Below are 129,483 nucleotides of genomic sequence, written 5' to 3'. Positions count from 1 at the left end.
TCTGTCTCCTTCACATTCTGAGCATGCGCCACACACCCACTGAGATCACATTTTATTTACACGGCTGTGACTAGAGACTTTCAGATTATTATGTCCCTCCCGGCATTTGACGGTGGTAAACTCAGAGTTAGCAATGGTATTGACCCTCAGGAGTAGGTGATTAGGCTTTTTCGTTGGAGATGATAAACTGCCGGTAGTGTGTGGCTGGATGAGTGGGTCGTTTTCAGACTGGAAGGAGGGAGCGTTTGGAGTACCCCAGAGATCAGTCCCTGACCACAGTTGTTCACAGTTTATTGTCCTGGAGGAGGCAACGAGATGTGAGATGTCCCAGTCTGCTGGTGAGGCAGAAAGAGTGGAGTTGGTGGAGGGGAGGCTATTCACATGCAATTTCGTAGCTTTGCAATCAGTACATAGTGGACTGTGGGGCTGCAGTGGCGGGTCCCAATCTGCTAATTACATTTGCTGACGGCACTACATTGATCGACCGAATCCCAAATAATGACGAGGCAGCCTACAGAGAAGAAGTCATCACCCGGACACAGGGGTGTCAAGAAAACAACCTCTGCCTCGTTGTGACAAAAACAAAGGAGCTGGTTGTGGATTACAGGAGGAATGCAGACAGGGAGCACATTCAACATTTCCAAGTCTGTTATTGACACAAAATGCACATTTTAATAGTGATCATGACACAATGTATTTTATATATTGTTGATGACAGAAAACATATTTATAGATTGTTACTGACAGAGCCTCGTATAACTTGTGTTCCGTGTGTTATCTGAATGTACTTGCCTGTGATGCTGCTACAAGTCAGTGTCTCTCTGTACCTGTACCTTCCCGTACTTGTGCACTTTACAATAAATTCAACAGGACCTGAGAAATCTCAGTGAGATTTGATTAGTGATGATCATCTTGGCAGCTCGGTAGGTCGAATGTATGAGACAGTACACTGTTGAATGCAAAACCCTGAACAGTGTTGATGATCACAGGGATCTTAGACTCCAAGTTCATCGCTCCCTGAAAGAGACTGCACAGATTGATCGGGTGATTAAGAAGGCAAATGTCATGGTTGTCTTTATTAGTTGAAGCATTGAGTTCAAAAGTCGGGAAGTTGTGTTGCGGCTGTTACGAGCCTGCGGTCGTACAGTGACTGTTTCTTTAAGAGCGCCGGCGTGAGGAGGCGGGACTATGACGTCAGTCACAGGCTGACAGCGCTGACTGTGGACTGAACCATGAGAGAGAGAGAGAGAGAGAGAGAGAGAGAGAGAGAGAGAGAGAGAGAGAGAGAGAGAGAGAGAGAGAGAGAGAGAGAGAGAGAGAGAGAGGGAGAGAGAGAGAGGGATAGAGAGAGAGAGAGAGAGAGAGAGAGAGAGAGAGCGAGAGAGAGAGAGAGAGAGAGAGAGAGAGAGAGGGAGAGAGAGAGAGGGATAGAGAGAGAGAGAGAGAGAGAGAGCGAGAGAGCGAGAGAGAGAGAGAGAGAGAGAGAGAGAGAGAGAGAGAGAGAGAGAGAGAGAGAGAGAACGAGAACGGTGATCGCTTCAGTTAGTCGCAGCTGAGGGTTGAAAGTCTCCTATGCCCACAAGAGTGGGTTGATCATCGCTACACGGAACCACAACGAACGTGTGTGGCTGTCACTTCCTATAATCCATAGGAGTGGATTGTGGAATATATTCTGTTAACCCTTGCCTGGGTATGTTGTTTGGTAACCCCTGGAAGACGGTATTCCTGTGACAGGTCACTTTCGCTGATAACTCGTATGTGGACGGATTCAACGGATAAGAACATCGACGGCGGTAATTTTAGTAACGGCCGTTTCTCTACGTTTCACCCAGGATTACAAATATCTTTCTCCCATAACTTATTCCGTGTATTACTGAACTTTCATACTTTACCATCTCAAGACTCTGAGCTTTGTTCCCTCAGGCTCGATAGTCTGGGAGTTATACTTGCACATATATACACATTACACTGTTAACTTTCCTTTATTTCGTTAAGTTACTATATTATCAGTCGATACTACTAAAGATAATGGTTTTAACATCAAAACCAGACTCCAGTGTGAACTCTATTGCTACTGGTTTGTTTCTAAAACGCTACAGTTTGTAACACAATTTTATAAAACTAGTTAGCCCACATCTGGAGTGTTTCATACAGTTCTGGTCGCCCCCATTCTCGGAAGGATGTTGGGGCTTTGGACAGGGCGGGGAAGAGGTTTACCAGGACACTGCCTGGATTAGAGGACATGAGCTATAACGAGAGGCTGGACAAACTTATGTTGTTTTCTCCAGAGCGGCGCAGGCTGGGGTGAGACTGGATGGACGTTTATAAGATTACGAGAGGAATAGACAGAGTGGACAGACGATATATTTTTCCTGGGGGTTGAAATGTCTAATACATTTAAGGTGAGAGGAGATGTGAGCGGCGTTTGCGTCTTTCCACAGAGTAGTGGGTAAACGGACATCTGTCTGGGGGTGAGAGACCAAAGCGGCCACGTGATCCCGTTTCCTGTTCACGTTTCTCTGCAGATCTGCAGCATCTGCGGGTCACTGCTCTACCTATACGTGTAGCTTCATCTTTCCCCGTTCAGACAAGGCGGTGAGATCCGGATCTGTCACGTCCTCTCGTTGTGGTGGACAATATGGTTTTTTTTCGGCAATATTTTCACCATGTTTCATTCCACTGTTTTTACCTGCTGAAGTGCTGCCGATGTTTCTGGGTGTCTGACCCACTTATGTGAGAATTTAGCTTTTTATAATTATCTGAGCTTCTCATAAATGTGTGCAGTTCAGTTAAGCTTCACTCCACTACTTCCAAAGCAACAACCCAGTCAGTCAAACAGTCGGCACAGTTAAAATAGTTTATTACATCTTTTTTTTCATTTTGTACTATTTATATAATTTAACAATGTGATATTTATATTCTTATATTAAATCACAATTGTTAAAAACTATGGTTAAAAATTAGGTTCTACTTCTGAACGTATTTCATGACATATGCCGGTGCTATTAAACCTGATTCTGATATTAATATGGGAGACCCACCACCAGTCACCTGATCTCACTTACAGCAGATCGTAATGAGAGATTAAAGCCTTTTCTATTTACTTGCGTTCCTCAGAAAGAGAACTGTTCAGTTTCCTTCTGTGGTTCCAGAGCAGAAGCTCAGTCTGTCTAATATTTGCACACAATTAAAATGGGGAATTTGTTTATTATCATCATGTACTGAACGACAGTTCAAATCTTCCCTGACGTACCATCCACACAGATCGATACATTACAACGGTACATCGAGCTGATATACGATAAAACAATAACTGTAACAAAGCATTATTGCTGCAGAGAAAGTGCAGTGCAGATAGACATATGGTGCAGGGTCACGTCGAGTTACATTGTGAGGTCGAGTCCATTTTATCATTCATTTGGCTTATAACTGCAGACAGGAAGCCATCCTTCAGCTTGGTGTTACACAATTTAAGGCTTTTGTATCTCTTCCCCGATGGGGGAGCGGGTTTGCAGCGAGAATGTCCAGGTTATGAGGTTCTTTGAGTGCATGGCCTGCTTTTCCAAGGGAGGGGAAGTGTAGGGAGAGTCCAGACGAAGGCGTGAAGTATCGACATGGAGCTCAGAGACCTCGGCCTTCACCCTGCCTTGTGTAGCTGGATCCTGGACTTCCTGTCAGATCGCCGGCAGGTGGTAAGAGTGGGCTCCATCTCCTCTGTCTCTCTGACCCTCAGCACACATAACCCACAGGGTTGTCTCTTTGGCCCTCTCCTTTACTCTCTGTGCACCCATGACTTGTGTTGCCACCCACAGCTCCAACCTGCTAATGAAATTGGCTGACAGCACTACATTGATTGGCCTAACCTCAAATAATACCTTTCAATCGATCAAATGCCTCCCGACAAGGTTCAGTCCAAACATACTTTTCACGCTTCTTCAGGAGATTAGTCAGAGGAAGAGCGATAGCAGCAAAGTTCTTACAGAACTTACGATAATATCCATCCATTCCCAGAAACCTTCTAAGAGCCTTCTCAGCAGTCAGAATAGGAACTTGAGAAATTGTCTGGACTTTTGCCCGAACAGGAGCCAACTTGCTTTGACCAACAACATAGCCAAGACAGGTCACAGTGGCATGGCCAAATTCACTCTTAGCTAACTGTAAGGTTGTCCTGGGAAAGCCTGTCAAACGGCTTTTCGACTGCAGTGATATGCTTTTCCCAAGTGCCACTCCCTGTGGCTAAGTCATCAATATAGGCATCTGTATGTTCTAACCCTCGAATTAGAGAATCAATCATTCTCTGGAATGATCCTGGACCATTTTTCCTTCCAAAAGAGAAAACATTGTATTCACAGAACCCAGAAGGTGTCACAAATGCAGAAATTTCTCTACCTCTGTCCGTCAATGAAACACACCAATACTCTTTCAACAGAACAATCTTTGTAAGAAATTTAGCTTTTCCAACCTTAATGATGCAATCATCCTCCCTAGGGATAGGAGAGGAATCTGTTTGTTACTGAATTTACCTTCCCATAATCAGTGCAATATCTAACACCACCATCAGGATAAGGCACAATAACGCAGGGTGAGCTCCAATCTGATGCTGAAGGACTCATAATACCATTTTCAGCATATATTCAATTCCTTGCTCAGCCAATTTAACATTTTTCAACGTTCATACAATATGGGTGTTGTTTAATCGGTTTGGCTTGACCAATATCTACATCATGTACTGCGACCGTGGTTTGCTTGGGAACATCGGGAAATAAATCTTTAAACATCAGGCTTACTTCCTTCAGCTGTTGTTGTTGCCTTGGCTGCAGATGAGCCGACTTGTTAACAATGTTTTCTGGAACAACTGAGTTCATTAGCCTATCTGGGACCATGTTTGGCTTGTGAAAAGTCTCAGACAAGTCAATTGTTTCATTCTCAGGGTTGCCAGATTCATATGATTTGACAACAACACTCACAGATGGAGCCTGCTTGTCAAAATAAGCCTTTATCATATTTATGTGCACCACCTGTGTTAGTTTACGTTGGTCAGGTGTTTTAATAGCATTATTCAGATCATTAATTTGAGAGACTATTTCATGCGGTCTATTGAACTTAGCCTGAAGTGGATTCATCAATATTGGAGATAAAGCAAGCACTTTATCCCCAACCTGGTATTTTCTTTCCAAAGCCAACTTATCAAACCAACACTTCATTTTGTTTTGAGAAATCTTTAAGTTTTGTCTCACTGGACTACAGACTTGTAGTTTATTCTTGAACTTCTACACAATGTCTAACAAGTTAAGATGTACATCCCCATCAATCCACTGTTCCTTTAACAAGGACAAAGGACCCCTCACTATAAATTTTAAAAAGGGTTCACCGAATGCAGGTATAGGGCAGAGTGAGGCCACTAGCGTGACCTGATTCGGTTTACCCACAACTTGACAAGTGTGACAGATTCTGCAAAAGGTCACAACATCTTTCCTCAAATTAGGCCAGTAGAATTATTTCATAACTGTTTACAGTTTTATTCACTCCAAAATGTCGACCTGATGGCATACTGCAGGCCAAAGTTAAAATTTCAGCCATATAACTTTAGGAACTACAACTTGGTGAACAATTGCCCATTCCTCACTCGCTGGTATAGCAGGTGGCCTCCACTTCCTCATTGACACTCCATCCTTGAGATAATACCCTGCTGGCACTTTCTTAATCTCATCATCTGAGAAAGTTGTTTCTTTTAAAGCTTCAATCTCAGGGTCTCGGTTCTGTTCTGCTATAAACTCCTTCCTACACAGGGATACATCTTTCTCATCAGACTTACGACCTGAATCCTGTTGAAACAATGAAGGCAGAAATTCCCTGACATCATAACCTGAATCCCGATTTTGGCTATCATGGGTATCAGAATCATGCTGCACAGAACCGTCTGCATCGGCAGACTTCTTAGCCATACTTCGAGTTCCTGCGCAGGAAGGATAAATGTTTAAATCCATCTGTGGGTCGTCAGCGGTTGTCTTAGTTGTCAATAGCACTGCAGGAACAATTTTAGGTCATTCCCTAACAGCAAACCAACATCTTCCAATGGTAAAATGGAGCATAATCCGATTTTAACAGGTCCCAAAACCAACCCTGACAGTAAAGTTACCTTGTACAACGGCACAGAAACCATGCCACCCCCAGTGCCTTCAATAAGATTTACCTCACCAGTGTTAAGTCTCATCACCAAACTTTAGAACGCTGGCTAATATAAGTGACTGAGAATCGCCAGTAACTTGAAGAATTTTCACTGGTTCTTGGGTTCACCCTTCCTTTACTAATACAAACCCATTTGACATAAAATGATCAAAAGCCTTCTTAATTCGGTCAGAACTCTCAGTCCATAACTGAGCCTCAACAGAATGTTCAGAACCCTGTGGGTTGATAGGTGCTTCAACAGACTGATCACAGGTATTCGGGACTGACACCTTTTCCTTTTTCTTCTTCAGGACAGAACAATTAGCCATCATATGACCAGCTTTCTTACAATAGTAACAAGCAAGACCAGAATATTTCTCTTTCAACTGCTTCCCTTCATCCTTACACTTGTCACTAGTTCCAGCTATAATTTCGCGTTTACCCTGGTGACCCCTGCTACTCTTTTGGAAGCTCTTATTCTGGGTAAACTTAACCTTATGAGTTAAAGCAAACTCATCTGCTAATCTAGCAGACTCCTGCAAAGTGGCAGCATCCTTTTCATCTAAATATGTTTTTATGTCATCAGGGACACACTTTTTGAATTCTTCAATTAAAACTAACTCTTTCAAGCTATTAAAATCATCATATATTTATCATCATCATATATATCATCATATATGTGCACCAGCGATCAAAACACACAGACTTCTCATAAGCAAATTACATATGTCCGGTTCACAGATTTCCACAAATTTCTAAACTTTTGCCTGTATGATTCTGGGACCAACTCGTAAGCTTTGAGCACAGCCTGTTTCACTATGTCACAATCAGCTGCTTCATCAACTGTCAAAGCAGAATAGGCTTGCTGAGCCTCCCCCTTTGTAAGAGAACCAACCCTCTTTTGGCCACTTTAAATTCTAAGCAACCTTCTCAAAATGCTGTAAGTATTTATCAACCTCTTTCTGATCAAATGGAGGTACCAATTTAATTTCCTGACTGGCCTCAAACTCATCACCAGAGTCTAACGCTAGACCCCTTTGCTGCAACCACTGTATCTTTTCCAGCTCGAATAGCCTCTGTCTTTCTGCTTCCTCTCTGTTTTTCTGCCTCCTCTCTGATTTTCTGCCTCTCTTGCCTCAAATTGCCTCTGCCTTTCCGCAGCCTCCATCTTTAATTTTTCTAACTTGTCCTGGAGCTCAAGCTCACTAGGTTTACTTCCAGGAAACACGTCCAACTCCTCCACTTTAAACACACCCTCAGATACATAATGTTCAGCTATTACCCTCTGCATCTGTTCCCTCCTCATTGTCAATTTCAACATAGCAAGTTTTAACCTTCTAGCAAGACTCAACAACTCAATCCATCTGGCATCCTCTAATGCCTCAGAGGTTCCTGCTTCCAAACAATAATCAGCATCCGCTGCTGATTTTCTACACACAAATATATCAAAAGGGACTTCCCCAATGAAATCGATAATTAATGACTACGCCCCCATAGCTGTTCATATCCCAGATGCAGGCCCCAATTTTGTTATGAATCGTAAAGCTTTAGAAACGAATCAGCACCAATAGACTACACCTGGAACAACACACACAAAATACTGGTGGAACACAGCAGGCCAGGCAGCATCTATAAGGAGAAGCATAGTCGACGTTTCAGGCCGAGACCCTTCATCAGGACTGCCTGAGACTGCCTGACAAAGGGTCTCGGCCTGAAACGTTGACAGTGCTTCTCCTTATAGATGCTCCCTGGCCTGCTGTGCTCCACCAGCATTTTGTGTGTGTTTGACTTCCAAGCATCTGCAGATTTCCTCGTGGAGACTACACCAGGAGTCTGTTTTTGATCTTAAAACTATCTTTATTAGAATCGACTTATAATATAGTAACTTAAGCAAGATAAACAAAAGTTAACAGTGTTATGTGTATATATGTGTGTAAATATAAATCCAAAACTATTGAGCTTGGGGAGAACAAGGCTTGGAGTCTTGAGATGGTAAAGTATGAAAGTTCAGTTCAACCACAGAATAGGTGATGAGAGAGATATATGTAATCCAGGGTAAATGTCGAGAGAAGGCAATTATGTCGAATTCCACAGGTTCCATGGTGGTAAAACAAGAGAACAGTCACTGTAGATATTATCTGTCATCCTTCCAAATCCACATACTAATTATCACCCAAAGTGACTTGTCACAAGGCGTATCGTCTTCAAGTGAATTACCACACCACACCCAGGCAAGGGTTAACACATCGGTGGTCTTCACATGATACCCCAAATCAGATCCACTCCTATGGATCAAACAAGGTGACAACCACACATTCGGTGTACGATGAATCGATAATTAACCCATACTTGCGGGCATAGGAAAATTCCAAACAGTGACCCTTGGCACCTATTTCCCTTGTATCGATCTTTCCATTTTTCCTCCTTCATCTCCGTCTGACTCTGAGTGTCTGTGTCCTCAGTTAAAACTGAACAAGCTGTGAGTGATGTAAACAAGCTGCAAGTCAGACTGATTCACCTTCTTAATCTCTCTCTCTTAAAATGACAGTCCACAGCAAACAAAACCTAGGGATTCATAACAACTGACTGGTGTGCCTGTAGTTGGAATGACTGAGTGAATCCTATCCCACATTCTCAGCAGGTAAATGGCTCCTCTCCAGTGTGAACTCGCTGATGTCTCTGTAGTGTGGAAGAGTGAGTGAATCTCTTCCCACATTCTGAGCAGGTGAATGGCCTCTCTCAAGTGTGAGCTCGCTGATGTTCCAGCAATCTGGATGAGTTATTGAATCTCTTCCCACAGACTAAGCAGATGAACGGCTTCTCCCCAGTGTGAACTCGCTGATGTTCCAGTAATCTGGATGACTCAGTGAATCTCTTCCCACAGACTAAGCAGATGAACGGCTTCTCCCCAGTGTGAACTGACTGGTGTCTCTGCAGGGAGCGTGAGTGACTGAACCTCTTCCCACATTCTGAGCAGGGGAATGGCTTCTCTCCAGTGTGAACTCGCTGATGATTCTGCAGGTCGGATGAGCGAGTGAATCTCTTCCCACATTCTGAGCAGGGGAACGGCATCTCCCCAGTGTGAACTCGCTGGTGTTCCAGAAGGTGGGATGACAGAGTGAACCGTTTCCCACATTCTGTGCAATTGAACGGCTTTTCACCGGTGTGAACACTCTCATGTCTCAGTAGGTAGGATGACTGAGTGAATCCCTTCCCACATTCTGAGCAGGTGAACGGCTTCTCCCCAGTGTGAGCTCGCTGGTGTCTTTGTAGGGCGGATGACTGAGTGAATCTCTTCCCACATTCTGAGCAGATGAATGGCCTCTCTCCAGTGTGAACTCGCTGATGACTCCGTAGGTTGGATGACTGAGTGAATCCCTTCCCACATTCTGAGCAGGTGAACGGCTTCACCCCAGTGTGAATTCGCTGATGACTCTGTAGGTGGGATGACACAGTGAATCTCTTCCCACAGACTGAGCAGGTGAATGGCTTCTCCCCAGTGTGAACACGCTGGTGACTCCGTAGGTGGGATGACTGGGTGAATCCCTTCCCACAGACTGAGCAGTTGAATGGCTTCTCCCCCGTGTGAACTCGCTGATGTCTCTGTAGGCGGGATATCAGAGTGAATCCTTTTCCACAGTCTGAGCAGGTGAATGGCCTCTCCCCAGTGTGAACTGGCAGATGACTCTGTAGTTGGGATGACTGAGTGAATCTCTTCCCGCATTCTGAACAGGTGAACGGTTTCTGCCCAGTGTGAACTCGCTGATGTCTCAGTAGGCTGGATAACTCACTGAATCCTTTCCCACATTCTGAGCAGGTGAACGGCTTCTCCCCAGTGTGAACTCGCTGATGTCTCAGTAGGCTGGATAACTCACTGAATCCTTTCCCACATTCTGAGCAGGTGAATGGCTTCTCCCCAGTGTGAACTCGCTGATGTCTCAGTTGGCTGGATAAAGCACTGAATCCTTTCCCACATTCTGAGCAGGTGAATGGCTTCTCCCCAGTGTGAACTCGCTGATGACTCTGTAGGCTGGATGACCGAGTGAATCCCTTCGCACAGACTGAGCAGGTGAATGGCTTCTCCCCAGAGTGAACTCGCTGATGTACCAGTAGGTTGGATAACTCACTGAATCCTTTCCCACATTCTGAGCAGGTGAATGGCTTCTCCACAGTGTGAACTCGCTGATGACTCTGTAGGTTGGATGACTGAGTGAATCCCTTCGCACAGACTGAGCAGGTGAATGGCTTCTCCCCAGAGTGAACTCGCTGATGTACCAGTAGGTTGGATAACTCACTGAATCCTTTCCCACATTCTGAGCAGGTGAATGGCTTCTCCCCAGTGTGAACTCGCTGATGTACCAGTAGGTTGGATGACCGAGTGAATCTCTTCCCACAGACTGAGCAGGTGAAGCGCCTCTCTCCAGTGTGAACTCGCTGGGGACTCCGTAGGTTGGATGACTGAGTGAATCTCTTCTCACATTCTGAACAGGTGAACGGCCTCTCCCCAGTGTGAACTCGCTGGGGACTCCGTAGGTTGGATGACTGAGTGAATCCCTTCCCACAGACTGAACAGGTGAATGGCTTCTCCCTAGTGTGAACTCGCTGGTGAGCCATAAGGTCAAATGACTGAGTGAATCCTTTCCCAGAAATTCAGCAGATCACCAGCCTCTACCAGGTGTGGTGTGAACTGACTGGTGTGTCCACAGGTCCAACTGAATCCTTTCTCACACACAGAACAGATGAATGGCCTTGCCCAGTGTGAACTTGCTGATGTACCTTCAATTGTGATAACTGAGTGAATCTATTCCCACTGTCTGAGCAGGTGAACAGCCTTTCTCCTGTGTAAGATGACTGGCTTGCTATTTGGTCAAATGATCAATTGAATCCCTCTCCACAGTCTGAGCAGGAAGGATAGTCGATTGAATCCCTCGCTCCACTTCTTAAATATCCAGACAGAGACAGCAAAACTGGCGTTTTCTGTTTGAGATCCCCGGCGACAAATTCCTTCTCGTTTTTAACCTGTGAAAACATTTACAAAATCCATCAATGGGTTTAGGACAACATTTCAGATGAGATTACTTGAGTTGCCATGGTTTGACTTGGTATCACACGGTTACAGTGAGGTTCAACCCAAGTTGGACAGAGAAATCATCTTCTGACTGGGCAGAGTGCTGGTATCTGGAATGACCATCAATTCCCTGAAGCTCTTCCTGTCTCTATAAGAATGGGGCATTTCTGCCGTCTCCAATCTGTGAACTGGCTCAGTTTGACTCTCTCCATTGGTATTATTCCCTGTTCCTGCTGAGCTACATGGGTGCCTGGCCCCACAGTAACTGAAACAGTCTCACGCAAATTGTCTTTGTGGATGTGCATCTGGGAATTCTTTTATGTATTATTAACTTAAAGTGCTACAGCTTTAACACCATATAAAAAAATTCCTGCTGAGATGACTGGTTGGTCCGCACAGCTGGTAAAAGGGGTTAGAGTGAATTTTTGTAATATTTCAAGTTCTTGTAGAAAAGTACAACACAGAAACAGGTCCTTTGGGCCATCTAGTCTTGTGCTGAACTATTTAAATTACCCCTCCCACACTCCTACAATCCAGGTACCTACACGAACTTCCTAAATGTTGAAATCGAGCTCGCGTGCACCACTTGTGCTGGCTGCTCATTCCAAACCTAGATGACCATCTGTGTGCAGAAGCTTCCCCTCATGTTCCCCTTAACATTTCACCTTTCACCCTTAACCCCTGGCCACTGGTTGAAGTCCTACCCAATCTCAGTGGAGAAAGCCAGCTTGCATTTACACTATCTATGCCCCTCTACCACAATCAAATCTCACCTCAATCTTCTACATTCCAAAGAATAAAGTCCTGACCTGTTCAATCTTTCCTTATAACCCAAGTCCTCCAAACTTGACAACAGCCTTGTGAATTTTATCTGAAATCTTTGAATCTCTTTTAAATCTTTCCTGTCAGTAGGTGACCAAAACATCACACAATACTCCAAATTAGGCCTCTTTTACAAGTCAACATAATATCCATCTATTGTCAGGATTTGGTTCACGAAAGCCAATGGGCTAAAATCTTTCTTTCCGTCACTATCTAACTGTGATACCACTTTCAGTGAATTAAGGACTTGTATTCCCAGGTCCCTTTCTTCTACAACACTCCTCCGTGCCCGACCAGTCACTGTGAAAGACCTCCCTTGGTAGGTCAAACCAAAGTGCAACAGCTCACACTGGTCTGAATTAAATTCCATTTTCCATTTCTCAAACCATTTTCCCAGGGGGTCCAGATTGCACTGCAAGCCATGATAGTCTTCCTCGCTGTCCACTACACCACCAGTCTTGGTGGTCATAAATCTGCTAATCCAGTTAACCACACTATCATCCAGATTACTGATATAGATGACAAACCACAACAGATCTAGCACTGATCCCTGTGGCAACCACTAGTCACAGGCCTCCAGTCAGAGAGGCAACCATCTGCTACCACACTCTGGCTTCTGCCAAAGACAGTGTCTCATCCAATTTACTATCTCATCTAGAATGCTGAGTGACTGAACCTTCTTGACCAACCTCCCATATGAGACTTTGTCAAGTGCCTTGCTAACATCCATGTAGACAACATCCACTGCCTTGTCTTCATCCACTATCCTGATAACTTCCTCGAGAGACTCTATAAGATTGGTTAGACATGACCTATCCTGCGCAAAGCCATGTTGCCTATTCTTAATCATTCCACATCTATCCAAATACTTATATTTCCGGTTCCTGGTCATACGTTCCAGTAACTTTCCCAATATTCACTACTAGTCACCACTCCGTGGGTTTGGAGATTTCCCTTGAATTTCATAGAATGATAGAAATCTATAGCACATTACAGACCCTTTGGCCCACAGTGCTGTGCCGACTATGTAACTTACTCTAGAAGCTGCCTGGAGTTTCCCTAGCGCATAGTCCTCTATGTTTCTGAGCTCCATGTAACTATCTAAGAGAGTGTGAAAAGTCCCTGTTGTATCCGCCTCGACAACCGCTGCTGGCAGTGCATTCGACACATCCAACACTCACTGTGTAAAAAACCTACCCCTGACATCCCCTCCGCATATATTTCCAAGCACCTTAAAACTATGCCCCCTCCTGTTAGCCATGTTAACGCTGGGAAAAAATCCTCTGGCTCTCCACACACTCAATGCCCCTCATCATCTTATACACCTAAAAAAGGCTCCAAACATAAACAAAGAAATTTTACATTGCTTTGAGGATTTGTTAGAAGTAAACAAAATTATGAGGGTATAGATAGGGTAAATGCAAGCAGCTTTTTCCACTGAGGTTGGGTGGGACGACAACCAGAGGTCATGGGTAAGTGGGGAAGGTGAAAATTTAACGGGAACATTTGGAAAAGTTCTTTGCTGAAATGGTCGTGAGAGTGCAGAATGAGATGTCAGCACTAGTGGTGAATATGAGCTCGATTTCACCATTAAGAGAAGTTTGACAGGTACCTGGATGGTAGGGGTACGGAGGGTGATGATCCCGGTGCAGGTAGTTGCATTAGAGAGATTAAATGTTTTTGGCATTGACTAGATGGGCCAAATAGCTTGTTTCTGTACTGAACTTCTCCATGTTTCTGTGACAGAGAAGCTGGCCAAACTTGTTTGGAAGGGAAAAGGTAGGAGTGACAATGGAGCAGCAATGGCTGGAGTTTCTGGGAGCAATTCGAGAGCTGAGTAATCGATACATCCCAAAGACGTGGAAGCATTGGAATGACAGCAGGGCACAACCGTGGATTAAATGAGAAACCAAAACCAACATAAAAGCAGAGGAGAGGGCAAACAAAAGAGCAAAAGACCATTAGGAAGCTTTTAGAATCCAAAAGAAGACAACTAAAGGAAAGTCAGATGAGTTCAGGAGTGGAATTATTAAATGGTTGTCATTAATGAGTTTTGGTTGCACCCAACAGTCCACGGCATTTAGAGGAACGAGATATCCAGGGCCTCAATATCTCTTGAAAACCAAGATTCCCTGCACTAGTTACCATTCAACTTTTATTTTGTCAGATACATACAAACTCTACACCCTTAAAATTTCACTTCTGAAGAACTCCCACTTACCAAGTTCTCCTTTGCTAAAAAACATCCTGTCCCAATCCACACTTGTCAAATCCTTGTAAATATCATAAAAATTGGCCTTTCTCCAATTTAGAATCTCAAGAGAGGTCCAGGCCTCTGCTTTTCTGTATTTACTTGGAATCTCATGATCAGTAGATACAAAGTGTTCCCATACACTAATTTCTGTCACTCGCCCTAGATCACTTCCCAATAGCTTATTGCACACTTCTACATCAGGAATTTTACATACTGATTAAGGTAGATTTGATAAGCTCTACCCCATCTAGTCTTTTTACAGCCTAGGATTCCAGTCAATAAATGGAAAGTTAAAATCACTCACTTTATCAACCTTTGTTTCTTGGCATAGTCCGCAATCTCTCTACAGATTTGTTCCTTGAAATCCCTCAGACTGTTGGGCGCAAGCAAGTCCAAGTAATGGCTACAATATCATAATTTCATGTCCTGAGGTCTGAATGACATCTGTTTGGTGTCAAAAATGAACCTTGCCCTCAATGTCACTGAAACAAAGGAGCTGGCTGCAGACTACAGGAGAAATGGAGACAGGCTGACCCAGGATCTGCGGTTGAGAGGGTGAACAGCTTTAAGTTCCCTGGCACACACAACACCGAGGATCTCACCTGGTCTGTACATACTGGCTGTGTGGTGAAAAAGGCACAACAGCACCACTTTCACCGCAGGCGGTTCAGGAAGTGTGGGACGGGGCCCCAAATACTAACAACTTTCCACAGGGGCACAATTGAGAGCATCCTGACTGGCTGCATCACTGCCTGGTATGGGTGCTGTACTTCACTCAGTTGCAGGACCCTGCAGAGAGTGGTGCGGACAGCCCAGCGCATATGTAGATGTGAACTTCTCACTATTCAGCACATTGACAAAAACAGGTGTGTAAAAAGGACCACTGTGTAAAAAGGATCATTGGGGACCAGAGCCACCCCAACCACAAACTGTTCCAGCTGCTACCATCTGGGAAACGGTAGCACAGCCTGAAAGCCCGGATCAACAGGCCCAGGGACAGCTTCTTCCACCAGGCCCTCTGATTGATTAATTCATGCTGATACAATTGTACTTTTATTTATCCTGACTGTCCTGTTGTACATACTATTTATTATAAACTATTAAAAAATTTAACATTGCACATTTAGACAGAGACATAACATAAAGATTTCTACAACTCATGTATGAAGAATGTAAGTAATAAAGTCAATTCGATTCAATTCACCCTCTCCACTCTCTGTTCTGTCATTCTGGCTCCGATCCTCCCTGCAACTTTAGTTTAACCACCCACCCCACAGGGGAGCACCAGCAAGCCTTGCCACTAGGATACTCATCCCTTTCTAGTTCTGTTCCACTAACTAACAAATCCCCTATCACCCCTTTGACTTTCCTCTGCCAGGTAATTCCCCCCAACAGTTTCTAAAGTGTCCACCTGTTGTTGTGTGGGATAGCAACAAGAGTACTCGGCGATGGCTATTTAACATTCTCCTTCCTGACTCTCACCCAGTTTCCTGTGTCCTGCACCCTGGGTACAACTCACCTCTCTGCTCGTCATACCTATCACACCCTCTGACGCTTGGATGATGCGGAATTCATCCATTTCCAGCTCCAACTCCTTAAAGTGCAGCTGGATATACGTGAGGACGTCAGGGACACTGGAGGTCTCCCCGCCTTCCCACCAATATCCCCTCTAATTTGTAATGACCAGTGTGTGCAAAAACCTTGTACTGTACAATTTTTACCCAGTGACAACAACATGTGCAAACTGAATTTTATATAGAGAGGTTTTCATTTCAACAGCGAGCAAATCACTGTCAGTAAGAACTTTAATCTCCTCTGGTTGAGTCTTGATCGAGTTCATCTGCACTCTCACACAACCTATGTAACAGGTTAATGAAGGATTTACTCGCCACAGCTTTTGCAAACCACCTATTTGTGATTTTCTTGCTAAATGATGCTTTCAATTTCAGATTTCCAAATATCACTCCACTTCTTCCCACTTGAAAATTCTACAGCAACAATACAGACGGTATTGTACATAAGTATTTCCCCTCAAGTCTCACCCAGGTGACTGACAGTGGAGAACTCAGTGATGGTAATGCCAAGGAATACTGCCTTTAAGGACAGTAGTCCATCTCCCTGGAGTCTGGCACATTTCTGATGTGAAAGCTACTTGTTGCCCGGGGCAAAGGTGTTTGATATCATTACGTAGCCAGACAGAATTGGTGGAAGCGTGTTCTCACTGGTAGAAAAATGCAGACCGAGAGGAGGTAGAACAAGCAACAGACACAAAATGCTGGAGGAACTCAGCAGGCCAGGCAGCATCTATGGAAAAGAGTACTAATGCTGAATTCCTCCAGCAATTTGTGTGTGTAGCTTGGATTTCCAGCACCTGCAGATTTCCTCTTTGTGATTGGAGGTAGATCAAAGATGATTTTCTCAACTGGTGATGTAAAAGATTTTAGAGCCATAGAATAGAACACTACAGCACAGTACAGGCCCTTCAGCCCTCCATGTTGTGCCAACCCATATAAACCTTAAAAAAAAGAACTAAACCCACACTACCCCGTAACCCTCCATTTTTCTTTCATCCATGTGCCTGTCCAAGAGGCTGTTAAATACCCCTAATGTTTTAGCCTCCACCATCACCCCTGGCAAGTCATTCCAGTCACTCACAACCCTCTGTGTAAAAAAAAAACTTACCCCTGATGTCTCCCCTGAACTTCCCTCCCTTAATTTTATACATATGCCCTCTGGTGTTTGCTGTTGGTGCCCTGGGAAACGGGTACTGACTATCCACCCTGTCTATGCCTCTCGTAATCTTTTAGCCCTCAATCAAGTTCTAGACCTTTCATATTATTTCACATTTCATAAAGATTGAAACAGAATAGGCTGAAACACACTGTTCAAAAGTGCTGGCGTTCAATCCACTTGGTGCATTGACTCATTACATTTTTTGGGTGTTTGTTTGTCAGAAACACATCCAACAGATTTCCCATCAGAAGTGCAGAAAAATTCTGGACCTGATTTCAAATGAACCACTGAGCACTCTGAAAAAAAGGTGCGGCAGAGGCCGATTTCTCCCTTGTGCTTTTATTTTCAGTGTGAACTATGTAACATTGATGGTGATTAATGATCATTACTTTCAGGCGACAGCCCTCCAAACATGTGACGAACCACAGTAAAACTTAGTGAACCTGCCATGGTTGGGTCTTGGGTGTCGGACCAGCAGATTTTCTGTATTATTAGATGTTCTCATATTAATATATCATACCTCACTTCCAAATCACTGTTTTTAGACATCACATTACAGAATGATGTGTTCCACATAACCTCCAAGTTTAAAAGAAGCTCAGAAAATAAGGTCAAAGTAAGTTTCAAAGGCATCTGGGAAACAGAAACGTGCGAGTTTAAAGGGAGCAGAGATACCTGACTGACCTGCTTGAGGTGTTGAGCTACCTAAAATGCATTCTTGAACATATAGTGTAGATTTAAAGCATTAATTGGATTTAAATTATTTCATTAAATTAACATTATCTTGGATCTCTTAATCCTAATTCACAAGTTTAACGTAGGATTAACCCTTCTGCATTTGGATAACTACAATCTTTGTTCTTTTCTTTTGAAAAATGCAGTCACATGATAACACTATTCAAACTTCAGACCAAAAGTCTTTTTTTTCCCCACTTCTATTTTTTCCCAGGAAAAAAATACTATAAACTTTTTGCTATTTAAAATTGGTAACATTTGTCAATTCATGCTGTTGTTTAAAATTAAATTGCTTAACTCCCTGAAGCAAACTTGTAAGTTCACGAGCTAATAAAGAATTGAACAAAGAGGATTGTATATTTTACACACAAAGCAGCATAATGTCAATGCTCCTACATCATAAATTGGGAGACGAATGTACACATCCCAACCTTATTAGGTATTTGTACTCAATTTTTCCCACAGATGGTGAACTGCTAATCTTGGCTGGTTCATCAGGCATAGCATGGAGTAGATTTGAAGGGAGGTGGGGTGGTTTGTGTATTTGCGGCAGTGCTGGGAGGAAAAATCAGCATGAATGATGAATGTCTTTAATGTCCCTTCCTATAAAATACTCTACAAATGTTTCACACTTATTTGACCTTGAGCTTTTTTTTTCAAACATTAATACACTTTAGTCAGGATTACTTAGAATTTCAACATCTCTTTTCCAGCGAAAATAATAAGTGGGAAGGGGTATAATTTAAAGATCCTATATATTCAATTTAATCTACCCCATTCTAATGAGATGTTTATTCAGTTATTCATGCTATTGACAAGGCTCCGAATAAACCAAATGAGGACCAATAGGTGTGGTCCATTCTTACAACCAGTTCAATGGCATAATTTTAAACTCACTTCTCCACGTCTTCACATTTAGGAGCAGAATCACAAGAAGAGGTGGCAAATGACCAGGGAAAGCTTCACACAGAATCACAGAACAATTTTATAAAATTATTGTTGGCATGAAAGGAGATCATCAACCAGAACTATCCTCTCAATTCCAATCCTTTTCTCTTGCTCTGCATCACTCAAAAATTCCCTCTCATTTCCTTTCCAATTCTATTTGAAAGTACCATCTTAGTCTTTGACAGTACTGTCCTGTGGATATCCAATAACTGTGCTCTGGAAGTCCAATCCACAGTAGAATATTTGCTAATCTACAATGCTAGCAATGCACCTCACCATACTTTATGTCCAGTAATTTAACCAAGATTCCGATTTTCTAATCACAGAAAAGACTAAGTATTGATTTAAAACAAAGGCTAAGGTTTAAACTTTCATCTTATGCTGGATCATCTAATGTTATACTGCTTTTCCATATATATAATATAGATAGATGGATAGATAGATAGCTAGATAGATAGATAAATAAATAAATAAATAAATAAATAAGGAATGACAGATAAGGTTGTGGCCTAAGGTAGAAGGAGTCAATTTTAGAAAATCTAGCACATCTATTTTTCAGCATAGTCCACTCCTACATTTACACACTTAGTCCAGCAGTCGTGTAACATACGAATCTTGGACCTCCAGAGAGTGTCCACAGATGGGTGATGTAAAAGATTTTGTTCCCTTTCTCCGAGTTCCTAATCCTTGCATTTAGATAGCTGGAGCTCAGCTCTGTCTGAGAGATCCATCGGTTCCCATTCCCTCATCAGCCGGAAGCTCCCCGGGGCCCGTGTACGGGTCGTGGGGCTGAGAGAGAGGGAAGAGGGCAGGACTGTCCCGGGGTTGCTGGTCACGGTCTCCGAAATTCAGAGGAATTATCCCGAAGTCGGTGTTTAAGATAAAAACACGGAGAATCGCTCTTACCTGCAACCGACATTTTCAAGGCCTCATGTGCTGCGCGCATGCGTGATACTCGGGGACGCCGTCAGCCTGACGCCTGCGCAGTTCATCAGCGCTTCAGTGCCTGATAAGAATTATTCTGGCAGGGCCTTTTGGGTAATACCGGTGCCATTAAACAGTTCTTGAAGCACCGATTCAATGTCCATATCTCATTTTTTTTTCGGGTATATAGAAAAAATCTGAAGCTTTTTTAACGCAGGAAGCGGCTCACATAAACAATGTATTCAATATCCACGTGTATCTAATGCCAATGTAAAATGTGGATATAAAACACAAGAGATTCTGCAGTGGCTGGACATACAGAGACGCGCACACACACAAAATGCTGGAGGAGCTCTGCAGTTCAGGTAGTAACTAAGCAGTGGAGTCCACAGTCTAGGCATGCTGAAGAGGCTCGGTCTAAAAGTTGTTTATTTATTCCTCTCCACAATTGCTGCCTAATCTTTTGATTTCCACCAGTATTTTGCAGAAACTAACAATCTTTTTTCCAAATTTTTCTGATTTTCCTTTTGTAGCCATATCCTGTTGGTCTGTTTCTTCCCTCTCCTCTTCCTCGTAAACTCCAGACCCATTCTCTCTCTGGAGCCGCAAAGCCTGACTCAGGCTGGCAACTCTTTGGTTTCCGACTCTGCTCCATCGAAGATTCACTCGCCAGTCTGCTGTCAGACTTTAGAGGTGCATTGTGTTACGAGACCGCAGGTTCGTTTACTGTGAGTGTCGCTTTAAGTGCCTGAGTGAGGCGGGTCTGTGACGTCACACAGGCGCTGCAGCAGAGACAGAGAGACAGAGGGGGGAGGAGAGGGAGAGGAAGAGAGGAAGAGTGAGAGAGACTTCAGCTTGTCACTGCTATGCCCAAAAGATTGGGTTGATCATCGGCATGCAGTGCACAACGGATGTGTGACTGTCACTTCGTATCATCCAGATGTGTGGATTTCCCTTACCTGGAATCGGGGTGTTCTGTGGTAACCACTTGAAGACGATATTCCTGTCACTGTCACCTGGTGATATTTCTAAGTGGATTTCGGAACTAATCGCCGGATACGATCTTCTGCGACTGTTATTTCGTTTATCCAGCGTGGAATGTGTGTGGAATTCTTCGTAATTGCCTTCTCTCTACATCTTCGTGTGGATTTACAAATCTCTCCTCTCACTCACTTATTCCGTGGATTACTGAACTTTTCCACTTTACCATCTTAAGACTTTAAGCATTGTTTCCCAATAGTTTGGAATACGTACAACACCGTTAATTGCTGTTTATTTCGTTCAATCTTTTAGATTTGGAGTAGATACTAATGAAGAGAGTAGTTTTAACATCGAAACCAGACTCCGTTAGTGATCTATTGCTGCTGGTACGTAAAAATTGCAACAACCCAGCTGTGAGTCAAAGTCCTTTAAAATAGGTGAAAATGACACAAAACATTGAAAAGAGCGGAGAAGAAGGAGTTTAACCAACTTCGTCCGGAGCCCTGAACAACGTCACAACCACAGTGAGCTCATCGTCTTGTTCAACCCGGAGAAAATCATGCAGGGAATTCATGCAGGTGTATAAGATGATGAGAGGCATTGGTCGTGTGGATAGCCAGGGGCTTTTTTTCCCAGGGCAGAAACGGCTAACACGAGGGGGAATAGGTTTAAGCTGCTTGGAAGTAGGTACAGAGGAGATGTCAGAGCTAAGGTTTTAAAGCAAAGAGTGGTGTTTGTGTGGAATGCATTGCCAGCGATGGTGGCAGAAGCGAATACAATAGAGTATTTTAAGAGTCCTATGATAGGTACACGGAGCTTAGGAAAATAGGTGGCTATGCGGTAGGGTAATTTTAAAGCAGTTTCTAGTGTAAGTTACATGGTCGGCGCAACATTGTGGGCCAAAGCGTCTGTAATGTGTTGTAGATTTCTATGATTCTCTGAAATTCAAGAGAAATCTCCTATTCCACGGAGCGGTGACTAGTTGTAACCTGTCATCACAGGGAGAGTGAGAGGGGGAACGGCAGGGGTAGATTTTAATATACTGATATGGAACAGAAACATGGGCAGGGACCAGATGGACAGAGTGGCCACTCTAGTGTACATTGTGAGTGTGTTAGAGACGATAAGAACCTGAGACACGGGATTTGATACAAACTGATTTATCTTTCACAGCTCCACAATATTAAACATCAGTCTAGTTTAAGTCTAACATCAGCAGAACAGACTCCTCCAATGCTCAGTGACCAGGGTTCAGTCCTGGGTGCGATGAGCAGCCGCAAGAACTGCAGAATCTGACAGTAACAGTCCCTCATGAACCTGCAGCTGCCTTCATCACCGTGATGGTTAAACATTTAACACGGAGCTGATTTGAACTTCCTCCCTGATGTGAAGTTGCTGGTGTTGCCGCAGCTGGGATGATTGAGTGAAACTCTTTGCTCACTCCGGACAGAAATGTGGCCTCTATTTATTGTGAACTCACCGGTGCATCACAAGGTGGGTTCACTGAATGAGTCTCTTCACACACACGGAGCAGGTGAACGGCCGCTTCCCAGTGCGAAGCTGTTGGTGAATCTGCGATGGCCGACTGAATCCCTTCCAAAATGAGACCCAGGGAATGATATCTCACTGCTCTGAACGTCATGGCGATGTATCCAATCAGATCACGGACATGGGCACGTGTTCGGGCTCTCCTTGCAGCGAGTGGGGCGCTGTCTTCTCCAGCATCTCCGTCTCCACATTCAAGGATCGGCTGCTTTCAAGCGCTGGTGAACTGACAGATACAGCGGCACTAACGAGCTGTTGTGTTTGTGAGTCCCAGCATGAAAGTCGTTCAGAGAGAAAAATCAAACTCCCACCCCAACCCCAGCTTAAAAAAAGAACGGCATCCCGATCATCAATCTACAAACCCCACCCCTCTGGACAAAAGGGAACAATAACATCGAGCCCCCCCCCCACCCCAAAGGTAACAACCCTACCCCGCACAACAGCGGAGGAGCCGGTGTCACCAGGGTAGCTGAAATCTGGAACTCACTGCCCGAGGTGGTGGTGGAGGCAGGTCCCTTCACAACATTTACGAAGAGGATGAGCATTGAAACTGCCGAGATACAGTCGGCTGTGAACCAAGTGCTGATGAATGGGACCCGTGTGGACAGTGAGTGGCTGGTCAGAACAGGTATTGCCGGCCAGAGGCCTGTTCCCGTGCTGTGTGATCCACCAATCCGGACATGCTAAATTAACGATGGTGGCACCGCGAGGCATTGATTTCAAAACTCCACACCCCTCTCCAAACTGAAATAAACCAGACTGCACCCCTTTCTCACCTCTGGGAATATCTGTTTCTGTCAAAGTAGCATAGAGATTGGTCACTTCTGCTAAACAACTGGCAACTGATGAAGTTCCTGTGTCTTCTTGCATTAATGTTGCTTCCTTACAGCAAAACTAACCCTCTCACTGTGTCAGAATCAGTGATTAAATCAGACCCCAAACACTGTGCTTTCATCCCTGCACTTTATAACTGGAACCATCTCACTGAGGTCTGATGGAGACATAGGATCACATCTCCTCTGCTTCTGACGTTTCAAATACCCTCAGAATGGTTTTCTGATTCAGTCTGAAGGTTATGGTACATTCAGCTCGTCATCAGACCTGAAAAATCATGTCTTCCCGCAGCTGGTTCCACCTGTTGGTGTGTCCTTTTTGGTCCACCTCCAGGGAAGCTGCATCTCCACACAGACACCTCACTTGAGAATACACACAGTGTATTCTGTTGACTAATACACTGTGTGTGGACCCCGCTGGCAATTCTGGTGTTGTGACCCGAATCGAGACAAACACCACGCTGCCCACTCCACCAACAACACGGCACAGCCGGACACATAACAGGGGACTTTACATCCCACAACACTGGATTCAGTGATGAAACCCGTCATTAATGTTGTTGTCCCACTGAAAAGTCCATTAAGGTGCTTTTAAATGCCAGCGCTCGCCCACAGGTGACGTCAGACACAGTTCCCACGCGCCTGACGTCACACATGGGCTCCCCACACCGGGATCTGCCCTCACGTGCGCGGTGTCTTACGTCACCCACGCGCTGCTGTGCTCGAGCTTTATCGGTTTAACGGCTGGGCTAATAATCACGTGACCAGCCCCTCCCCCACCGCTGCCAACAGAGTGTTCAGGAGCTGCGCTATTCCTATTGGTGCGAAGCGATGTCAATCACTGGTTACAACCAGTGGCGGAGGCGGACAGGCCGAGTGGGCGTTACCCCGCTGAGTTCGTCTCCCGCTCGAGCGCCGAGCGCCTCCTCAGAGCGGAGAAAACCTCAAAGTAAATGTCCGCTTTCTGATTTATTTCCATTTCCCTCCGAGGGAAGTTGGGGCGTTTGTGAAGCGTCTCCCGCGGCCGGAGTCTGATGTATCGCTGAGCGGTAGGAGGAGACCGCTCGGCCCGTCGGTTTGATGCCGGTTTCCCGGGGAGGGAGGGATTGTATTGAAAGGATGAAGATGGTGAGAGAGGGGGCGGACAGGATGTTTGTCCCGGTGGGGACAGGAGGGGCTCAGCTGTGGAAATGTCTGAGCCCACGGTGGTGTCGAGCAGAGGGATTCACCACATGGGGGGCAAACACCGGCAGACTGTTGCCCTGCAAGCGGGGCCGGTGGTCCGGGCAAAGTGACAATTATTTGTGCTTTGTTGAGATTGTACCTGGAATATGGTGTAAAATCCCGCTCCCCAAACTAACACGGGTTATACAGACCAAAGAACAAACTGCCGGAGGAACTCAGTGGGTCGGGCAGCATCTGTGGAGGGAAATGGACCGTCAACATTTCGGGCCGAGACTCTCCCTCTGGACTGAGAGTGGACGGGAAATAGTCAGAGAAAAGAGGTGAGGGGTGGGGATGGGGCAAGAGCTGGGGAGTGAGAGGTGGATTCAGGTGAGGGGGAGGTGGGAAGGTGGAAATAGTGACAGGGGTGGGAGGTGAGTGGTTGGGGCAACACGGGGCTGCAGAAGATGGAAATTAATTCCATCGAGGATGAACAAAGAGGTTAGAGAGTATTTGTTAGAGAGAGTGCAATGAAGATACAATGAAGACTGATCCCTGGGGTGGTGGGGTCATCATATGAAGAAAGATCAAATGTGATAACCCTTTCATTTAGAAAAACGAGGACTGAAAGGTGAACATTGAAATGCACAACATCATTACCGGTTGAACCAGGGATCTCAGTCTCTGAAACAGGGGTGGACTGCCCGGGTCTGAGATGAGGGGAAATGTCTCCATTCCGAGGGTGGTGAATGTTTATAAATCCCCACCACAGAGGGCGGTGAAGACTCAGTGATTGTCCGCACGTAAAACAGATGTGTGGAGACCGAAGGGATGGAGGAAATGAGGATCGGGCAGAAACACGTGGCTGAGATGGGTGAGCAGCCGCCAACTTGCTGATGGTTAGAGGGGCTGAATTGCCTCCTGCTGTTTCTCACTTGATGTTTCAGTGTTCCTGTCCAGCAAGGCTCTGGAGGAATGTGAATAGAAATTAGTGTTTAGAAACACAAAACTGATTTAAATGAAACGTGAACATTTCCTTTTTGCGTCTGAGTTATGTTTTGGACCTGGATGGGAATTGAGCCGGTGACTCTGTGACCTGGACGTGGAGGGAAAAGGATCGGGGAAGATATGGTGTGGAAAAATAATCATGTATCTGGGGTAAATATGGAATAATGTGGGGAATGCGGTGGATGGGTCGGGCAGCATGTGAGGGGCGAGGAGCAGAGTCACCAGTTCAGGAGGGAGACCCTCCACCCGTCACCTGATCCCGGTTCCTGTTCACGTTTTTCTGCAGATCGGCAGCATCTGCGGGTCACTGCTCTACGTGTACGTGGAGCTTCATCTTCCCCGTTCAGACAAGGCAGTGAGATCCGGATCTGTCACGTCCTCTCGTTGTGGTGGACAATATGGTTTTTCTCTGCAATACTTTCTGCATGTTTCATTCCACTGTTTTGAGGTGCTGAAGTGCTGCCAATGTTTCTGGGTGTCTGACCCGTTTATGTGAGAATTTAGCCTTTTGCATTTCTCTGAGTTTCTCAAAAATGTGTAAAGTTTAGTTCAGCTTCACTTCAGAATTTCTAAAGCAACACCCAGTCAGTCAAATTGCTCCACACAATTAAAATAGCTTATTACATTTTTTTTCTATTTTTGTACTATATATATAAGTATATTCTTATTTTAAATTACAATTGTTAAAATCTATTGTTATGAATTAGGTTCTACTGCTGCCGCAGGGACAACGAATTTCATGTCATATGCCGGTGCTATTAAATCTGATTCTGATATTGATATGGGAGACCCATCACCGGTCACCAGTTCCCAGTTACCGCGGATCGTAATGTGAGATTGAATCCTTTTCCATATATTTGCTTTCCTCAGAAATGACAACAGTTCAGTTTCCTACTTTGGTTCCAGATCAGAAGCTCAGTCTGTCTAATATTTCCACACAAATGGGGAATTTGTTTATCATCATCATGTACTGATCTACAGTGAAAATCTTACCTGATGTACCATCCACACAGATCGATACATTACGACGGTACATTGAGCTGATATACAACAAAATAATCACTGTAACAAAGCATTGTGGCTGCAGGGAAAGTGCAGTGCAGATAGACAAATGGTGCAGGGTCACGTCGAGTTACATTGTGAGGTCGAGACCATTTTATCATTCATTTGGCTTTTAACTGCAGACAGGAAGCCGTCCTTGAGCCGGGTGGTTCGCGCTTTAAGGCTTTTGTATCTCTTCCCCGATGGGGGAGCGGGTTTGCAGCGAGAATGACCAGGTTATGAGGGTCTTTGAGTACATGGCCTGCTTTTCCGAGGGAGGGCAAGTGTAGGAAGAGTCCATGGAGGGGAGGCTTGTTTCTCTGATGTTCTCTGCCCTCCAAAGTTCTCTGCAGTTCCTTGCAGTCATGGGCAGAGCAGTAGCCAGACAAAGGCGTGAAGTATCGACAAGAAGCTCAGAGACCTCGGCCTTCACACTGCCTTGTGTAGCTGGATCCTGGACTTCCTGTCAGATCGCCGGCAGGTGGTAAGAGTGGGCTCCATCTCCTCTGTCTCTCTGACCCTCAGCACACATACCCCACAGGGTTGTCTCTTTGGCCCTCTCCTTTACTCTCTGTGCACCCATGACTTGTGTTGCCACCCACAGCTCCAATCTGCTAATTAAATTTGCTGTCAGCACTACATTGATTGGCCTAATCTCAAATACTGATAACAATCGATCAAATGCATCTCTGTCCAAACAAACATTTCACCCTTCTTCAGGAGATTGGTCAGAGGAAGAGCAAAGCAGCAAAGTTCTTCCAGAAACTTCTCAGCGTCAGAATAGGAACTGAAGAAATTGCCTGGACTTTTGCCCGAACAGGAGCCAACTTGCTTTGACCTACAACATAGCCAAGACAGGTCACAGTGGCATGGCGGTCACTCTTAGCCAAGTTAACTGTAAGGCTGGACTGGGAAAGCCTGTCAAATAGCTTTTCTACTGCAGAGATATGCTCTTCCCAAGTGGCACTCCTGTGACTAAGTCATCAATATAGGCATCTGTATGTTCTAATCCTCGAATTACAGAATCAAACATTCTCTGGAATGTTCCTGGATTATTTTTCCTTCCAAAAGGTAAAACATTGTATTCACACAAACCAGATGGTGTCACAAATGCAGAAATTTCTCTACCTCTGTCCATCAATGGAACACATCAATATCCTTTCAAAAGATCAATCTTTGTAAGAAATTTAGCTTTTCCAACATTATCGATGCAATCATCCACCCTAAGGATAGGATAGGCATCTGTTTTTGTTACTGCATTTACCTTCCTATAATCAGTGCAAAATCTAACACTACCATCAGGTTTGGGCACAATAACACAGGGTGAGCAATCTGCTGCTAAAGGACTAATAATACCATTTTCCAGTATATATTCAATTCCATGCTCAGGCAATTTACACTTTTCTGCATTCATGCAATATGGGTGTTGTTTAATTGGTTTGGCTTGACCATTATCTACATCATGTGCTGCAACCGTGGTTTGCTTGGGAACAACGGGGAATACATCTTTAAACTCCAGAATTAATTCCTTCAGCTGTTGTTGTTGCTTTGGCTGCAGATGAGCCAACTTGTTATCAATGTTTTCCAGAACAACCGAGTTCATTAGCCTAACTGGGACCACGTTTGGCTTGTGAAAATTCTCAGACGAGTCAATTGTTTCATTCGCAGGTTTGCCAGATTCATATGTTTTGACAACAACACTCACAGATGGTGCCTGCTTGTCAAAATAAGGCTTTATCATATTTATGTGTACCACCTGTGTTAGTTTACATTGGTCGGGTGTTTTAATAACACAATTCAGATCATTAATTTGAGAGACTATTTTATACGGTCCATTGAGATTCGCCTGAGGTGGATTTGTCAACATTCTTCAACATAAGGTAAGCACCTTATCCCCACCTGGTATTTTCTTTCGCAAGCCCTCCTATCAAACCAACACTTCATTTTGTTTTGAGAAATCTAAGTTTTGTCTCGCTAGACCTCAGGTGTGGAGTAGTTTATCTTTGATCTTCAAAACATAGTCTAACAAGTTAACATGTACATCCCCATTAATCCACTGTTCCTTTAACAAGGTCAAAGTTCCCCTCACTCTACAACCAAATACAAGCTCAAATGGAGTAAATCCTAGTGTTTCCTGTACTGACTCTCTTACTGCGAACAAAAGCAAATGTATTCCTTCATTCCAGTCTTTTCCATTTTCAACACAATATGTCTCAATCATGGCTTTGAGGGCAGAAAGAAATCTTTCTAAAGCCCCTTGTGATTCTGGATGGTATGCAGATGATGTAATTTGTTTAGTTCCCCGTTCATAAACTACCTGCTGGAATAATCCAGATGTAAAATTACTTCCTTTATCAGACTGGATTTTTTTAGGCAAACCAAATAAAGTAAAAAACTTGGTAAGACCCTTCACCACAGTTTTAGCTTTAATATTTCTGAGAGGTATTGCCTCTGGGAATCTGGATGCAGTACACATAATAGTTAGCAGATACGGATGGCCAGCTTTAGTCTTTGGCAAAGGGCCAACACAATCCACTTTAAATTTTGAAGAGGACATACCCTCTGGACTGAGAGTGGACGGGAAATAGTCAGAGAAAAGAGGTGAGGGGTCGGGATGGGGCAAGAGCTGGGGATTGAGAGGTGGATCCAGGCGAGGGGGGAGGTGGGAAGGTGGAAATAGTGACGGGGTGGGAGGTGAGTGTTTGGGGCAACACGGGGCTGCAGAAGATGGAAATTAATTACAAAGAGGTTAGAGAGTATTTGTTATAGAGAGTGCAATAAAGATTCACCAGACTGATCCCTGAGGTGGTGGGGTCATCATATGGAGAAATATCAAATGATATAACCCTTTCATTTAGAGAATCGAGGACTGAGAGGTGAACACTGAAATGCACAACATCATTACCGGTTGAAGCAGGGATCCCAGTCTCTGAAAAAGGGGATGGACGGTCCGGGACTGAAATGAGGGGAAATGTCTCCACTCCGAGGGTGGTAAATGTCTGTAAATCCCCACCACAGAGGGCGGTGGAGACTCAGCGATCATCCTCACATAAATCAAAGGCCGGCAGTTGTGTGGAGAGCGAAGGGATCGCGGAAATGAGGATTGGACAGAAACATGTGGCTGAGATGGGACAGCAGCCGCCATCTTGTTGCTGGTTAGAATGGCCACATCCTGCTGTTTCTCACTTGATGCTTCAGTGTTCCTGTCCAGTGAGGCCTGAGGAAAGTGAATAGATATTAGTGTTTATAAACATAGATTTATTTAAATGAAACCAGAACAATTCTGTTTTGGAGCAAACATGAGGAAGTCAGCAGATGCTGGAAATGTGAACAACAACACACACAAAATGCTGGTGGAACACAGCAGGCCAGGCAGCATCTATAGGGAGAAGCCCTGTGGACCATTCGTTCCTGACGTTCCTGCTGTGTTCCTCCTGCATTTTGTGTGGGCAATTCTGTTTTGCGTCTGAACTGTGTGTTGGACCGGGATGGGAATCGAACCCGTAACCGCGACCCGGGGAGGTGGAGGATCGGACGGGGAGATACATAAGAAAAATGCAAAACGTATCTGGTGTAAATATGAAATAATGTGGGAAATGCAGCTGTGGGTCGGGCAGCGTGTGAGGGGCGACGAGCGGAGTCACCGGGACACGTGGGAGACCCACCACCGTCACGTAATCCCGTTTTCCCTCGTAGCAGGGTAGTTCCTTTCAGAGGCCCCGCCCACCGCTGTGATGACGCCCTGATGACACTGCGCATGCTCAGTGCTGCAGGGGCAGTGTTTCTCGTTCTTTGTTGAAGTGGGTCGGTGGTCGGATTGGCAGCGGGTCCGGGTCCTCGCCCCCTGGGGCGGGGAGCCGGAGACGGATTATTCTCTGCGGAGCGACACCAACGACTTTCCATTGGTGAGTGTTGATGCCGGTCCCGAGCTTTAACTTTCCCTTTATCTTAAAAGTCCATTTAAACTTCAGAGTCCCATTCGCTTTCCCGAACTCAAACAAGAGAAAATCTGAAGTTGCTGGAAATGCGAGCAACGCGCACAAAATGCCGGAGGAACTCAGCAGGCCGGGCAGAATCCAGGAAAAGAGGACAGTCGACATTACCGGCCGAAACCCTTCGGCAGGACTGGAGAATAAAAGGTGGGGGTGGGGAGGGAGAGAGAAACACAAGGCGATCGGTGAAGCCTGAAGGGGGAGGGGATGAACTTTCCCGAACTGACGGCCTCGCCTCGCTTCCTTCACAGAATCTGCCGGGGTCGGTCCGGGTTGTGTGTGTTTCATACGGTTCTGGTCGCCCCCATTCTCGGAAGGATGTCGGGGCTTTGGACAAGGGCGCAGATGAGGTTTACCAGGACACTGCCTGGATTAGAGGGCATGAGCTATAACGAGAGGCTGGACAAACGTGTTGTTTTCTCCAGAGCGGCGCAGGCTGGGGTGAGACTGGATGGACGTTTAAAGATTACGAGCGGAATACGTAGAATATGCAGACGATATCTTTTTCCCCAGAGTTCAAATGTCAAAGATAAGGTAGGTTGCAGAAGATGTGAGGGGCAAGTTTGTTTTCCTCACGGAGTCTGCTGGGTCGGTCAGTGGAATTTGCACCCTCCGCAATAATCACCCTGCGCGCTCACACAACCCCGGGTGGGGGGTGGTTTATTTTCATCCCGTTCGTTGTTGAAGCGGATCGTCTGCGGGGGAGGGGTGGTAGAGGGAGGGAACGGGTCCTCGCCTCCTCGGGCTGGAATTCAGATTCCCATCGGTGAGTACTGAGGCCAGTGTCAAGTCTGGTTGTCTGATGTTGGGCAGTGAGTCCCGGTAACTTCCCGAGCTGTCGGCCATTTACTCAGTTACTGTGTAACACAGCATTTTGTGTGCGGAGGAATTTCTTTAGCCAGAGTGCAGTGAATTTGTGAAATCAGCAGAGCGAGCTGTGGAGGCCATGTTGGGGGGTATTTAAGAGGGAGATTTTGTAGGTTACAATAAGAAGGCCGTGGAGTGGGGCTGTGAGGAGGGGAAGAAAAAGATCAGCCATGATTGAACGCCGGAGCAGATTCGATGGGCCAAGCGGCCTAATTCTGCTCCTGTGTCTTATGGACCCGGTTTATTGTCGGGGAGACGCACCGACCGGTCAAGGTATCCTGCTTTCCGCTCTGATTTCGCCGCAGATCTGCAGCCTGCAGCTTTTTTCCCCGAGGCCCCCCACCCCTTCCGGCTGTGATGTGAAAATCACATCGCGCATGCTGAGAGTCCGCGGAATGGCAGTGATTTTTGGCCGACAGAGTACAGTCACCATTTTGTGCTGCGCAGCACAAGCATCTTTTCCTTTGTTGAGGAAATCTGATATTGCCAATGAGTCCCGTTAACTTCCCAAACTGTCGACTTCACCTCGCTTCCTGGAACTTCTCAAAAACTTTTTCAGTTCAGATAAGCCGGTTTTAAGCCTGGTGATATGTGCTTCGGGGCTGTTCTACCTTCTCCCTAATTGGGGTGGGTGAGAAAGGAGAATGTCCCAGGTTGTGGGGATCTTTCATTTTACCGAGAGAGTGGGAAGTCCAGAAAGAGTTCATGTAGAGGAAACTGTTTTCTGTGATGAGCTGATCTGTGTCCGTAACTCTGCAGTTCCTTGCAGTCACCATACCAAGCCATGAAGTATCCGGATGGAAAATATGCTGCATTGATAACATTTGGTGATGGGCAAAGCATACCAAAGTTCTTGTGGTTTGTTCTAGGTTTGTTCCTTTGGGATCTTTTATACAGTAGTATTGTGGTGAACATTTGTTCCATAATGACAGACGAGGTAGCTCATTAAACTCAGCAGTTTTATTGTGATAAACTTAAAATAGACCAGCCAGCAGGACCCGGAGAGTGAACCTAACCAGTGTCATACAGACAAGGGAGGTAATCTTCACACACCCCACTTACAGTTAGGGTGGCCCAGAAATAGACAAGCAAAAACTGTACAATCCAAGCTAAAAGGTAACAATAAATGAACTGGAACATACCATCATAACCCCACAAAAGCATTTTCACACAAGAACAATAAACAGAGCTGTTTGGATTTGGGTATTTGATCCTCCACAATATTCCACGTGCGATTTTAAAATGGATGTGGCAGTGTTTTTTTAAAAGGTCGAGTTGCAAGATCGACAGCAACCTGGCATGGATGGAGTGCACACTTGGGAGTGGTCCGTCACTGGATCGAGCTCAGACCCTCCGTTCGCGAGCCGGGAGCTGATACTGCACCATCAGCCGACTCCACAAATGTAGGTGTGGGCTGTCGACCAGACCCTCCTCTCCTCCCCCCATCCCCCTCCTCTGAGAGTGTCACAGTATGTATCATTAATTCCGTATCTGTGTATTGCTAGAGGACCATCAGTGATCGTCCTTGATCCCTTCTCCCACCTGGTTCCATCTGCTCATTCCTCACTCATCTCGTTCAACCGTTGTCTAGCCTGTATCCAGCCACCTCAGTGATGTATATCAACCATCTTGTTCAACCTCTGTCCAGTCTGTATCCCACCACCTCAATGATATATATCAACCATCTTGTTCAACCTCTGTCCAGTCTGTATCCCACCACCTCAATGATATATATCAACCATCTTGTTCAACCTATATCCCACCACATCATTCAGTCTTTCTTTTAACCTTTGTCTTCATCAATTCTGTTGCACTTTTAGCCTCGGAGTTAATACAGAATCGGTCATTATTACATGGATCTGTGAGAGGATCATCAGGTTCCAGTTCTGTCGGTGTGGTAGTATGAGTTTTTGAACTGTGAATGGCTGAGACACTGCAGCACATTACTGGCAGCAAAGAGTAATGGGAGAGTAATAAGCCTGGGGTGGAGACTCCCAACAGTGTGGAACTGGCTTCAGCCCAGTTCCGTATTTCTGCAGATGGGGCTGAATGGTCCTCCTTCCCCAATGAATCAGAAGTGGTGACTGGGTGTCTGGAAATTTGTTGCAGGAAAATTCCTGATTAGACTACTCCATGTGAGACGTGGGGGGAGTGTGTGAGGATTCCAGGGTAGGTAAGTAGCAGGTACAGCTCTGTGACCCTGTGATGGTTGGCCTGGAATGTCACCCAGTAATGAACCCGCAGGTGACATTACCTGTATTTATGAGCGGTTGAGTAGGTGTTTCTGATCTGGGTTCCGATGTCTGGTGATCGAGTTCATTTGGAAACAATCACTGCTAATCTGAGGAGAGAATGAGTTCCCATTCCATCCGTCATAGGATGAAGCTGTGATTAAATGGGCTGTTCCATCTTTGCACCAGGAAAAATGGTTCAGATGGTGTTTGGAAATCCACCCTCAGTCTCAAGTCTCTGTCAGATAGTGAAAATCAAACAGAAGCTTCAGATGCTGCAGATCTGCACCAAAACCTGAAAATATTTGAAGACTTTGTAACGAAAGTTGTGAACGTGAATCATCAAATTTGTTCCTTTCCCCACAGCTGTTCCTTACCTGTTGAGTGTTTCTGGTAATTCCAGTTTCTCTTTATTACATTCACCCTGGAATAGCTTAAATTTCCAGAAAAGATTGCTAATCACCTTCAGGGTTACAGGAGGAAGGCAGGAACATGCTGTTGGAATAAAATCAGCCATGGTTGAATAGTGGAGTAGACTTGATGGACTGAATCACCTAATTCTATTCCTGCGTCTTCAGTCTTACCATAACTGAACGATGACTCCTTCCTATCCCATGTAAGGGTTTGTGACATGTGACGGACAATTATAGATTTCTTCACTCAGATCATTATATTTGTCTTTAATAATTAAATTTCAGTGAGCTTATGTTTTTTGGTACATTGAGCAGAAATGTTCCCCTTTGCATTGTTAACGTGTTTCATTGTCTTTCTGTTTAAAGTTAGACCTGTGTTGAGAGATTTATTGGAAGAAAAGCCCACATCTGGAAGCAAACCACGACTGTAGACGAGGGAACAGCAGCAAGTGAACCTGCCCAAGGACTGAGAGCATCAACTGGACAGAACCCATCTGACTCAGAGTTAACATTCATTCAGTCAGGAGAAAGTTTGGTGAGTCTCATTTACTCAGACATTGGTCCTGTCCCCATTACATACCTGCACAAAGATAGGAAATAGTTGGAGTGAGACAGAATGTGCCCAGAAGTATCAGTTGCCTCTGACAGATCCAGTTGCAATCACTCCAGATTTGGTAATGTGTTGTCAGCAGTCCAGCTCTACAAAGTCATTCACATTACCTCAGTGTTTGATCATTTGCAGATCTTGCATCTTCTGAAGTAGCTGCAGTGGGGGTTAGTTCTGAATGGGGAGAGGGAGACGGGAGTATTTATACTTAAGATCTTAAAAAAATGTAATTGTTTAAAATTATTTGCTGCAAACTCATTACCCATAACCTATACATTCTCAACCAAATTATTGACATAGATGACAAGTTGCAATAGGTGTAACCATGGAAAACATCACTAGGCACTGGGCTCAAGTGCAATAAACAGCCTCTCATCATCACACTTTGCTTCGTACAATCCAGCTGTTCCCAGACTCTGGGGTTGTGTAACAAACACAATGTTCGCAACAAGATTAGACAGTAATTAATATAAAGAGATTCTTAGGGCACATGAACTGTCTGATCCAATGGACCAGATCCTTCCTTGTTTACAACTTAATTTGCCCCCGGACCCATCCTCCCAGGTCGCGCCCCAAACACCCTCCACCCCGGCAATCCCACCACAACACTCCCACGATTTATCCCACACCTGTACACGTAGACAGATCCCCTTCACCCATGTCCACACTTCCAGCTTCGGGAACCACAACTAATTGATCCCACAATCCTGGCTCGGGAGCAAAACTGAAACCAGGGCTGCAGCACTGGAGAGCCCAGACTGTGCAGGTGTCGGGCTCAGACCCGACCCTTTCCCATTGCAACCAGTCATGTATTTACACGAACCTGAGATCAGCGCCTTCCTCTCCGCTGCCCGCTGACATCAGCTGGGGTTGGCATTGTGCTGCCATTTGCAGGAGGTCCCTGCGTAACTACCTATGGCCGGAGGTCGGAGGGAAACTGTAGAGTGTTTGTCCTTTCATGGTGACACCTCTGAACTCTACATTAACTCCATTCAAATGACTCTGGGTGAAAATTAATGACCAACAAACATGATTCCTCTCGGCGATCAGCTGTCTGAATGGTTCACTCAGTTTTAGATTAAGCGGTATCTGTGGTCCACATTGTCAGATTGATTAGTTTCCGAGGAGACAAAGAATGCAGAGATTTTGTTCACTGACACAAATCTGTGTTTACCCTGCTGGCAATTCTGGTTTACACTAGCAAACACGTTGTTTATGAAATTAGTGAACAACAGGACACCGCACTGATTGAACCACCTCAGATCAAATCACCCTGAAGATCCTCCCAGGAAACATTTGGGGTTTTGTGACCCAACTCGAGAAAAAGGCCATGCAGCCCAGCCATCAACAACATGGCAAAGCCGGACACATATCAGGGGACTTTACATCACACAGCACTGGATTCAGTGATAAAGCCCGTTAAGTTTCCTCCTTTGTACCCTGAAATCATTAAAAACACCCATTAAACAGCTTTTGAAAACAAGATCTCACCCACACATAACGTCACTCTGCGCCTGATGTCAGGTCTGGGTTCCTCACACCGGGATCTGATGCAGTGATGCGTGCAGTTCCTTGTGTCACATTCACACTGAGACATTTGATCTTTAATGCATAAGGTAAAAATCACCTGACCCACCACCACGGTTAACAGAGGGTTTATGAGCTGAGCTATTCCCATTGGTGCGAAACAATGTCAATCACTGGTTACACCCAATCGCGGAAGCAGAGTAGCCGAGAGATTGTTGCCACTGCTGAACCCATTTCCTGCTTCTGCTGAACTCCCCGTCAGAGCGTAACAAACCTCAAAGTAAATGTCCCACTTCTTGATTTATTTCCATTTCCCTCCGAGGTAATTTGGGGCATTTATAAACCTGGGAGTGAGTGATCCGGCAGAAGGATGAGGGTGAGGGATTTTACTGAGAGAGTAAAGATGGTGTGAGGGGGGAGGACAGCATGGAGCCTCAGAGGATGTTTGTCCCAGTGGGGGATCAAGGAGCAGGATGGGGGAAGGAGCCAATTAATAGTGAGGGAAGGGACGAGCTCACCATTGGAAATGTCTGAGCACACGGTGGTGGTAAGCAGACATATCCACCACTTTGGGGGGTAAACCCTGACAGACTGATGATCTGGATTGGAGTGGTGTTGGGGTGCAAGGATGGACTGGTCTTGGGTCATTGAATGACTGGATGGGCTGAGAGGCCTGTTCCTGTTGTCTGTGCGTCTATTGAGAAAGAATAACCAGACCCTTTTTGGGTCTGCAGGATTTCCCATTGGCTGTCGTAGGGTCCGGTGCTTGGAGCCCATTTGACCATAAGACAAAGAAGCAGAAGTCAGCTATTCAGATAGTCAGCCATTGAGTCTGCGCCGCCGTTTCAACATGAGCTGATCCAATCTCCCCTTTAGTCTCATTCGCCCGACTTCTCACCATAACCTTTGATGCCCTGACTGCTCAGATACCTATCAATCTCTGCATTAAATACACCCAATGACCTGGCCTCCACTGCCACCCGTGGCAACAAATTCCACAGATTCACCACCCTCTGGCTGAAAAAATGTTTTCACATCTCCATTCTGAATGGGCGCCCTGCAATCCTCAAGTCATGTCCTCTCGTACTGGACTCCCCCACCATGGGAAACAACTTTGCCACATCCACTCTGTCCATGCCTTCCAACATTCGAAATGTTTCTATGAGGTCCCCCCTCATTCTTCTAAACTCCAAGGAGTACAGTCCAAGAGCAGTCAAACATTCCTCATATGTTAACCCTCTTATTCCCAGAATCCTTCTAGTGAATCTTCTCTGAACCTTCTCCAATGTCAATACATCCTTTCTTAAATAAGGAGTCCAAAACTGCACACAGTATTCCAAGTGAAGTCTTACCAGTTCCTTATAGAGCCTCAACATCACATCCCTGCGCCCATACTCTATACCTCTAGAAATGAATGCCAACATTGCATTCGCCTTCTTCACCACCGACTCAACTTGGAGGTTAACCTTAAGGTTATCCTGCACGAGAACTCCCAAGTCCTGTTGCCTCTCAGAACTTTGAATTCTCTCCCCACTTAAATAATAGTCTGGCCATTTATTTCTTCTTCCAAAGAGCTTGACCGTACACTTTCCGACATTCTAATTCATTTGCCATTTCTTTGCCCATTCCCTCAATCTATTCAAGTCTCTCTGCAGACTCTGTTTCCTCAGCACTACGGGCCACTCCACCTATCTTTGTATCATCAGCAAAATTAGCCTCAAAGCCATCAATTCCATAATCCAGATCGTTGATATACAACGTAAAAAGAAGCGGCCCCAACACGGACCCCTGTGGACCCCTGGTAACTGGCAGCCAACCAGAATGGAATCCCTTTATTCCCACTCTCTGTTTCCTGCCAATCAACCAATGCTCAATCCACGTATGCAACTCTCCTGTGATTCTATGGGCTCTTATCTTGTTTAGCAGCCTCATGTGTGGCCCCTTGTCAAGGGCCTTCTGAAAATCCAAATACACAACATCCACCACATCTCCCTTGTCTAGCCTGCTTGTAATTTCCTCCAAAATTTGCACTAGGTTTGTCAGACAGGATTTTCCTTTAAGGAAACCATGCTGAGTTCGGCCTATCTTGTCATATGTCTCCAGGTACTCCGTAATCTCATCCTTGACAATCGACTCCAACAACTTCCCAACCACTGATGTCAAGATTTCCTTTTTGCTTCCTTGCCCCCTTCTTAAATAGCCGAGTGACATTTGCAATCTTCCTGTCCTCCGGAACCAGACCAGAATCTGTTGACTTTTGAAAGATGATTGCAAATGCCTCCGCAATCTCCACTGCTTCTTCCTTCAGAACATGAGGGTACATTCCATCTGGTCCAGAAGACGTATCTACCCTTAGACTATACTGCTTCCTGAGTACTTTCTCTGTCGTGATTGTGACTGTGCATATTGCTCTTCCCTGACACCCTTGAATGTCCGGTATATTGCAGAAGCTTTCCTCAGTGAAGACTGATGCAAAATACACATTCAGTTTCTAACCATCTCCTTTTCTCCCAGTACAATTTCTCCAGCATCATTTTCTATTGGTCCTATATCTACTCTCACCTGACTTTTACTCTTTATGTACTTTAAAATCTTTCATTATCCTCTTTGATATTATTTGCTACCTCCCTTTCATGGTTCAATTTTTCACTCTTAATGACCTTCTTAGTTTCCTTTTGTAAGCTTTTAAAAACTTCCCAATCCACTTTCTTCCCACTAAGTTTTGTTTCCTTGTATGCCCTCTGCTTTGCTTTTACTTTGGATTTGTCTGCGCTTGTCAGCCATGGTTGCATCCTTTTTCCATTTGAAAATTTCTTTTTCTTTGGAATATATCTTCCTCACTTCTCACATGAACTCCAGCTACTGCTGCTCTGCCGTCCTTCCTGCTAGTGTCCCTTTCCAGTCAACCTTGGCCAGTTCCTCTCTCATGCCACTGTAATTTCCTTTACTCCACTGAAATACTGACACATCGGATTTCGGCTTCTCTTTCTCAAATTTCACAGGAACTCAGTCATGTTGTGATCACTGCCTCCTAAGGGTTCCTTCACTTCCATCTCTCTAATCAACTCTGATTCATTACACAACACCCAATCCAGTACAGATGATCCCCTAGTGGGCTCAACAATAAGCTGTTCTAAAAAGCCATCTCATTTTACCGTAGTTCTGCAGCATCTGTGGGTTTCATTTCAAGGCCTGCCCCCTCATGCTTGCTTCAACAATCACAGCACATGCTCGCTCCTCCTGGACGGACAGCAGTTTCCTTTCCATTTTGTGTTGGGATAGTCTGCGGGGTCGGAATTGGGAGAGGACCCTCGCCCCCACGGGGCAGTGTGCCTGGGGAAGCATCACCAGCACAGGTTGAATTAAATGCAGCACAAGGCAGGGTAAAAGGGTAAATTACAACTTTAATTTCATTATTACAGAAATTAAACTCACAGCATGTGATACAGAGCTTTTTCAGTTTATTTTGGTCAGTAACAGCTCACAAAGGAGTGTTGCATTATTTTTCATTCTCTGATCAATGCCCTTCAGTGAATAGACAACTGACCTCAGGAGCGTGAGGTGGGGTGATTGGGGGGGGGGGGGGGAGGGAAAGGATGTTGTGAACATTGGCTGTAAGGAATGTATTAGACTGAAGAGAAAACTAATGAATATGGGCTTTGCATTTCTGCAAAATCTGTTCAGGATGTTACAAGCATCTTGAAAATGGTGTTTGTGCATTATTCAAAATAAAAAAGAAATTACTGGATATTCGGGGAGACCTCCAGCTTTCCAGGTAACCACATCTACACCAGTACACCAAGCTGCAACTCCTGAGAGAAGTGTTAAGGAACTGGAGCTGCAAATGCTTGATGTCATTTGCCTCATAAGGGATGCTGAGTAAGTTTAAAATAAAATTTACTGGGTTATCTTTAAAATCATCGTCCACTCAAAGCTTCTCATTAAACTTCTAGACCTGACCTCAATAGATCCTTGTGCAATTGGATCCTGGATTTCCTCACTTGCAGACCCCACTCAGTTCAGATTGGCAAAAACATCTCCTCCACAATCTCCATCATCACAGGAGTACCACAGAGATGTGTACTCAGCCCCCAGTCTATTCGCTTTACACCTGTGACTGTGTGGCTAAGTACCATATATAAGTACGTTGTTGACACCACTGTTGTGGGCTGTATCAAAAGGGGTGGTGAACAAGATACTGCACTGACTGAAGCACCCCGAACCAGATCACACTGGAAAGTCCTCCCCAGGAACACTGGGGGTTTTGTAACCCAACACAAGATAAAGGCTCCACTGCCCACTCCATAACGCCAGGCATGTAGCAGGGGACTTCCCCTCACACAACACTGCATTCAGTGATGAAACCTGTTAAGTTTCCTTTGTTGTTCCACTAAAATCATTTGAAACCTCCATTGAACAGCTTTTGAAAACAAGCTCTCACCCACACGTGACGCCATTGCGTTCCCACACTGGGATATAACTTCAGTCTGTGCCCTCATGTGTCTGATGTCACGTGGGTTCCCCACACCAGGATCACATGCCTGGTGCCACATGTGGGATCCCCACCACTGGATCTAACATCAGTCTGCGCCCCCACCTGCCTGGTGTCACGTGTGGGTACCCCACACTGGGATATGATGTCATGTGTGCAATTCCTTACATAACACTGACACTGAGACGGTTGAACTTTACTGGCTGAGGTAACAATTCCCTGACCCACCCACCCCACCTACCATCAACAGAGGAGTTGCACTCTTCCCATTGGTGCAAAGCAATGTCAATCACTGGTTGCACCCAATAGTGGAGATGGGCCAGCCGAGGGGTTGTTAACCCTGCTGATCACATCTCACACTCCCGCTCTGAACTCCCCGTCAAAGCGGAACAAATCTCAAAGTAAATGTCCTGCTTTTTGAATTATTTACATTTTTCTCCGAGGTAAGTTGGGGGTGTTTGTGAAGTATCTCCTGCGGCAGGTTTCTGATGTATCGCTGACAGTTAGGAGAAGACTTCTCAGCCCTTCAGTTGATGCTGGTTCCCCAGGGAAGGAAGGATCCCAGCAGCAGTAAGAGGGAGAGGGAATTAACTGAGAGGATAAATATTGTGTGAGAAGTTGGATAGGATGGAGTCTGAGGTTGTTTGTCCCTTTCTTGAACAAAAGAACAATGCAAACTTCCAATCCTTTGGTACTTCTCCCATCCCTATTGATGATGCAAAGATCATTGCCAGAGGCTCAGCAATCTCCTCCCTCACTTCCCACAGTAGCCTGGGTTATATCTCATCCAGTCCCGGCGGCTTATCAAACTTTCAAAAGGTCCAGCACATCCTCTTTCTTAAATTCTGTGCACTCAAGTGTTTCAGTCCGCTGTAAGTCATCCCCACAACTTCCAAGGTCTCTTTCACTTGTGAATAATGAAGCAAAGTATTCATTATGTACATCAGAATGTTTTAAATGATCGGCTGATTGAGAAACATCTGTTGAAAATGTAGCGGTGAACTCTAACCAAACCAAGTTGCCGTTATTAGCGACCCCACGGATTTGTTATCTTTGCATGGTGTCCCCTCAGCTCCCGTGATGATTGTTACAAATGTCGGTGATATGTATTCGATCCGTTATTAGCAATCAGCAAATGTACAATCTTGAAGCGATGAATCTGAAGTGTAGCCAAGTGTAGGTTCAGCATATTTGAGAGGATAATAACAAAATATATGATATCCATCAGTCCCCAGCTGTGTACTGCATGGAACAAAGCACAAACATGTAACTGATTCCCTTTGCATTTACCACACCCCGAATGATGCGAACAGTTACCATAAAAAAAATCATAAATACACAATACAGATAGGGAACAGATGCACAGGCTCAGCACTGATACCAGGTCTTCCACCTGAAATATTCACATACTGTCTGTCTTGTTGAATAATTCCAGCATTTTGTTTTATTTATCTCAAAAGCTTCTTTTCCCAGCTTGCTGTTTTCGATGTATGGCAGGTCTACATTGTGCTTAACAAGGTGCCATGTAACTATCTGATATTAGCCAGGTGATAAGTTCAAAGAAACCTTGACTGAGTTTAGGTGATAAAAATGGTCTTAAAGTCCTGCAGGAGAAAATGTCGTGGTTCAGGACAAGATGTCATGATGTTATTTGTGACATTGCATTGTTCGAGATGTCAGTGATTCTATGTAGACTCAAAGCATATATTGCCAGAAGCGTCAATCCCAGATGATGTTAAACTGAAAAGAGAAGAATAGATGTTCCACACTGCGGTAACACTTGTCCATTACTCACCACAACACCACCAGTGGTAGGAGGACAAAGTCCATACACTCCATAGTTTTAGTCTGCTGTAAGTCATCCCCACAATTGTCAAGGTCATTCTGTCGAGAATGTAGCGGTGGGATTCAACCAAGCAAATCTGCCATTGTTGGCGCCATCTGCGGATTTGTCATACTTGCAAGACGTGCCCTCAGCTCCAATAATGATTGTTACAAAAGTAGGGCCTATGTATTGGGTACTTTATTAGTAATCAGCAAACATACAATCTCGAAGCGATGAAACTGCACTGTACCCAAGTGTAAGTTCAGTGTATCTGAGTGGATAATAACAACATATATTACGTTCATCAGTCCCCAGCTGTGTACTACAGTGAACAAAGCACAAATATGTAACTGATTCCCTTTGCATTTACTACAACCCCAGTGATGCAACATTACCATAAATGTATCATAAATACACAATGCAGGATGCAATGCTGATAGAGAACAGATACATGGCTCCTACACTCAGGCTCAGCTCTGAAACAGGGTCTTCCATTTGAAATATTAACATGCTCACTGTCTTGTTGAATAATTCCATCATTTTGTTTCATTTATTTTGATGATTAATCCCAACTGGCAGTTTTGGACGTGTGACTTGTCAACATTGTGTTTAACAAGGTGTCATATAACTAACTATCTGATAATAGCCAGGTGATATGCTCAAAGAAATCTTAACCAAGTTTTGGTGCTAATAATGGTCTTGAAATCCTGCAGAAAGAACGATAGTTGTTCAGGGCAAAATGTCACGATGCTATGTGTGACATTGCGTTGTTCAGGTTGTCAGTGTGTTATTCTTTCGATACAAATCATATATTGACATTGGTGTCAATGCCAGGTGATGTTAAAATGAAAGGAGACGGTGAGAATCAGGTGTGACTGAGAAATCTGTATAATCCAGTGACGAGAGGAATAGAAGCCTGATCGTCAGCAGAAATGATTCAGCCCACACTGCTGTAACACTTGTCCATTACTCACCACAGCGCCACCAGTGGTAGGAGGGCCAAAGCAGTGGGTGCTGTCTGCTCAATCTGCCTCACCATTCCATTGACACATCAGTCCCAGTCCAGGACACAAGATTGGTTCCTAAAAGGGAATTGTCTGCAATACAATGAGTAGATACCCTGTAGAATCCTGGTCCAGTATATAGTCCACGGAGAATGTGGAAATGGACATTGTGTGACTGTGGGTAGATCAGGCCATGTTTAGTGTTTGGTGGGTAGACCCAAGATGTTTGGAAGTGTTTGCCTCAGTTTAAAAACAAAACAGCGTTCTCCTTTAAACCCCAATTGATGTTTGACCCTCCTGTTTTTTTTTGTTACAGAGCAGCAAAAACAGATCACAGCTTTCCTCAAAATGGGTCAAGGTGCAAGCAGTGGAGGAGTTCCAGTGGAGTCATCATCGGGAAAGGACACGGGTCTGTTGGCAAATTATTTTGATTTATAACTACTCTACTGATTCTGTGTCTGGGTTTGATTCAATATCGGCAATTCACAAAATGTTTGTGAAAACAAAGCAGAGAGATGAGAGAGATTTAACATCTCACAGTTACACGTGGAAGAGTACACGTGCTCCTCTCCTCTAGCAGATTGTGATGCACATTAAAATATCAATTTAATCCAGAAGAAAGATATTCTGCAGATGCTGAAAGTTTTGGGCAACACAAAGACACACAAAAGATTGGCAGAACTCAGCAGGTCAGGCAGCAACCATGGAGTGGGACAAACATTTGACATTTTGGATCAGAACCACAAGGAATAGAAATTAGTGTGACAATATCTCGAATTTCTGTCCCCTCGTTTCCAGTCCGATGAAGGGCCTTGGCTCGAAACGGTGATTGTTTATTCTCCTCCATAGATGCTGCCTGACCTGCTGAGCGCCCCAGCATTTTGTGAGTTATTCCAGAGATTTTCTGAGGAAGGGGTTGTCCAGGTGGGCAGACAGTAACCCAGAGCAAAGCGGTGGTGATGGACAGTATCGGGAGAGTGATGGTGATGGGTTACTATATTCCCCCAGGAATAAGCAGAGTCCTTTGAAAACAGAGAGTATATTAACAGAGACAAGAAAGAGCAGCCTTCAACAGATGGAACACCCCAGCCCGAGCCCGTTTCAGACCGGGATCTGACAGCACACTGCGCCCCATCCTGCCTGCTGTCACATGTGCATTCCCCACATCTCGTGTGCACTTCTTCATGCCACAGTGTCGCTGAGATGGTTAAGCTTTACGGGCTAAGGCAGGGGTCAGCAACCTTTACCACTGAAAGAGCCACTTGGACCCGTTTCCCACAGAAAAGAAAACACTGGGAGCCGCAAAACCCGTTTGACATTTAAAATGAAATAACACTGCATACAACGTTTTGTTTTGCCTTTATGCTATGTATAAACAAACTATAATGTGTTGCATTTATGAAATTGATGAACTCCTGCAGAGAAAACGAAATTACATTTCTGCATGCAACAAAAACATTTTGACCTCCGAAAAAAAGACGTTGGGTTGAAGGTTACTTTTAAGTAAAATACTCAACGTCTATTTGAGTCCTTCTTGTATTTATGAAAAACGCCAAACTTAAATTTGCCGCCAGCAGCAAACCAAAAATAACGTCAGCCAGCTGTCAACCTGAAAAATAAAAGGACTATTTCACTGAACAATGAAAACATATGAATATACGTAAAATAATAGGCAATTAAAATATTTATCATCCTTGTTCAGGTTGACTCACCTGACAATGCAGTCGTATTCAGTAGGGATGGATCGATGCTTAGGGGAGTGACCGGGAAGGATAATGTGTTTTTTTCCTCTCTGAACTCACAGAAGCGTTTCCCAAACGATGTTTGCAGAATGTAAATACTCCGAATTTATCATGTCGTGACCTTGTTTGAACTCTCTCAAATTGGGGAAGTGAGACAATGTGCCTTTCTGTAAATCTCTGGCAAGCAACGTCAGCTTGCGCTGGAATGCCAAAACATCCTCCAACATGTGCAGGGCTGTACGTCCTTACCCCGTTGAAGAGCTGTGTTCAGCGTGTTCAGGTGCGCTGTAATGTCTACCATGAAGTGTAGCTTTTCCAGCCACTCTGGCTGTTCCAGCTCAGGAAAGGTGAGCCCTTTGCTGCCCAGGAAAGTTTTCACTTCTTCCAGACACGCGACAAAGCGTTTCAGCACCTCCCCTCTGGACAGCCAGCGATAAAAACACGTTGTAGTGGTGTGCTACACGCAGTCAGTAAACTGCAGTCAAAGATAGCTTTATTCGAACTAAACAGCCTTGCTTTTAAGCCTCCCTCAACCCGCCCCCCATGGGCGCGGATGCTGCAAAAGACACGTACTCACAAACCCCCGTAGGCTATCTCCCTTAGCCTGAACGCTGGCTAATTGTGAGCCGGTTCGGATGTGTCAGGAAATGGGTCGCCACAACGTCTTATTTAGATTGTACAAGATCACCATAATCTTCAAATTTAGATTTACATTTCAAAAACTAACAAACTAACATAAAATACATTTTAATTAAATACTGACCATGTAGCGGTGTGCTACACACAGCGCTAAAATTACGACACGGAGTCGGTAACTGCAGTCGAAGGAAAAAACTTTATTCAAAATCTTCAGCCTCACTTTTAAGCCTCCCTCAACCTGCCCCCCATGGCGCAGAGGCTCCAAAGCTCTGTGCTTGCAAACCCCTGTAGGCTATCTAATTGTGAGCCGGTTCGGATGTGCCAGGAAAAGGGTCGCCACAACCAATTATTTCCCAAAACAACAGGGAGCCGCAGCACAGACGTAAAAGAGCCACATGTGGCTCCGGAGCCGCGGGTTGCCGACCCCCGGGCTAAGGAAACAATTACCTGACCCACCTACCCCACCCCACAGTCAACAGAGGAGTTACACTTTTCCCATTGGTGCAAAGCGATGTCAATCACTGGTTACACCCAACAGCAGAGATGGGCCAACCGAGAGGGCATTACCGCCGCTGAGTACATCTCACACTCCTGCTGCGAATGCTTCGTCTAATCAGAACAAACCCCAAACTGTCCCGCTTTTTAAATTATTTCCCTTTCCCTCTGAAGGAAGTTGGGGGGTGTTTATAAAGCACCTCTTGCAGCCAGAGTCTGATGTATTGCTGAGAAGGAGGAGGAGACCGCTTGGCCAATTGTCTTAAAGCTGGCTTCCTGGGGAGGTAGGGAACCCAGCAGAAGGAGGAGGGAGTGGGAATTAACTGTGAGGATAAATATGGTGTGAGGGGATCGATAGGATAGAGTCTGAGAGATTGTTTATCCTGGTCGTGGATAAGGACGCAGGATGGGGGAAGGAGCCCATTGACAGCGGGGAAGAGAAAAGGGGGGCTCGTCTATGGAAACGTGAGAGCCCTAGAAGGTGGCGAGAAGAGATATTCACCTCTTCGGTGGGCAAACTGTGGCAGACTGCATCCTCATATTGTTAGTGACACAGAATTGTATAATTACTGTTCCGTGTGTTATCTGAATGTACTTGCCTGTGATGCTGCCACAAGTCAGTGTTTCTCTGTACCTCTACCTTAGAACAGATCACAACGAAACAATATTAGTCACCATCATCCATGCTGAGTATGAACTATCTACAACTGACCTATGTCGTCTATTGGCAAGCCAATTCTGGATCCACAAAGCAAGGTCTCCTTGGATCCCATCCCTCATTATTTTCTGAATGAGCTTTCCATGGGGAACCTTAACTAACGTCTTACTGAAATCCATATACAGTACTTCCACTGCTCTACCTTCATCAATGTGTTTTGTTGCATCCTCAAAGAATTCGATCAGGTTCTAATGCATGATCGGCCCTTGGCAAAGCCGTGCTGACTATGCCTAAGCAGATCATGTCTCTCTCAATGGACTGAAACCTTGCCTTAGCATCTTCTCCAAAGCTTGCCCACCACTGAAATAAGACTCACTGGTCTATAATTTCCTGAGTTATCTCTACTCCATTTCTTGAACATGAGAGCATCATTTGCAACCTTCCAATCCTCCGGTACTTCTCCACACCTAATTGATGATGCTGTGGCGACCCACTTCCCACTCATCGACGCCACAGCCGATTCCTGCGTCCGAGCGCTGATTGCAAGCTGGCTAGCATGCTTTGGGGTACCGGCCCACATTAGCTCCGACAGAGGTGCCCAGTTTACCTCCAGCTTGTGGTCAGTTGTGGCCAGCCTGTTGGGAACGCAGCTACACCACACAACTGCCTACCACACCACACAACTGCCTACCACACACAGTCAAACGGACTAGTGGTGCATTTCTACCATCACCTGAAGTCACTCGCATGGCCTGCCTAACTGGGTGGCTGAGCTTTCCTTGGTCCGCAGACTGCCCAAAGAGGATCTGCACACCTCGTCGGTTGAGTTGGTGTACGGCGCACGCCTGATTGTCCCAGGAGAGTTCATACCAGCCTCAAGGGGCCAAGAGGATGAACCCGCAGCAGTCCTGTACAGACTACGCGAAAAGTTCAGCAACCTGGCCCCCGTACCGACTTCACAGCACAGACAGACCCCGACCTATGTGCCCAAAGACCTGCAGAACTGTAAGTTTGTATTTGTACGAAGGGATGCAAACCAGTCAGTGCTACAGCGGCCGTACGAGGAGCCATTCAAAGTGATCAACAACAACGGGTCCACGTACGTTCTGGACAATACGGTAAAAGAGGAGGTTTACACAGTGGACTGACTTAAACAGGCCCACGTGGACATGGCGCAGCCGGTCGACATTCAGACACCGCGGCGCAGAGGCAGACTGCCCAAACGGAGTCTGTTCCAGACAGTTTGGGAGGTGTATTTCTGGTTCTGGGGGGGGGGGGTTATGTGGCGACCAACTATCTACACAGATGAACTGGCTCACAAATAACTCGCGCGCGGGAAGAGACTTTTGTAATGCATCTCTGACGTCATATCTGCCCGGAGAGGGCGGGAACAGTACTGAGTAAAAGCCAGTGCCACGAAGTTTGAGTAAACTAGCCTCGAGTGCTGCTTATTGACTGAGTGTCATTATTCCCAGCTCTGTGTGTAGCACATCGCTACAATGCAAAGGTCATCTTCAGAGGCTCAGCAATCTCCTTACTCGATTTCTACAGTAGCATGGAGTATATCTGATTCAGTCCCGGCGACTTATCTCACTTAATACCTCTTTAAAGGTCCAGCACATGCTCTTTCTTATAGTCCATACAGTGCGTTTCAGTCTGCGGTACGTCATCCCCACAATTGCCAAGGTCCTTTTCACTGGTGAATACTGAAGCAAAATACTCAGAATATTTCAATAATCGGCAGGTTGTGAAACATCTGTGAGAAGGTAGTGGTGAAACTTAACCAAGCTAATTTGTCATTGCTGGCCACCCCCCGTGGATTTGTTGTACTTGCCTGTCGCACCCTCAGCTCCAATGTATTTTATTAAGGTCCTTTACTAGCAATCAGCAAACATACAATCGTGTGGCCATGAAACTGAACTGTACCCAAGTGTAAGTTTATCGTATTTGAGTGGATAATAACAAGATACATTGCATCCGTCTGTCCCCAGCTGTGTACTCCACTGAACAAAGCACAAATGTGTAACTGATTCCCCTTGCATTTACCACACCGTCACTGATGTGACTCGTGACCATAAAAAAGCATCATAAATACAAAACACAGAATACAGTGCTGATAGAGAACAGTTACATGGCTCCTACACTCAGACTCAGCTCTGATACAGTTTCTTCCACCCGAAATATTAACATACTCTCGTCTTGTTGATTAATTCTATTTTTTTTTCTTTTAGTTATATTGACGATTTTTCCCAACTGGCTGTGTTGGAAGTATGGAATGTCAACATTGTGTTTAACAAGGTGTCATGTTACTAACTATCTGATAATAGCCAGGTTATATGCTCAAAGAAATCTTAACCGAGTTTTGGTTTTGGACTTAAATTCCTGCAGGAAAAACTATAGTGGTTCATGGCAAGATGTCAGGATGCTATGTGTGACATTGCATTGTTCAGTTTGTCAGAGTGTTTGTCTCTTGATGCAATAGGTGTCAATGCCAGGTGATGTTAAACTGAAAGGAGACGGTGAGAATCAGGTGTGCCTGAGAAATCTGTATAATCCAGTGACGAGAGGAATAGAAGTCTCATCATCAGCAGAAATGATTTAGCCCACACTGCTGTAACAGTTGTCCATAACACCACCCATGGTAGGAGGACCAAATCAGCAGGTGCTTTCTGCTCAATCTGCCTTGCCATTCCATTGACACATCATTCCCAGTCCAGGACACAGGATTGGTTCCTTAAAGGGAATTGCCTGCAATATAGTGAGTAGATACCCTGCAGAATCCCGGCACAGTGTACAATCCATGGATAGTGTGGAAATGGACATTGTGTGACTGTGGGTGCACCAGGCAATGTCACGGCTTCAGTGGACAAGCCCAATATGTTTGGAAGTGTTTGCCTCAGTTTAAAAACAAAATGGTGTTCTCCTTTAAACCCCAGTGAATGTTTGACCCTCCCTTTTGTTTGTTACAGAGCTGCCAAAACTGATCACACCTGTGCTCAAAATGGGTCAAGGTGCCAGCAGTGGAGGAGTTCCAGTGATGTCAACATCGGGAAAGGATACAGGTATGCTGGCGAGTTATTTTAATTTATAAATACTCTGCTCATTCTGTGTCTGGGTTTAATTCAATATCGGCAATTCACAAAATATTGGTGAAAACTGAACAGAGAGTTGAGAGAGAGTTGACATCTCTGGGGGAAACACAGTCACACGTGCAAGCAGTGCAGTTACCGTCTGCTCCTGCTGCTCTAACGTATCGTGATGCACATTAAAATAGCAAGTTACTCCAGAAGACAAGACATTCTGCAGATTCTGAAAGTTTTGGGCAACACAAAGGCACACAAAAGATTTGCAGAACTCAGCAGGTCAGGCAGCATCCATGGAAAGGAATAATCATTTGACATTTTGGATCAGAACCATAAGGAATAGAAATTAGTGTGACAATATCTCGAATTTCTGTCCCCTCATTTCCAGTCCGATGAAGGTCCTTGGCCCAAAACATTGATTGTTTATTCTTCTTCATAGATGCTGCCTGAGATGCTGTGTACTTCCAGCATTTTGTGAGAAATCCCAGAGATTTGCCAAGGAAGGGGTTGACCAGGCAGGCAGACAGTAACCTAGAGCAAAACGGTGGTGATGGACAGTACCAGGACAGTGTTGGTGATGGGTTACTATATTATCTGGAGTTTGCACAGTCCTTTCAAAACAGAGAGGTATATTCCTGGGGATAAAATAAGAGCAGTCTTCAACAGATGGAACTACATAAAGTGCACAAAACTGTGCATGGCAGTACAATAAGTAATTAACAATTCAACCCCAGGAGACTGATACTCTGTGTGCACTCCATCGATGCCTCTCATGATTTTGTATACCTGTGTCAGGGCTCCATTCAGCTTCTGATGTTCCAGAGAAAATTTTATCCAGTTCTTCATGATAGCACATGCCCTCTAAACCAGGCAGCATCCTGGTAAACCTCTTTTGTTCCCTCTCTAAAGCCTCAACATCCCTCCGGTAGTGGTGTGATCGGAATGGTATGTAATTGTAATTTGCGTAGGGTGGTTAAGTTGTTGAACCCCCAAGGATCTGACCAGGTAAATGTTCACACTGTGACAGAGAACACAGTGAGACGCAGGGAAACGTGTTTGCTAGAGGGAGAGTTTTCACAGGACATTTTGAGGAAAGAGGCAGAGAGCTGGCGAGTTTGAGGAAAGTGGTCACACTGCTCTGGGGCCTGCAACTACAGATCCCCACCGGAGTCTGTGTGGAGAAGGGGCGATCTGGAGAATGGAAAAAAAAAACTTATATTTCTTCACAACAAATAGTGAAAACCTTCCCTTGCCAGCCACTGCCCCTCCTGAACAGCCTCATCCTGAACCATCTTCCAAACTCCCCCCGTTCCTGCAGATTATCTTTTCTCAGAGTTGGGCATCCACTGAAGTTCCAGTCACAGAACAGTAATAATAGCGTCACTTTAATTAGAAAAGCAGGTAACATCACAACTGGTCTGTTCAACCACAGAGCAGCAGATGAACCCTCTGTGTTCACATCTGCACTCCCTAGTGCAAACACTGCTACAGTGTCAGAGAGGGTGAGACTGGGGACATATTCCTCAGCTCAGTCCACAGAAGCTGAGATTCCTGTCTGCCGGTGTTGTGTGATGGACACTGTGGAAGGGTGAGAGATGGAAATTAGGCCCCAGAAACCGAGAGTTGTGGGATCACGGCAAGGAAGGTGCAAAGAACTGAACATATCTATAAATTAGTTAAATTGTGACTGTCTGGATGGGAAGCTCACTACATCCATAAGCCCATCATGCCTGTGAAAATGGAGCCCGGGGCAGTGCATGGGCTCAAGAGATTGTAAGACATCATCATCGCAGACTGAGTTGGATCACTCAACTGCTCATTAAACAGAGGAGAGAGCGTAGGAAAGACAAATATCACAAAACTTATTAATATTGCATCAGACCATGATTTGTCTGAATAGTCGAAGCTCTTAACATAAATATAGGGAATCTCGGCCAGAACCCTGGTTCAGTCTCTCTCAATTACAGGAACAAATCCCAAAGATGATAATTTAAATTTGGCACCAGAGATAGACCAATCAGGAAGTTTACAAACAACATACGTCTCTGAGACCTCTGTTAATGCTGTTCCAGTCCACATCCAGTCAATGAAATCCCTCAGTGTTCCTGAACACAGGTTAAGTAAATCGCTACAAGCTTGTTTCTCATTGTCCATCATCTGGTTTACAGAGGGAACCCACCCGACAGTGAAATTCCCAACCCATTTCTGAATATGAAACAGATACAGTCCCTGATTATTGAACAGCATCACTTCTACCACTGTCACATTCTCTAAAGTAAATATGTCCAGAATCAATGTTTTCCTACGCTCCCTATCACAGCCAAATACATTGAATGGAGACTCCACACACCCCTGACAGGGTCCTGACACATTGTGAGACCCCACACATCCCTGACAGGGTCCTGATACACTGTGAGACCCCACACACCCCTGACAGGGTCCTGACATACTGTGAGACCCCACACACCCCTGACAGGGTCGTGACACACTGTGAGACCCCACACATCCCTGACAGGGTCCTGACTCACTGTGAGACCCCACACACCCCTGACAGGGTCCTGACTCACTGTGAGACCCCACATGCACCTGGCAGGATCCTGACACACTGTGAGACCCCACACACCCCTGACAGGGTCCTGAAACACTGTGAGGTGAGAAAATCTGTAGAATCGGGAATTCTAAACACCACACACAAAATGCTTGAGGAACTCAGCAGCCAGACGTCAGCTATGGTAAAGAGTAAAGTGTTGACATTTTGCGAAGGGTCTCGGACCGTGACATCAATTGTATACACATTTCCATAGTTGCTGCCTGAACTGTTGAATTCTTACAGCAGTTTGTGTATGTCGCTACTCATGGTTGGATTTATAATATCCAGTGTATCAAATATTTCTTTACACCCCTAACTCCACGTGAGACCACTTTCAACCAATTAAATTCCTTGGGGTCATATCCATGTTCCTCAGTGCACTACTCACTGCTCTGTCTTTTGCAGTGAAATTCCTTCTCTGACCTGTCCTTCCAAATTGTAACACATTATTGTGTCCATTTCGTATTTCGGATTCTGGTTGGCGACGTGCTGCACAGAAACCCCGTCTTTAGGATCCAGAGAGAAATTTGTGGTGCATTAGGTGTTCGATAATGTCTTTAATTTTCCCCATTTCCCTTCACAGGTGTGAGAGTGATCACTGAGCTCCTGGCAATCTGTGACAATTTCCAGCTGCTGCAGTTGACGGACTTCTACCGGGACAGGCTGGAGCAGGCGATGGAAGGAGGGGTGCACGGAGTGAGCCTGGCGTTAACGGCCGAGAATCAGTTCAGCGGAGAGGAACATCGGGTGAGTGGGAGGGAGAATGGGTTTGAATTTTCACACATTACCGGACTGATGGGTGTTGGAACTCTGATTCATCGGAATATCAAAGCATAAAGACAAATCACAAAAAAGTATATATAATTCTTAAAAATGTGAATCTCAACCAATGATTGAAAAAGTTGTAAATACCCCTGTTGGTGGCTCAATGTTCAGAGCGAGGCGAGTAGGCAACATTTCTATGATGTTGCAATAAACGAGTTTAAATGGAAATACGGTAGGAATTTTTATTTCATGAAGACTGTACAGTGTGACGGCAGAATGTCAGTGAGAACTGGGGCATTATCAGTGGATGCCACAGGAGCTCGAGTGTGCTCTGTTCTGGGTGAAGATGATTGTGTTACAATCTGTAATTGCAAGGCTTATTGAGAAAGTAAGGAAGCATGGGATCCAAGGGGACATTGCTTTGTGAATCCATAACTGGCTTGCTCACAGAAGACAAAGAGTGGTTGTAGACGGGTCATATTCTGCATGGAGGTTGGTGACTCAGGGATCTGTTTTGGGACCCTTACTCTTCGTGATTTTTATAAATGACCTGGACGAGGAAGTGGAGGGATGGGTTACTAAGTTTGTTGATGACAAAATGGTTGGAGGTGTTGTGGATAGTGTGGAGGACTGTCAGAGGTTACGGCAGGACATTGATAGAATGCAAAACTGGATTGAGAAGTAGCAGATGGAGTTCAACCCAGAAAAGTGTGAAGTGGTTCATTTTGGTAGGTCAAATATGATGGCAAAATATAGTATGAATGGTAAGACTCTTGGCACTGTGCAGGATCAGAGGGATCTTGGTGTCCAAGACCTTAGGATGCTTAAAGCAGCTGCACAGGTTGACTCTGTGGTTCAGAAGACGCACGGTGTATTGGCCTTCATCAATCGTGGAATTGAATTTAGGAGCCGACAGGTGATGTTGCAGCTGTACAGGACTCTGGTCAAACCCCACTTGGAGTACTGTGCTCAGTTCTGGTCACCTCACTACAGGAAGGATGTGGTTGCTATAGAAAGGGTGCAGAGGAGATTTACAAGGATGTTGCCTGGATCGGGGGGCATGTCTTATGGGGATAGGTTGAGTGAACTCGGCCCTTTCTCCTTTGAGTGACAGAGGATGAGAGGTGACCTGATAGAGATGTATAAGATGATCAGAGGCATTGATCATGTGGATAGTCACAGGCTGAAATGGTTGCCACAAGAGGACACAGGTTTAAGGTGCTGGGGGTGGGGGGTAGCTATAGAGGAGATGTCAGGAGTGTTTTTCACTCAGAGGGCTATAGGTAAGCCTAGTAATTTCTAAGGTAGGGACATGTTCGGCACAACTTTGTGGGCCAAAGAGCCTGTATTATGCTGTAGGTTTTCTATGTTTCTATGCAAACAGTGAGAATCGGGCAATACTGCCATGTTGTGATGTGTAATCACTGAATAAACCTCCACTGGAAAAGGCAAAGGAAAGGCATCAGGTGTCAGCCGGTAATCCGCTGTCATGTTGGACCCTGGCGGACTGAGGAGATGAATCACATCATCTTTTCTGCAACTTCCCAGAGACTGCTCCCGCTGATACAAAAACCCTCCTGACTTCTTTCCTCATCTGTGATCGTTTTTTTTTCTGATTTCTGTTACACTGTCAAATCCGGTGAGGAATTATTTATGGATTTGGAGCCTCGTCAATGAAGCGGGTACAGACCAGGCAGGATCTCATTCACTGGTGGACCAGCTTCATGGTGAATATCCCTCCATGTGCTCTGCACTCAGAATGTCCAGTCCATGTCCCGACAGGATCAGCACCCGTCCGGGTGACTGCTTAGTGTGATCCCGTTACAGAGCACATCATTTATTTCTCATTCCCTGTGTGAATCTGTCAGTCCCCAATATGTTCACTGTTACTCTTCACAGAAAATCTCTGATCTCGCTGATAAGGGAGAGCGGGCGGACAGTTCTAAACTCCTCCTGAGCCTGGTGATGGAGAAAGGCTCCCGCACCCCAAGGGTGATGTGGGAAACCTTTGTCAAAATGCGGATTGGTGTTCCAGATTTGGACAAAGTACTGAAGGAAATCCAGATGTATGGTGAGATAATATCTGAGATTAATTTAAATTTAGATCGCAACACAGCACACTTTACAAAAATGATTTCCTTAATTTGTTTAAATTCAAACAAGTTGTGATCCTTCCCATCGACCCATTCCCACTCAACTTTTACTGAGGTTTCTCAGTGAGCTGAACAGTAAGTGAACATACATTGAACATTGAAGAGTATAACACAGGAATCCGCCATTAGGCAAATAATATTGTGCCGAAACAGCTATGAAATAAATCAAACAAGCCTGAACTCTAATCTCCCCTTCCTACACCATGTCCATATGCCTCCATCTTCCTTGCATCCATGTGCCTATCAAAACATCTCTGAAAAACTTCTAATAATTTGCCTCTACCACCTTACCAGACAGTACGTTCCAGGCAGCCACCACTTTGTCATTTATAAAAAAAACTATCCCTCATGTCCCCCTTCATTCTATACCCCCTCAGCTTCAATATATGCCCTCCAGTAATAGATACTTAAACTGTAGGAAATCGATTCTCTCTGTCCACTCTATCTATGCCTCTCATAATCTTGTAAACCTGTGTCAGAGCCCCCCCCCCCCCCCCAGCCTCTGATGATCCAGAGAAAGCAATACAATTTTATCCAGTCCCTCATGATAGCACATGGCCTGTAAACCAGGCTGCATTCTGATAAACCTCTTCTGCTCCCTCTCTAAAGCCTCAACATCCCTCCGGTAGTGGGGCGATCAGAACGGTACGCAATGGCCCAGATGAGGCTGAAGCAGAGTTCTTCAAGTTGAACCTCGACCTCTGTTTCCACGGTTGTAATTTGTCTCAGGTAATGTTAGGAATCTCATAACATTCAAACTGTCTCGGTTTATCGCTGCCTGTCAGGTTCTGAGGCACCATTTGCCCATTGAAGGCAAGTTTCTGAAGTTGGTAAACACAGGTGTAATTACTGAGAACTGAATGCCTCCAAAGCTGATCCAAGTTGGAACTGCACGGAATACTCCGAATTAAACATCGCGAACAACCCATTTGACTCCAACATGACATGCCAATTTCTCTGCTCAACAGAGACGCCAAAATCTGCAGATTCCGGTAATCTAAGCAATGCACGCAAAATGCTGGAGGATCTCAGCAGGTCAGTCAGCAGCTATGGGAATCAACGTTTCGGGAAGCGTCCCGGCCGCCAACGTCGGCTCTATACACGTTTCCTTAGTTGCTGACTGACTGCAGAATTTCTTCAGCATTTTGTGTGTCTATCCTCAACAGTTAGATTTATAACATCTGGTGTATCAGAGCTTTCTTTACAACCCTATCTCCACATGACCCTACTTTCAATTAATTAAATGCTTTGAGTTGTATCTAGTTTCTTCAGTGCACTCTTCAGAGTCCTTTCTTTTGCTGTGTAATTCCATCCCTGACCTGTCCTTTCAAACAGTAACACATTAGTGCGTCTATTTCAGATTGTGTTTCATCACTTGCTGCACAGAATTCCCGTCTTTAGGCTCCAGAGAGAAATTTGCTCACCAATAGGTGTTTGGTATTGTCTTTAATTTTCTGCATTCTCTGTCACAGGTCCGGGCTCAGTGATCACTGAGCTCCTGGCAAGCTGGGACGATTCCCAGCTGCTGCAGTTGACGGACTTCTACCGGGACAGGCTGGAGCAGGCGATGGAAGGAGGGGTGCACGGAGTGAGCCTGGCGTTAACGGCCGAGAATCAGTTCAGCGGAGAGGAACATCGGGTGAGTGGGAGGGAGAATGGGTTTGAATTTTCACACGTCACAGGACTGATGGGTGTCAGATCTCGCAATCATCGGATAATAAAGCATAAAAATATTTCACAAATAAATGTATATAATTCATAAAACTGTGAATCAGAAGCAATGATTGAAAGAGGTGTAAATATCCCAGTGGCAGCTGAATGTTCAGAGTGAGAGGAGCGGGTAACAATTGAACGAGGTTGCAATACATGAATTTAAATGGAAATAGAAACATAGAAAACATCGAAAACCAAACGTTGCTGGCAGCCCATTCCACGCACTCACCACTCTCTGCATAAAAAAAAACTTACCCCTGATATGTCCTCTGTACCTACTCCCCAGCACCTTTAACCTGTGCGCTCTTGTGGCAACTATTTCAGCCCTGGGATAAAGCCTCTGATTATCCAGATGATCGATGCCTCTCTTCATCTTATACAGCTCCATAAGGTCACCTCTCATCCTCCGTCACTCCATGGAGAAAAGGCCGTTCACTCAACCTATTCTCATGAGGCATGCTCCCCAATCCAGGAAACATCCTTGTATATCTCCTCTGCACCATTTCAACGGCTTCCACATCCTTCCTGTAGTGAGGTGACTAGAACTGAGCACGGTACTCCAAGTGTGGTCTGACCAGGGTCCTATAAAGCTGCAACATTACCTCTCGGCTCCTAAATTCAATTCCATGATTGATGAAGGTCAATGCACTATGTGCCTCCTTAACCACAGAGTCAACCTGCGCAGATAATTTGAGCTTCCTATGGAATCGGACCCCAAGATCGCTCTGATCCTCCACACTGCCAAGAGTCTTATCATTAATACATATTCTGTCATCATATTTCACCTAACAAAATGAAACACTTCATACTTATCTGGGTTGAACTCCATCTGCCACTTCTCAGACCAGTTTTGCATCCTATCAATGTCCCGCTGTAACCTCTGACAGCCCTCCACACTATCCACAACACCCCCAACTTTGGTGTCATCAAATATAGTAGGAACTTTTATTTTGGGAAGAACATGCAGCGTGACAGCAGGATGGCTGTGAGAACCTGGGTATCATCAGTGGGTGCCACAGGAGCTCGAGTGTGTTCTGTTCTGGGTGGAAATGATTGTGTTACAATCTGTAACTGCAAATAGTGTCGATTGGGGAATACTGCCATGTTGTAATGTGTAATCACTGAATAAAGCTCCACTGGAAAAGGCAAAGGAAAGGCATCAGGTGTCAGCTGGTAATCCGCTGTCATGTTGGACACTGGCGGACTGAGGAGATGAATCACATCATCTTCTCTGCAACTTCTCCTGTGACTGCTCACTCTGTTATAAAAACCCTCCTGACTTCTTTCCTCATCTGTCATCGTCATTTTCTGATTTTGTTTTACACGGTCAAATCCGGTGAGGAATTATTTCTGGATTTGGAGCCACGTCAATGAAGCGGTCACAGACCAGCCAGGATCTCATTGACTGGTGGACCAGGTTCACAGTGAATGTCCCTCCGTGTGCTCTGCACTCACAATGTACAGTCCATGTCCAGACAGGATCAGCACCCATCCGGGTGACTGCTCAGTGTGATCCCATTACAGAGCGCATCATTTCCTTCTCATTCTCTGTGAGAATCTGTCAGTCCCCAATATGTTCACCGTTACTCTTCACAGAAAATCTCTGATCTCGATGATGAGGGAAAGTGGGCGGACAGTTCTAAACTCCTCCTGAGCCTGGTGATGGAGAAAGGCTCCCGCGCCCGGAGGGTGATGTGGGAAACCTTTGTGAAAATGCGGATTGGTGTCCCAAAGTTTGACAAAATACTGAAGGAAATACAGATATATGGTGAGATTATTTCAGAGATTTTTTTAATTTGGATCGCAGCACAGCACACTTCAAAACTTTACAAAAATCATTTCCTCAATTTGTTTAAATTCAAACAGGTTGTGATTCTTCCCATCGACCAATTCCCGCTCAACTTTTACTAAAGGTTCTCAGTGAGCTGAAAGGTAAGTGAACATGCATTGAACATTGAAGAGTATAACGCAGGAACAGGCCATTAGGCAAATAATATTGTGCCGAAACAGCTAAGAAATAAATCAAACAAACACAGCCAAACTCTAATCTCTCCTTCCTACTCCATGTCCACATGCCTCCATCTTCCTTACATCCATGTGACTGTCCAAAAGTCCCTTAAAAGCTTCTAATAATTTGCCTCTACAACCTTACCAGACAGCCACGACTCTCTGATTTAAAAAATAAGCTATCCCTCACATCCTCCTTCATTCTACACCCTCTCACCTTAAATATATTCTCTCTGGTAACAGACATTTCAACTGCCGGAAACCGATTCTCTCTGTCCACTCTATCTATGCCTCTCGTAATCTTGTAAACCTGTGTCAGAGCTCCTTTCAGCTTCCGATGAACCAGGGAAAATCTAATTTTATCCAGCCTCTCAAGACAGCACATGCCTTCTGAACCAGGCAGCATCCCAGTAATCATCTTCTGCTCCCTCTCTAGAGCCTCAACATCCCTCCGGCAGTGGGGTGATCGGAACGGTACGCAATGGCCCAGATGAGACTGAGGCAGAGTTCATAAAGTTGAAATTTGACCTCTGTTTCCACCAACGGTTGTAATTTGCGTAGGGCGGTTCAGTTTGTTGAGCCACGAGGATCTGACCAGGTAAATACTGGCACTGTGACAGAGATCACAACTGGTCTGTTCAACCACAGAGCAGCAGATGAACCCCGCTGTGTTCACATCTACACTCCCGAGTGCAAACACTGCTACAGTGTTAGAGAGGGTGAGACTGGGGGACATATTCCTCAGCTCAGTCCACAGAAACTGAAATTCATGTCTGCCGGTGTTGTGTGATGGACACTGTCGAAGGATGAAAGATGGGAATTAAGACAGGGAAACCGAGGGTTGTGGGATCTCGGCAAGGAAGGTGCAAAGGACTGAAAATATCTTCAAAAGATATTGCAGTTAAATTGTGTCCGTCTGGATGGGAGCTCACTACATCCATAAGCCCATCATGTCTGTGAAAATGGAGCCCGGGGCAGTGCATAGGCTCAAGAGATTGTAAGGCTTCATCATTGCAGACTTAGTTGGATCACTCAACTGCACATTTAACAGAGGAGAGAGTGAAGGAAAGACAAATATCACAAGACGTATTAATATTGCATCAGCCCATGTTTTATCTGATTATTTGAAGCTCTTATCATAAATATAAGGAAACTCGGCCAGAACCTTGGTTCAGTCTCTCTCAATTACAGGAACAAATCCCAAAGATGATAATTTAAATTTGGTACCAGAGATAGACCAACAGGAAGTTTACAAACTACACACGTCTCTGAGACCTCTGTTAATGATGTTCCAGTCCACATCTGGTCAATGAAATCCCTCAGTGTCCCTGAACACGGGTTTAGTAAATCACTACAAGCTTGTTCCTCATTGTCAATAGACAATAGGTGCAGATGTAGACCATTCGGCCCCTCGAGTCTGCACCGCCATTCTGAGATCATGGCTGATCATTCACTATCAATACCCAGTCCCTGCCTTGTCCCCATATCCCTTGATTCCCCTATCCATCAGATATCTATCTAGCTCCTTCTTGAAAGCATCCAGAGAATTGGCCTCCACCATCTTCCGAGGCAGTGCATTCCACACCTCCACAACTCTCTGGGAGAAGAAGCTCTTCCTCAACTCTGTTTTAAATAACTGACCTCTTATTCTCAATCCATGCCCTCTGGTACTGGACTCTCCCAACATCTGGAACATATTTCCTGCCTCAATCCTATCAAATCCTTTAATTATCTTAAACGTTTCAATCAGATCCCCTCTCAATTCCAGCGTGTACAAGCCCAATCTCGCCAATCTCTCTGTGTAAGACAGCCCTGCCATCCCAGGAATCAAGCTAGTGAATCTATGCTGCACTTCCTCAACTGCCAGAATGTCCTTCCTTAAACCTGGAGACCAAAACTGTACACAATATTCCAGGTGTGGTCTCACCAGGGCCGGTTTATAGAGGGAACACACCTGACAGTGAAATTTCCACACCCATTTCTGAATATGAAACTGACACACTCCCTGATTATTGAACAGCATCACTTCTACCACTGTCACATTCTCCAAATTAAATATGTACAAGATCAATGTTTTCCTACACTGCCTATCACAGCTGAATACATTGAATAGAGTCCCTACACATACCTGACAGGGTCCTGTCACACTGTGAGACACCACCCGCCCCTGACAGGGTCCTGAAACACTGTGAGACCCCAGACACCCCTGGCAGGGAACCAACACGCTACCAGACCCCACACACCCCTGACACCGTCCTGAAACACTGAGACCACAGACACCCCTGATAGGAACACAACATAACTATGAAACCCCAAACACCCCTGTTCGGGTCCTGACACACTGTGTGACCCCACACATTTGACAGGGTCCTGACAGTGAGACCCCACACATCACTGACTGAGTCCTGACATACTGAGACCCCAGTCACCCCTGACAGGGTCCTGACACACAGTGAGTCCCCACACACTTGACAGGGTCCTGTCACACTGTGAGACCACACAGAAATCTGACAGGGTCCTGTCACACTGTGAGACCACACAGAAATCTGACAGGGTACTGACACACTGCGAGACCGCACACATACATGACAGAGTCCTTTCTTATTACGATATTTTTATTCAGAAGAAAAAAAACAAGATTTACAGAGTGCAACACATAGATACATCTCAACATAAATTGTGTACATTCATATATTGTAATAAAATTGATCAAAATGTTATAGCATATCATATAAAGGTAATCTGTAATCAAAAATTTAAAGATGGGTCATACATCGTAAAAGAAAATTTTTAATATAAAAATATCAACCCCCTACCAACTAACAAAGAAAAAAGCTGATGATCATAGATAATTAGAAAAAAAAACATATTTGTTTAAGAAGTAAAGATAGAAATATACATAAAAGTCTGTGCACTGTTAAACTTTATAACTTGGAAAAGTAATTTAGGAAAGGTCCCCAGATATCATGTGATTGTTTCGAATTTAGGACTGAGCAGCAGATCTTTTCTAAATTTAAATAAGACATAATATCACGTAGCCATTGGAGATGTGTAGGAGGGGTAGACTCCTTCCATTTAAGCAAGATTGCTCTTCTTGCTAAAAGAGAGGTAAAATCTAAAACCTGTAGGTTAGGAGTATTTAAAGTTATATCTTCATTTGCAATAATACCAAGCAAGGCAGTAAGGGGATTTGGGTCAAATTGGACACTAAAATGTTGTGAGAAGGTATGGAATACTTGCCGCCAAAATTTTTTCAATTTTAAGGCAAAACCAAAACATGAATTAAAGAAACATCAGCAGAGTTGCATTTGTTACAAATTGGAGAAACGTTTGGATAAAAACTGGACAGCTTCTGTTTAGAAATGTAAGCTCTATGAACCACTTTAAATTGCAGAAGAGAATGACGGGAAAGAAAGAAAGATGATTTATTAATTTTATTCCATCTTTCATCAGAAATCTGACAATTTAGGTCATTCTCCGAAGATTTTTTTATTTTATCTACAAGTCTTGTCTAGAATCAATCATCAAATTATAGATAGATACTGGTAGAAGAACCATTAACGAAAGGTTTAAAATTTCAAAGATCATCCAATAAATTTTTATCAGGACCTATAGGAAAAGTAGTTAATTGGGAATGTAAGAAATCTCTCATTTGAAGGTATCAGTGAAAATGTGTTTTTGGCCGTGCAAATTTAGTTGACAATTGGTCAAACTGAAGCAAGAGATCCTGAGATAAACAGGTCCCAAAAACAGTTAATACCCAGTTCATCCCTATCCTTAAAGATATTGTCAGTCATGGAAGGGATAAAAACATAATTAAGGAGAATAGGAGATGATAATGAAAAATTCGCTAAACCAAAAACATTTCTATATTGAGACCAGATCCTTAAAGTTTGCTTAACGATTATGTTATCTGTTGTTTTATTTGCTGAAAAAGAAGAGTATGATCCAAGAAGAGAGACAATAGAGGATTTTTTTTTACAGAATTAACTTCTAAGGAGACCGCCATGTTGGGCAATCTTTACGATAAATATAATAGGACCAAAAAGTAATGTTCCTTATATTGGCAGCCCAGTAGTAAAACCTAAAATTGGGTAAGGCTAATCCATCTATCTCTTTATTTCTTTGTCGGTAAACTTTACTTAAACGAGCTTGTTTATTATTCCAAATGTAAGATGTTAAAATTGAATCTAAAGAATCAAAGTAGGTCTTAGGAATAAAAATAGGCAAGGCCTGAAAAAGATATAAAAATTTAGGAAGAATCTTCATTTTAATCGAATTAATACGGCCAATTAGGGATAAAGAAAGAGGAGACCATTTAGAAAGTGTTTTTTTTCACATAATTCAATAAGGGATTTAAGTTTTCTTTAAATAAATTCTTGAAGTTTTTAGTAATTGTTACACCTAGATATGTAAATTGACTTGTAACAACTTGGAATGGAAATTTGGCATTTGATGACATTAGGTCATTTAAGAAAATAGCTCACTTTTATGTAAGTTCAGCTTATATCCTGAAAAAAAATATGAAACTGGGAAATTAAAGAAAGAACCGAAGGTAAAGAAGTTTCAATGTTAGAGATAAAAAGTAAAATGTCATCAGCATATAACAACAATTTGAGTCCTACCTTCCCTGAGTATACCAGAAATGTCCTTAGATTCTCAAAATGCTATTGCTAAGGGTTCTATAGCTAAAGCAAAAAGTAAAGGACTAAGACAGCAACCTTGTCTAGTTCCCTGCTGTAATTTAAAGGGCTTAGAAATTTGAGAGTTAGTACTAACCCGAATGGTAGGAGACAAATAAATTAATTTAACCCATTGAATAAAATTAGGCCCAAAATTAAACTTTTTTAAGGACTTAAAAAAATAATTCGACTCAATCCTATCGAAGGCTTTTTCTGCATCTAAGGATAATATACACCTTTTTTTTGGATGGTGAATCTATCACATTCAATAACCGACGTATATTAAAATGTGAGTAAAGATTTTTAATATATCCTGTCTGGTTATTTGATATAATAGATGGTAAAATATTTTGTAGTCTTCGAGCTAAGATTTTGGATAAAATTTTTGAATCAACATTTAATAAAGAAGTCAGTCCGCATGAAGAACATGCAGCTGGATTTTTTTTTAAGAATAAGAGAAATAAAAGCTTCATAAAAAGATTAGGGAGTTTACCTGATTTAAAGGACTCTGATAAAACAGAGGATAAATAAAGTGTAAGTAATGTAGTGAAGGTTTTACAAAACTCCCCAGGAAAGCAATCAGGTCATGGGGTCTTAACAGAATGTAAAGCACTTATAGCCTCAGCCACTTCTTCATTGGAAATAGGCTGATCAAACTGTATTAAGCAATCAGCAGACAATGTGGGAATGTTGATATTACTGAAAAAAGCATTCATATAGGTATCATCTGAAGAAGAATCAGATTGATACGACTTAAAATACAAGTCTTAAAAATACGTTGTTAATTTCAGAATGGTCGGATATCTTAGTACCATTATAAAACCTGGCAGGGTCCTGACACTGTGAGACCCCACAGACCTCTGACAGGTTCCTGATGCACTGTGAGACCCCACACACCACTGACAGTGTCCTGATGTACTGTGAGACAAAACAACTCTGACAAGGTCCCGACACACTGTGAGACCATATACAACCCAGGCAGGGGGCAGCCACACTGTGAGATGCCACACCACCTCCCGACAGGGTGTTGACACATTATGAGAGGCCAGACACCCCTGACAGTTTCCTGACACACAGCGAGTCCCCACACATCTCTGATATGGTCTAAACACACTGTGAGACCCCACACACATCTGGCAGGGTCCTGACACATTGTCAGACCCCACACACACCTGCAGGGCCCTCTCACACAGTGAGCCCCCTCACTCACCTGGTAGGGTCCTCACACATCGTGAGACCCACACACAATTGGCAGGGTCCTGAAACACTGTGAAACCCCACACACCCTCAGAGAGTCCTGATACACTGCAAGATCCCATACACCCTGACAGGGTCCTGACAGCCTTTGATACACTACACACCCTTGACAGGGTCCTGACACATTGTCAGACTGCACACTCCCCTGGCAGGGTCCTGACACACTGTGAGACACCACACACATCTGACAGGGTCCTGCCACACACCGAGACCCAATAAAACCGGGCAGGGTCGTGATTCACTGTGATACCCCACACACCCCTGACAAGGCCCTGACACACTGTGAGACCCCACACACCCGTGTCAGGTTTCTGACTATTTGTGAGATCCCACACTCCCATGACAGGGTCCTGACCCCCTTTTGACAGATTCCGTGACAGGTTCACGACACACTGTAAGACCCCTGACTGGATCCTGAAAAACTGTGAGACCCCACATACCCATGACAGGATCCACACACACTGTGAGCCCCCACATACCCCTGATATTGTCCCGACACACTGTGAGTCACCTCACACCTCTGACGGTGCAGTCACACTGTGAGACCCCACAGACTCTTGTTACGGCCCTGACACATTGTGAGGCCCCACACACCCCTGACAGGATTCAAAGCCACTTTGAGATGCCACACACCCCAACCAGCCACCCACAGTGCACGTGCTGATGCGCAAAGTTACTTCTTTGTATTTTGTATCAGTGATGGTGGGTGGGAAGGGGAGCTATGATTCCCCAATCTGTTCCTTTGACAGAATGCCCACTACCCTCTTCTCCATCTCCATATGCCACATCAACATTGTGGATTAAAAGATTCTTCCACAAAAAATGACAGCTGTGACAGTAGTGGGAGATTGTCCATTATGGGACAGTTGGGGGTCAGTAAACTACCAGGGAAATACTCACCTTCACAACACAGTTAATGTGGAAATGTGATGACCTGGTGTTTATCTGGAACAGGCCTCTCTGTCCAGTCAGCGGTCTGTTAATTGAATTTACTTCACTGAACGAACATCCATTGATGAATCCAATCAATGCAACAGCTCTGAGCTAACTCTTGTGTGCTTACATACTGAGTTCTGAGTTGAGACATCTAACAGTTTGTCCACTGTCTGTCCCCATGGAAGATGTTCAACAGAAACACAAGGAGACTCTGCGGGCACAAACTGAAACACTGAGAGTGAACACGATCCTGATGAGGGAGAAGGTGAAGGTTTTCCAGCTGGTTGATCGATACGCTGAGCTCACGGTCATTTCTACTGTTCGAGATCGGAGACTGGTGGAAGAGGAGCTGCTGGCAAGAGGCAGAGACCACGAGGAGTGGAGACAAAAACATCTCAGTGGACTCCTGGAAAAACTCCAGATGGATCAGCTGTTTCAGAGCAGCTTTTCGCGAAGTAAATCCAAATCTGGGAGTTCAGCAGCAGTGGCCGGAGTCCCAGGGATCGGGAAAACAACAATGGTACAAAATATTGTTTACGACTGGGCCACAGGGAAAATATACCAACAATTCCAGTTTGTCTTCAGTTTCAAATTCCGGGATTTAAACACCATTAACTGCAGAATAAATCTGAAGGAACTGATACTCGATCGGTATCCTTACTTTGGGAATATCTTGAGAGAGGTCTGGAAGAATCCAAAGGGATTGCTGTTTATATTTGATGGTTTGGATGAATTCAATGACACAATTGATTTTGCTGACAGTCCTAGAGATACAGACCTTCAGTCCACATGCACAGATCCTGAATTCAAGTGCAAGGTGTCTGACATTGTGTACAGTTTAATCCAGGGCAAGCTGCTCCCAGGGTGTTCAGTGCTGGTGACCACTCGCCCCACTGCGTTACATTTATTGGAAAAGGCGAATATCAGTGTCCGGGCTGAAATCCTGGGATTTGTTGGTGAGGAACGGAAGGAATATTTCATCAGACATTTTGAAGATCAGACGGTGGCGGAAGCTGTTTTCAATTATGTGAAGGAGAACGAGATCCTGTACACCATGACCTACAACCCCTCCTACTGCTGGATCCTCGCTCTGGCACTGGGCCCCTTCTTCACACAAAGAGTCAGGGACCCACAGCGAGTTCCCAAGACCATCACCCAACTGTACTCCTACTATATTTACAACATCCTGAAAAACCACGGCCGTGAGATTGAGAACCCCCGTGATGTGTTACTCAGGGTTGGTCAGATGGCCTTCAGAGGAGTGTCCGAGAGGAAGATTGTGTTTACAGATGGAGATTTGATCAAGTACAATCTGCAGCCTTCCCAATTCCTGTCTGGATTCCTGATGGAGCTTTTGGAGAGAGAGGATTCTGCCCGGTGTGTGGTGTACACATTCCCACACCTCACCATCCAAGAGTTTGTAGCTGCAGTCGCACAATTCCTGAAACCACATCCCGGGGATATCCTTAAATTCCTCACTGAAGTCCACAGCACGACAGATGGGCGATTTGAGGTTTTTCTCCGTTTTGTTGCTGGTCTCTCCTCCCCAATGACAGCTCGGGGCCTGGAGGAGTTTCTGGGTCCATTTCCTCATCAAACGACCTGCCGGGTGATTGACTGGGTGAACGAGGAGATTAAACGCCAGAGTGGAAACACATGGAGTGAAGCTGGTAAAAGGAGCCTCTTGAACACATTACACTACCTGTTTGAGTCTCAGAATCGTGGACTGGCTCAGGCCGCACTGGGATCTGTGGAAACACTTCCATTCAGTGAAATGACACTGACCCCGATTGACTGCGCGGTCCTGTCTCATGTCTTCGGACTCTGTGATACAATAAAACAGCTCGACCTGGAGATCTGCCACATTAAGTATGAGGGAATACAGCGGCTGGGACCTGGGTTGCACAAGTGCCAGGAGTTGAGGTAACTTGATTTATCTCTCACTCTGATCTGTGAAACTGTTCCATTGTGTTGTTTCAATGTAAAGGAATTTTTATAAATTTGTAGTAAATCAGATTGTGAAGAGTTGTGACAAATGCCCAGGGGATTGGTCTGTAATTCCCCAAGGACGGGAGGGTTCTGTGGTTCCTTGTGAAGGGATGTTGGAGACTTCATCAGATCAGTGAACAACGGCCATTGGTTGAATGGTAGTAAATCACAGGAATGGCCGTGTTTCTCGCTGCCTGTGACATGTCCATTGACAATGTTCCTTCTCACTGTTACTGACACCCAGACCGACACTGACTGCAGCAGGTGGGTCAGAGAGTCACACCCCCTTCCCGGTGAGGGACAAGAGACGGTTAGCAGACTGTCCCAGTGAGAAGGAAAGAAATACCATTGTGAGATTGTCCTCCCACTGCCCTTCCCCGTGTGTGACTTTGCTCACTTCCAGATACACAAAGAGCGAGGGCGCATCTCCTCTGGGCCTCTGTTCAGACCCAACGCACACGTACAAAAAATGTCTGCGTCCTCTCGTCTTGTAGGATTATCGTTTACCCTTGGAATCCTCCTTCTCATCCCAATCTCCCTTCCATTCTTTGGAATCTCGCCCCCATCCCCATTCCTCCCGTGGACTCTCTATTACTCTTTCCTCATCCTCCTGTGGGATGTCTTGTCCACACACCCCACCACCCTTCCTGTGAGATCGCTCTTCCTTATCCCCCTTCCTTTTGTGGGATCTCTCCTCCCCATCCCTCTTCCTCCTGTGGGATCTCTCTTCCCCATCCCCCTTGCTCCTGTGAGATCGCTCTTCCCCATCCCCCTTCCTTCTATGGATTTCTCTTCCCTATCCCTTCCTGCTGTTGGAACTCTCTTCCCCATACCCTTTCCTCCTGTGGGATCTCTCTCCCCCATCGACTTCTTCCTGTCGGATCTCTCTTTGGCATGCCCCATTGTCCTGTTGAATTTCTCTTCCCCGCCCCCCTTCCTCTTGTGAGATTTCTCTTCCCAATCCCACATCCTCCTGTGGGAACTCTCTTGCACATCCCTCTTCCTCCTGGCCGATCTCTTAACCCCTTCCCCCTTCATCCTGTTTAATCTCTCTCTATATCCCCCTTCCTCCTGTGGGATCTCTCTTCCCCATCCCCTTCCTCCTGTGGGATCTCTCTTCCCCATCCCCTTTCGCCTGTGGGAACTCTCCTCACCATAGAATCATAAAATCACAGAACACTGCAGCAGAGAAAACAAGCCTTTTGGACCTTCTAGTCTGTACCAAAACCGTATTCCGCGAGTCCCATTGACCTGCACCCAGTCCATAACCCTCCAGACCTCTCCCATCCATGTATCTATCCAATTTATTCTTAAAGCTTAAGAGTGAGTCCACATTTTCCAAATCAGATGGCAGCTCATTCCACACTCTCACCACCCTCTGTGAAGAATTTACCCCTAAACATTTCCCCTTTCACCCTGAAGCCGTCCTCCTGTAATTTATCTCTGCTAATCTATGTGGAAAGAGCCTATTCACATTTACCCTGTCTATACCCTCATAATTTTGTAAACTATCAAATCTCCCCTCATTCTTCTATGCTCCAAGGAATAAAGTCCTAACCTGTTCAATCTTTCCTTGTAACTCAACTCCTGAAGACCCGGCAACATCCTAGTAAATCTACTCTGTACTTTTTCAATCTTCCTGATATCCTTCCTATAGTCAGGTTATCAGAACTGCACACAATACTTCAAATTTGGCCTCACCAATGACTTATACAACCTCACCATAATATTCCAACTCCTAAACTCAATTTTGATTTATGAACGCCAGAATGCCAAAAGCCTTCTTTACAACCCTGTCCACCTGCGACGCCACTTTCAGGGACTTATGTATCGGAACCCCCCAGATCCTTTTGTTCATCTGCACTCTTCAGTGCCCTACCATTTATCGTGAATGTTGTAGCTTGATTTGTCCTTCCAAAATGGAACACCTCACACTTGTCTGAATTAAATTCCATCTGCCATTTTCTGGCCCATTCTTCCAATTGGTCCAGATCCGTCTGCAAGCTTTGAAAGCCTTCCTCGCTGTCCACAACGCTTCCAATCTTAGTGTCATCCACAAACCTGCTGATCCAATTTATCACATTATCATCTAGATCATTGATACAGACAACAAACAACAATAGTCCCAGCACAGATCCCTGAGACACACCACTAGTCACAGGCCTCCAGTCTGAGAAGCAATCATCCACTACCACTCTCTGTCTTCTCCCACACAGCCAATTTCGAATCCAGTTTACAACCTCTCCATGGATAGCAAGTATCCGGACTTTTAGAACTAACCTCTTATGTGGGACCTTGTCAAAGCCCTTACAAAAGTCAATGTAGACAACATCCACAGCCTTTCCTTCATATGCATTCTTGGTAACCTCCTCGAAAAACTCTACAGGATTCATTAAACATGATCTACCATGAACAAAGCCATGCTGACTATCTTTAATCAGCCCTTGGCTGTCCAAATCCTTGTATGTCCGATCTCTCAGAACACCTTCTGATAATTTACCTACGACTGATGTCAGGCTCACTGGCCTGTAATTACCTGGTGAACTTTTGGAGCCTTTTTCAAACAACGGAACAACATGAGCTACCCTCCAATCCTCTGGCACCGCACCCGTGGCTAAGGACATTTTGAATATTTCTGCCAGGGGCCCTGCAATTTCTACACTAGTCTCTCTCAAGGTCCGAGAAAATATCATGTCAGGCCCGGGGATTTATCTACCTTTATTCACCGTAATGCAGCAAGCAGCTTCTCCTCTTTAATCTCTATATGTTCCATGACACTACTGGTTGTTTCCCTTAATTCCATATCCACTATGCCAGGTTCCTGAGTAAACATTGATGCAAAGAACTGTTTAAGATCTCCCCCATCTCATGAGGCACCACACGTAGACGACCACTCTGATCTTCTAGGGGAGCAATTTTGTCCTTTACTATCCTTTCACACTTAATATACTTGTAGAAACCCTTCGGGTTTACCTTCACATGATCTGCCAACGCAACCTCATGTCTTCTTTTTTCCTTACTGATTTTTCTTCTTTAGTATTCCCTTACATTTTCTATACAGTTCAAGTACCTCATTTGTTTCTTGTTTCCTATACCTGCTAATCACCTACTTAACCAGATCACCAATATCCCTTGAAAACCAAGGTTCCCTCTGCCTGTTAACTTTGCCTTTAATCCTGGCAGGAACATGCAAACTCTGCACTCTCAAAATTTCACCCTTGAAGGCGTTCCACTTACTGAACACATCCTTGCCAGAAAACAACTTATCCCAATCCACTCTTCCCAGATCCTCTCTCATTTCCACAAAATTGGCCCTTCTCGAATTCAGATCCTTAACTGGTGGACCAGTCCTGTCCTTATCCATAATTATCTTGAAACTAATGACATTCTGGTCACTGGACCCAAAATATTTGCTTACACATATTTCTGTCAACTGACCTGTCTGGTTCCCTAATAGGAGATCAGGTACTGCACCCTCTATCTTTGGTACCTCAATATTTTGATTTTAAAAACTTTTCAGAATAATTGACAAACTCCATGCCATCTAACCCTTTCGCAGAGTGGGAGTCCCAGTCAATATGTGGAAAGTTAAAATCCCCCACGATTACAACTTTCTGTTTCTTACATTGGTCTGCTACCTCTCTACAGATTTGCTTCTCCGATTCTCTCTGCCTATTGGGTTGTCTATAATACAACCCTATTAGTGTGGTCACACCTTTCCCGTTCCTCAACTCCACCCATATGGCCTCTGTAGACGAGCCCTCCGGGCTGTCCCCTCTATGCACAGCTGTGATATTCCCCTGACTAGTAATGCCACTCCTCCCCCTTTCATCCCTCCCCCTCTATCACGTCTGAAACAACGTAACCTCGGAATATGAAGCTGCCAGTCCTTCCCCTCCTGCAACCAAGTCTCACTAATAGCAATAATGCAGTAATCCCATGTGCCAATCCACGACGTAAGCTCATCTGCCTTACTTACAGTACTCCTTGCATTGAAATAAATGCACCTGAGAACAATTCTGTCACGTACAAACCTTTGATATCTGTCTATACAAGCAGTCCTCGCATGACCCTTATCCTCCTCCACCTCACTATCTGCTCTAACACTCTGGTTCCCCTCCCCCTGCAACCTTGTTTAAAACCCCGGGAGCAGAACTTGCTAACCTACCGGCAAGGATGTTAGTCCCCTCTAGTTCAGGTGCAAACTGTCCAATTCGAACTGGTCCCAGCTCCCCTGGAAGAAAGCCCAATTGTCCAGAAACATGAACCCCTCCTCGTGCACCATCCCCTCAGCCATGTATTTAGCTGCATTATCTTCCTATTTCTAACCTCACTAGCACGTGGCACAGGTAGCAATCCAACTGTGAGATCTCGCTTTCCCATCCCCCTTTCGTCCACTGGCCTCTCTGTTCCCACACCCCTTCCTTCCAACTGTTGGATCTCTCCTGAGCATCCACCTTCATCCTGTGGGATCTCTCTTCCACATACATCTTCCATCTGTGGAATCTCTCTTCCCCATCAACCTCCTGCTTGGGATCTCTTTTCCCCATCCCCCTTCCTCCTGTGGGATCTCTCTTCATCAACTATCTTCCTTCTGTGGGAGTTCTCTTCCCGAACCACCTTCCCCCTGTGGGATCGCTCTCCACATCCCCTTCCCCCTGTGGGATCGCTCTCCACATCCCCTTCCTCCTGTGGGATCGCTCTCCACATCCCCTTCCCCCTGTGGGATCGCTCTCCACATCCCCTTCCTCCTGTGCGCTCTCTCCTCCCCATCAACATCGTGCTGTTGGATCACTCATCCTCATCCTCCTGTGGGATCTTCCTTCCCCATTCACCTTCCTCCTGTGGGATTGCTCTTCCCCGTCACCCTTCCTCCTGTGTGATCTCTCTTTCCCATCCGCCTTCCTCCGCTGGGATCGTTCATCCATCGGACTTTCTCCTTGGGGGTCTCTCTACCCCATCCCCCTTCCTCCTGTGGGATCTCCCCTTTCCCCCATCCTCCTGTGGGATCTCCCTTCCCCATTCATTTTCCTCCTGCAGGATCTCTGCCCCATACCTTCCTCCTTTTGGATCTCTCATCCATCTGACTTCCTCCTGGGTCCTCTTTTCCATCCCCATTCCTCCTGAGGTATCTCTCCTACTTATCCCCATTCCTCCTGTCAGATATCTCTTCCGCAACCCCTTCCTCCTCTGGGATATCTCTTCCCCAACCCCTTCCTCCTCTGGGATCTCTCTTCCCCATCCCCTTTCCTCCTGTGGGATCTCTCTTTCGCATCCCCATTCCTCCTGAGGTATCTCTCCTACGCATCCCCCATCCTCTCGTATGATCTCTCTTCCCCATCCCTCCTCTTCCTGTGGGATCTCTCTTCTGCACCCCCTTTGCTCCTGTGGCATCTCTTTTCCCATCCCCTTTCATCCTATGGGATCACTCTTCCCAATACATTCCTGCTGTTGGATCTCTCTTCCACATCCCCCTTCATGCTTTTGGTTCACTCGTCCATCTGACGTCCTGTGGTATCTCTCTTCCCCATCCCTTTAGCTCGGTTGGCTCTATTTCATTGTGTCCCATTGACATTTCTGCATTTCTGTCAGGAACACTTTTCTCTCCATCGGGGAATGGGACAGAATATCTGGAATTTACAGTGTCACACCGACAGACAATATTACTGACATCCGGTGAATCACCTGGAGCTGGACAGTGAGGGATATTGACAGTGATGGGAACTTCAATCAGTGATTTACTGAAGGGTTTAATGTTTCCTGAAATATCAGAGTGAGAGAAATTCCCTCAGACCCACGGTTTGAATCACTTTGTTCATCAATCTGTCTGTTTGTGTTTAGACTAGGTGGTAATAAACTGGGAGATTCAGGAGTGAAACTGGTGTCTGCGGCTCTGAGGAACCCGGAGTGTAAAATACAGAAACTGTGGTAAGTACCAGACTGTGGAAGATTGTGTTTACAGTCACTGGGTGTCTGACACTGAACATTAATGTGATCAGTAATTGTGTTACTGATAAACTCTGGGGATTTGTCCCATCTCTTGTCTCTTTGTGTCCTTCACCCTCACTCTCTCCCATCTCCAGGCTGAGGGATGTTGGTCTCATGGACTCTGGTGCCGAGGATTTCGCCTCCGCTCTCAGTACAAACACATCACTGACGGAGCTGAACCTGGGTGGTAATCAACTGGGAGATTCAGGAGTGAAACTGGTGTCTGTGGCTCTGACGAACCCGGAGTGTAAAATACAGAAACTGTGGTAAGTACCAGGCTGTGGGAGATTGTGTTTTCAGTCACTGGGTGTCTGACACTGAACATTAATGTGATCAGTAAATGTGTTACTGATAAACACCGGGGATTTGTACCGTCTCCTGTCTCTCTGTATCCTTCACCCACACTCTCTCTCATCTCCAGGCTGGAGTTTGTCGATCTCACAGATTCTGGTGCTGAAGATCTCGCCTCCGCTCTCAGTACAAACCCATCACTGAAGGAGCTGGACTTGGGATTCAACTTGCTGACAGACCGATCTGTCCCCGCTCTCCGCCGCCTCATACTGACCCTCCCGAATCTGGAGCAGATTGTGTGAGTGTTTGAGTCAATGTTCAATGTGATAAAATATTAGCAGATCCTCGGGTTTTCAGGTGATATTTGTCTGTGAGTGTTGTTGAAACATTAACCCCGGTCCCCTGTTACTGTCACTGTTGTGTAATCTGTTTATTTCATCTTTATTCTCCCATCTGTTTCAGGCTGTGGTGGAATCGGTTCAGTGAGACCGGGAGGAAGGAAGCGGGATCTCTGCGGAGAGTCAGACCCAGACTGAGAGTGTATCTGTGAACAGCTGGAAGTGTGAACATCACCACCCGGGGCTTAGGTACACTTTGGCCGATTCCCTGCCCTCTAACTCCCCCCTCCAATTTAACACCCGCCCTCCCCTTTAACTCCTGCCATTACCTTTAATGACTGCGCGCCGGGGTAATTCCCAACGGTTTTAACGGAACCAGCTCCAGTCTTGCGCTCGGTTACATCGGATGCGGTCCCGCAGTGACGTATTTCCGCCTGTTGTCCTGCAGCACAGCTTCCGCTGGATATGCAGGTTTGTGACTCCCTCTCGTGAGACCCCGGGGAATTACACAGACAGGAAGGGCCCAGGGGCAGGGGCTCAGTCTGGGACACCAGTGTCCCGGGGTGGGATTATCCCAGGAGAGAATCCTTTTGCTCCCTTTGCTGAAGACAGTGCATTCTGCAGCCTGGCCGATATAATGATGTTAAATTGACAAATCCCTCAGGAGTGACCCTGGATCTGTAGCGATCTCGGTCACTGTCCTGAAGTGTGATTTTATAAACATCGGTTCCCCGATGCAGAGTGACGGTGAGAAACGGGACTGATTATTCAAACTGTCACTCGTTGCCACTGGTCGGTTAATTGTGTGACTGTGAGTGAGTCAGGAGCAGCTTATTTATACCCGCACGTCAGCAGCTCACACATCGTTTAATTTACATTTGTCATGATCAAACCAATAAACCGCTGTAACTTCCTGTCCTGGTGCCGGACTCGAGTTTTATTTGAGGTTTCTGCTGCCCCCCGCACCCTGTGCACCGCAACAGTGGGTCGGAGCTCATGCTGACACAGTAGCGTCTCAGCACCAGGCTGAGGGAGTTCAGACTAGCAGAGTCTGGTTGCCCTGGAACTCATCTCTACCCAGCCCCCTTCCTGGTTAACTGACCCCCGCCTGCCCCCCGCAGACAGATAAAATCAACTTGAGTCCACTGAGGTCCTGAGTATGAGAGGGATGTGGGATGGAATATTGGCGTCAGACACAGAGGTTTTCTCCCTCCTCACCATCCAATGACACACTCCTGGGGTCAGGCACAGAGTGTAGTTCCCTCTGCATCATCCTATTACACACTCACGAGGTCAGACACAAAGTGAAGATCCCTCCGCACTGTCCCATCACAAACTCCTGGAGTCAGACACGAAAAAAAGTGTGAGATATATCAACTGAGTTCTCGAGTTGAATCAGATTACAAAGGAGACTCTCACTGTGTTCACCTTGGAACTGCAGCACAGGGAACCACACACACTCACACACACGATGAATATATGTAGAAGTGGGCACAGAGACGAGGAGTAATGCAGTGTTCACAGACTAGGAGAGGGTGGGAGGGTGCACAAACGGGCAGGGGAGTACAAATGGGAATCATAACCATAGCGGTTAACAATCACATTTGACCTCTCGGGTCATGAAGTCGCCCAGGATGAAATTGAAGTTGAGGATAATTTTGCAAAACGTGACTCCACCCCTTCCCGTCCTCTCCCACGGTCCGCACTCCTCACAGGACCCTGTCCCTTCCTGTCCACTCACATGGACCGCGATCCCAATCAAATGCCAATCTTTCCCATTCACTCCACCCATCCGCATTCCTAACGGGACGTACCCCTACCCAGTCGCTTGCATCGTCCAAACGCCCCTTTCCATTCACTCCCACCGTTTCCCTCCCAGTGGGCTCCGCCCTTTCCCATTAACTCCCACCGTTTGCCTGCCAACCGGATGACCCCTTCTCATTTACCCCCACCGTCTGCACTGTTTCCCATTCACTCTTACCGTCTGAAGGTTCCAACTGGATGCCACCCCTTCCCGTTCACTCCAAATGGGACCCAGCTCTTCCCTTTCACTCCCACCTTCCAGTTCATTTCCAACGGGTCTGTGAACCTGGTAATTGGCCGCGACGCCCAAATTCCGTGTTTGACAGAACTCAGGGCTGCGTTTAGGGAATTTCACGAAAACGCCGATGGTTCATTAGTTACAAGGAAAGTCGAGGGTCATGAGGATATTGACGACTTTGTACAAATGACGATGTTCTAAATTCTGGCAGAGACGGTGAATATGATCAGACTGAAGGAACTTCGGCACGCCTTCCTGAAAATGGCGGGGGTGGGGCTGGGGGTGGGGTGCGTGTGAGAGAGTTTTATGGTTTCCGTTTCCCCACACCGGGAGATTCATTGCGCCCGGTACCCCGTGTTCACAGAGCACACAGGAAATTACACAGGGTACGGTTCCCGGTCTCCAAAACCCAAACTGGGAATTTTGCCAGAGACGGTTCCCGATCTCAGTCTCTACACCAAGAGTTTTACCGCGCACGGTGTCGGGTCTCTGCATCGACACTGGGAATATTACCGCACACGTTTCCTGGTGTCTGTATCCTCCTCTCTCCACGACACTCGGAGTGATGTCGCACAGGATCCGAGATAAGGATGTCGGATCGGTCTCTGTTGTTGGTGATATATTTATTATTTGTGATACACAGTCCGCGCAATCGAGTGGAGGGTGGTCGAGAGTGTCTGTCCTGCGAGGGTTTCCTGATTGAAAATGGTGAATAGGGAGGGAACGGCAGAAGGATTTAGAATGGTCACTGGGGAGGGAGTGAAAGGTTGACTGAAAGTGGTCTGGGGGGGGGGGGAAGTGATGGGCTGAGTGACAATGGGCCCATGGAGCGATGGGCGGAATTAAGATGGCCATGGTCACCTTGTTTCTCAGGGCCGGCAGAGAAGGAGTGACACACTGACAAGACGGTGGGAGTGCCAGGCAGATGTAAAATGACCGACAGGGTGGGGATGACACGCTGAGTGAAAATTATCAACAGGGAGGGAGTTACTTTTGATAATTAAAAATAGGATTCTGGATTAAAGCCAGACTATAAATCATAACTAGGGAGAGAGTGACGCGCGGACATAACGCTGTCACCAGGGAGGGGGTGACTCGCACATTGAAAATAATCAGCAGGGAGGGAGGGATACTCTGAGAGAAAATGGACACCAGGAGTTGACAAATTAGAGGGAGTGGCGGCCCGACCTGAAGTAGTCCCTGAGTCCTTGGTTACAATGGCCGACGGGGAGAGAGTGATGGACAGACTTCAAATGACCAACAGGAGGGAGAGACGCACCGGGTAAAATGGCCGAAATGGAGAGAGTGGCGCATTGGGAAGAGAGAAGGGGTAATGGGTCGATGTAAAATGATCTAATGGGACAGAATGACGAACTGACATAAAATAGCCGCCGCTTCGCTTAAACTGTCTGACGGGGCAGTTTAGGGTTTGTGATACCTTGTTTAACATGAGCGCCAGGAAGGCAGGGGCTGACACTCCGATTGAAAACGGCTGTCACCATCGTTTATTCTGTTGAGACAAAGGCAGAGACCCCGTTCCGGAAGGTTGAAACGGAACCAAGGAGGAAGCGACGCCTTGGTTAAAGTGAGCGGCAGAGAAGGAGTGAAGGACACGTTGACCTCAAATGGCCGACGCTTCACTTGAAATGGCCGCTGGGGAGGGAGTGGCGGCTTTGGTAGAAGTGAGCACGAGGGTCGCGCTGATTTAAAATGGGCGAATGCTTGGTTGATGTGGCCGCCAGGGATGGAGTGAGACACTGACTTACAATGGCCACTGTCACACTCAGAATCTATGGCGAAGGAACATGGATGCAATCCCGGGATCGCGTGTATTATTGATTGTAATAACAGTATTTTAATTTGTGTTTTCTATCGTCTTGGGTATTGTATATATGTTTTAATTCTAATGATTTTGTCATTGAATAAACATGTATATATCTCAGATATTCACACATACACATACACATGTGGGTTTTGGGGAGGAGGGGTGAGGGGTTTGGGAGGAAGAGGAGTGACGGGACGAGGAGTGGACTGATGAGACGGTGAGCGTGGCGAAGTCACTGACTCAATAGGGGACGGAGGCAAAGGGGCGAAAGTTCCTGTCACAAACTGGTGGCCGACATGGAGAAGGTAAAGCCGGTGTAAGGAGGAGTGAAACGACAGGAAGAGAATGGGAATGACGGGACAGGGAGGGAGGGAAAGTGATGGGACGTGGAGGGAGGGGAACATGGGATGGGAAGGGAGGGGATGTAATGTGAAGGGAGGGAGTGTCTGATGTGGTGACCAGTGCTGTCATGTTTGCTGTTGTGTGCTGGGGCAGCAGGCTGAGGGTAGCAGGCACTAACAGAATCAACAAACTCATTCATAAGACCAGTGATGTTGTGGGGGTTGAAGTGGACTCTCTGAGGTTGGTGTCTGAAAAGAGGATGCTGTCCAAGTTGCATGCCATCTTGGACAATGACTCCCATCCACTCCATCATGTACTGGTTGGGCACAGGAGTACATTCAGCCAGAGACTCATTCCACCGAGATGCAACACTGAGCGTCACAGGAAGTCATTCCTGCCTGTGGCCATCAAACCTTACAACTCCTCCCTCGGAATGTCAGATACCCTGAGCCAATAGGCTGGTCCTGGACTTATTTCCACTTGGAATAATTTACTTATTATTATTTAATTATGGTTTTATATTGCTATATTTCTACACTACTCTTGGTTGGTGTGACTGTAACGAAACGCAATTTCCCTCGGGATCAATAAAGTTTGTCTGTCTGTCTGTCTTTAGCAGCCGGAGCTGAGAGCAAAAGGAAAAGAAAACGTGCAGCAGCAGTAATATCATTGATAAACATTTACCCGTTTAAAAGCAGGATATAAAATTGTAACATCATGCATCCCACAGCTCCTCGATACTCACTGAGATAATCACAATATACTTACAGAAGAGCAGAAAGTATGCCGTGAGGGTGTGAAAATATGTAAAGATAACTGATAATAGATTCTGAAATTCTAAATCAAGCCCAAATGAATGTGAAAGCTTTAATGTTGTTATGTTGACTACCAAAAACTATTTAATTCTGCCCCACACTGGAGACACATGTCATTTGGACTGGATAACCGCAGAACATTAAACACAATGAAGCGAGTAGAGCACAATAGAACACAATAGAGCGAGTAGAGCAGCAATGTCCGATACACCTGATGGATGGAAATGAAACAGATAAATACCTGGGATATCAAAATGCAAACGAATTGGATCATAGTGTGACAAATGGAAATAAATCATTTCAGGGCTTAAGAAAATGCGCCAGAAAGAGCTCAATAGTGAAAATATAACAAAGGCAACACACAGGTTTGCTGCAAATACATTATGTTTGTTTTTCGAAACAGATCTGGAAAACTGATAAAGAAAAATAACAATTGAGATAAAATTTTTAGAAAACACTACATACACTTGAGCGCAGTTACCTCGTATAGAGACGGAAGAGGAATAACAGACGTAATAAGTTCACGCACTAGTCAGCTGAAACTTCGAGAGATGACGTTTCATCAAGGAAGAGAGGATTTAGCGATCAACGCGAGCATGTGGAATTCTGATATGGACACCGCACCATTAAACTTAAATAAAAGTACAATATAGAAAAAAATGACAAAATTATCACTTTGGAAGAAAGAGTTAACCAATGGAAGAACATGACCCTCTGTGGAAGACATCCCCACGATCTGAACAGAGTCGATGTCGATAAGGAAACGTCGAAGGTTTGGCTCAGAGTTGGAGTCCTTTTCCCAGGAACGGGGCAACACAAGGTGGTGAACTCTGAACCAATATAAAATACAAAAGAACAACAAATTCAAGCCGACAATGTCACGAGAAAGCAGAAACTATCGACCGCAGCACAGGATCCTGCAGCAGATTAGCTCAGTTTGATTACTGATACAGGTGAAATCAGGTGGCAAGCGTCATTCACCAAGTTCTCGCTTTAAAATGCCAACTCAAAAGGTGTTTACATTTGTATCAGTGGAATCCTGATCCAGTCTGAGAGTCGGAGTCGTACAATTACATTAAAACCGGTCCATTATTACAGACAGGGCCGATACATGAAGCCCGTCCGGATACAGAAGCGACAACAACTTTTAACTATTCCACACACACACACACACACAACTTCCATAAATCAACATTAGAAAACACCTTTAATGTGCTGACTTAAAATAGAAAATTGAAATGCTATTGAAAATGATCGGGGTATGAAATCATAAGACAAAACTGCGGGGTGAATTCTATCATGTTATCATCACTTATCCCGAAGGGTTCCTTTACCTTAAGTTCCACAAACAACTTCCGTTCATTGCACAACACCGAATCGAGAACAGCTGATCCCGCAGTGGGCTCAACCAGAGCTGTTCCAAAAGCCATCTCGGAGGTTTTCCTTGGGATCTCGCAGCAACCTGGTCTTCCCAGTCTACGTGTATATTTAAATTCCCCGTATTATTGAAACATTGTCTGCTTAGCATGTAATTTCTATCTCCCATTGGAATTTGCAAACTAGATCTTTATTATTGTTTGGAGGTCTGTATATTACTCCCATCAGGGTCTTTTTTACCGTTGCAGTCTGTTACTCCACCTACAACGATTCAATAACTTTCGACACTATGTCACGTATTTCTGATAATATGATTGCATTTTTTTTTACCAACAGATATACAACAACTGATCCGCCTATCTGTTTATCCTTAAAATACAACGTGAATCCTTGGACGTTAAGTTCCCAGCTAAAATCTACTTTCCGCCACAATTCAGTGATACCCACAACTTCTAACACGCCAGTTTGTAACTTGTTACAATTTCATCAACCTTATTCCATATACTGCGCGCTTTGAAGTATAACACCTTTCGTCCTGCGTTCACCGTGTTCAATTTTGTCACATTTAACATTGCAGTATCCTGTTGACTGCATTTTTGTTCTATTATGAGCTTCTCTTCACTCAGAGTCTGACTACACACTGGCACTGTTTCTGAACCAACTCCCTCATCCTCAGCACGATCACTCCAGTTCCAGTCCACCGCCGGATTAGTTTAGACCCTCCCGAACAGACATTGTCTAGTATACATTGTTCCAATAGTATTATTCTCGACTGGTCTCATCCTATCCATCTCTTCTCAAAATCAAATAAAGGTTCAAAGGTTGGACTTCTAATTTTCTCCAAGCTAAGACACAGCATCACTTGAGAAAAACCATTGTGACAAAGTAGGAGCTGAAATATCCTTCCATTTCAACAAGATGGCCCTCCTAGCTATCAATGTAACAATCGCAATAACATGTTGTTCAGACACAGAAATACCATGGATATTTTGAGGAATTATTCCAAAAAGCACAGTCAATTTATTAGGCTGTAAATTGATTGTGTTTTAGAAATTGTCGATAAAACTGACTTGCAACACTGTTTTAATATAGACCCTGACCAGAACATATCTGTCAGTGTAGCTATCTCAGATTTACACCTATCACAATACTTATCAACATTGGGAAATAATTTAGAAAGTCTCTCCTTCGTCAAATGGTAACGATGTACAATTTTAAATTGAATCAGTGAATGACTAGCACAGATCGAAGAGATAACCAGCTTCAGAATCCGTGTCCAATCCTCCCATATAACAGTCAAATTGAGTTATTTCTCGCTATCCAGTTTAATCTTAAGGACGCTTATCCCATTGTAATAATAAATAATAAATTCTTCTAATAGAACCTTTCATCAAGGGGTTCATTTCATAATAGTATCTAACAAGTCAGCCTCCAATATCTAAGTAAAATTACTTAAATATGTTTGTAAAAATGTTTACAATGAAGATATTCTATGAAGTGTGAATATGAGAGAGAATAATTATCGACTAATTGTTCAAAAGACATCAATCTGCCTTATTTAAACAAATCCAAAAAAAGAATTAATACTTTTATTTTTCCAAAGTAAAAAAATTGGACCACTCCAAGAATGTTTTAAAAAGTAATTACGATAAATTACACTACGAAGTTTAAAATTTTTAATCTTAAAAATTGTGGAACTGGATCCAAATCTGTAGAGAGTGCTTAACCACAGGATATACGTTTAAATTGGCAACTTTAGCTAATTGTTTAGGTAGAGCAACTCCTAATAACGAAGTTAAATAAAACTATTTCACAGCACTCAGTTCCAGGTCTACCCAAATTGGTCGATCATTCCTATAACCCCCATATAACCAAAAGGACATATACCGCAAATTAACAGCCCAATAATACATCCTTAGATTAGGCAAAGCGAGACCTCCGTCCTTTTTCAACTTTTGCAAATGGCATTTACCAATTCTTCGTCTTTTATTATCCCAAATAAAAGATAGAATAATAAAATCAATGCAATCAAAAAACTTCTTAGTCAAAAAACAGGAATATTCTGAAATAAATATAATTTCGGTAAAATCATCATTTTAACTACATGAATACGACCAATAGGTGAAAATGTAACTGGGCTCCATCTACTAAATGCGTATTTTATAAAGTCCACTACAGGAGGAAAATTGGCTTTATAAATATCCTTATATTTTTTTGTAATTATAACACCTAAGTATCTGAAACAATCCGTAACTTTAAAAGGAATATTATCATATATACAGATTCATTTTAAAGAAATAATTCACTTTTACTAAAATTTATTTTATATCCTGAAAAGTCCAAATTTGACAAATAATTTTAGCAAAGCAGGAATAGATTTTTCAGGTTTCGATATATATATATATCAATAAATCATCAGCGTAAAGACAGATTTTGTGCATGGTCTCATTCACAAAAATCCCATGAGTATTTTCGGCTTCACGAAGACCAATAGCAAAGGGTTCTAATACTAAGTTAAATATCAATGGACTTAATGGACAACCTTGTCTTGTACCCCGTGATAGCTGAAAAAAAGGAGACCTACAGTTATTAGTGACAACAATAGCAATAGGAGCTTTATATATTATTTTAATCCAATTGTTAAAAGTAATACCTAAACCAAATTTTTCTAAAACATTCAAATATTTCCATTCGACTCGATCAAATGCATTTTCAGCATTCAAAGATATAACGCAATTTGGGGTTTTAGAAGAAGGCGAATATATAATGTTAAATAATCTCCGAACATTTGAGAAAGAATAACGACACTTTATAAAGCCTGCTTGATCTTTAAAAATGATTTTACCCCTACACTCTCCAACCGATTGGCCATTATCTTTGAGAGAATCTTAGCATCAACAATCAATAATGAAATAGGTCTGTATGAGGCACAATCAGTAGGATCGTTTTCCTTTTTGATAATTAAAGAAATAGAAGTTTCATAAAAATTAGAGGGTAAATCACTTCACAAAAGATTCTTTAAACATTTCCAACATATATGGAGGAAGCTATTTTCCAATTTTTTAATAAAATCCTACAGGATAAGCACCAAGTCCCGGAGCGTTACCAGATTGCATCGAAAAAATAGCTTTATGAATTTCGGATTCAGTAATTTGGGCATCAAGAGTTTTTTGATCCTTAGCGGAAATTTAGGGAAAAGCAATCTTTCGTAAAAAAAAGCATTAATTTCAGAAGTGTCTACAGGACGTTGAGATTTATAAAGTTCAGTATAAAAAATTTGAAAAATATTAATTTCTTCATAATCCCGAGCCAGGTTACCATCCTTTCTACGAATTTTCAAAATTGCCTAAATGCGCCTTGATTTTAAATGAGATGCAAGTAGTTTATTATTTTTATCTCCAAACATACAAAATTGGCTCTTTAAACTTCAATTGTATGAATTAATAACAGGTTATGTTGTGATTGAAGTTCCACCTTTTTTTAAAAATAAGTCAATATTAGGGGAAGTCGCATAGATATTATTTAAATCTTTAATTTGTTTTGAAATTATATTTACTTCTGCTTTAGTTTGTTTTCTAAGTTTAGTTGATAAGAAATAATCTGACCACGTAAAAATGCTTTGAATGTATCCCATTAAATTAATTTAGACATACCTCCTATATCATTAAAACGTAAAAATATTCATATCCAAATTCATATTCATAATATTATCTAACAAGTCAGGCTCTAATATGTAAGGAAAATTACTTAAATATTTTTGTAAAAATGTCTAACTTGAAGATATTCTAAAAAGTGTGAATATGATAGAGAGTACTTATCGACTAATTGTTCAAAAGGCATCAATCTGCTTTCTTTAAGTAAATCCAAAAAAGAATTAATAACATTATTTTCCCAAAATAAAAAAAGGATCACTCCGAGAAGTTTTAAAAAAGTAATTACCATAAATTATACTACAAATTATAATTTTTAGTTTGGCTTTCGATAAAACTGATAAAGTCAGAGTTTTGCAATAAAGTCTGAGACATGTGCCATGGTGGACGGCCAAAAATGAGATCGTCAAATTTAAAGGACAAACTCAAAGGCGCATGATCAGATATAACAATAGCGTCATATTCAGAGTTTTTAACATTAGGCAAAGGACAGGGATCAACTATAATATAACCAATCCTCGAATATTTTTATCAACATGTGAAAAAAAAAGAATATTCTCTGTTATCAGGGTGTAAATGCCTCCATAATTTGATCAACCCAAAATCGGTCAAAAAGGAGTTAATAACTGATGCGGAACGATTTGGAAGTCGTTGATTACTTGAGCTCTTAACCACAGGATTTAAAGAACTGTTAAATTCCCCACCCATTATCAACATATACTCATTTAAATCCTGCAGTAAAGCAATTAAAAAAAAAGTATTGTCTAAATTAGGACCATACAGATGAACCAAAACAACCTTTCTACTACAAATCACTCCTTTAACAATTAAAAATCTTCCATTAGAATCTGACTCAATATCCTCGAGTAAATATATTAGATTTAATAAAGATAGAGAAGCCCTTAGTTTTGCTATGAGAATTAGCATGGAGCTGTATCCATTCCACCAGCGAAAAAAACGATTTTGATCTCCCGCGTTGATATGCGTCTCCTGAGCAAAAATGATATCACGTTGGAATCGATTAATAATTTAAAATATCTTTTTTCGTTTAATAGGATGATTCAAACCACGTACATTCCAACTTTAATTTTTAATCGTAATCTTTAATTACGTTAATCCGTTTAACTACTAATTTTATTCCAATTTACTTTATACATGCGCAGAAGACATACCAATACAGGATATAGAAAATACGCATGCTCCGGAACCACCCAATGGGAAAAAACTCCTAACTCTAAATCCACCCACCCTCCCAAAATCCCGAAAAAAAGGCAAACGAACTGAGATAGATGCGAAGCCATGGGTCGCTCTGTTGGTCTCGTCTCTCCCTCCCCCCAGCTAGTACACACACACACACAAAAAATAAAACGACCTGGCAAGAAAGAGAGTAACGTCTGGACAAAGGACAGTGTTTACATTCCATCATGTATTAAGCGGAAAAAGAACCACAATAATATAATTTCTTAGAGAGAAGAACAGCGAAACATAAGCTAAACAGAGAAGTTCAGCTTTAAATCCCTAAGAAAAATTTAAATTCGGTTATAGGGCACTATATTAAAACAGATAAAAAATTAAAAAAGATTAATAGTATATTTAAACGAACTAAATTTACGAAAATATTAATCAGTAATATCAGAGTAATTAAATCCTCCCTAATATATATGATTTAGTTACTATGATATTATTAATAATTATGATATTAAGGTATTACTGTGTTTTTATATATATAAAAGAAACCCTATTGGTAAGAAAAAAAAAACTACCAACTAGTAATTTAAGAAACAACAAAAAAAACCAACAAACCAAATATTAGATAAAAGGAACTTATCCTCTTTTCTCAGTCAAATATATAATTAAACTTTTACACAGTCAAACTTGAACCGTAAATCTTCTTTCCAAAAAAAATCCAATAGAATGTAATGATGAGCAAGTTTTCTTTTCTTCTTTTATTAATCTGTCAATGAAATATCCAAATAGCCTTCATATATCTTCTTTTCATAGTGTGAGTAATATACAGATAATCAAACAGCTTTTCAGATAGTTCATTCAGTAGTAACGTCAGTGGTGGTGACAGGTATAGCCTGGACAAAATCCAGCTCGACTTTTGGGTCAAAGAAAGTACAAGGGGAAGAATTAGGAGGAAAAACTTTCATTCTTGTCGGGTAACTCAAAGAGGGAAATCATTTCTTATCATATGCTTGTTTCATTACCAAAGCAAATCTTGCTCTTTGTTCCATTACTTCTTTTGGATAATCTTCGTAAAAACGGAGCTCAGACTCACTGAATCTGAAAACTCTGTTTTCTTGCCTGTCGCATTATTTGATTTTAATTTTAAACTGAAGAAAACAAACCAAAATAAACCTTGGTCTGGTTGAGTCTTTAAATTTCGAAGAGGACAGCCTGCGTGCTCTTTCTATATCAGGCGGCTGTGATGAAATAGTCGGAAATAGATCATGAAAGAGCTTACCAAAGTAAACCATTAAGTCTCCATTTTCAGCTCCTTCTTGCAATCCATTGATTCGTATGTTGTTTCGGCGAGACCCAGTTTCCAGATCAATAATCCTATTAACGATATTTTTCCAAACGGGTTGTAGTTTCAGACAGATTTTGCGTAGTTGACTTCAATTCCTCTTCATGTTTAGTAACTTGAGTTTCCACATCTTTAAGTTTTTCCCAGAAATAACTTCATTTTATTATTATCCTTTTCCAGTTGATCTTTAATTGCCTTATTCTGATCTCGAATTGAATTCCGTGTCCGAACGATATCTTCAGCCCATGCTGGCATTTCATCAGATCTTTCCTTCGGCATCTTTCCTTTTCCATTACTTTTGTCAGCAGGTTCATGCGGACTCTTTCCACTTCTCGTAGAAACAGAATATTACTCCCCTTCAAGAATCAGCAATTTAAAAAAAAAATAATTCAAAATGTAAGCTGGGGGGGGGGGGTGGGGAGGGAAAGAAAACTAAGAGCAGCGCAGAATTGCTTTTACTCCATCAACAGACAGAGGCGGTCTCCCTGAACACGATATTCCAAGTGTGGGCTAAATAATGTTTTATAGAACTGGAACATTTTCTCACAACTTTTGTGATCGGTTCCCCGCTAATGAAGGCCAGCCCGTCTTCTTAACACTCCTCCCAATTCGTTCATAGTTCAGAGTACCTTTATTATCAAAGTGTGAACACAGCATACACATTTGCGATTTGTCGTTTTACACGCAGCTAAATGCAAAGAAACACCGTCGAACCAGTTTAAAGAAAAATCACACACACAGTACAAGACCATTAAACTTGCGTAAGAACAAGCCGCACAAACAACAAACAGCTGACAGATAACACACAGAATATCAGACATCAAATCGTAGAGACCCCGAAAGTGAATCTGCATCCACGACCCACCGAGGTGTGTGAAGCCGCCAACGCCACCGACTCGGTCAGTTCAACTGTATTTGCACTACTCTGGCAGAGAGAATTCCGAGCCGAAGCGCCTCGATTAAATAACGAAATAGCAAAGCACGATCAATGCTGAGGACATTAAACATTACAGTGTCGCATAAAGTGAGTCCACAGCCACGAACCGCCAAAGCGAGCAAACCTTGCAGTATGGGACCCAGAACTCCTTCACATACCTCCGGTAGCAGCACCGAGAGTGAGTGTGGTCAAGCGCCTGCAGACGGCACTGAGCATGCGTTCGTTTGACGCTCTCATGCTCGCCGAATTTAATCTTATTTGGCACTTTATTTGGAGCAAGATAATGGGGTCGGCCAAGGGTTAGTGACCCGCTATTAGGAATTGACCTACTGTATCCTGGCAACGTCGATGTATCTGTACTCCACACCGAAACCACCACGAGTTCACAGAATCACGAGGTTTTTCAGTCGGCCCAAAAATGCAATCCTAAAAGGGAAACTGCTGTCTACAATCGATCGAGTTCAGAAGAAGAAAAAGGCTATTTGGAAAAAAGAAGAAGAGAATCCTATATTTCTGTACTGGCGCTGACGGCCACTGTATCCACCTTGCTGAACTGGGCAGAAACTTTGAGAGATCTCTGGACGTGGTGCCCAAGGTCCCTCTATCCATCCACAGTGCTGAGATACAAACCCTGTATTCTGCTTCCAATTTCCACCTCCAGGAGTGAATCACTTTACACTTTTTCAGGGTGAACTGCATGTGGCATCGCAATTCTCCGTCCTGTCCATGCTCCAGTGTAGCCGACAACGATCTTCTGCATACAGGCAGAATTAGGCCCGTCGAGTCCTCCTCAATTCGATCATGGCTGAACCCTTTTTTCCTCCTCTTCAACCCCAGTTCCTGGACTCCTCCACGTAACCTTTGTGTGGTGTTCAATTAAGATCTTATCATTCTCTGCCTAAAAAGACCATATGACCTTTGACTCCATAGTTGTATGTGGCAACAAATTCCACCAATCCACCACCCCTTTGGGTAAAGAAAAATCTATCCTGGGGCTGAGACGATCTTTTCTAAGACAAAGGGCCTAAAACAGATCGCAATACTCCAGGTGAGGCTTCACAAGTGTTTTATAAAGTCTCAGCATCACATCTTTGTTCTTAACACCTCACTACCAAACCCACTCACCGACCCCACCCACAAATGCATGCGCTAAAACCCTCAAAGCGGATAGCCAGTAATTTGATTTGACCTTTGTAATGAACAGAGACGGAGGGATCGGGGGTTCGCTATATGTGGAGAGTGGCAGTACACAGGTGACAGGAACGCGGCAATCACCGTCACAGCGAAAGTTGCCGAGGTACCCAGGCCTTAATCGTTTGTCGAAATCCTTGTGGTTGGAGATATGTATTGATTCACCCAAAGAGCCCTTGGCAATCAGTTGACAGCGCCTCCTACGCAAAAGCTACTCCCTTTGAGGTACCCAATATCGTGCACACACCCAGCATGCTCCGCTGCAGGCATCTTCGACTCCGACTGTACAGATTTTAATCACCCAGAACCCAGTTTTGTGCAATGTTTGATTGTTCTCAATTTTCAGTTTATCTCTGCCCTGTGACCAACGTATCAGAAAGACAGTAATTCCCTTATTCATTTTCATGCTTCCCCAGTGAATTTAGTGGCGATTCCGATCTTTTCCCGGGGAAAGTGCGGCTTCTCCACCTGCACCACTCGCTACCTGGTGGCCATGGCAGCGGCGGATCTACTGACCATCATCTTTGATGTCCCACTGTGGCAGATCAGTTATTATTACTTCCCCGGGACTTTCCTGGACATCACCCCCGTATGCAGTGTGATTACTGGCCTGAAAGCTGCAGCCACTGACTGCTCTGTCTGGTTAACTGCCACTTATGTTATCGTGTAGTGACTTTGGGTTGATACCAGCTGTATATATTACTATTGAGACTATTCGTGTACCATAGCCTTTCAATGTTCTCTCTCAAGTTCGCATGTTTCCAGTGTTTTTCACTTGTTGCTTTCTGTGTCAGTTCGGAATGGCCTTACCTACTAATTAAATTGTTTTTGCCCGTTTCTCCTGTGATATTATATCCAGACTGACATTATGTATTGCCCTATCCCCAAAAGTGAATCAGTGGTCGTCTTCCCCGAGTTTCACTTTAAAGCGAGATTTTGTTAAATGACGCTTGCCACTTGATTCTGTCCGTGTAAATTACCCGATTGAATTTAACTTCTGCAGTATTCTGCAATCTGTTGGATTGCTTCCGGTTTCTCTTGGCATTTTCTGCTTTTATCGTTTTGAATGTGTGGGTCTTCAATTGTGTATTTTTGCTTATTTTTGTGTGTGAACCACCTGGTCCTATATTTCTAGAAGGAACTATTCTGAAGGTTTACTGTGAGAGGGACAAAGGGAATGGAAATCCCCCAACAGCCTCTCTCAATGCGTACAGCTCCCGCAACATCTTCTTCGCTCCTCTACCAACAGTAACTCAGATTTTCTGACTCCTGCTTCCTCCCCACCACTCACAATTCTTTCACTCCACAGTGCATCCTCCTCTTTCGGTCTTACTCTTCCAGTTTTTTACTCTCTCCTCCATTTCTTCGCTTTTGCCTCCTCACCCTAATACTCCCTTTTCCTCTTCCTCACCTGCCTCTCGAACTGTACTCATCTCCACTTTCTCTCACTTCTTTTCTCCCCTTTCCGTCTACAACCAACCACACCTCCCACCTCAGCTCCTTCTCTGACCGTCACTGAATCTCTCTTCCCGTGCTCAAAACTCCCCGTCCCTTTCAATGGCGATGTTGTCAGAGATACAATTGTCTGCAAGATAGACAGGCTCAGTCTTGGGTTTGGAGATTGGAATTTTCAGGCATTCAGGGCTGGCAGAACCACAGAGAGAAAAAGACGGGAAGGAGGAGAGAGAGAAAGAGCGCGCCAAGGAAGAGAAAGAGACTGACTGGGGTCGGGAGGAGTGACTGCATGAGAGGTGGGAGGAGGGTTTGGGGAGAAACGGGGCGGGGTCTAGAAAGAGAGAGGAGAGAATGGCGAGCAATGTGATTGGCATGGCGGAAAAATACTCGCGGAGCGGGAGACGGAGAGAGGGAAACGGGGCAGAGAGAGGTGGGGAGGAGCTTGGTAGAGGAAAGAGAGAGTGGATTGGGTAGGGGTGGGTGACGCGGGAGAGAGGTAGCCCGCGAGATTGTGATAGAAACGACGGGGAGAAGCAGGGGAGAGATGGGGAATTGCGAGAGAGATTGGAGGGGAGTAGACTCAGGGGTTAGAAAGACTGAGAAGGATTGTGTGCAGAGAGCGTGTAGGAAGAGACAAAAAGAAAGGAAGGAAGGAAGGGACGGAGGGTGGGGCAGCCGGAAGGGTGGGTTAGAGAGTTCAAAGTGAGTAAATATGGACGGAAATTGAACGCATGTAGAAGGGGTGAGGGAGATTGCTGGCAGTGAGAGACAGACAATGCAGACAGCGTGAGGATAAAAGAAACGTCTGGGGAAATTGTTGGGTGATGGAGAGACAGAGGGACAAAGGGAGGCTAGGGAGCTGGGGAGGGAGAAGCTGAACCAGGTAGAGAAGACCAACAGAAAGAGAGACTTGGAGCAATGAGGGAAATGGGGAGGGAGACAGCAACAGTGGGTGAGGGGGGACTGAGGTAGGGACACAGTCGGGGGCGCTAACGAAGAGATAGGGGAGAGAAGGGAGGGAGTCCTAAGGGAGATAGAGACGGGATGAGAAAATCGGAGGGGAGGGACGGAGGAAGAGAAGACGGGAATAGGGAGACGGAGGCTAGAAATAGACAAGGGAGGAGGATACACAGACGGGAATGGACTGGGAGGGAGAGAGTGTCTGGCGCAGAGAGAGAGGGAGAGACCGTAGGAAGAAGGAGACTGGGGAGAATGAGACTGGCGTGCTGAACAGGGAGACTGGGGGTGGGAGGAGAGAAAGACCGAGCGGGTGAGAGAAAGGGGAAACTTTGATTGGAAGATAGATTGGAGTGAGGAGTGATATTGGGATGGGGAGAGAGATCTGAGTGGAGAGGGGTTGTAACGTTCTCCTTCGCGTGTCACGAACGCCGAATTTAACGTCGAGATAAACCACAGTTAATAAGAACCAGATCGCAGCAAGATTAACCATTTACTGTTCACTCTTCACATTAACATATGGTGAAAACTGTTGATAAAACAATACAAGATTGATACAGTATTTGTTCCTTCCTTAATATCACATTTCAAGTGTAAATACTTGCAAAGGTGACTATAACTACATTACACTAAGGTGCAGTATACAGGGAGAGTTTACCTGCTCCATTGACTACTTTAAATACACTTCCATGCAAACTATCCGCGACTCTTTAACTAACGAAAGCATAAACATTATCGACCGTCGTTACTTCTAACAGGATCGGCATTAACATCTTAGTTCAACATATCGATTATCTATTAACTGACAGCGTTGCTCTCACTGTGGTTTCTCATGCCTGCAAAACAACTTCTGCTCAGGTGTGCCTCGTGGTGAGCCCCCACCCTCGCGCTAATTTCAAACCGGTACTTTCCCACAAGACGCGGCGAAACCGGATGTGACGTCATCGCATGCCGATATATTTTACATGCAATGAATATACTTTAAACACTTCTAATTCTAACTAGAAAATACTATTGAATGAATTACTAAGCGAAAATATTATAAACTAAATAACTGTCGTAAAGACAGCACAGGGGTATTGGCAGGCACAAAGAACGGGAGAGACTGGGACGGTAGAGGGAAACAGGGAGGGAGGCGTTATGGAGAGTCCTCTTGAGTGGCCAAGTTATCACCAGGATACTTTAGTTCGCGGGGTGGGGGGGATATTGCTGCAGCCTTGGAGATGTTCGTTGCGTTATCACTACCCAGAGAAGATTGGAGCGTGGAAAATATTATTCCGCTGTTCAAGAAAGGGAGTAGGGATAACTCTGGAAATGATAGTTCAGTGACTCTTACTTCAATGGTGGGCAAACTATTGGAGAAGATTCTGGTTTTGTGAGGGACAGGCCATTTCTCTCGAGCCTGGTTTAATTTAGAGAGGTTGTGACAAGGAACATTGTTAAAAGCAGATATGTTGATCTAGTATGAATGGATTTTAATGAGGGATTTGATAATCTTCACCATGATATGCTCTTTCGTGGTATCCAGGAAAAGTTGGCTGCTGGATTCAGAATCGGTTTTTGTCCATGGAAGGCAGAGGAGAATTATGCATATGACCAGCGATATTTGGTTGGGACTTGTTCTGGGACCCCCTGATTTTAGTGCATTTTTATAAGTAGTTTGTTGAGGAAGTGGAAGGATCGAAGTAGTAAGTTTGCATATGATATGGAGTTTAGTACAGTTGTGGATAGCATAGCGGAATGTCGTAGGCTGCAATAGGACTGGTAGGATGCAGAACAGGGCTGAGAAGTGGCAGATGGAGTTCAACCCAGAAAAAAAAAGTGCGAACTGATTCACTTGGGAATGACAAATTTGAAGGAAGAATACAGGGTTAATGCCAGGATTGTTAGTAGTGTAGTGGAGCAGAGGGATGATAGGGTCCTCATCCATAGATCCTTCAACATTTCTTTACACATTGATAGGGAGTTTCGGAAGGAAAATTGGGTGTCGGCCTCATTCGTCAGGGGTTTAAATGCAGTGACCACGAAGTAATGTTGTAACTCTAACAATCCTGGTTAGACCTGGAATATTGTATTCAGTTCTGAGGGCCTCATCACAGGTAGGGTGTGGAACCGATAGATAGGGTGCTGAGGAGGTTCACCAGGATGCTGCCTGGATTACAGAGGGTTTGCTCTGATGGTACTTTGAGCGAGTGAGGATGTTTCTTTTTGGAGCAAAGGTGTAGACAGTGTGGATTTGTGACGGGACTGTCATATCTCACAAGCCTGGCAATATTCGGTGTTGATATGACAAAGCACAGTGATAAAGGTCGAGAAGGTGATTTGGTATGAAATAGATGTTAATAAAGCATTTCATACCATGATGGGCTTTGTCAGTAGCCATGGTATCTAGGGAAATTTGGCTGGTGGGTTCAGAATTGGCTTTTGTCCATAGGAGATAAAGGATAATTTTGAATAAGACCAGTGTTATTGTGCAAGGATCTGTTCTGCGATCCCCTGCTTTTTTAGAGCTTTTTTATAAATGATTTTGTTGAGTAAGTTTGCAGACGATATGGAGATTAGTAGAGTTGTGAATAGTGCAGACGATTGTCGTATGTTACAACGGGAAATTTACATGGTGGAGAACACGGCTGAGAAGTTGCAGATAGAGTTCACCCCGGAAACGTGTGGCATGATTTAATTTGGAAGGGCGAATTTGACGGCGCTCCTTCCCTCCACCAGCCTGCAGGTCACTCCTGGGCAAGGAGTAGCAACTACTTTGCACAAAACCTCCCCACCACCCCGATCAGGGTCACATGAAGCCATGGGAGCATATGGTGGGTGGTCTTATGAGCGCCCGGTGCATGTCACAAGTTCTGCTTATGTGATCACTGAACCCGGGCCGACAATCTCTGAAGAGCGTTAATACTTGCTGGGGTCACCAGGATTGTAAAGGCACTGCCCAGAAAGTGGCAATTGCAAACCACCTCTGTAGAAAGATTAGCTGGGAAATCACAGTCATGAGAAATCCATAATCACCTACATCATACGACACGGCACGTAGCGAACTAACAAGCAAATATGACTTGGGACCTGCTGAGTGTAAATGGTGTAAATGGAGCAGAATTTGTTAGTTCCAGCTTAAATAAATATGTGCATTGTCCAACAAGCAGAGGGCCTGTGCTGCATGTGGTGTTGGGGAAAAAGCGCGGCCAGCTGACTGAACAGTGAATACAACACTTCAAGTTTTAAAAGTCCTGTCGAAAGGTCTCGGCCCGAATCGTTGACTGCTCGTTTCCACAGATTCTGTCCGACCGGCTGAGTTCCTTCAGCTTGTTTGTACGTGTTGACTTTCAGTTTCAAGATAGCTGCAGATGAGAGGCATTGATCGTGTGGATAGCCAGGGGCCTTTTCCCAGGGCTTTAATAGCTCACACGAGGAAGCATAGCTTTAAAGTGCTTAGAAGTAGTTAGAAGGGATGTCAGAGATTTTTGTTTTCACACAGAGAGTGATGAGGGTGCGGATGCACTGCGAGCAACGGCGGTAGAGGTGGCTACAATAGGGTCTTTGGAGAAACTTTGAGATAGGTACACGAAGCTTAGAAAAATAGAGGGCTGTGCGCTCGGGGAATTCTAGGCTGTTTCTAGAGTAGGTTTCATGATCAGCACAGCATTGTGGACTGAACGGCCTGTAATGTGCTGTGCATTTCTATGTTTCTGTAAGGGTAAGCACGGAAGAGAATTAAACTGCAGCAGGGCAAATTATGAGAACATTAAGCAAGAAGGAGGGAGAGTTGACTGGGAACAGCTGCTTTTGGCAAGTCTTCATCCAACATGTAGAGGGTCTTTGAAACCTAACAACATAGAGTACAGAACAAGCAGGTTCCAGTGAGAACAAAAGGCAAGGACGGCAAGCTAAGAGAACGAGCGATGTCGTGGGAGATTATGAGTGTCGTCCAGAATAAGAAGGAAAATAGGTAATGCTGAGGAAGACAGAATCAAACCGAGACTTGTAGGATTAATAAGAAGCCAAAAAAAGGATGGTAATTAGGAAAGCCAGGACGCACAATGCAACATCCTTGGCAATTATGATTAAGGAGAATCTCAAAGCGTTCTATGCATACACCAGGAACAAAACGATAACACGGGAGAGGGTGGGACCGCTGAATGATAAACGGGCAGGGGAACATTTGGTTGGATGTGAAGAATGTGGGTGAAGTTTATAATGAGTACTTTACATCAATATTTACCAGAAAGGATGTGGAGGATGTGGATAATATTGACATGCTCGAGCATTTGGAAGTACAGGAAGAGGTCGGGTTGGGTCTCTTAAATAACATTAAGGTGGGTATGTCCCAGGACCTGATGGGATATGGCCCAGGGTATTGACAGATACAAGTGAACAGATTGCTGGGGCCTTGAACAAATTGTTTGTATCCTCCCTAGCCACGGGCAAGGACCTAGAGGATTGGTGAGCAACCATTCTTGATCCATTATTCTGGAGAGAACTCTCAGGGATAGGAGTTATCAGTATTTGCAAAAGCGTAGCTTAATTAGGGAGAAGCAGCATGGTTTGTGTGGGTCACGTTTTGGCTTATAGACTTGATTGACATTTTTTGATGAGGCGACAATGATGTTTGCTGAATGTCGATTCTGGATGTGGTTTACACACATTTTAGTGAGGCCTTTGACAATGTCCCACATGGGGTCTCATCCAGAAGATTAAGATGCATGGGTCAATGGGAAATTGGATTCAGAACTGGCATTCGCTTTGAAGGCAGAGGGTGGTGGTTGAAGGGACCTATTCTAGCTGGAGGTCTGGGTTAGTCGTGTTCTGCGGGGATCTTACTGGGACCTCTGCTTTCTGTTATGTATATAAACAACCCGGAAGAAAATGTCGACAGGTGTGGATGGAATCCATGACACTCAAGGAATATAACGGGATATCCTGTAAATCGGTTGCGGATATGGGTAGCGAAAATTGCAGATGGTGCTTAACCCGGCCAATTGTGAAGTGTTGCCCCTCGGTAGGTCAAATGTAAAGAGCCAGTACACTGTTAAATGCAAAACACTTAACAGCTAATGATGAACAGAGCGATCTTGGAGTCCAAGTTCATCACATCCTGAAAGTGGCCAAGAACGCAAATGGCATGCTGCCCTTTATTAGTCGAGGCATTGAGTTCAAAAGTCAGGTATTTATGTTGCAACATAAGATCCTTGTTCGGCCAGCACTGGAGTATTTCATAATTAACTAGTCGTCCCTTTCCAGTAAGGATGTCAAAAAGTTGATGAGGTTGCAAAAGAGGTTTACAAGGATGTTGCCTGGATTAGAGGGCATGTGTTTGGACAAGTCTGTGCTGTTTTCTCTGGAGCGCTGGAGACTGAGAGGGAATCTGATTGAGGTTTCTAAGATTAGGAGAGATATATTTAAACTGCACAGCGTCCACGATTTTAGTGCCGCTTTTCCACACTCCCATATAATCTTTGTCCATCTGCTGAGTAAATAGAGATGGAAAAATATTTAAGATCTCCCCCATCTGCTTTGTTTCCACACGTGGATTGCCATTCCGGTCTTCCAGGTAGAAAGGAGAGCATAGACCATAGAGTTGCTGAAAGATTATATAATAATAATAATAATAATAATAATAATAATAATAATAATAATAATAATAATAATAATAATAATAATCGATTCCTCATTTTAATTTTGTGGAAATCTTAGACAAACTTGTTTGCAGCTTTGAATCTTCTGGAAGGAGGCTTAACTGAAGTGTGCTCATTTTCGAGAAACTCCGATAAATGGAAAAGGCTTAATTCTCCCATAAATACTGTCGTACTTTCGGAAACATTAGACATCGCAGCTCGTTGCAGTGAAATGAGTCAAGAAAGAAAGAGTGCCCACCCACAATGACAGGGCGTGACAGATGTGGATGTCTTTGCCTTGGGAAGCAGAACCACGAGAAACAATCTCAAAGATACTGCAGATTTGCGATAAAATGGGAAAGGGGGGCTGAAGTCTCCCTCCTAAACCAGTGACTCTGCTCTTCACCCCTCACATGCCTCATGACACACCTGCCGCATTTTCCACATTATTTCATATTTACACCAGCTACGTGTTTAACTACTTCCCCGTATCTTCCACCTATCTCCTCCCTTGGGTCAATGATTTACGGGTTCGGCCGCCATATCAGTCCGCCATACAGTTTACACCCAAAACGAAAACGTGCACGTTCCTTCCACATCAGTTCAATGATTACAAACACTAACTGATATTCGCATTCCCCCCGGCCTCACTGGAGAGTGAACATGCAACGTTACAAAGCGAGAAACTGCAGAAGGTGGCCATTCAGCTCATCGAACGATGAACATGATGGCGGCTGCTCACCCATCTCAGCCACATGTTTCTGCCCGATCCCCATTTCCTCGATCCCTTCGGTTTTCCATATCTGCAGGCCTCTGTTTTACTGTTTTAAAGATCATGAATCTTTACTGCCTTCTGTGCTGGGGATTGTCAAATATTCACCACCCTCGGAGTGGAGACATTTCCCCTCATCTCAGTCCCGAACAATTCACAGCATTTTTAATTAGTTCAACCTCTAATGATGTTGCGCATTTCAATGTGTTCACTTCTTCGTCCTCGGTTCTCAAAATTAGAGGCTTATTGCTCTTGATATGTCTTCGCATGATGACCCGACTAGTCCAGAGATCAGGCTGGTGATTTTTCATTCCATTCCCTATCACAAAACTCTCTAACCTCTTTGTTACTCCTCTATAAAATAAAAGCTTACAAAATTCTTGAGAAACTCGACAGGTCAGGTAGTATCTGCGGGAAAGAGTAAACAGACGACATTTCCGACCAAGCCCCTTCTTCAGGACTGAGACGCAAGAGGAGAGATGCCTAAATAAAAGGTAGTGGGAGCCGACGTAAACTTCTGCTTCAAAAGAATGGACCTCATAACTATCAAAGTAATAAAGGCAATAACATATTGTTCAGACAAGGAAATATCACGGATAGTTTGAGGTATTATTCCAAGAGCACAGTTAATTTTCAGGGTTGTAAATTAATTTTATGTGCTTTAGAAATTGTAGAAACATCTGTCTTCCAAAACTGTTCCAGTAGAACAAGAACAAAACATGTGTGTCTGTATAGCTGTCTCAGTTTTACATCTATCACAATAAATATCAACATTAGGAAAGATTTTAGACAATCTCTCCTTTGTCAAATAGTAACGATATGCAATTTTAAATTGCATCAATGAATGACTAGCACAAATCGAGGAAGAACTAACCGACTTGAAGATCTGCACCCAGTCCTCTGTCGTAAAAGGCAAGTTAAGTTCCTTTTCCGAATCTTGTTTACTCTACAGAAAGGGAGCTTACCCTATTGTAATAATAAATTATAAATTCTTCCAGTGGAACCCTTCATCAAAGGGTTCACTCTCATAATAGTGCCTAACGGGTCGGTCTCTAATATGCAATGAAAACTACAAGTATTTTCCTAAAAAATGTCAAACTTGAAGGTATTGTAAGAAGTATGAATATGGAAGAGTGCATTTATCAACTAACTGTTCAAAATACATCAGTCTATCTTCTTAAAATAGATCCAAAAAAAAGAGTTAATAGCTTTATATTCCCAAAATTTAAAAAATGGATCACTTAAAGAAGAGTTAAAAATAATTTCGATATATTAAACTACAAAGATTATTTTTATAATTAAAAAAATTACGGAAATTACGGAAATTTTTAAAGAATACTTAATCACAAGGTATAAATTTAAATTAACAACTTAGATAATTATATAGGTAGAGCTTCTCCCAATAACGATGTTAAATAAAACTGTTTCACAACTTTCAATTCCAAATCTACCCAAGTTAGCCGCTCATACTTATCAACGCAGTGTAGCCAAAATGATGTATATTGCAGATTAAATGCCAGTAATGCCTTCTTAAATTAGACAAAGCAAGACTTCCGTCCTTTTTCAATTTTTGACAGTGACATATTCCAATTCTTGGTCTTTTATCATTCCAAATAAAAGATAAGATAATAGAACCAATTCGGTCAAAATAGCTTCTTTTGCAAGGGCGACTGAGGAGCACGCAAGTGCAGGTCACTGACACGTCGACTGAGTTGGGGAGGCTGGCGTAGACCTGACCGTAGAACAGGAAACCGGAGGAATCTTGACAAAGAGACGGGATTTGCAGGGAACGAAGTATCACACGGGAATAGACCAACAAACTGGCAACCTGTGAAAGAGTCGCCATCGGATTTATTCCACCGTCTCCGATGAAAACCAGGTGCACGGCAATTGGGTAAACCAGCAACAGGTGGAGATGAAATGACTGAAATTGGGGAATAAACAGCGAGAAAGAAATGCTAAAGGGGTACGGCCAACCGGATCCATGACACCTTCTTAGTCAAAAGAACAGGGATATTCTGAATTAAATATTAAAAAATCTTCAAAAATCATCATTTTGACTATATGGGTGCGGCCAGCAAGTGTAAACGTAAGTGGGTTCCGTCTACTAAATAAATACTTCATAGAATCTACCAAAGGAACAAAATTAACTTTATAAAGATCCTTATATCGTTTAGGGAATATAACGCCTATCCAAAGGAATCCGTAAATTGGAAAAGGAGTATTGTCAAGTATAGAAACAGATTCATTTAAAGGAAACAGTTCATTTTTATTGAAATCAATTTTATATCCTAAAAAATCTCAAAATTCATTAAATAATTTTTGCAAGACAAGGATAGATTCCTCAGGATTAGATATATAAGCCAGTAAATCGCCAGCATAAAGAAATGTCTTATGAATTGTCTTATTCGCAAGAACCCCATGAATATCTTTAGCTTCACGAAGAGCAATAGCAAGGGGTTCTAATATTAAGTTAAATAACAAAGAACTTAATGAACAACATTGTCTTGTTCCACGTGAAAGCCGAAAAAAGGGGATCTACAATTATTAATAATAACAGTACCAATAGGAACATTAAATATCATTCTAATCCAATTATTGAAGTTAACACCAAAACGACATTTCCTGACATTAAATAAATATTTCCATTCGACTCAATCAAACCCTTTTCAGCATCCAAAGAGACGACGCATTGTGGAGTTTTAAAAGAAGATGAATATATAATGGTAAATAATTTCCGAACATTTGAAAATGAATAACAATTTTACTCAAAATATTTTCCAACCGATTAGCCATTATCATTGATCTTAGCATTAACATCGAATAATGGAATAGGTCTATATGAGGCATAATCAGTAGGATTTTAAACCTTTTTAAGACTTAAAAGAATAGAAGCCTCATGAATAGTTATAGGGAAAATCACCATTCTTAAATGAGCTCTCAAACATTTCCAAGATATATGGAGAAAGCAATTTTCCATTTTTTATAGAATTCTACAGGGTAGACATCAAGTCCAGGGACCTTAACAGATAATAGCTTTATGAATTTCGGCTTCAGTAATTTGGGCATCAAGAGTTTTTTGATTCTCAAACAGAAATTTGAGGAAAAGCAATCTTTCGTTAAAAAAAACATTCATTTTAGAAGAATCCACTGGAAATTGAGATTTGTAAAGTTCAGTATAAAAATATTGAAAACTCTTATTAATTTCTTCATATTCCCTAGCCAGGGTGCCATCTTTCCTATGGATTTTCAAAATTTGCCTTTTGGCTCTGGCCGTTTTTAATTGTAATGCAAGCCGTTTGTTATTTTTATCTGCATCATATAAAATTGACTTTTTAGCATAAGTAAGTAGCTTTCAATAGGATGTGATAATAATAAATCATATCGTAATTGAAGTTCCACCCGTTGTTTAAATAAATCAATATTAGGGGAAATCTCATAAGTATTATCCAAATCTTTAATTTATTTTGAAATCATATCTAATTCTACTTCAGTCTGGTTTTTTTTAAAGCCTAGCTGAGTAAGAAATGATCTGACCACGTAAAAATGCTTTAAATGCATCCCATATGATTAATTTAGCCATAACCCCTATATCGCTAAAAAGAGAAAAACAATATTTTATCTGGGATTCAATAAATCTAACAAAGTCAGAATTATGCAATAATGTTTGAGATAGGCTCCAAGGTGGGCGGGCAGGGATGACATCATGGAATTCAAAATACATACTCAAAGGCGCATGATAAGATATAGCAACAGCGTCCTATTCAGAATTCTTAACACTAGGCAAGAGGCGAGGGTCGACTACAATATAATCGATCCTCAGATATTTTCCATAAACATGTGAAAAAAGAGAATATTCTCTGACATCAGGTTGTAAATATCTCCATAGTTCAATCAATCCAAAATCGGTCAAAAAGAAATTAATAAGTGACGCAGAGTGATTTGGAAGTCGCTGATTGGTTGAGCTCTTGTCAATCAAGGGATTTAAACAACAGTTAAAATCACTGCCAATTATCAACATATATTCATTTAAATCAAGCAGTAAAGCAAATACATTTCTTTATAAAGAAGGATCATCTAAGTTAGGACCATACAGATAGACCAAAATAATTTTTATATTACAAATTACTCCTTTTAAAATTAAAAATCTACCATTAAAATCTGACTTAATATCCTCTTGAAGGAACAGAATTTTGGATTTTATAAATAATAGACACCCCTTTAGTTTTACTTTGAGAAGTAGAGTGAAATTGCAAACCATTCCGCGATCCAAAAAAAATCTATCTTCATCTCCAGCGCTGATATGCGTCTCTTGGTCAAAAATTCTATCAGGCTGAAATCGATTAATTATTTTAAAAGCCTTTTTTTCGTTTGATAGGATGATTCCAAACACGTACATTCCAATTTATTACATTAATCCGTTTACATACCACACTGTAATTTTATTCAACTTTACACATGCAGAGAGCAAATACCAATACGAAATGATCAAAAACTGGTGGCGCTGAAGAATACAACCACAGAGAAAACACGCATGGGCCGCAACGACAAATGAGGAAAAACCCCTAACTCTAATCCCACTCCTCCCCCCACAGCTCAGCAAAAAGCAGGCGCCCTCTGATATGAAACGAAGCCAATTACTGCTCTATCCGTCCAAAAAAAAATTAAAGAAATTCTCTACCACGACCCCTAGTTAAAAAAATGAAATCCACTGACCTTGTAAGAGAAACGACAACGTTTCAACAGAGGTAAGTGTTTACATTCCAGCATCTACAGACTACCCCATGTTTATGTGTACTCTTTTTAAACAATGAGAAAAACAAAAAAAAATTATCTCTTAAAAAGAAAAACCAGCACCATCTAAAATTTAACATTTGATCCCCTAAAATAGCTTTAAATTCAGTTGTAATACGCTATACTATTCTATTACATAAAAAACATACGGATATATTGAAAAAAAATGAAAAAATAAGCAGTTATTAAGATCTAAAATGTATTACCTTGAGAAACCAAGCATAGTATTTAATAACAAATCAACACAACTTTTTTTTTAAAAAAGGCTAAAAGAAGACAAGAAGATATTTAATATTATATTTAAGATAACTAAATTTTCAAAAATACCAACTAATAATATTATATAAATAATTGAAACCTCCGCTAAGTATGTATGTGTGTGTGTGTATATATATGAAATAGCCCCATTGGTAGGAAAAGGTACCAGTTAGTTAATTGAAAAAGAAACAAAAAAAATCAATCCAGATATTTGATTAAAGGAATAGGTTATCTTATCTTCTTAAATGTCCGAATAACCATTTAAACAGTCATACTTAAACTATGAATCTTCTTTCCAAGGCAAACCGAAGATATGTAATAATGAACAAGTCTCCTAATGTTCATAAATCAGCCTTCTTAAATCTTCTTTCGGAAATGCTAATGTAGATAACCAAACAATCTTCCAGGCAATTCAATCGGCAGTTACAGCAGGTATCGTTTGAACAAACGCCAGTGCAACTTTAGGATCAACAAATGTGCAAGGAGGAGAACCAGGAGGAAAATCATTAATTCTTGTTGGGTGATGCAAGGAAGGAAACAGTTCCTTTTCATATGCCCGTTTCATTACCAGAGCAAATTTTGATCTATGCTTTATTACCTCCTTTGGATAATCTTCAGAGAAATGGAGCTCAGATTACTGAAATCTGAAAACTCTCTGCTTTCTTGCCTGTTGCATTATTTGATCCTTAATCTTAAAGTGATGAAAAGAAACCAAAACAGAACGTAGTTTATCTTTCTATTGTAGGTGGCTGGGATAGTATAATAGGAATTAAGGTATAAAAAAAGCTTGCAAAAGTAAACAGTTAAGTCTCCATTTTCGATTCTTTCCTGCAGCCAAACAATTCATATATTCCTTCGGTGAGGCCTAGTTTCCAGGTCTATTATCTTATTTCGATATCTTTTCAAACAAGTTCTAGTTTCAAGCAATTTTTGCCTAGTTATCTTCAAGTCCTCTTCATGTGTAATGACTTAAGTTTCTAGATCTTTATCAGAAATGACATCATTTCATTTATGTTCTTTTCCAGTTGGTCTTTAATTGAATTCAGAGTCCCAGCCACTTCTTCGGCCCACGACGGCATTTAATCAGATCTTTCCTTTTGCATCTTTCCTTTTCCGTTGTCTTTATCATGAGGTTCAGACAAGTTCTTCCCACTCCTCAAAGACATATTGTTCCCCTTCAAGAATCAGCAACTAAAATTTTTAAATTCGAAGTTTAAACTAGGGGGAAAGGAACCAAACTAGAGGCAGCACAGAAACTGCTGTTACTCCATCCACAGACAGGCGCAGTCTGCTTCGGGTCACCTTTCCATGCAAAACACAGTAAGTATAGATTGAAAGGTGACATCAGTATTCCACTGAAACACGATACAAAAGTAAAGTATTCTACATATTTAAGGCAAAACACAATTAGGGATAATTAGTTTACTTTTTTTTATTTACAAAGCTTCCCATTCAGTGTAAACAGATACTTCGCCCCATTCTTCAGCTGTTCCCTGAATTTCCTCTGTGTCAGTCCATAGATACACGTGTTGGTGCAGGAACTAAGAGATATTAACATATACCCAAACTCTTGTAGGATAAATGTAGGCGTGTTGTAATATTTGTCTGTGAACAAAACGTTTACTTCTGCCCAGGTCATGGACTGTACAATGTTGGTTATCCACAATAATATGAAATTGGCGGACAGAGAGAACAACAAAACCATTGACTTTCTCCGGTTCTTAACCTCTGGATCACTTCTGTTGTCAGTATTGCTCCGAAGTCCACGACGAACCATATTCGCTGCTATAATAGATCTGGTGGTTAAAACATTGAACAGCAGAATTAAACCAATTGGTAATAATGGGGTCATGATGGTGTCAAATATCCCGTAAACTCTCCACAGGGGTGATGTATAGTACTCGAGTTTGGGTTTCCCTGACTCTCCTGCAAAGTAAAAGGTAAATTGCTGAACACAGCTACTTATCACCACTGCCACGATCACCACGGTCGCTGTTCTCTCCGTACAATATCGGGTCCGCAACTTTGGAAGGCAGATCGCGACGTAGCGATCGAAAGTGAAAGCGACAGTCAGCCAAACGGAACAATCCAATGTTGCAGTCCCCAGTATAGGTCCCAGAGCACGCAGCCGAGATTTCATCATGAAGACAGCAAACAAGTAGAGAGTATTGATTTTATACAATACAACACCAAAGAGAACGACCATCAGATCAGCTGCCGCCATGGCCACGAGGTAGCGAGTGATACATTTGGAGAGCCCACAATTTCTGCGAGACAGGATCACAATCGCCACTAAATTAACTGAGACAAAAGAAAAAGATTCATTGCTTAATTTGTGTCGAGTGCTCAGCGTGACTTTATATGCATTCTAAGGCTGGTACGCCAGATGGCTCCACTGCCCAAACTGGCCGGCAGTGTGCGAGTGCGCCTGCGCTGACTGAGCTGGGATTTAGTGATCGATCACCCTGACACCCCTTCAGCGACAAGCAACCAAGTTCTCGCCAGTTTCACGAACTGATTACAATGGGCAAGAAGGGAAGCGGCTCGACCACCGATGGTTTCATCAAGTAGAGAACAGACAACAGGGGATATTTCATGAACTCATTTCATTATTTCATTAACATCCTTCATTAACTCTCCTGGCTCCCTGTCCTCTCTGGTGTTGATCTATAATGCTCTCGTGTTCTTTCTCCACATTTAGTGGGGACTGGTTGACCACGAATGGACAAAAGGCTCAGGTAGAGAAAGGGAAAAAGTACTTAGGAATGAAAATAATGAGCTAGGAAAGAAATTGATATCAGGCTGCGTAAGTGGTAATGGAATCATTCAATTCTTCTGGATGAATAGGAGTGTCTTTTGCCAGAGGTTCACAATTGAAGGTTGTCAGATGAATCTGTGGCTGAAAAATGTGGAAAGTGCAAAGACAGTTTTTTTTTAACATTGGCATCTCTTTACTCTGGAAGTGATCTGAACAAAAATGGCAGTTTGCACCTGTGCGGTAGAAGGGCAATAACCCGAGGTTTGCTATGCTACGATTAATTTGACTAGTGGATGGGTTCAGCAGCACAAGGGAGGCAAAAAGAAGCAGGAAGGTGATGCAGAACTCAGTCGGATTACTTTCAACAGGCAAGCAAGGCAACAGAAGGGCAATGACTGGGGCAAAGTGAATTGAATGTATTCAGAGAAGAGATAGCAATGCCCCTTTGCGGTTTTATGCCCATTACAGAAACGTTGCGGAAAAGAAGAATGTAAGACCTTAAACCATAGGAGGAGGATTAGGCCATTCGGACCCCGGAGACTGCTCCGCCATTCCATCATGACTGTCTCTATTATTCCTCAACCCCATTCTTATGCCTTCTCCCGGTAACATTAGACGCCCTGATTACTCAATAACTTGTCATCCTCCAGACTAAATATAACTAAAGTCTTGGACTGCACAGTCACCCGTGCCAAGGTACTCTAGAGATTCCCCAGGCACTGGCGAATTTCCTTCCCCTAATCTTAGTTTAAATTGGATGTCCTCTATGTTGCAGTTGTGACTTCTGGTCCGAGACTCCCCCACTATCGGAAACATCCTCTCCACATCCACACACTGTTGACCTTTCAATATTCGATATACTTTAATGACATCAATCTAATTTTTGTAAACCCAATGTGTACAGTTCCAGATCTACTGAGCATTCCTTATATGTTAGCCCTTTTATACCTGGGATCATTCTCCTAAACATCCTCTGGACTTTCCCCAATGCCAGCGCATCTTCTCTTCGATTAGGGACTCAAAGCTTCGCATAATACTCCATGCATTCTGATGAATGCCTTATAATGTGTCAGTGTTACATCCTTGCCCTTGCGTTCTTGTTCTCAGGAAATAAACGCTAACGTTGCATGTACGTTCTTGAATAGTGACTCATTCTGAAGTTTGACCTTAAGGATATCCTAAACTAGGTCTCCCAGGTGCGTTTTCACCTTTAAATTTTGAATGTCCTCCCCATATAGACCATAATCTGCTCCTTTATTCCTTCTATGCATTTTGCTGCACCACCCTTCACCTGGCACTTCGCTGTCCATTGACACAATCAGTCAAATTCCTTCTGCATACACCCCGCTGCCTCAGCACTATCTGCCCCACCACCTTTCCTCGTAACTTCCGCAAACATGTCCATAAAACCATCAATTCCTTCATCCAAATCATTGACATATAACGTGAAAAGGTTCGGTCCCAACACCAATGACAGAACACAGCATTAAGCGGAATGCAGAGTTGAGCCACCATAACTATTCCTGTTAGAGGACATCATGAATCAAACACATTCACTTAGCTTCAGATTCTGAACCAGAATCAGGTTTAATACCAGCGCCAAATGTCGTGCAGTTCTTTGCACCCGAAACACAATTTTGTCAGATTATGATAAAGTACATTAAAACAAACAAAATACCAGAAATACATGAAGGTCACGTAAATAATTTTTAAAAAACACAATGAAACGTGCTTCTATTTTCAATATTTCCTGAGTGAGTTGATGTAAAAGACTTCGATAGGAAATCACGAAGGCTCTGAATTATAGCGCACAATTTAAGGACTACAGTATGTCTCACATCTCCGTATTTCAGCGACCTTACCTGGAAGAGCAACGGCGGCCAGTACAGGATAGTAAATGCGGACAAGATAATATATTGCTGCATATTCCATTTTCTGCCAGAAGTGGCGATCAGTTTTACGGAAAGGGCCAACTGTCTAGATGCACTCGTTCAGCACCCCTTAAACACCAGGAGGAATGTCCCTTAAGACAAAAAATGTCCCCCTCCTCTTTAGTTGCATTAGCTACAGGACAGTGAACAAACAATCCGTGTTTGCTTCGGTCTATTTTTACTCACTGTGACATTGCGTCACACACTTAGCTCTTCGTGGGCCATCACATACAATTCATTCGATGTTTATTAAATGTATTTTAGAGGGTCAGATAAATTGTGCAGTACAGCACAGAAAGCAGGACCCATCCAGTTCGTGTCTACTTCTGCCTGGACTTCCATACCTCTCCAGTCATGTACTTACCCAAATTTGTCTTAAATATTACATCAAAACTGCGTCCACCCCTTTCGCTGGCAGCCAGTTGCACCCCCATCCCAGCCTCTGAATAAAGCTCCTCATCAGGTTTCCCTTAAATATTTCACTTTTCACCCTTAATATATGACAGATAGTTCTACTCTCACCCAAAGAATGACCAATGCCTGTTTCCATTTGCTCCTCATAATTTAGTACGCCTCTACGAAATCTCCACAAATTCTGCAGCGCTCGAGGTAAGAAAAAGAAATGTTTTAACCTCTTCAAACATTCCCTGTGAATCAGATCTTCAAGTCATGACCATGTCGTTGTACATTTGCTGTCTACTCCGTCAATCTCAACGATACTTTTGTGCAGATACTTGATCGGAGCTCCACACAATACTCCAAGTTGAGCCTCACCAAAGTTTAATGCAAATTCGGACCAACTTCTGAACTGAAGAGTTTGATTTATCAATGCCAATGACCCCAAAATCCTCTTTACGACCCGATCTCCCTCAGACACCATTATCAATGAATAATGGATCTGTACTCACAGACACCTTTGTTCACTGCGCTACTCAGAGCCGTACTATTCCATGTATACGTCCCACGCTGGTCAGTCCTCCCAGTGTGCAAAACCCCACACGTCCGCATTAACAACAGAGACGGCGGTGACCACTGCGACACTTCATTCCATTCAGGCGTCCTTTCAGAGTGGCAACCATATAACTTCACTCTCTGGCTTCTACCGTAGTCATGTTGATTGTGGTCTGCTACTTTCCACTGAATGAAAGGGACTGAAACTTCTGGGCAAATCTCCAACGTGGGATTTGTCAAAAGCCCTGTTAATGTACAAGTCGACGAGATCCACTGACAGGTCTTCATCGGGTTTCTTGGAAACTCCTGGAACAATTCTGTAAGATTGCGTATGGAACGCGCTGCATCGTTTCACTGCTAATGTTTCTCTGTAGCTGCGTGGTTTGGGTTATAGCTAGAGATAAGGGGGGCTTTGGAATGTGTGCTATCCAATGAGAAGCATGTTGTTTCTTTCTTGTGGGGCTGAGAGAAGGATTCACGTTTTTTGGCGAGGGATGAAGACGCGAATGGAGAGAGTTGGTAGACCTCCGTACGGAGTGGACTTACAGCGAGGGTCCGCGGGTCGGCAGGGAACGAATGGATGGAAACATGACCTCCAAATTTGCACATTAGACTGTTTCTTGAGAATGGGTCCTTTTCCTTTTTAGTTTCTGTACGAACCATGCAGTGAAATTAAGAATTATAAAGCTCAATCGTTTGATTGCATATTGTGTACTGTTTGCTATTTCCTGCTACTGATTTGTAACAGGGTGAAACATCACGCAGCATCCGACCAAACATTGTTTCTTAAGTCTGGCGGGAGCTAGGGCTGTCCTCCCCGAGATGAAGCCGCTAGCTGAACCTAGGATCCCAGATCAAGGGTTGGGAACAGTGGGATTTGAGCCACCTGGAAAATGGGCTGCAAAATGGCCGATGAAGTTTAATGCAGACAAGTGTGAGATGTTGAATTTCGGGAGGACCAGTCAGGGTAAGTCTTAGACAGTCAGCTTTAGCGCACTGAGAAGTGTGGTATAACGAGGGGATCAAGAAATACAGTTCCAGAATCCATCGAAAGTGTCGGCACAGGTAGATAGGGACGTAAAGAAGGCCTTTGGTACATTGGCCATAGATCGATGTGTACAAGGCGCTGATGAGAACTAAGTGCATTGTGTGCAGTTGCGTGCAGATGGAGAAAACTAAATTACAATATGTCGGTATTTAACTGGAATAAAGGAAGTTATGATGACATGAGAGAGGAACTTCCCAAAGTTGACTGAACAGGGACACTAGCAGGAAGGACAGCAGAGCAGCAATGGCTGGAGTTTCCACGAAAAATGAGGGAAGTGCAAGACAGGTATATTTCAAATAAGTGGAAGCTTTCAAAGGGATTAAGGATACTACTGCGTCTGACAAGTGAAACCAAAACCAAAGTAAAAGCAAAAGAGAGGACTACAAGGAAGCCAAAACTGGTGGGAAAATAGAGGAATGGGAAGCTTTTATAAACTTGCAGCAGGGAACTAAGAAGGTCATCAGGAAGGAAGAGATGAATTGTGAAAGGCAGCGGGAGACAAATTTCAATTAAGATACTATGTTTTTTTAAGTATATAAAGTGTAAACGAGAGTTTTGGGTCGATATAGGAACAATACTAAATGATGCTGGGGATACTGTAATGAGATATACAGAGACAGCAGAGGAACTGAATGCGTATTTTGCAACAGTTTTCACAGTGGAAGCTCCTGATCCTGATGGAATGCACCCTCGCGCTCTGGAGGAAGTAACTGGAAAAATTGCGGAGGCATTAACAACGATCTTTCAGGATTTGATACATTCTGGCATGAACGGAGCTCAGGAAAATTGCAAATGTTACCCCGCTATTTAAGAAGGGTGGAAGGCAGCAGAAAGGAATCTATAGACCAGTTAGGCTGATATCAGTGGTTGCGAAGATGTTGGAATCGATTGTAAGGTTTGAGATTACAGAGTACCTGGACGTACCTGACAAGGTAGGCCAAAGCCCGCTTGTTTTCCGGAAACGAAAGTCCTGCCTGACAAACCTGCAATTCTTTGAGTAAATTACGAGCAGGGTGGACAAAGGAGATAACAGCCCTTGGAATTACAGGGAAGTTACTAGCGTGGGGTGGGGGGGACATTGGCTGATCGGCAGAACACAAAGTGTGGGAATAAAGGGATCCTACTTTGGCTGGCTGGTTGCCAGTGGAGATCCACGGGGGTCGGTGTTGGGACCCCTGCTATTTACAAAGTATGTCAATGATTTGGACTGCGGAATTAATGAATTTGAGGGTAAATTACACAATACAAAGATCGGTGGAGGAGCGGGGAGTGTTGCAAAAACAGAGATTCTGCAGAGAGACTTAGATAGTTTAGGGGAATGGGAAAGGAAGTGGCAAATGTAATACAATGTTCAAAAAGTGTATGGTCAGGCACTTCCGTGGAAGAAATAATTGGGAACACTAAATGGGTAGAGAATTCGAAATATAGAGGCGCAATGCGATTTGGGAGTCTTTGTGCAGGACACCCTAAAGGGTAACCTCCAGGTTGAGTCAGTTGTGAAGAAGGCGATTCATTTCTACAAGTATAGAATAAAAGAGCAGGGATGCGATGTTGAGGCTCTATAAAGCACTCGTCAAACCATATTAGGAGTATTTTGTGCAGTTTTGGGCTGCTGAGCTTGTAAAGGATATACTGACATCGGAGAGGATTCAGAGAAGATTCACGAGTATTAGGGTTAGGGTTAGGGTTAGGGTATGGTTAGGGTTAGATGCCTGTTCTCCATCTCACTCTGGTGTTCCACTCGCCCTTTTTTTCTCACTAGGCCTCCCGTCCCATGGTCCTCTCCCTCTCCAGGTGAGTATCATTTTTGCCAATCATCTTTCCAGCTCTTAGCTTCATCCCTCCCCCTCCTGTCTTCTCCTATCATTCCGGATCTTTCCCCTCCCCTCCCATTTTCAAGTCTCTTACTATATCTTCTTTCAGTAAACACTCTTAATATATGTTCTGTATTCCCTGAGCTATTTTTAGAACAAGAGTCTACTGCAGTCAGTTTACTTTAATGTTGTGCGAGAGACAATGTACTGATAAATGATGACAGTTTTATTGAGCGGTACTTTCAGCGTCATAGATTCATTTGCCAAACAGCCCATTCGGCCCGGCATCTTCCTGCCTGCTACACCTTATCCACCACATAGAGCCAATCGAACAGCACCTGATCTGCAACTTCCTGTGGCTTGGCAAAGCAACTTCTGAAAAGTTAAATGAGAATAAACAAAACAATCATTCTAATTAATTTAAATAAATACTTAATTAAATTTATAATTGGTCGGAATAAATCCCATCGGGGCAGTGCTTTTCAGTTCGAGCAGCATTTATAGGAATCCATTTCTCTCAGCAATTCTGAATTGCTACCTTCAACGTGTATCTCTGTCTTATGTTTGCCGATTCTGTAACATATTCTCATTTTTTCATGTTAAAATCTTTTTAATAATTATTATTGATTAACTAAAAGATGCATTGTCAATATGTCATTATATACAATAAAGAATTAAATTAGCAAGTAACTGATTAATAAAGCTAAGCAATATGTCAATAATTATAAGAGAAAATAAAGTGTTAAGTATATTTTTTTGAAGAAAAAGAAGGAAAGTAAGGCCCCTGCTACCTAAAAATCAACCCTAATAACAGAAAACAAACAGAGAAACAAAAAAAACATTGGGAGCTCAACCCTGGAGCTATACATCATACAAGCTTCCATCGAAAAAGATATCAATCCGTCAATTCAAACGCACTTAAGAAAAACATTGCAATATGGCATGTATTCTTCATTGATAAAATTGTGACAGCCTTGTCGCTGGCAGCACTGAGAGAGTTTGTAAGTACGAAAGCGAGGGAAGCTCAAGTTTCTCATTTGGAATAGTCCAAAGCTCCACATTGCAGCATCGGGGTGATTGATAAAATCTTGAGAAATTGGCGTCACTGCTTAAGTCACGGCCTCACAGCCGGGGGTGTTCCGCTCGTCAGGGACATGGTGGGCGGAAGAGTCTGTTCCTGTGTTGCAAGACACCGTGTTCTATATTACACTGATCAGCGCGGAAGAAAGAGATGAATGTAGGTGAATGGACAGAGGATGATGTATAGATTGACATTACAATATGAACACATCAGATGGACACGTTGGGATCAAAGGACAGTAGAGTACAGGAATAAGCCCTTTGACTCACTACTCCTGCGCTGAACAAGATGGGGAATGAGACTCAACTCTGATGAATGTACGTGACCCATCTCCCTTCATTCACTGCATACGCATGGGATTTGACTGAATATTTCCCGTTATGGGAATCTCGAGGTTACATCTCAATAGACAACAAACCTTTACAATTAGCTTCCTTGATGAAGTAAATTTTGAGAACGAAAGGGGAGACACTGATGGATGAAAACAGGTGAGGCTCAGTTACATACATCCCCGGAAGGGAGCAGGAAGGCTGGTGAGTTCGCCAAGCTAGAATCAAGTTAGGTGATGAACTGGAATCCACAAAAAAACCACCAAACTGTCTATATACAGAGAGTTAGTCATGACACAGCAACAGGATCAGGAGTTTGCAAAGGTACAAAGAGGAGATGATTCTGAGGAGTATACGGAATATCGAGGGAGACAGGCACAGAATAAGATTGTGCTTAATAATGGTAGATTTTGTTGCCAGAATGTGGAAGAAACCGAATGATGTATTGTTACCATGACATTTGGGGGCATTAAGGAGCAATCAGAACTATGGAACAGTTGAATAATCTGTGTTGATGGCCTTAATTGCGAGGAGATGTACAACATTATTGTAAGAATTGGTTGTGTTGTGCCCAGTAATAACCCAGATGAATTGGCTAAAGAAGTATTTTAAGATACGCTCCGTAGAAGGAGCATGTGTTACTTTAGAGCATTGTTTTGGTGGATTTTCATCTCCATCCCCTGGAGGACTAAAATATATCCTCGAAATACTGGATGCTTTCACCAAGTGGATCGAGGCTTCCCCAAATAGATAATTGAAACCGCTGACGTTGCAGCCACGATTTGGTTTTGAGAGAGTTTCTAGCCGTTGGCGATTGACAAACACTCTGGAATCAGTCATGGTCCCCGCTGCACCGCACATGTGATACAAAATGTAAAAAAACTGATTGGGGTAAAACACAGTTGGTATCGTTTATCGACCACAATACAAGTGCAATTGTTTGATGAATGAACATAACTTTAATGACAATGTTAGCTAAAATGAAAGAGTTAGAATCCTTGCTAGGGCAAGATTTATCATCAGCCAAGTATAGTGGCATTGGAAAGGAGAAATGCAAGCAGCAATTAATTGACTCTATTGAGGAGGCTTATTATGTTGCCTCGCATAATAGGAGAAGGAAGAATCAGCAGAGCAAAGCTTATTTCGAGGTGCAAAAAATGCGGGAGTTGCAAATACGACAGAACGTTATAATGTCCCTGCATCAGTCGAGCCCCTTTACAGCTTCACGATTTGTAGGGACATGTGATATCGCTGGCAGAGTCAGTCAGATTCAGATTCAATTAGTTGTCATTTAGAAATCACAAATGCAACGCAGTTAAAAAATGAGACAACGTTCCTCCAGAATGATATCACAAAAGCACAGGACAAAATAGACTACAACAGAAAATCCACATAACGTTTGGCAATCCCCAATCCAGAGTCCGGAAAGGCTGCTGCGTATTAATATCGCGCTACCGTCTTAGCACCTTCCCTGGAAAGGAGCTTCAAATCCACTAGACAATCAAGACCAAAAACTAAAGCTGAACGACCTGCACAAAACTACATAGTTACAACATATAGTTACAACAGTGCAAACAACAGCATAATTGATAAAAAAAAAACAGACCATGGGCACAGTAAAAATAGTTCAAAGATGTTAAAGGACTATAAGTTCAAAAGAAATAACCACACAGTTTCCACCATTCCCCAGGGTCCCAACAGAATCGCCATCCCACACCGGCGGCAGAAGGGAATACCCCCGCTAGGGACTTCCACGGCGCCACCCGACTCAGTATAGCAGACGCAGCACACACCGAAAGCGATCAGACCACAGCAGACTCCGAGCCCGTCGAACCTCCGAGCCGACGACCATCCCCTCCGGCACAGCTTCTCCGAGCACCATCCTCTGCCGAGCGTGTTAAGACGGCCCCTCCAAAGGCCACTGGGCAACGCGAACCCGAGGACTGGGGGCCTCTTCTTCCCAGCAGATTCCCGGACCTCACAGCAGCAGTAGACCGAAAAAGGTCTTCCTGGAGATTTCCTGATGTTCCTCCGTGCTCCCACGTCCGTTTTCAATCTATTATGATTGCGCACGGCACCCCACTTCACAAATAACAGATAATTAGTTCCGGAGTGGCCGCTGCAAGCTGCGTCGTGCCGCCATCTTGGATTTAGATAGGATTTAGATAGTCCACCAGTATATCGAATTCACACTGCTCCAAATAAGTTGGGTTGGTATCATATTAACCAACTCAAACCCCTTGGAGATAGTCAATGTCTTCTCGGAGCTGAGTTCGAGAAAACATATTGTTAATGGAATGCCTTGGACCGAGATGAGATGATCCTCTTGGAGTTATGTTTCACATAACCGACGGTGATGTGGATGAAGGAGCAATTGCTCCCTCAGTGAATTGGGCAACCACTTCCAGTTTGTACCCGGAGGATGAGGATAGGTCACATGTTTCCACTTGCCTAATGCCAAGGCGGAGGCAATGGAAGGGAGAAACAGATGGGAGAACCTGTTTGTGACGTGGTCTTCTGCAAAAAAAGTGGGGGGAAATTGATCTAATATGAATGGATTTTAACAACGCATTAGGGTTCGCCAAGTTGGGACCATTCATAACATCAGAAGGTTTAGTATCCGGGGAAAGTTGGCTGATGGATTCAGAACTGACGCCCGCAGAAGACAGAATAGTTGTGAATGGAGCGTTTTCTCCCTGGATGTCGGTGGCCAGTGACTGAAGAGACCTGTTCTGAGACCCTCCGGTTTATGTGTTTTTATGAATGATTTGGATGAGGACGTGTATGCGTGGTTTGTTGTAATTGCAATGATGTGGAGGTTGGTGGAATTATGGGTAGTATACAAGGTTGTCACGGATTGCAACAGGACAGTGGCGGGACGCAGAGCAGCGCTGAAAAGTTACAGATGGAGTTCAACACGGAACGGTACAGTGATTCACTTTGGTAGGATGAATTTGAAGTGATACTTTCTGCAATAAACCGAGGGCCGCTCCTTATTACGAGAACCACAATAAGCACGGAGTGGTGCACTGCAAGAGCAGAAGGAAGTGCGACTGACAGGCGAGCTTAAACGCACCCGCTGTTCTGTATATACATATCGTGCCGCTGGGAAGGCAATATAGCTGAAAGTAAATCGGGAGGGAAAAAAGCGCAGCTTAATGGCAAAACAGCCTGAGAACATGTGGATAGTTCACAGATCTTAGTCGCTGCTTTTGTTCAGACAGAGAATGGATGGAGAAATAGTGGTAGAATTGTCCCAAGTTTGCGAATATCTTTAAAGTTAACTAGACTGCATCGCAAGTCACGGGTGTGGGGTGGTCGAGTCATTCACTGGCAGAGGCCAGGTTCATGCCAAACGGCCCATGTGTGCTCTGGAAAACATTGTTCTTCAAACTGTCCACAGCCCTCGCTAATCTCCCGAGGACACTCTCCCTTTTTGATCTCAGCTCTCTGGAATATCGCTGTGGATCTTTTAAAGCATTTGGATGAACATGTGCAGTGTATTTTATTGCAACAACTGTCAGCTGTCACTGTGATTTCCATCACTCAAACCGCCCGGAATGACTGGAACGAAGGAAAGAAAGAATGAACGAATGTTCCCCTTTAATAAAGAGGCTTTCTCCATTCCAGCTGCCAGACCCAACACCTCCCCTTGTTTTAGAAGCAAATGTGCTCCGTTCAAATCTACAAAATAAATCGACTTCATTATGAACGCGTATGTTAGAAACAATACTGAGACAAATATGTCCTCTTTAAATAGCTGACGGCAGGTATTATGAAAATTAAACTGGCAATATTGACATTATATTTTGTTTTAAAGAAAATAGATTGCAATGTCCCTTGAGGTCAAATTAACGACACGGGAACAATGAGTAAAACTAGTTTAAGGTAAGTGTTTGTGTAGTTAGTTGTCACTAATGTCCCTGACGTGATAGCCACGCTAATTGCCTCAGTGGGATTGCTCTCTCCTCAATAAAAGTCTGCTAAACCGATCACCAGTCCATCTGAGCAGCTGGAACGCTCCGTACAACTGAACGCTGCATTTGACGGAATATGGGATATGCGGCGATTTACTACATCGCGGCCATTTTCTATCCCACACTTGTAGCGGTTGGTGTCCCCGGTAAGATGCCGGAGCTGGTCACTTTATGTATGGTGCCGTCGTTACTCTGTTACGGTATCCGCACTGTTACTGAGCACAGATGCTACCATCGACTGAAATGTGTTTCCGGAATGGAGGATTCAGGCATCCAATGGTTTTATTTCCATTTTCCATACTTCGATCGCAGTGTTTTTTTCTTCTGTCAATGAAGTTCGTGCCGATATTGTAAATGTTTCATAATTTCACCTCGCTAGGCTTTCTGAAGTGATGCTGGTCTCTGCTTTTCTAGGTCCGAGTCACGATCAGTACAGACACATCTACCTTAAAACAAGCAACAGCTTACTTACATGAGTAAGCCCAGTTTGTTTTCGACAAGTAGTCAGTAAATGAGAACTTGTGCTTTGTATCTCCTTGATGCCACTTCGTTACGCTACAAATAATCGCGTCTGTTCTTTCACCTCTGATAATGGAAATGGTGTTGTTTACAGGAGCGATCGACTGCTCACCGGTACTTGAGTCTTGGAACTCGGATGCCTCGCGCTAAACTGTGGGAATGTCGCCAGTCCACTGGCACTCACATCGGTCACTGTCCTCCAGCCGGAGTGTAGTGACGGAGAATGCACACACTGGATTCCCGCTTCGCAATAAGCCATACCCCGCAGAGCATCAGAGGAATGGGATGGGGTGGGGGGCATTTAATCAGTTGCAGCTAAACCATACCCTGCATCGCATCTCCATAATGGGGCATTCAGAGAGTTGCCACTGACGATATTTCTTTTTTATATATATATATTCTTGTAGTTAATTTAACGGCGATTGTGATCCTATCTCGGGGAAAATGCGGACTCTCCAAATGCATCACCCGTTACCTGGTTGGAATGGCGACAGCGGATCTGATGGTGGTCATCGTTGTTGCTTTACTGGATCAAACCAACAATATCCACATTTATTCCAAATCCCTACTCATCACTCCTGTATGCGCTCTGACAATTTTATTTCGGGTCGTAACGACGGACTGTTCTGTTTGGTTTACGGTCAGTTTTACATTCGATCGCTTCATCGCGATATGTTGCCGAAAGCTGCGGGAGCGATACTGCACCGAGAGAACAGCAACGGTGGTTATCGTGACCGTGGTTATAGTGAGCTGTGGGAAAGGTGTCCCTGTTTACTTTGCCATTGAACCTTACGTCATTATTGACAACACGCCGTGGCGTTGCGCCCTCACACATGAGTACGCTACTTCACCCGTGTGGAGAGGATACGCAGTACTGATCAATATTTTAACACCACTGCAACCAATCGGCTTAATCCTGGTGTTTAACGGGTAAACCGTGAGACATATCGTTGTGGCAAATAGAGTCCGCAGAAGGCTTCGGCACAGCAGCGACAATCAGAAAGATGCCGAGGTGGAAAAACGCAGAAAGTCGATAGTTTTGTTGTTTTCTATATCAGCTAATTTCATATTATTTTGGATGCCCTATGTAGCCCATTCCTTGAAATGGCAAAAGGAAAACTATTTTTACGAGGACAGATATTTGAGTACCCCGGTATACATCCTACAGCAATTTGGGTTCATGTTGCAAATTCTCTGCGTGTGCACCAATACTTGTATCTATACACTGACACAGAGGAAATTCAGAGAAGAGCTGAAGAATGGAATGAAATATGTGTTTACATCAAACAGCCATCTGTGTAGATAACGGCTGTGACTAACGGTAATTCGGCGGTTTTCAAATAAAGCTGTTTTACAGTGGACAGTTTTGGCAAATATGTCATAAATTCAAACGATCATATCCCTGGTCATCCGGGAATTGCAGAATTGGCAGAAGATTCCTGACTTCATACAGTTCAGGTAGGTAGCAATACAAACGCTCAAAGCTGCTGGCCTGATTGTCAATTTGGTTGAAGTTTGTTCCAAACTATCACAGACACTCGACTGTCACAAGGGCAGGGATGACTTCAGGACTTTCCGTGTTTTAGATGTTGAAAAATGGACAGCGTCGGGTAGCAAAGTGTAAAGGGATTGCGGTGGGAAACCAGGGATAGTATCGCACCTGCAGAAAGAGAGGACAACGTGGAGCGTTCGTTTGTTAATAGCCTGTGAGACGAACACAGAAACATGAAGGGCGCGATCTCCCCATTTGGAGCATTTTGTACAGCCGCCCACCAGTTTAACAAAAACGCTGCAACGGGAACGGTGAGGAGCCGATCCGGAAGCGGAACCTGGACATGTGCCATGTTATCGGCACGGGTAAATGCAAATTTTACAATGTTCTTTGGCACCTCCCCAGTGTAAAAGGTTTCGATATTGCATAAATTATCAGCTGTGTCCTGCGAGGATTCTATATGAAGGCAGGCGGACTAGCGAACAGACCATTCCGGATCTGAAATTAGAAAAGGAAACGTATCAGGTGCCAAATCTCTCCGCAGGTCCGGGGAGACAGGGAGAACTCCCCTCCATCTACCTTGCACAGGGATAGGTCCAGGGAGCATAGGATCTATTTAATTGGGGGTCAGAGAATTATGGTGCTACCTGGCAGGAACTTGGAAAGGTAAATTGGGAAATGGTGTACTCAGGGAAATGCGCAACCGATATGTGGGGATTGTTTAGGGAGCCCGGACACGGGGTTCAGTATAGGCTTATCTCAGTGACGCAGGGAAAGGATGATAACGTAAAGTAACTCTGGGTGACAAGAAAGTTGGAACAACTCGTCAAGAGCAAGAATGAATGATACTTAAAGATTAGGAAGAAAGGATCAGGTAGTGTTATGGCGAGTCACAATGTAGACAGGAAATAATTTAACAGTGTTCTTAGAAGTGTAGAAGGAGACGAGAAGGCCTTGGCGAGTTGCACTGTGAAGAACTGGAGGAGACTACAGAGTGTGTGGGCAGATCAGAGGAAAAAGAGGTACCGTGTCTGTAGTCCAAGGAGGCGGTGAAGCTCCTTACTGAGTACATTGATGAATGCAAACACAGCTTAAAAGGCAAATATGCCAAACATGCTAACACTCCGAAACAGAACAAGATGGAAACTTGCAAAACATTATGATAGATGATTCCCCGGTGCCGGAAGGGATATAGTCCAGGTAATTTGGGAAAGCGAGCTAAGATATTGCTGAGCTTTGAGACAGGATATGTGTGTCGTCGCTCGCCACGGAAATAGAACTAGATGATTGGAGGGTGTAACATGTTATTAATTTGTTCACGAACGGTAATAGGGACACTTCTTGGAATTATAGACCAGTGATTCTTAAATCAGTAGTGTGCAAACCACTGAAGAGCATTATTGAATAAGGAATTTGTGAGTATTTGGAGAAACGTACTCTGGCTGCTGAGGAGAATGAGCAATGCTTTTTGAGGTGCATGTTCTCCTTTACGAGCCTGATTTAATTATTTGAAAAACTAAAAAAAAAACAAACAGATAAATCAGAACAGACGATGTGGGTGCATTACTCTGCGTCAGGAGTTTGATCAGGTCCCCACAGTAGACTCATTCCGTAAGTCAGGAGGCATAGGGTCCAGGGAAACCTGACTGCGTTGATTCAGAGTTGGCCACTAACAGAAGGCAGATTATGTAGTATATAGAGTGGATTCTGGCTGGAAGACAGCGGACAGCCGTGTCTTGCTAGGAGGGTGGAAACCTCCGTACACTTTACAACTCTATTTGGACTCTGCAGTTACAGTGCTGCAAGAAAAAGGGTTGAGGGAAATAACCGATTTAATCTGACCACCCCGCAGCACCTGAATAATTTGTGGATTTAGGGCTGATGACGTAAGAAAATCGCTGAGCTGTTGACTGCATCGCCACGTTTTCTAAACTGACCTTCCATTTACATATTACAGGACAGATCCTACAATGACTTCAAAACATTTTTTTTTCCAATGGAGCCCTAAAGCCAGCATTTTAAAGTGTTTAGCAGCAGTTTCTGGTGTTCATTAAAACAACCAGCCTTCCGAAATGCCAATTCCAAATTCCCATTTCAAGTACACACCAAGTTATCCTAGTGCCAATTTACCTCTGAATCGTGGTTTTATCATATCGGGTGTAAATACGCTCATATCTCGATCCATTTAACCCTGAATCTAAATGGCCGATTGGAAATCCGTGTCACCCTCTGAAATCAATAATAAAACCAATCCAGGCAATTGGAGAATACAGAAGAAACAATTTCCAAAGTTTCCATCTCCTCTTGCTGTAACCATACATTTTACTCAGTCTCCATGCTTCAGTGTGTGCAAGGACAGAGGGATCGAACAGTATCAACGACTTTCTAGATTGTTCGGTGCTGTGAAGTTCTAAACTAGACATACAGTCAGACACCCATAGGAACAGGGTCTTCAGCCTGTCAGGCCCGTGAGGAATTATTTAAACTCTCTACTCCCACCGACCTCACCCGGACCTGGCCATCCATATCCCTATCATCCATGTACTTCTCCAATCATCTCTTAAACGCTGTCATCGGAATCTCAATTACCATTTGCGTTGTCAGCACTGTCTACACTCTGACCACCCTTTGGGTGAAGAAGTCTCCCCTCATGTTTCCCTTAAACATTTCACATTTCACAATTCACCCATGATCTCCAGTTGTATTCTCGCTCAACATCAGTGGCGAATGCCCGCTTGCATTTACACTCTCTATACGCCTCATAATGTTGTATACCTCTATCAAATCTCCCCTCAGTCTTCTACCCTCTCGTGAATAAAGTGCTGACATATGTAATCGTTCCATTTAATTCAAAACCTTCAGGACCAGCAGTACCTGTGTAATTTTTTTCTTTATTTTTTCAATCATATTTGCATCTTTCCTGTAGCTACTTGACCCCAACAGCACACAATGTTCCAATTCGGGCCTCAATAAAGCCTTAAACCACAGCAACGTAACGTCCCAACTCCTGTACTCCATACGTTGGTCTCGGGGTATTGCGCAACAGATATGTGGGGATTTTTTGAGGGAACACTTACACAGTGTTCAGTATAGGCTTGTCTCAGTGACGCAGGGAAAGGATGACAGTGTAAAGCAATCCTGGGAGACAAGAAAGTTGGAACACGTCAAGAGGAAGAAAGAACGATACTTACAGAACAGGAAGTAAGGATCAGTTAAGACTATGGCGAGTCACAATGTAGACAGGAAGGAATTTAACAATGTACTTAAAAGAGTGATAGGAGGATTTGAGAAGTCCTTGACGAGTTACAATGTGAAGAACAGGAGGAGACTGGACAGAGTGTGGGCAGATCAGATGTAAAAGAGGAAAATGTGTCTGGACTCCAAGGAGGCGGTGAAGCTCCTCACTGAATACATTGATCAATGCGAACACAGCGTCAGAAGGCAGGTATGCTCGAATATGCCGACGCTGAGAAAGAGAATGCGCTGGAAACTTAGAAAACATTATGATGGATAATTCTCCGATGCCGAACGAGATATAGCCCAGGTAATAGATGATTCCCCGATACCGGCAGGGATATAGTCCAGGTAATTTTGGAAAGCGCGCAAATATTGCTGAGCTATTGGACAGGATATTTGTGTCTTCGCTGGCAACAGAAGTAGAACTAGATGATTGGAGGGTGGGAAATGTTGATCATTTGTTGACGAAAAATAACAGGGATACTTCTTGTAAATATAGACCAGGGAGTCTTACATCAGTAGTGGGTAAGCTACTGGAGAGGATTATTGAAGAGGGAACTTATGAGTATTTGGAGAAACGTAGTCTGGTTACGGAGAGAAATGTTGTCCTTAATGAGCCAGATTGATTTATTTGAAAAACTGAAAAAGAAAGGAACAGATGAACCAGGACGGTCGATGTGGGGCATTAATTATGCTCAGGATTTTCATCAGCTCCCCAAAGTGGACTCATTCAGAAAGTCAGAAGGCAAGGGATCCAGGGAATCCTGACTGCGCTGATTCAGTATTGGTTTCCTAACAGGAGGCAGATGATGTGGTAGACAGAGTGAAGTCCGGCTGGAAGACAAATGACAGCCGGGTTCCGCACGGAGAGTCGAAACTTCTGTACAATTTACAACACTATTACGCGTCTGCAGTTACAGTGCTCCAAGAAATAGGGCTGAGGATATAATCGATTTAATCTGACCACAGAGCATAATTAATGAAATTAGGCTTGACGACGTAAGCAATTCGCTGAGCGAATGACTGCACCAGAGCGTTTTGTAAACTGACCTGTCATTTACATATTACAGGGCAAATGCTACAATGTCTGCAAAACACCTTCTCCAGTGGAGCCCTACAACTTAAAACCAGCATTTCAAACTGATCAGCAGCAGCTTCTGGTGCTTATTAAAAGAATCAGCCTTCCAAAATGCCAATTCCAAATTCCCAATTCAAGGACACACCAATTTATCCCAATATCAATTTACCTCTGAACCGTGGTTTTATCGTATCGAGTGTAGATACGCTCATATTTAGATCCATTTAAGCCTGAATCCACATGGGCGGTGAGGGATCAGTGTCTCCCTCTGAAATCAATAATAAATGAAGCATACAAAACTACACAAAGTAAAATGCAGCGAAGGAAAAACAAACACCTATGCTCACACAAAGACATCGCAGGCAATTGGAGAATATGGAATAAACAACTTCAAAAGCTTCCATCTTCTCATGCACAAAAGCAGTCATCAGCACGTCCAGTCAGTGAGGAATTATTTCATCTGCCTACTCCCATCGACCTCACCCGGACCGTGGCCATCCATATCCCTCTCATCTGTGTACTTATCCGATCATCTCTTAAACGTTGAAATCGGAATCTCAATTACCATTTGTATTGTCAGCACTGTCTACACTCTGACCACCCTCTGAGAGAAGAAGTTTCCCTTCATGGTTCCCTTAAATATTTCACATTTCACCATTCATCCATGATCTCCAGTTGTATTCTCGCCCGATATCAGGGGAAAACTTGCTGGCATTTACACTCTCTATACGCTGTCAGTGTGGGTTCCGATCTGTATCTGTCTCTGTCTTTTACAATGTGAGAGTGTGGGTTTCATTTTGTATTTGTCTGTTTCCGCTCCAACGGTTAAGTTTGTCATCTCAGTCCTGTGCCTGTGAGACACTGATTCAATGTTGGCGAGTGTATTTTTTTCTCCTTCTTCTCCGCTGTTCCTCAAACCCAGTAAATACTCATTAAATAGATTCTGTATTCCCTGAGCTATTTTTAGAACAAGAATCTCCCGCAGTTGGTTTATGTTAAAATTATGGGATTGACAGTGCGCTGATGAATGATGACGGTTGCATCGAGCAGAACATTCAGCGTCGAGGAGTCTTACGTCAAACAGATCATTCTGTCCGACGTCATCCTGCACCCATTTCATTGCTCAACCACACAGACTCAATTGAGTAGCACGTGATCTGTATTTTTCTGTGGTTTGGCAAAACAACTTCTTAAATGTTGAATGAAAATAATCTGATTAAATAAATTCATTAGTTTTTTTATAAATAAGTACGTAATTATATTAATAGTTGGTTCGAAATAAGACCAACTGAGGCAAAGCGTTTCATGTTCCAGCATCATTTATATGAACACATTTCCTCTCAGCAATTCTATGTCGCTCTCTTCACCGTGTATCTGCTCTGTATTGTTTGCCAATTCTGTCCCAGATTCCTTAATGTGCACTGGACCATGAATCTACTCGAGTTATGCCCCACTCATAAGTCATTCAATATTCATTTCATGTTTCTTATTAAAAAAAACAAAGAAAAGCTCCAGCACTATAGAGACCCTTCGGCCCACAAAGTTGTGCCGAACATGTCCCTAAATTAGAAATTTATAGGGTTACACATAGCTCTGTTTTTCTAAGCTCCACGTACCTATCCAAAAGTCGCTTAAAAACCCTATCATAACCACCTCCACCATCGTTGCCGGCAGTATATTCCACGCACTCAACATTTTCTGCGTGAAAAAAAAAACTTATGATAGTTTCGGACTTGTCTGCAATGTGCCTTGCATTTGGCATTGATAAAATTGTGTCTACGTTGTTCTGTGCAGCATTGTGAGAGTTTGTGAATAGGACTGCGAGGGAAGCTCCAGTGTCACATTTCGAATAATCCAACTTTCCACTTTGCAGCTTTCAGTTCATTGATGAACTCCTGAGAATCTGGCGTCACCGCTTACGTCACTGTTCATCCGGGAATGTTCCGCATGTCAGAAATATGGTGGATGGAACAGTTTGCTCCTGTTAGATTTAAGCTGCTATGTTTAACTGACCGTGTTAATCCTTTACATACTTTATCGCTGTGTTGCAACACACCGTGTCATGTATGACACTCATTGGTGCCGAAGAACGAGATGGATGGAGGAGAATGGACAGCTGTTGATTAATAGATTGATATTACAATGTGAATACATCAGTTGGAGATGTTGGGATCCAGGGAACTGTAGAGAACAGGAACAAGCCCTTCTGCGCTGAACAAGATACCGAATGAGATTAAACTCTGATGACTGTACATGACCCATCTCCATTCATTCACTGCACACTCATGTGCTTTGACTGAATATTTACCGTTATGGGAAGCTAGAGGTTATATCTTAAAAGATGGCAAACCAGTACCATCAGCCCCGATGTTGATGGAAATATTTGAGGAGGGAAGTGGAAACACTTATGAATTAGACAAATATGTTAAGGATCATTTACAGACTTCTCCGGAAGGGAGCAGGAAGGCTGATGAGTTCCGCAAACTAGAATCAATCTGGGTGGTGAACGGGAATCCAGATGTAGAGGCAGCGATGACAGAGAAACCAGCAAACTGTACACATATGGACAGTCATGACACATTAAGAGGGTCAGGAGTTAGCAAAGCTACAAAGAGGCGAAAAATCTGAAGAGTTTGGGAAATATCGAGGGATACAGGGGCGGAATCGGATTGTACTTAATAATGATAAATTTGTGGTGCCAAAATGGCGAAAATAAAACAGGTGAGGTACTGGCATCATGACATTTGTGGGCATCAAGGATCAGAGAGAACGATGGAACAGTTGAAGAAACTGTGTTGGTGGCCGAAATTGCGATAAGATGTACAATGTTATTGTAAGGATTGTTTGATTTGTGCCCAGCGATAACATAGATAAATCGGCAAGAGAAGTAGTTGTAAGTGGTCCCGTAGAAGGACCACCTGTTAACATGCAGATTTATTTTGATGGTTCTTCGCCTCCATCCCCTGGAGGACTGAAATATATCCTCGAGATAGTGGATGCGGTCACCAAGTGGATAGAGGTTTCCACAACTAGATCATGAAAACCGCTGATGTTACAGCCAGGATTTTGTCCGACAGAGTTTTTCCCCGTTGGGGATTGCCAAGGACTCTAGAATCAGATCATGATCCCCGCTACACCCCAGAGGTGACACGAAATCTAATGAAACGTTAGGGGTAAAACGGAAGTTCCATATCCCCTATCGAGCACAATACAGAGCTATTGTTCAACGGATGAACAGAACTTTAAAGACAATGTTGTCTAAAATGGCTAAACGGCTCCTGGGTCAGTGTCTTAAACTACATTCTTAAGATAGTCCTCGGCAGAGAAGCATCCTCTCCTGCATTTACACGTTTTCAGTTGACGATCGGGAGAAAAATGAAAGGGTTAGTATTCCTGCTTGGCTACATTTATCACAGACCGAGTATGATACATTGGAAAGGACAAATGGAAGCAGCAATTAATTGACTCTTTTATGGAGGCTTATTATGATGCCGCCCATAATACATGATGGAAAAAACGGCAGAGCGAAGCTTGTTTCAAGGTGCGAGCAAAACCGCGGTCGTTGGAAATAGGACAGAAGGTTATGCTGTCATTGCATCTGCCGAGCCCCTTTACAATTTCCGGATTTGTCGGGACTGAGCCAATCCATCAGTATATCGAATCCAGACCGCTCCAAACAAGTTGGGTTGGTATCATGTTAACCAACTCAAACCCTTTGGAGATAGTCAATGTCCTCCAGTAACTGAATTACAGAAAACCTATTGTCAATGGGATGCTCTGGTCCGAGATGAGATAATTCTCTTGGATTTACGTTTCAGACAATCGACGGATGATGGAGCAGTTGCCCCCTCAGTGAGTTGGGCGAATACTTCCATTTTATACCCGGAGGATCGAGACAGTTCACATCTCTGCACTCGTCCGGGCGAAAACGGAGACACTGGAAGAGAAAAACAGATGGGAGAACGTGTTTGTTGCGTGGTATTTTGGAAATAAAGTGGGCGATAATTTACCTGATATGAATGGATTTTAACAAGGCGTTAAATTTTTCCATGGCAGGACCATTCATAATGTCAAAAGGTTTGGCATCCAGGGAAAGTTCGCTGATAGATCCTGACCTGACGCCCACAGAAGGCCAAGGATAGTTGTGGCTGGAGCGTTTTCTCCCTGGATTTTGGTGACAGGTGTTCTGCAGAGATCTGTTCTGAGACCGCAAGCTATTTGTGTTTTATGAACGATTTGGATGAGGAGGTGGAAGAGTGGTTTATTGTGTTTTCAATGATGTGGTGGTTGGTGGAATTATGGATGGTATAGAAGGTTGTCACAGATTACAACAGGACAGTGACAGGAAGCAGAGCAGCGCTGAGAAGTTACAGATGGAGATGAACCCGGAAAGGTACGAAGTGATTCTCTTTGGAAAGATAAATTTGAATTCAGAGGTGATACTTTCTAGGGTGAAACGATGGCCGCACATTAGTATGTGTTCCAAAATGGAAACAGAAAGGTGAGACTTACTCCAATAAGCCGAGGGACGCTCATCGGTACGAAAACCACAATAGGCTCGGAGCGATCTACTGCAAGAGCAGAAGGAAGTGTGATTGACAGCTGAGCTTTAACGCATCCTGTGTTCTGCACTTTCGTATAGTGACACTCGGAAGGCAATATACCTGACAGTAAATCAGGAGGAAAAATATGACAACTTAAGGAGTACATCCAGATTGCAGGGTTGTGTCTAGTGGTGTCCCACAAGGATACGTTCCTGGACCTGTACTTTTTGTGATTTTTATTAACGACCTGGATGCGGGGGTAAGAAGGTTGGGATGGTAAGTTTGCAGACGGCACAAAGGTTGGTGGGGTTGTAGAGAGTGTAGAGGATTGTCGAAGATTGCAGGGAGACATTGATAGGATGCAGACGTGGGCTGAGAAGTGGCAGATGGAGTTCAACCCGGAGAAATGTGTGGTGGTACACTTTGGAAGGACAAACTCCAAGTCAGAGTACAAAATAAATGGCAGGATACTTGATAGTGTTGAGGAGCAGAGGGATCTGGAGGATAGAATTTAAGAGACGCGATTTAATGACGCAGCTCTATAAAACACGAGTTAGGCCACACTTGGAGTACTCTGTCCAGTTCTGGTCGCTTCACTATCGGAAGAATGCGGACACTTTGGAAAGGGTACAGAGGAGATTTACTAGGATGCTGCCTAGTTTAGAGAGTATGGATTATGATCAGAGATTAAGGGAGCTAGGGCTTTACTCTTTAGAGAGAAGGGGGATGAGAGGAGACATCAAAGAGGTGTAAATCTAGTTTCAAAATCTAGTGATTTGTGATAGATCATTACTCATCACTTGAAGAGAAAACTAAGGGGGAACTTCTTCATTCAGAGGCGGGGAGAGTGTGCCCGGAGCTGCAGAGCAAGTGGCAGGGACGATTGTAATCTTTATGAGAAGTTTGCTTAGGTCACTGGATGAGAAGCATACGGAGGGCTATGGTCCAGGTGGAAGTTGTTGGAACTCGGAAGATTAATGCTTTAGCACGGACTAGACTGGCCGAATGGCATTTTCCTGTTTTGTAGTGTTTTATGACTCTAATGCCTTCACAATCTCTTCAGCTACCTCTTTCTGAACTCTGCGGTGTCTTATCTACCTTCAGGCCTTTCAGCTTCAAAAACATCTTCTCTCCTTGGTAAAAGAATGTATCCTCACTTCTGCCCCAGGTACTGCTGAATGTTTGGCATTTATGTAATAAATTTAATGACACAACTGTAGTGGGTGACTTCACTCTGCAGGAGGATTGGGAATGTCAGATTGGCGTGAGATCGCAAAAGAGGGGATGCATTGAAAGCTAACGAAATGGCTTTTTAGAGCAGCTGATGGTTGAGCCCACTCGGGGAACTGCTATCTTACATTGGGTGTTGTGTAATAACCCAGATCTTATTAGGCAGGTTAATGTAAAGGAACCATTAAATGTCAGTGATCATAATATGATTGAAGTCCCACTGCAATTTGTGAGGCAGAAGCACAGGTCACATGTGTAGTATCGCAATTGAATGAAAGTGAGTTGCAGAGGCGTGAGAGAGGTGATTCCCCAGGTGGATTGGAGGATGCTGGTGGAGATGACGTCAGAGCAGAAATGGCTGACGTTTCTGGGAATAATTCATAATGTGCAGGATAGATATGTCCCACAGACGTAGTTCTCA

At 43.8% G+C, this 129,483-nt stretch overlaps 2 protein-coding genes across 5 annotated transcripts; one reads left to right on the top strand and one right to left on the bottom strand.

Moving 5' to 3' along the window:
* Positions 1 to 7,921: 7,921 nt before the first annotated feature.
* On the bottom strand, positions 7,922 to 19,698 carry LOC132386224 (gastrula zinc finger protein XlCGF26.1-like). Its single transcript, XM_059958507.1, has 2 exons — positions 19,635 to 19,698; positions 7,922 to 11,187 (listed from the first exon to the last, which is right to left on the bottom strand). Exon 2 carries the CDS (start codon positions 10,780 to 10,782, stop codon positions 8,908 to 8,910), a length of 1,875 nt encoding a protein of 624 aa, XP_059814490.1. The 5' UTR covers positions 10,783 to 11,187; positions 19,635 to 19,698; the 3' UTR covers positions 7,922 to 8,907.
* A 10,279-nt stretch (positions 19,699 to 29,977) lies between these two features.
* Positions 29,978 to 75,430, top strand: LOC132386223 (NACHT, LRR and PYD domains-containing protein 3-like). Of its 4 annotated transcripts, XM_059958504.1 has the most exons (16): positions 29,997 to 30,129; positions 30,642 to 30,750; positions 32,339 to 32,486; positions 34,094 to 34,262; positions 43,499 to 43,591; positions 49,686 to 49,778; positions 52,973 to 53,136; positions 55,054 to 55,225; positions 56,780 to 56,946; positions 58,617 to 58,788; positions 58,887 to 58,952; positions 66,088 to 67,825; positions 73,733 to 73,819; positions 73,975 to 74,145; positions 74,301 to 74,468; positions 74,633 to 75,430. In XM_059958504.1, exons 5-16 carry the CDS (start codon positions 43,531 to 43,533, stop codon positions 74,718 to 74,720), a joined length of 3,147 nt encoding a protein of 1,048 aa, XP_059814487.1. In that variant the 5' UTR covers positions 29,997 to 30,129; positions 30,642 to 30,750; positions 32,339 to 32,486; positions 34,094 to 34,262; positions 43,499 to 43,530; the 3' UTR covers positions 74,721 to 75,430. The 4 variants fall into 4 exon arrangements, with proteins under 4 accessions (XP_059814486.1, XP_059814487.1, XP_059814488.1 ...); XM_059958505.1 differs by lacking the exon at positions 32,339 to 32,486; XM_059958506.1 differs by lacking the exon at positions 30,642 to 30,750 and having other exon boundaries at positions 29,999 to 30,129.
* The last annotated feature ends 54,053 nt before the right edge of the window (positions 75,431 to 129,483 follow it).

Source organism: Hypanus sabinus, unplaced genomic scaffold, assembly GCF_030144855.1.
Source record: "Hypanus sabinus isolate sHypSab1 unplaced genomic scaffold, sHypSab1.hap1 scaffold_107, whole genome shotgun sequence".
NCBI lineage: Eukaryota > Metazoa > Chordata > Chondrichthyes > Myliobatiformes > Dasyatidae > Hypanus > Hypanus sabinus.
This window is presented reverse-complemented; position numbering and strand designations above follow the sequence as displayed.

Coding starts and splice junctions, on each gene's coding strand:
- LOC132386224 (XM_059958507.1), bottom strand. CDS start 10,782: ATGGCTCACCAGCGAGTTCACACTAGGGAGAAGCCATTCACCTGTTCA.
- LOC132386223 (XM_059958503.1), top strand. CDS start 43,531: ATGGGTCAAGGTGCAAGCAGTGGAGGAGTTCCAGTGGAGTCATCATCG. Junction 58,789..58,886: donor GAAGGAAATACAGATATATG/GTGAGATTATTT, acceptor AAATTCAAACAG/GTTGTGATTCTTCCCATCGA. Junction 74,146..74,300: donor TGTAAAATACAGAAACTGTG/GTAAGTACCAGG, acceptor TCTCATCTCCAG/GCTGGAGTTTGTCGATCTCA.